This window comes from Mobula hypostoma, chromosome 6 (assembly GCF_963921235.1).
Source record: "Mobula hypostoma chromosome 6, sMobHyp1.1, whole genome shotgun sequence".
Taxonomy (NCBI): Eukaryota; Metazoa; Chordata; class Chondrichthyes; order Myliobatiformes; family Myliobatidae; genus Mobula; species Mobula hypostoma.
Window position 1 is genome coordinate 142,426,355 of NC_086102.1, and position 144,179 is coordinate 142,570,533.

At 42.1% G+C, this 144,179-nt stretch overlaps 1 long non-coding RNA gene across 1 annotated transcript; it reads right to left on the reverse strand.

The window, feature by feature from the left end:
* Positions 1 to 22,277: 22,277 nt before the first annotated feature.
* On the reverse strand, positions 22,278 to 87,567 carry LOC134347671 (uncharacterized). Its single transcript, XR_010018227.1, has 3 exons — positions 87,280 to 87,567; positions 77,354 to 77,428; positions 22,278 to 22,720 (listed from the first exon to the last, which is right to left on the reverse strand). It is a non-coding gene; the product is annotated as an uncharacterized LOC134347671 (long non-coding RNA).
* Positions 87,568 to 144,179: the final 56,612 nt, after the last annotated feature.

Below are 144,179 nucleotides of genomic sequence, written 5' to 3' on the forward strand. Positions count from 1 at the left end.
TTTAAACAGGTTGGTTCCCTGGTTCTTCTTTGTTTCATGACTATCTGCAGGGAAGATGAATTTCAGGGTTGTATACTGCATATGTAATTTGTTAGTAAATGTACTATGAATCTTTTGAATCTTTGAAGATGTATTATCTCAGTTTATCATCCAATTCACTGCACTGTGGAACCTCTCATGTGTGTGTATCATCACAAAATGCACTTTTAATTAACTGAAAAACTGTTGTTATGAATTAATACATTTACTTAAATGCAGAGAAACCACAAGAGAAGTATTTGGGGAAGTTCCTAGTTCATTAGATTGGAGAAAGTAAAAGACAATGGTGTTGCAATAAATAATAAGTTATATAAAAAGCACAGTTAATAACATTTCCCACAGTGTTTTCATCATCAATAAGTTTACATGGATCAACATCCTTTACTATGATGGGTGCTTCTTCACCTTCAATAATCATGAGGCGGTCATGATCCCTTCTTACTAAAAGCAACTTGCGCTGTCCTCTCATCTTGCAGAGTACAGCACACCCACTCCTTCCTATCATCCCTAAATTCCACCCTCTCCCCATTTCCCAGCACAGGACTTTATTGGTCCCTCTCTTTCTGACCAAAATCCACTTTGAATCCATGCTCCTCTTGTCTATTTCTCTGACAGCCAGCCAGCTTGTCAATTTGGCAAACTATTGGCAGGAAATCGACAATGAAAATTAAGAGCAACTGACAAGATACTGAGCAAACTTAACAGGCAGGCAGAGACTGTGAAAGGAAATGGATATTGGATGTTTCAGGTTGAGATTCTAAAAGACACAATCCAGTCATTAAATGGGACCAGATTCCCACATCCCTGACCTTGGTAGGTTTATTCCCATGTTCATGCTCCATCACTCTTCCTCTCTTATCCTATCACCTTGCAAACATCACTATTTTCTTGTTATTCCCAAAGTTTACTTGTAGGAAGATGTACATTTTCTGGGACCAGCTGTTAGACAAATAGCCTGACAACACAGAGGGCTTGGGAAACATGACGATGAGCTAGAACTTGGTGTTTTCGATGAATGTGGGAAGTCTGAGGTAATAAGCTGTATGGAAACATTGCCAAAGCTGTGATCTGTGTGCCATATCCCTTGCTGAGTTGACCTTGGAAGTGAGCCTGTAAGCAGCACTGTAAATGCTGGAAATGCTGGACACAGTGAGAGCTCTGGGACTCTGTCAGTGCGACACAATTCATCTTCTGCAATGCTCTAATTTGACCATTACACTCAGTAATCGTAGTAACATGGGACATAAGGTGCCAGAATACTTGAAATACTTGTAGATATCTTAACACAGTTCTTACACACTAAAAATTATCTCCTTTCAGCTTCCAGAGCAAGATAAAAATTATTTTAGAAATTTTTATAATTTATACAAATCATCTGGATGAAGGCACTGAACACTTAATGCTACATTTGTTGATGACACAAAGTTATGCTGGCAAATAAAATCAAAGGTCATAAGGAAACCTCAAAGATGCATAAAGTCATAGGGTCATAGAGTCAGAGAGTTTATAACATAGGAACAAGCTCACCAGCCCACCTCATCCATGATGTCTATCTATGTCAATCTTATTTGGCTTCATTAGACCTGTATCTATCCACTCTTTTGTATACGAGTAACTGTCCAAATGTATCTTAAACATTGTAGTTGTATCCTGTTTTTACCACTTTCTCTGCTGCTTCCTCCATACACCCACCAGCCTCTGTAGATCACCTTTAAACTTCTTCTCTTTCACTTTACAACTGCATTCTAGACTCTCCCACCTTAGGAAAAAGACTAATTATCTACTCCTCTCACAATTTTATAAATCTTTATAAGGAATTTGTCATGGTCCGGTCCGTGAAGTCCGTATTCCAGTTCACGGTCCAGTCCATCGACCCTTGCTCCAGGTTTTCCTGTCTACCCTGTTTCTGTTCTTGTTGAGCTCTAATTGAGACAGCTGATGCTCGTTGGGGCTGGCTGCATAAGTACCTTCAGAGACCAGGGCGTGGCTGCTGGATTGTTCTTGTCCTTACTCCTTGTATCCCTTCCCCTGCCTTCTGTTTCCTGGCCTGAAGCCCTGCCTTGTCTTGCCGGTAACTCGCGCCTCTCCTGAAGTTCTGTCTTGCCTTGTCTTGCTGTTTTGTCCTGGAGCCATCCCATACCTAGCTCCCTTCCTGTCCCTTGCCTCCACCAGGTAAGTCAGGCCATCTTGCCATTACCTGCGGTTGGTTCTGTCCCTTCCTAACCCTTACCTCCGTCGGGTAAGCCAGGCCGTCTTGCCGCTACCTACAGTTGGTTCTGTCCCTTCCTGTCCCTCGTCTCCGTCGGGTGGAGAACCGCGCCCTGCCCAGGAGTACCGCATCCTGCCCAGGGAAACTGCGCCCTGCCCAGGAGGAGCCTCCAGCTCCAAGCCTCACCTCAAGTCTCCAGCCTCCTGCCTAGCCTCGAGTCTCTAGTCTCCAGCCTCCTGCTAAGCCTTGCCTCGAGTCTCTAGCCTCAAATCTGAAGACTCCAGCCTCCTGCCTCCTGCCAAGCCTTGCCTCAAGTCTCTAGCCTCAAGCCTGAAGACTCCAGCTTGCTGCCAAGCCTCGCCTCGAGTCGCTAGCCTCAAGCCTGAAGACTCCAGCCTCCTGCCAAGCCTTGCCTTGGGTCTCTAGCCTCTAGCCTCAAGCCTGAAGACTCCAGCCTCCTGCCTCCTGCCAAGCCTCGCCTTGAGTCTCTGGCCTCTAGCCTCAAGCCTGAAGACTCCAGCCTCCTGCCAAGCCTCGCCTCAGCTCTCTGGCCTCTAGCCTCAAGCCTGAAGACTCCATCCTCCTGCCTCCTGCCAAGCCTCACCTCGTCTCTAGCCTCCTGCCTCCTGCCAAGCCTCGCCTCAAGTCTCCTGCCTCCTGCCAAGCCTCGCCTCAAGTCTCTAAGACTCCAGCCTCGTCCTGCCTGCCAGCCAAGCCTCGTCCTTGCCTAGTTCTGGGGTCCGAGCCAGAGGCAAGTCCCAGGTACTGGGTCCTTGTCCAGTCTCTGGCTCGGAGTCCAAGCCTGGGCTCCTAGCTCTCTTGTCCAGTCCTGTTCTGGGTTCCCGGTTTTCGTGTCCATGTCCTTGCTCTCACCCTGTATCCCAGTACTGTCCCTAGTACTTCAGTGTCTGTGTCTTGCACTTGGGTCCGTTCCCAGCCAGCACCTTATGACAGAATTAAAATCAGATTTATCACTGATATGCCATAAAATTTGTTGATTTGTGGCAGTACTGCAGAAGGCATATAAAAAAACGTAGTTACAATAATAAATAACTAAATAGTACAAAAGAAGAATGGGTTCATGGGTTCCTTAAGTGAGAAGAAACCCAGCATAACTACCACAACTCCATCCAAAGTCCTGGTAAATCTCTTCTGCACACTTTCTAGTGCTACCACATCCTTCCTGCTATGCAGAGATCAGGGCAAAGATCTGACAAATAAATTGTAATGAGAGAAAATGTGACATTGTCCATTTTGGCAGGATAGGAAACAAAAGCATAAAGAGTCACAGAGTCATACACCATAGAAACAGACCTTCCGCCCAGCCTGTCCTCTCTGACCAGCAAGTAGACATGTTATCTAAGTGGAGAAAGACTGCAGAACTCTGAGCTGCAGAGGAATCGAGTGCCCTATTGGATTATCATTCACAAATAGCTACTATTAGGAGTAACAGCCAAAATGTTGATTATCCTTTTGCCTCCACGGGTGTTGTTTGACCCACTGATGTCCTTCAGTAGCTTACTTTTTTATCCTAGATAGAAAAGCCAATAAAGTTTCTATCTATCGATAGGAAGAACTGAATGGAAAGGCAGAATGGTTGTAATCAGTTGTATGTGGCTTAGTGAGACGAGACAGAATACTGTACATAATAGCATTGGCCTTCTGACTTAACAATTTTAGTACATTGAAGATTGCAATACAGGTTGACTGGACTAACACCAGGTACAAGAAAGTTGTCTTGTAAGGAGGGATTGAAGAACCTTACGTCCATGGCATTTAAGATGAGTGAAAGGCAACTTGACAGAAACACATTAAGTCCTGAGGGGGGATGTGAACAGGATGTTTCCACTTTTGGGAGACTCTCAAATTAGGGATCATTGTTTAAGAATAAGAGTTGTCCTTTTAAGATAGAAATTAAATAAAATATTTTCTCAGAATGTTGTGACTCTGCAGAGGCACAAGGCGCTGGAGATGCTGGAGTCTGAAGCAACACACAAAGTTGGAGGAACCCAACTAGGCATGTATCACCTACGGTGGGAAACGGGGAGTCAATGTATTGGGTCACAACCCTCCATCTGGATTAGATGAAGGATCTTGATGCCCAATTTCCTCCATAGACGCTACCTGGCCTGCTGAGTTCCTCCACAGCTATGTGTGTTGCTGTGGATCATTGGAGTTCTCTCCCCCAAAGTACATGGGAAGCAAAGTGTTCGAATAGTTTTAAGACAGGGGTAGATTGATTCTTGAGAAACAATGGACAGAATAATTCCTACCAGTAGACAGGAATGCACAGTTAAGGTTACCATCAAATCAACCACGATCTGACTGTATAATGGAGCAAGTTTGAAGGCCTGCATGGTCTGCTCCTAATTTATCTGTTTATATGTGTGGATGTGAGGAAAGACAACAGCAATTAGCAGCCACAGAGATTTTCTCCTCATAAAAAGTTCAACCGAGTTAATATTTTAAAGTCTGCATCATTGCTTGCACCTGTAAATTGTCTCAGCAGCCCCTCCCATAGGGGAGCAAGATTGACTCTATATCTGGCTATGACAATAAACCTGGGAGGACCTGGTGCTTCTGAAGCGTGGTGCTGACACCCTGAGGGGTGGGAAGAGTTCCCTGGCACGGTTCGAGAAGCCTAAATCCAGTGAAAGCTGACAAGTGGATGACAGGCCAAGAGGCTCTCTGCTCCTATAAATTACCAACAGTTGGCTTACATGAATATCCTGGGGCAGTGACATTTTTCAGCAGAATCCATCAGCGGGCAAGTGTGAATTATGTCATAAATACAGAAGGACATTTGACTGTCAATGCAGTCTCTGAAAAAGAAATGCATGTATCAATTCCTTCCTCCAGGTATTCAATCTGAGCTCAACAATGGTGGCCTCTTATTTCTCTTATTTACAGTCTGGTTCCCCACCATGATACTAACCTGGGTGACAGGCTGCAATTTCAGTGCAGGTAGGAGGTCTGTGGTGGGAATATGGGAAATGTGGACCTGGTGTATGGAGATGGGTCTCCCTGATAAAGGCTTAAATCTCAGCCTTCAATCTGTAGGTATATGTTGGAGAGGAGTATGTCTTTGAATTAATTGGGGTGGGACACAGGACCTGAATGAACCTCTCCATAGATAACAATGCAAAGGAACTTTCTGTCACCTGTTCAAGTCTATTCCAAGTGCCAGTTCATTTCTCTGAGGCCTGGAGCACGCATTTAAAGATAGGAGCAAACTTCAATATAAAGTATACAGACTTATTGCAATACAGGTTGCCCCCGCCATCCGAAGGTAGAGTGTTCCTATGAAGCAGTTCGTAAGCCGAAATGTCGTAAAGCAAAGAAGCAATTACCATCTATTTATATGGGAAAATTTTGTGAGCGTTCGCAGACCCAAAAATAACCTGCCAAATCATGCCAAATAACGCATAAAACCTAAAATAACAGTAACATATAGTAAAAGCAGGAATGATATGATAAATACACAGTTTATATAATGTAGAAATACTTTTCCACAATCATTACTGAACTGTTCTCCATAGTGAAAATCTCACACGAGCGCCATCGGCAGAAAATCTCACGCAAGTGCTGTTGGCAAGAGCACTCTCCCCAGTAACCTTTAAGCTACAAAGCTGCCAAATCATACCAAATAACACATAAAAATACACAGCCGATATAAAGTAGAAATAATGTATGTACAGTGTAGTATCACTTACCGGAATCGGGAAGATAGCTTGCCGAGCACACTGATGATGGTATGTTAGACTGAGTCATCGCAGGTTGGGATGGTGCAGTGGCCCCCACCCTCCAGGCCACCGAGCGATACATTGCCACGAAGCATGCAGGAATGCGCGGTATCTGGAAGGTACACAGCACATCTTTAAGAAAAAAGCCGAAATAAACGAGCTAATTGATTAGGTGCCGCCCGACACATAATTGTCGGCCCAGATCAGTGTGGACTTTGGAAGAAGAAGTCCTGGGTTTGGATCCGGCTGGCTCCTTGCACGAGTTCCACTCATGTTGGATTGAGCGTCGAGCTAGCAACTCATCTCGTAAAAGAGACAAACACTAAAGAAACGTCATTGTTGCCATCCAATGCGCCTAGCAGTGCAGTGCGAGGAGGAACTAATTAGTGTAGGGCAATTAATAAAGGCCTTGCTGACAATACCCAGATCCCCCAAAAAAACTTGTAAATGATAAAGTTTAGGACCTGAGATTTTTTTTTAATTTATTTATTACAAACAAACAAACAAACAAAAAAACCAGCACATCCACAAAAACCACAACCATAACAAAATCAAATTAAATATTGCGCAGCATAAGGGAGAAAAATCTAAAGGCAAAAGTAAACATACAAAGCCGACGTGCACTGCACTGAAAAACCTCAGTCTTCACCCCGTAAGAAAGTCCAATACAGGGTCCTATATCCTTTCAAAGATGTCCCCTGTGTCCTCATTACATAGTCTCAGTCTCTCCAAATGTAAGGTATTTGCTAGTTCTCTCAGCCACAGATCATACGTAGGCACAGAGTCCATTTTCCACATTTGCAGGATTAACATCTTAGCAATCATTATTCCAAACAATACAGCCATTTTTTATACCTATTGGCTGAAGATCGGATGGCCTGAGATTTTATGAGAAACTTCCAGCTTCCAGGTAATATTTATTGATCCAACAAAAAAAGGGAGGGGAGTCAGAGGTTTTTTTTTACACAGAGATTGGTGGGTGTGTGGAACATGCTGCCAGGTTGGTGGTCGAGGCAGATACATTAGCGACATCTAAGAGACGCCTAGTGAAAGAAAAATTGAGGACTATGTGGGAGGGAAAAGCTAGAATGATCTTGGAGTGGGTTGAAAGGTTGGCACAACATAATGGGCCAAAGAACCCGTAGTCTGCTGTATTGTTCTACATTCTATGTTCAAAACTTTACTTCCTGATTTTGTTTTCAAACTTGATGCAAGTTGTCTCAGTCCTGGATTCCAGATGGCTAATCCAACAACTGAACTGTTGGTCCATGATCATTCTTCACCACTCAGAGAACAGTTTAGGAAGTCTAAGCTCTGACCGGCAGGCTATGCTAACAACAGCAGCAGAGCAAAATCCTTGTGTGTCATGCTAAAACATTGATGATGGGGCTGTATGCACGTACAGCCTTGCTCTGATCTATGGTAGAAACTTTCAACACACCAACATCCAGTCCAGCAGCTGTAGGTTTAACAACAGTGGTTAAGCTTTGTAACCCCAGAAACTAATCAAAAGAAAAAACTTGGGAGTGGGATGCATGTGTACTTAGTTTCTTTCCTTTAGTGAGGACCACACATATGACATGGCATAATAACATGTGCCATTCACATACTTTTATATATAACCCATAATGAATTACATAACCAAATAAGAATGATTAATCACACAATATATTTACAGTACTACTCAAATATTACTAAAATGTTAAATACAAAACACTCCTCCCTGCTTAGCTATAATCTCCAATCTAACATAGAATGCATCTCAACTTAAGTATGTAATGTATTGCTCTCTAGGTATCTACACATACAGTATACATAAACTGTACAGTACAACCACTGTAGAGACGTCCATAGCATAGTAAATTTTAAGCTGTCACATTCAGGCCTAAAGATTTAATCGCTGTGCAGGATTTCTCAATCTTGTAGGATGACAATTTTCTTGACAAGGGCAATCACTCTGCTTGACAGGAGAGACTTGTGGCTGTGAAACAATCTCAGTTTCTGCTTGTCCAAGAGTGAAACATTGAACCTACCTGTTTGTGGAGCCCTCGATTTCTTTCAACTGTTTGACCTGCATACTCCTTTAGAGATTAAGTGTGAGGAGATCTAAACAAGAGCACAAGGGACGACCCCAGGACAGCATAGCTGCTGAGGTGTTGTTCGAGGAGCGTGCTGCATTGTGATATGTAAAGAGGAATCTGGCGAGCTTCTGATTTCGTATCAGTGTAGCGTGTTCTGCTGACGTTGCTCAGAGTGCGTTTTGGCTCTGCCAGGGCAATGCAGACCATTCCCAGGATGGAGAGGCACTGCTCTTGGCATCTTCTGGGCGTGTTGGCATCCCAAACAGTGTATGGAAAGTTCATTCTGCTGATCAGGTCTCCAGACAAAGCTTTGAGCCAATGCTTTCATTATGACCATGCTCAGATGTCCATTTTGTAGCTCCTCCAACACTTCAGCTCACAGCGTGGATGGTACAACAACCCTAAATCCCCATATAAGGCGACCCTGTCAAGAGTAAGTTCATCCTAGCGCTGATAAAAGTGGGGGAACTGGAATTTCTTCTGCATATTCCTGCTATTTTGGGTTGCCATGTAGACCTGAAACAGTGTGGCAGCTTTTCTGATTTCCCTTTGAATCATCTCTGCCATAATAGAGTGACTTTTGATTTGCATTTGAGAGAATACATCAAGGAGAGTGCCATTTATTGCAAATTTTTCAGGTATTTCCTTTTCCAAAGGTTTACAGGACAATCCATCAGCATTTCCATGATTAGTTGTCCACTTGAATTTGATGTTGTAATTGTGTTCTCCATGAATCAGACCCATCTCTGCATTGTGCTGCTGTTGTTGGTGGAACACCCTTCTGTGGGGTGAAAATAGACACTAGAGGTTGATGATCAGAAATGAAGGTAAATTCTCTCCTATACAAGTACTGGTTGAAACATTTTACACCACAAACCAGACTCAAGGCCTCTCTGTTCATCTGAGTGCAATTTCCGTCTGCAGCAGTAAGGGGATGTGATGTAAAAGCTATGGGGCGTTCACTTCCATCACTCATAACATGCGATGTGACTGCACCTACACCGTAAGGCCAGGTGTCGCAGGCATCCTTCACTGCATGATGTGTAACTACAGCATCTGTCATCACCATTTCCTTTTTCTTTTTGAAAGCCACCTCACGCTGCTTTGTCCAATGCCATTTATTCCAAATCTGTGGTACTGAGTCCAAGGGGTACAGCACAGTAGCCAGGTTTGGCATGAACCTGTTATAGTCGTTAACAAATCCTAAAAAGGATCACAACTTTAATGTGCCCTTTGGGCTTGGGGCATCCACCACTTCTTGAAATTTCTCAGCACACCTAATCCTTGTGCATCAATAGCATGACCACAGTAAGTGATGCTTGGCTTAAAGAATTCACACTTGTTGTGTAGATGTTCCATCCTCTCTGGTACCAATGATATCATCCAGGTCACACTGAGTGCCTGGGCAGCCTTGTAGCCCTTGGTCCATAGTTTTCTGCCAGAGTGTAGGTACAGATGCTACTCCAAAAATAAGCCTATTATAGCAATAGAGCCCTTTGTGAGTGTTTATGGTGAGAAACACTTTAGAATCTTCTTCCATCTACATCCGTAGGTAGGTTTCAGCAAAGTGAACTTTGTTGAAGTCTTTTCCTCCAGAAAGGTTTTCAAAGATATCCTCTATCTTGGATTGACTGGGAGATCGTTTTGCTGAACATCTACGCTCTGTCCGCCAGAGAAAGCAGGATCTCTCAGTGGCCACACATTTTAATTCCACATCCCATTCCCATTCTGATATGTCTATCCACGGCCTCCTCTACTGTAAAGATGAAGCCACACTCAGGTTGGAGGAACAACATCTTATATTCCGTCTGGGTAGCCTCCAACCTGATGGCATGAACATCGACTTCTCTAACTTCCGCTAATGCCCCACCTCCCCCTCGTACCCCATCCGTTATTTATTTATATACACACATTCTTTCTCTCTCTCTCCTTTTTCTCCCTCTGTCCCTCTGACTATACCCCTTGCCTATCTGGGTTTTTTCCCCACCCTTTCCCTTTTCCTTCTCCCTGGGCCTCCTGTCCCATGATCCTCTCATATCCCTTTTGCCAATCACCTGTCCAGCTCTTGGCTCCATCCCTCCCCCTCCTGTCTTCTCCTATCATTTTGGATCTCCCCCTCCCCCTCCCACTTTCAAATCTCTTACTAGCTCTTCTTTCAGTTAGTCCTGATGAAGGGTCTCAGCCCGAAATGACAACTGTACCTCTTCTTAGAGATGCTGTCTGGCCTGTTGCGTTCACCAGCAACTTTGATGTGTGTTGCTTGAATTTCCAGCATCTGCAGAATTCCTCGTGTTTGCGTTTTTAAACTGTATTGATCTACTTTCAGCACTGGACTGATGATAACCTTAAAATCACCACGTATCCTAAGAGATCCCTTCTTTTTGGCTACTGGGACCACTGTGATTGCCACTGGGCTCCACTCAACTTTGGAAAGAATTCCTTCAGCGCCCATGCAATCTAGCTCACTGGCTACTTTTTCACAGACGGTAGAAGGAACTGAAGGGGCTTTGTAAAGGTTGGATGTGGCATTTTCTCTTAACACTATTTTACCTTTGATATCCAGTTTCTTTCTTAATTCACTTTCAGTTGACTCTATTGCAGGGGATGTGGCATGCAATCTCCAATCAATTTGTAGCTGTCTTAGCCACTCAAGGCCCCCCCACTGATGGCCCTCCTTTTTTATCTCATAAAGTTCAATGTGACTTGTTTCTTGTTGTATTTCACTGTTAGGAATGTTATTCCCTCAGGAGTTACCTTGTATCTAGTATACAGTGCCTACAAACAGTATTCACCCTCTTGGAAATTTTCATGTTTTATTGTTTTACAACATTGAATCACAGTGGATTTAATTTGACTTTTTTGACACTGATCAACAGAAAGACTGTTTCATGTCAAAATGAAAACAGGTCTCTACAAAGTGATCTAAATTAATCACAAATATACAACACAAAATAATTGATTGCATAAGTATTCACCCCCTTTAATATAACACACCAAATCATCACTGGTGCAGCCAATTGGTTTTAGAAATCACATAATTAAATGGAGATCACCTGCAGTCAAGGTGTTTCAATTGATTGTAGTCACTGAATATCCCTTGGAGTACAGTTATGACACTCATCAAGAAATAGAAAGAACACGGCACAGCTGTAAATCTGCCTAAAGCAGGCCGTCCTCAAAAACTGAGTGACCGTGCAAGGGGACTAGTAAGGGAGGCCACCAAGAAACCTATGACAACTCTGGAGAAGCTACAAACTTTAGTGGCTGAGATGGGAGAGACTGTGCACACAATAACTGTTGCCCAAGTGCTTCACCAGTCACAGCTCTATGTGAGAGTGGCACTGCTGAAACAAAACTCACAGGAAACCTCGGCTAGAGTTTGCCAGAAGACATGCGGGAGACGGAAGTCAGCTGGAAGAAGGTTCTATGGCCTGATGAGACCAAGATTGAGCTATTTGGCCATCAGACTAAATGCTGTGTTTGATGTAAGCCAACCACTGCGCATCATCAAAAACACACCATCCCTACTGTGAAGCACGATGGAGGCTGCATCATGCTGTGGGGTTGTTTCAAAGCAGCAGACCTTGGAAGACTTGTGAAGGTAGAGGATAAAATGAATGCATCAAAAACAGAGAAATCCGGGAGAAAACCTAATGCAGTCTGGAAGAGAACTGCAACTTGGGAGAAGATTTGCTTTCCAATATGACAGTGACCCCAAGTATAAAACCAAAGCTACACAGGAATGGCTTAAATACAACAAAGTTGAAGTCCTGGAGTAGCCAAGTCAGAGTCCATAAGAACATAAGAAATAGGAGCAGGAGTAGGCCATCTGGCCCGTTGAACCTGCTCCGCCATTCAATAAGATCATGGCTGATCTGACAATGGACTTACCTCCACCTACCTGCCTTTTCCCCATAACCCTTAATTCCACTACTATGCAAAAATCTATCCAACTTTGTCTTAAGTATATTTACTGAGGTAGCCTTCACTCCTTCATTGGGCAGAGAATTCCACAGATTCACCACTCTCTGGGAAACGCAGTTCCTCATCTCCATCCTAAATCTACTCCCCGAATCTTGAGGCTGTGTCCCCTAGTGCTAGTCTCACCTACCAGTGGAAACATCTTTCCTGCCTCTATCTTGTATAAAATTATGAAAGAGATAGATGTTTCTTTAAGATCTCCTCTCATCCTTCTGAATTCCAGCAAGTACAATCCCAGGTAACTCAATCTCTCCTCATAGTCTAACTTCCCCATCTCTGGAATCAATCTAGTGAACCTCCTCTACACCACCTCAAAGCCAATATATCCTCCCCCAAGCAAGGCGACCAGAACTGCACACAGTACTCCAAGGTAGCCTGACCAGTACCCTGTACAGTTGCAGCATAACATCCCTGCTATTAAATTCAATCCTTCTAGCAATGAGAAATAACATTCCATTTGCCTTCTTGATAGCCTGCCACACTTGCAAACCAACCTTTTGTGAGTCATGCACAAGCACCCCCAAGTCCTTCTGCATAGCAGCATGCTGCAATCATTTACCGTTTAAATAATAATCTGATCTTCTATTTTTGCTTCCAAATTGGATGACCTCGCACTTACCAACATTGTGTTCCGTTTGCTAGCCCTTTGCCCACTAACTTAACCTATCTATATCTCTCTCTGCAGACTTTGCATATCCTCTGCACAATTTGCTTTTCCACTCAATTTAGAGTCATCAGCAAACTTAGATACACTACACCCGGTCCCCTCTTCCAGATCATTAATGTATATCGTGAACAGTGTGGGCACAGCACCGAACCCTGTGGCACACCGCACACCACTCACCACTGATTGCCAACCCGAGAAATACCCATGTATCCCAACTCTCTGCTTTTGAGAATTTGTGACTGGACTGTTCACTCACAATCCCCATGCAATCTGATAGAGCTTGTGCAATTTTGTAAAGAAGAATGAGGAAAAATTTCAGTGTCCAGATGTGCAAAGCTGACAGAGACCTATCCACACAAACTCAAGGCTGTAATTGCTGCCAAAGGTGCATCTACTAAATGCTGATTTGAATGGGGTGCATACTTAAGCAATCAATTATTTTATGTTTTATAATTGTAATTGATTTTGATCACTTTGTACAGATCTGTTTTCATTTTGACATGAAAGAGTCTCTTTCTGTAGATCAGTGTCAAAAAAGCCAAATTAAGTCCACTGTGATTCAATATTGTTAAAAAAAACATGAAAACTTTCAAGTAGGGTGAGTAGTTTTTATAGGCACTGTAAGCTCTTAGTTAGATATCTGCAAGCATCAGTTCAGTATCTTTGAAATGCTGTTCAAACGCAATATGTGGAATGACTGAAACAGCTGAGCCAGGTGGCCAATTCCATTTTAATTAATTTGCCATTTCTCTCTTGTTAGTTTTTACATTCTCTTTTATCATTATCAGATTTTTTAACAACAGCATGTAGATTTGTGCTCTTTTTGAAAATGCAACTTGACTTTTTATCTTTTTCTCCTCCCTGTGTAGTTCACTTATTTTTGTCGTCCCAATATGTTCTTTGTATGTGTCCTTCTTTGTTTCAGGTTCTGCAAGTTTCACTTTAAACCTGCATTAGTCACGTGTATGTTAGCCTCTGCCACAATGGTAACACAATTTGTTCAGCCAGCCAGGTTTCAGTTTAGTCATTGCAGTTTTGTTCACACTTACCTTCATTCCTGACTTGCAATTCAATTGTGTTTTTTGTTGCTGTTTCCATTGATACAGCAATTTCAACTGCCCTTTTAAATTAGATTATTAGATTATGAGGACACGCAGTCCTCTTTTATTGTCATTTAGTAATGCGTGCATTAAGAAATGCTACAATGTTCCTCCAGAATGATATCACAGAAACACAAGACATGTGAGTTGTGCCACAGTTAGAAGGTGTTTTTGTATTCTTTCTTGTAAGATTCCACAACTGAATTATCTCTCAGTGCATCACTAAACCCTTTGCTAAACTGATGATGCTTAGACAACTACTACAATTCAGCTATGTACGCTGAAAAATCCTTTTGAATCCAGTTATGAAACCTAAAGCCTTCTGCAACAACAATGGGTTCACTTCTCAATGTTCCTATATTGTGTTCACAATATTAGCAAAGCTCAGTCAGCTGGTTTGGTTGGAGCAGTTAAGCTTCTAAGTAAACTGTACACTTTTCCACCTGTTGCACTCATATCACTGGCACTCATTTTTCATTGGTTATTTCATTTGCTTCAAAATACTGCTCAGTTCATTTATTATACATCATACAGTTATCTGTTGTGCTATTGAACACGTCTATCCTTCCAATGTAGCCAGCCGTTTTGCTTTTTTTAAATGTATTATTATTATCACCCGGTACTCACTGTTTAGGAACATCTGAAGTCCATCCTTTTTCTATCTTTTTTAACTCAACTGTCCCTCTTCCCTTGTGAAGAAACACAAGATACACGTTTTTTTTAACTTGAACATCTCTCTCTTCCTTCAGAAGAATAACGTGCAGTGCTTCAACTGGTAAGCAGTCATTTCAGGTTCATTTTAAAAGTTAATTGACACCATGGTTATGTTTTGTAACTTCAGAAATGAAACAAGAGAAAAACACGGGAGCCAGATGCATGTGTACTTAGTTTTTTTTTCATTAGTGGAGGCATGTTATATGACATGGTGGCAAAATGACGCATGCCATGCATGTTCTTCTTATATATAACTGTAATTATGTAAACGAACAAGAATGCTTAATCAAACAATGTATTCACAATATTACTCAAATATTACTGAAATATTAAGTACACTACAAATAGGGCACCCTTCAATGCATTATGCAAAATAAACTCTCAAAAAAAATTATACAATTTTAAAAATGTACTTAAGGTCATGGAGTTACCCGAATCCCTCCAATGGTTTCTGAAGAGAACTACATTGAGTTTTATTTTTGAAGTCGCACTGGGAGATACTGGATGTGTATTGTTATAAAGCCTATAGACTTATGGCAATAGACAGATAGGGACTCCAAACCCTGATGGCCACATAATAAAGCCAGTAGTTGGCAAACAAAGTTCCTCTGCCACATTATTGTATCTTCAGCTACATCCACATTCAATCCATCCCTTCCCTGGCTGCCCCTCCTTCACCAAAGAGCAAGAGGATAGACGTGACAGAATAGGACCAATCAAGCATGACAGTGGAAAAGTGTGTATAGAACCGAAAGAGAAAGCAGAGGTACTTAATGAATACTTTGCTTCAGTATTCACTATGGAAAAGGACCTTGGCGATTGTAGTGATGTCTTACAGTGGACTGAAAAGCTTGAGCATATAGACATTAAGAAAGAGGATGTGCTGGAGCTTTTGGAAAGCATCAAATTGGATGTCACTGGCACTGGATGAGATATATCCCAGGCTACTGTAACAGGCGAGGGAAGAGGTTGCTGAGCCTCTGGAGATGATATTTGCATGGGGACGGGAGAGGTTCCAGAGGATTGGCGGGTTGCAGACATTGTTCCCTTATTGAAGAGAGGGAGTAGGGATAGCCCAGGAAATTATAGACCAGTGAGTCTTAGTTCAGTGGTTAATAAGTTGATGGTAAAGATCCTGAGAGGAAGAATTTATGAACATTTGGAGAGGCACAGTATGATTAGGAATAGTCAGCATGGCTTTGTCAAAGGCAGGTTGTGCCTTATGAGCCTGATTAAATTTTTTGAGGATGTGACTAAACACATTGATGAAGGTAGAGCAGTAGATGTAGTGTATATGGATTTCAGCAAGGCATTTGATAAGGTACCCCATGCAAGGCTTATTGAGAAAGTAAGGAGACATGGGATCCAAGGGGACATAGCTTTGTGCATCCAGAACTGTCTTGCCCACAGAAGTGTGGTTGTAGACGGGTCATATTCTGCACGGAGGTTGGTGATCAATGGTGTGCCTCAGGGATCTGTTCTGGGACCCCTTCTATTTGTGATTTTAATAGATGACTTGGATGAGGAAGTGGATGGATGGATTAGTAAATCTGCTGATGACACAAAGGTTGAGGCTGTTGTGGATACTGTGGAGGGCTGTCAGAGGTTACAGGGAGACATCAATAGGATGCAAAACTGGGCTGAGAAGTGGGGTTCAACCCAGATAAGTGTGAGGTGGTTCATTTTGGTAGGGCAAATATGGCAGAATATAGTACTAATGTTAAGACTCTTGGCATTGTGAAGGATCAGGGGGAACTTGGGGTCTCTGTCCATAGGACACTCAAAGCTGTTACGCAGGTTGAATGTGTGGTTAAGAAGGCATATGGTGCATTGGCCCTCATCAACCATGGGATTGAGTTCAAGAGTCAAGAGGTAATGTTACAGCTGTATAGAATCCTGGTCAGACCCCACTTGGAGTACTGTAGTCAGTTCTGGTCACCTCACTACAGGAAGGATGTGGAAACTATAGAAATGGTGCAGAGGAGATTTACAAGGATGTTGCCTGGATTAGGGAGCATGCCTTACGAGAACAAGATGAGCTAACTTGGCCTTTTTTCCTTGGAGCGATGGAGGATGAGAGGTGACCTGACAGAGGTGAATAAGATGATGAGAGGCATTGATCATGTGGATAGTCAGAGGCTTTTTCCCAGGGCTGAAATGGCTAACGTGAGAGGGCACAGTTTTAAGGTGCTTGGAAGTAGGTACAGAGGGGACGTCAGGGGTAAGTTTTTTACACAGAGAGTGGAATGGGCTGCCGGCGACTGTGGTGGAGGTGGATAAAATAGGGTCTTTTAAGAAGCTCCTGGATAGGTACATGGAGCTTAGAAAAATAGAGGGCTATGGGTAACCCTTGGTAATTTCTAAAGTAAGTACATGTTCCACACAGCATTGTGAGTCAAAGGGCCTGTATTGTGCTATAGGCTTTCTATGTTTCTAACTTTCCCCTTCCCTTGTCAAGGCCAGGGGAAGCAGTGTGCCTGCTGGTGGCTGGTGTAAATACCATGTTCTAAACCTCCCTTCCACTGCAAACATAAAACAGTGTTCTTCCAAGCAAATCAGTTTGATTGTGTGACGTACTTTATATGGGATTTTCTTCAGCCAGTACCTTTGACAAATCCATAAACAAACGTAAGGAATTGGCTGTGCACTCTTACACAGGGGAATCATGATGAAAAGCATTCTTGCATATTCTGATCTGCACCTGAGCTGCAGATGTTCAGAAAAAGCTGAGAGCAGACAAGGATATGTTTAGCATAAGACTTCATTTGTTCTCCTTTTTAGGACTTTTTTTTCTTGTTTTGAATGTCCTTTATGGAATGGTTCACAAAGACTTGCCTACCATTAATTCAATTCAAATCTTCACTGCACTGTTTGTACAGCTGGAGATATATATATATAGAATATATAAATATGGGGATGTAGTATCATAGTTCCAGTGGAGCAGAATGGAAATTGAATCAGAAAGTTAATTTTTAATTGATATCTTACTGACCTTTCTTCAAGCCCAAAGATTTGTAGATTTATGTTTAACCTTTTTTTTTAATTTTTGATGCACTTCATTGAAAGCAATAGGAAAGAGCTCAGAGGAAGGATTGCAAAAGTTTGCAACAGCTGATAAACAATTTTGAAATGTAACCTGCACCAACATTTCTTTGGTTGCCTTGTTTACCTTTGAACTGGAGGTGCAGCTCTTTGACAGGAAAAGAACATGTACTTATACCAGGCCTCGCAGGATCTCAAGGCGTCGGCACTGCTTTGCAGCTGGTGGAGCGCTTGTGATGTACAGTTGCCGATGGTAGTGTAGAAAATGAAATGTCATTCGAGCACATCTATGTGATGCTACTCGTATCACAGGAGGCTCTGGTTCTGCACTGAACCTCATGCCAATTGAAAGAGCCAGATTATGTCTGCGAGCCCCTACTGGGGAATTTTTTGTCATGGGTGGGTTACAAGTACAGGATGTTTGAGGCAGGAAGAGGAAAGAGCAGAACAGCGCTTTACAGCTGGTTAGTTTCCACTGTATCCACGGCATTGCTGATTGTGGCATCACAGAGTTCCCTCAAGCTCCATCAGGTTCCCATTGCAGAGAGAAGAGGACTCGCTCAGTACATCGCGGGCACATCCTTCCTTCCCCCACCATCAGTCATATCTGCAGGAGGTGCTGCCTCGAGAAGGCAACAGTGGAAGGCCCTGTGATAATTAAAGAATATTCAATTGGTAAATCAGTTTACCCTGATATATAGTGAAAATCTTTGTTTTGTACACCATCACAACTGCACATCAAGATAGTGCATGGGAAAAGCAATGACAGAATGCAGAACATAATGTTACAGGTACAGAGAAAGTGAATGCAGGCAGACAGTAAGATGCTAGGTCACAGCGAGGCAGCTTGTGAGGTCAAGAGGGTTCAATAATCTGATAGAAATGGGATAAAAGCTGGGCTTGAGCCTGATGGGTGGGGGGGGAAGGAATTTCTTCACTCATAGCATGGTGCAAGTGTGTAATTGGTGAATGTGGCTTCAATTGCAACACTCAAGTTTGGATGGGTACATGGATGAGAGGGGTATGTAGGGCTATGGTCTGAGTGCAAGTAGATGGAACTAGGCAGTAAAACAGGTTAGCATAGCCTGGATGGGTAAAAGGTCTGGTTCTGTGCTGTAGTACTGTCTGGCTCTATGATTCTAGAGGAAGTCATGGACAGACATGTTGGTGTGGGAAAGGGAAGTGGAATTGAAATAGGTGGCAACTGAGAGATCCTGGCTGTTCCGGTGATGGAGTGAAGGTGCTTGACAAATGCCTGTAATGTTAGATGGGAACTGAATAGAAATGTTTGTTACTTTGGTAAGTGAAATAAATTATGCATGTTTTAAGCTCTTCAAGACTTTGGGTGGACCCTTTGATTGCATAGATTATGCCATAAATCATGAACTTGTTTCATTGAAAGGAATAAGATCAATATTAATGGAAACCAGTGGAGAAGACAGCATTGTCTCTGAACATACAAAAATAATCAGTGCAGAATGTAACAACCTCTCTTACCGACAACTATAATAAAATGTGCAGAACGTAGCTGCTACAAGACATTTGATTTTCATCTGTGCTCAGAAAATGCTGACACTGTAATAAGCTGTTGAAATAAGTCTCAGTGCCAAGAACTACTGTTGAATGACTTCTCATGCTCTCACATCGTACTGTCAGAAATGAATCTAATTAATCCTCTCAAATATTCCATGTGGTAATAAATTCCATCTTCCAACTGCTCTCTATGGAAAAAGTTCTGCTTGATACTTTCTTGAATTCTGTGAGCCATGCCTGTCCCACGTTAAGGCCATCTGTAGCACTCAATCATTTGTAATTTAAGAACACAAATTTAAGCTGACGCTCTCATGCAGCACCAAAGTAGAGCCATGTTGTACTAGGTGCCTCCTTTTAGGTGTGACGTTAAACTGAGTTCCTGTCTGCTCTGGATGTATAAGATTCCATGGCACCATTTCATAGAATATCGATGATGTTTACCTTGATGTGAAATGTCTCTCTCTCACAAGCATCACTTAAAAACACACGGTCAAGTTATCCCCACATTGTTGTTTGTGGAAATCTGTGGTTTCCAAACCAGTTGCTAGCTCTCCTAGTGACATGTCTTCAAAAGCCCTTCATAGTCTGTAAAGTGCTTAAAATGTCCTGAAAGCGCAGAAAAGACATTATAAAAATCCATGTCTTTTTCTTCATATACATAGGATTTACCAGAACCTATCCTGTGTTTCTCATCTCTAGCTCACGGTGCCCATGAATAAGAATATCTTCATGACTACTTGCACCATTCCTTCCCTATTGTTATCTCAAAATATTTTCTTTCATCGTAATCCAGCCAATTTTGTTTGCATTTGTTTGAAATGAAAAGACACATAAATATCTTGTTTTACTTCATTCTTAGTTTGCTGAGGCCCAGCATTTATTTCCCATCCCCTCACTGACATAAGGAACTGTTGCCACCTTCTTGAACCATGGTGGGACTTTTGGAGAATCCGTCAGGTAGGGAGGTCCTCGATTTTGACCATGTGATGAGAAATAAATGGTAAAAAAAATTGTAAACTAAATAATATATGAACTGGAGGTAGTGACCTGGAAATGGTGGAGCCCCTTGTGTCCACTATTTTTGTGCATTTAGAGAAGGGTGCTGTCCCATGATCCTTAGCTGGCTGGTGTGGTGCAACTTGAAAATGGTTTACACTGCAGACTTGAAGCATAACAGAAATTTTGTGTCAATCATTAGAAATATGCCAACACAAATATTCCTGTTAGCTTTACCAGTAATATAAATGTGAAATGACCAGACATCTTGTATGCATCAATATTAGTTACACAGGAATTTTAAACATGGATTTTGATAGACCCCTCTGTCAAAATAAAATCAAAGGTAAAGGGAAATTATTGTGCCTCCCTTACATGTAGATATCCTCCAAGAAGGCTACACCCTTGTCGTAGGGCTTGGAGGCTTCCATGCCCCAGTGACCCAGAGAGCTATGTTGGCTGGAGCTTTATGCTTTGGCTCTTGGTAGGGTCACTCATGCCAACCACATAAAAGGGTAGAGGACAGACTAAGAGTGGTCCAACAGTCCTCCAGGTTCAAGGGTTCAGCTCAGGGCTAACAACACTGACAAAGTCATTATGGGAACAGCCAAGAAGTATCACTCTACATCTGAATGCGATAGTATTCCTGAGTTTCCACATGGGACTTGCGTGATTGACAGCAGTGAAACCAATAGGAAGCTACCGACACAATGAAGGAAGCCCTGAACACTGCCAGAGATTAATATCTTTCTTTGCAGCCCAAAATGCCAGCAGTGTAATAGGCAGGTAAACAACTTAGATGTAGATCTATCTGATAAACAAACGTTTTTGGGAACAAATACCTATAGAGTCAGCCACTTACTACCCGCACAAGAATTTTGTTTTGACGTGTAGTGTTCTTAGCATCTTTTCTATTCAAACATTTTACAGGCATAAAGTTGTTAATGTTTCACTGAAATGAAATTCTTTATCCTAAGAAAATGGATCCAATTCATCCAAGTCTATCAAAGTTTAAAGAAAAGGTCTGGAGGGGGGTATATCTTGTGCATTTCTATGCAAGGTAAGGATATTGCACAATGTGAGACAAGCAATTGTGAATATAACGAGCTTCTGTGTACATTAGTCTCATTCATGTGGCATTGTTATCAAAACATACTTGACTTACTTTAGAACCACTGAGTTCATTGAGTTCACTACTGTTTGCGGGGGGTGGAGGGGTTCTTGTACTGGGTCGTGTTGCAGAGCCAAAAGGATTAAAATACAGGAGTGTTGGCCTTCAGCTTTCAAACTGTGTTTAGAGGAGTCCAAGTGACATCATTAAGTGTAAAGTTATGGGTGACTGAGGCAGCTAACTCTCTTCTAAGCAATATAATGATTTTTTTTTCCTTCAGTTAAACATGTACAGTCATACTTCAAACCACAGGTCCTCAGATATTTTTGTAGTTTTAAATAATGTAAATTAATAGGGAAACAGTAAGAGGGCTGTTGGGGTGGGGATGGGAATCATTTTCAAGCATTTTTTTCATAGCAAGTAGATACTTTTATATGGAGGAATGCCCCAAGCTGGTTTCACAGAATTACTCTGAGAAAATTAGAAAAGGTGCCTACTTTAGTGGGAACTAGAGAAGATCACCATGATAAGCGAAATGAAGGGAATGATGATGATAAGCATTTTCAGTGATTGTTGTACAATGATTTTAGAATCGTGGTGTTGCTGGACCAGAGCCCAATGAGGGCAAGCAAGCCAAAGGCCAATGTCTGAATGAGATTAGGATCAAAGTTTAGATGAACTCAAGTGCACAGAATCACAGACCTTCCTGATAGGGAAACAGATCGTCATTTTTTTTGTTACCAGCTCAAAATCTTGCAACCCAACTGCAGTGGTAAGTACCTTTTGACCTCAAGAACTACAATGCTTTGTGAAAGTGGCTTATCACCTTCTCCCGGCCATTGGGTATGGGCACTACGTTTCTGGTTGCCGGTAATGTATGTATCCCAATAGTGAACATAGACCTAGATAGAATAGACAAGAATGACCAAGGAGGCTCTGGAATTGTCCAGCGTGGGAGTAACAAAGGCATGGACTATTTCGGGAAATCATTTTTTTATATATCTTTTTTATAAATTACTTATTACAAACAAACAAAAAAAAATACAGCACATCCACAAAAACCACAACCATAACAAAATCAAATTAAATATTGAGCAGCAAAAGGGAGAAAAGGGAAATCATTTTGACTTGGCTTTTATCTAAAGAAAAGATATTGTTGTGAAATATTGTACCAGATTATCTGAAGTACTGACAGCAAAACTGTCAACAGTTGCTGTTACTGTGAAACTGACAGCAACTCTGGGATTCTTGTATAGATGTGTGGAACTACATAAGTGCATGTGTTGCTCTGAGCCATTCACTCTGGGATCGCATTGTAATATGAGATTCCTCATGAAATTGGCCAAGGAAGAGAGTCAGTCAGTCGGTGGGTTCCGTCCCGAATCCGGGGTTGGCAGCTATGTACCTCCATCTTCTTCGATCTTGCGACAGCACCGAGTACAGCCTCTCCTCCAGTTTGTTCTCGCTGGCCGCCTGCCACGAAGAGAGACCCCGTGCTAATTGCCTTGAAATTACAAATTCACACAACAATCCAGTGTCAGGTCTAATAAGGGAATCAATATATTTTTAAAATCTTAACAAAAGGGCATTATTCCTTCCCCTCCCCCTACCTTCCTATTCTGGCTTCTTCCCCCTATCATTCTAACCCCAATGAAGGGTGTTGGGCCAAAACATCGATTCTTTATTCTTTTCCATAGATGCTACCATGGCCCACTGAGCTCATCCAGTATTCTATGTATATTTCTCTAGATTCCCAACATCTGCTGAATCTCTTGTGTTTACAATCTTCAATGTCTTCTTAATTTTGATTTTTTTAAAGTGTTTAAAGGTGCTTAATTGTGGAAGTTTGTAAATTTTCCAGTGGTATGTTTGAGATATTTCATGATCTTTTCATGTTCTCTACCAAGTTAAATTTTTTATATCTTTGTTTTATTTTATAATTCTTTTAGGATTTTTAATAGGCTTTTTGAATATCTCAAAAATATTTAATCTATTTTAAAACACTTAAGTCTTGAAGAGCTCCAGTTCTGCCTTGCCTCTACATCAGTTTTCATCTTATAGGCCTCCCGTGTTCCAATAGAACCATCCTTGTTGCAATTTCCTACAATGCAAAGCTGCAACACATGAAACACAAGTTGAAAAAATGAATTTTTCTTTGATCTATTTACTTTTTTTACCCACATAATTCTGTGAAAATGAATTTTATTCTATACCTAAAACTTTCATTCTTCTGCTTCTACAGGGTTCTGGTGAAGATTGATTCATCTCTGCTCATACAATATGGTATCAACCTAGTAGACCTACAGAACATTCCTTCTATCCTAAGGCAGGGAAACCAGAAATGTGCAAAATACTGCAAGTGCAGATTGACTAAAGTGCTCAAAATTGTCATCTTGTACCTAAATCCTTCCATTTGTCAGCTGTGCTGGTGTGTGCTAATTTCCAGTGATTTGTGTAACAGTGACACCTAGATCTCTCTGAACTTACCATTTTTTTAAAAAAGTATAGCTTTCTATTTTTTTCTAACAAAGTGAACTTCAAATTGTTTTCCATTATATTCCATCTGCCAAGAACTTGCCCATTAACTAAGCTTATCTCTGCCTTTTCGAAGAAGAGGCAGAAGAGTTGCTTGAACAGCTGGCATGGAAGTGAGGAATAGCGGCCTCTTTGGCTCAATCGTTCGTCTTGTTTGTGACTGCAGAGTGGGGCATATAGAGGAAGAAAATGTGCTGATGTATATTTCCACAGTCCTTCATGATGCCCAGCTTTGAACAGCTAATTCAGTTCTGAGTCTATCCCATTTCACACGATTGCAAAGCCAAGCTACATGATGAAGGTATTTCATCTGAAAAAAACAGTAATTGCAAAAGTAAGGTAAAGGTTAATAATCAAGCCCCCAGTAAGATTATTGACACGGTTGCCAATTGCAAGTGGTTCTTAAAGGTGACCTTCACATGTAAATAAAGAAACAATAATATTCTGCTGAGACTCTGTGAATATTGGGATATTTTATTCTCAATAGTCAATAGGTGCAGGAGTAGGCCATTTGGCCCTTCGAGCCAGCACCGCCATTCACTGTGATCATGGCTGATCATCCACAATCAGTACCCCGTTCCTGCCTTCTCCCCATATCCCTCGTCTCCACTATCATTAAGAGCTCTATCTAACGCTTTCTTGAAAGCATCCACAGCCTTCTGAGGCAGAGCATTCCACAGATCCACAACTCTCTGGGTGAAAAAGTTTTTCCTCAACCCTGTTCTAAATGGCCTACCCCTTATTCTCAAATTCTGGCTTCTGGTTCTGGACTCCCCCAACATCGGGAACATGTTTCCTGCCTCTGGCGTGTCCAATCCCTTAATAATCTTATATGTTTCAATCAGATCCCCTCTCATCCTTCTAAATTCCAATGTATACAAGCCCAGTCACTCCAATCTTTCAACATATGACAGTTCCGCCATCCTGGGAATTAACCTCATGAACCTCCACTGCACTCCCTCAATAGCAAGAATGTCCTTCCTCAAATTTGGAGACCAAAACCGTACACAATACTCCAGGTGTGGTCTTACCAGGGCCCTTTACAATTGCATAGGGACCTCTTTGTTCCTATACTCAACTCCCCTTGTTATGAAGGCCAACATGCCATTAGCTTTCTTCACTGCCTGCTGTACCTGCATGCTTACTTTCAGTGACTGATGAACAAGGACACCTAGATCTCGTTGTATTTCCCCTTTTCCTAACTTGACACGATTCAAATAGTAATCTGCCTTCCTGTTCTTGCCACCAAAGTGGATAACTTCACATTTATCCACATTAAACTGCAACTGCCATGCATCTGCCCACTCACCCAACCTGTCCAAGTCATCCTACATTATCTCAACATCCTCAGCACATTTCACACTGCCACCCAGCTTTGTGTCATCTGCAAATCTGCTAATGTTACTTTTAATCCCTTCATTATCATCATACAATAATCATTAATGTATATTGTAAATAGTTGCAGTCCTAGCACCGAGCCTTGCCGTACCCCACTAGTCACTGCCTGCCATTCTGAAAGGGACCCGTTAATCCCTACTCTTTGTTTTCTGTCTGCCAACCAATTTCCTATCCATGTCAGTACCCTACCCCCAATACCATGTGCTCTAATTTTGCCCACTAATCTCCTATGTGGGACCTTATCAAAGGCTTTCTGAAAGTCCAGGTACACTACATCCACTGGCTCTCCCTTGTCCATTTTCATAGTTACATCGTCAAAAAATTCCAGAAAATTAGTCAAGCATGATTTCCCCTTCGTAAATCCATGCTGACTCGGACCGATCCTGTTACTGCTATCCAAATGTGCTACTATTTCATCCTTTATAATCGCCTCCAGCATCTTCCCCACCACTGATGTCAGGCTAACTGGTCTATAATTCCCTGTTTTCTCTCTCCCTCCTTTCTTAAAAAGTGGGATAACATTAGCTACCCTCCAGTCATCAGGAACTGATCCTGAATCTATAGAACATTAGAAAATAATTACCAATGCGTCCACGATTTCTAGAGCCACCTCCTTAAGTACCCTGGGGTGCAGACCATCAGGTCCTGGGGATTTATCAGCCTTCAGTCCCATCAGTCTATCCAACACCATTTTCTGCCTAGTGTGAATCTCCTTCAGTTCCTCCGTTACCCTAGGTCCTCTGGCCACTATTACATCTGGGAGATTATTTGTGTCCTCCCTAGTAAAGACAGATCCAAAGTACCTGTTCAACTCATCCGCCATTTCCTTGTTCCCCATAATAAATTCACCTGTTTCTGTCTTCAAGGGCCCAACTTTGGTCTTAACTAATTTTTCCTCTTCACATACCTAAAGAAGCTTTTACTATCCCCCTTTATATTCTTGGCTAGCTTACCTTTGTATCTCATCTTTTCTCCCTGTATTGCCTTTTTAGTTATCCTCTGTTGCTCTTTAAAAGTTTCCCAATCCTCTGGCTTCTCGCTCATCTTTGCTATGTTATACTTCTTCTCTTTTATTTCTATACTGCCCTTGACTTCCCTTGTCAGCCACGGTCGCCCCTTACTCCCCTTAGAATCTTTCTTCCTCTTTGGAATGAACTGATTCTGCACATTCTGTATTATTCCCAGAAATACCTGCCATTGTTTTTCCACTGTCGTCCATGCTAGGGTATCTTTCCAGTCAACTTTGGCCAGCTCCTCCCTCAGGGCTCCATAATCCCCTTTGTTCAAATGCAATACTGACACTTCCGACTTTCCCTTCTCTTTCTCAAATTGTAGATTAAAACTTATCATATTATGGTCACTACCTCCTAATGGCTCCTTTACCTTGAGTTCCCTTATCAAATCCGGTTCATTACACAACACTAAATCCAGAACTGCCTTCTCCCTGGTAGGTTCCAGTACAAGCTGCTCTAAGAATCCATCTCGGAGGCACTCCGCAAACTCCCTTTCTTGGGGTCCAGTACTAACCTGATTTTCCCAGTCTACCTGCATGTTAAAATCCCCCATAACAACCGTAACATTAGCTTTGTGACTTGCCAATTTTAACTCTTGATTCAACTTGCACCCTATATCCAGGCTACTGTTTGGGGCCCTGTAAATAACTTCCATCAGGGTCTTTTTGCCCTTACAATTTCTCAGTTCAATCCATACTGACTCTATATCTCCTGATTCTATGTCACCCCTCGCAAGGGACTGAATTTCATTGCTCAGCAAAAGAGTCCTCTGTAATGAACAAATGGCCAAGCTGCCAACTACAGGAGGTACTTATGAAAATAAATTAATTCTGCTTGGAAGAGTGTTAGACAGATTGGAAAAGTTGAGAATGAATGGAATCCAACCATATTTAAGGATGTTTCGTGAACAATGTGAAGATGTGTTTACAGGTCCATTTTCAAATATTAAAGCTTTTCTGTGTAGTAAAGCAAATGCCATACTGACTTGATATATGCATACCGATGTGCTAATACATACTAATATGCAAGGTTGCTCCTGGCACGTCCTTGGCTGTTAAGGTACATGGCATATTTCACTGTATGCTTCAATGTGCATGTGGCAAAAATCTGAATTTGATCAATTGTAAATCTGGAGTGCTATGTGCACCAAAAATTCAGGTACAGAAGAGCCAGACTAGAGCAACAGAGAGCCTTAATGGCAGTGACCCAGAAGTGATTCTGAATCACATTTATTATCACTGTTATATATGATGTGAAATTTATTGTTTTGTAGCAGCAATATAGTACAAGACATAAAATTACCATAAATTGCAAAATAAATAAATACTGCTAAAAAAGGAATAACAAAATTGTGTTCATGGGTTCTTGGATCATTTGGAAATCAGATATGGAGGGGAAGAAGTTATTTCTTAATCACTGAGTGTGGGTCTTTAAGTTCTCATACCTCCACCCTAATGGTAGTAAGGAGAGGAGGACATGTCCTAGATGGTAATGGATTCTGCCTTGTTGAGGCACTGCCTCTTAAAGATGTCCTCAGTGATGGGGAGGATTGTGATCTGCAGTTTCTTATGATCCTATGCATTGGCACCTCCATACCAGGCTTTGGTGCAACCAATGAGAATGCTCTCTTCCAAATATCTATATAATTTGCAAGAATCTCCTCAAGGTTCCAACGAAGTAGTGCCATTGGCATTCTTTGTGATTGTATCAATGTGTTGGGCCCAGGATAGATCCACAGAGATGCTGGCGCCCGGAAACTTAAAGCTGCTCTCCCGTTATAGCATGACCCCCTCAATGAGGACTAGTGGGTGTTCTTCCAACTTCCCTTCATGAAGTCCACAATCAATTTCTTGGTCTTGTTCCTACGCTGAGCGAGAGTTGCTGTTGTGACATCACTCAATCAGCTGATCCATCTCACTCCTGTGCATCTCAGATACGGCATCTGAGATTTTACCAGCAGTGGCAATGTCGCGCATATTTATAGATAGTGCTTGAACTGCATTTAGCCACACAGTTGTGAGTGCAGAGAGAATAGAGCAGAGGGCTAAGCACGTATACTCGAGGTGCATCTGTGTCAACTGTCAATGAGGAAAAGGTGTTATCACCGATCTGTACAGACTGTAGTCTCCCACTGAGGATCCAATTGCTGAGGTCCAAGACACATTTTATATCCTCTTAATTTGAGTAGTTCACTGAGGGCAATAAAATGAAGCACCATTTCACCTCTCCTTACCACTCACTTTCAAATGGAGAAACCAGGAAGTTTAGTTCACATGGAATAGGAAGCATTGAAGAAACATATTCTGGACTCCACTATTGTAATGTCAATTTATGAAGTTTCTCCCAGGCTATGGGTCAATCAGAACTCAAAAAAATCTCCAAATGTTATGATGCTCATAACATAATCCTTAAAGGCATGACATCTTAAGGTACTGTTCCCTGTAATTTGCGCTGGTGCACTGCAACGCAGTATCTGAAATGCTCCCATGCGTATAGCCTTTGTTGCTGCATAGCTGCAAGTTTCTTTTATATAATTTTTTATTAAGATACCATGCAGTTTTCGGGTTGTGTAAAAAATTTCCTGCTCAGAGCAAGGGTTGGTCCATGCAGGTGTAAAAAGAAAGTTAGAGAGAACAATCAGTGTTTCAACTATATACCACTCCTCTTCATGTTTTATTATTATGATGTAAGAAGAGCAACTGACCAACTCATCAGAATCACAGACTTCTGTTGCCTTTGGAATAGCACGAGTGTTACCTTTGTTGAAGCTGTTGATTTATTTGGTGTATCATCTATCTTTTTTCTGAACAATGTTATCTCAGCTTGAGTCTTATGAGAAAAATAACACATTGATCCCTTTTAAACAATAGTTGGACTCGGTTCAGAAACATTTATGATCTTACAACCTTTGTTGTTTTCTCATGTATTGTTTGCAAGGATCAATGGTCAATGTAGACATCACACAAGAGATTTCTCGGAATGATATTCCTCCACTATCTCCTCAGCCTTCACAGCCATGACATCTCAGTGTCTGAATTCTGAAGCTCTTCTTTTCACTTGTGTGGTGTGATTCTTTTTTTTGGTTTAGTTGCTTCTCTTCTGTTTTCCCTGCCAAATTGAATTTGATAAGCCTCTTTCTGAGTTGCATTCCGACTCTCTTGTGATCCGCATTTCAACAGGAGTGCATATACATTTCAAAGAGCATGGCTGATTTATTATCTCTCACAGTTTGCCATTGACGAGTAGCTTAGTAGAAGCTTTGCTTAATGTTACATGTTGAAGTTCATAGCGTGCTTCTTCAATGTCATCTGTCTCTTGTGAATGTCCGCAGCAGAAGATGAGTAATGAGCAGAAGTAAATCCATTGTCCACAATCAACTGTTCAGATTGAGACATTTTGAAGAGTGGGCCATCATCTAATATGACTTCATTGGGAACACCCTCACTGGCAAAGGTAAAGCTTATCTTCTCAAGTGTATAGGACGATAAGAGGCATAGACAGAGTATACAGCCAGCACCTTTTCCCAGGGCAGCAATGATGTAAGTGTATAAGATGATAAGAGACATAGATAGAGTGGATAGTCAATGCCTTTTTTACCCGAGGTGGAAATGGCTATTATGAGACAGAGTAATTTTAAGGTGATGGCAGAAAATTATAGGAAGGGTGTCTGAGGTAGGTTTTTTATACAGAGAGTGGTGGGTGCATGGAATGGCTGGTGGTAGAGACAGATATATTAATGACATTTATGATACTCACAGATAGGCACATAAATGAAAGAAAAATGAAGGGCTGTGTTGGGGGTGGTGTTCGATTAGATTGAATCATAAGACCATAAGACATAGGTGCAGAATTAGGCCATTGGACCCATTGAGTCTACTCTATCATTCCATCATGGCTGATTTATTGTCTCTTTCATCCCATTCTTCTGCCTTCTCTTCATAATCCTTGACACCCTTGTTAATAAAGAACCTATCAATCTCCACTGTAAATATACCCAATGACTTGGCCTCCACAGCTATCTGTGATAATGACTTCCACAGATTCACCACCTTCTGCCTAAAGAAATTCCTCTTCATTTATGTTCTGAAGTAGCATCCTTCTATTCTGAGTCTGTGCCCTCAGGTCCTTGACTCCCCCACACAAGGAAACATCCTCTGCATATCCACTTTGCCTAGGCTTTTCAATATTCAATAGGTTTCAGTGCGATTCCCCCTAAGAGAGCAATCTCTCCTGCAGCTTAGAAATTCTTTCATCATCATTAATACGTGTCTGCTGGGTGTTTTTTGGCTTCTTTTGTACCTACCCATAGTGCAGCTTTCCCGAGCTTTCTGCAATTCCAAGTAAATCACTTCAGCTGCACACAGGCGAATTTGCATTTTTATTCAGCTTGTTGTTATTTTGATGATATCCTCTGAACATTTCCTCCAGTGGGCAAAGCTTCTCCTCCTTCAGTGGTGTTGAAGTAAGATTATCATAATGACTGCATAAATAACATTTGTGCCTCTGCAGTATCTGATTCGTTGTCAATTACAATACTTAAGGTGATGATTTTACCCCATCCTGTACAAACCCTCTCAGCAATTGAATGTCAAACATCATTGATTCTCCTTGTCCGCCTGAACATGGGTCAGTTCAAGTTTTTTGGAGACCTTTGATCTTGCCAATTTAACATTTAAGTCCTGAGACGCCTGTGGACATTTCCTGTCATCTACATTTCTTGTAAAGGTCATTCTATAGAGCTGGATGATCTTCAGTACACTGTTATAGCTTTCACCCAATTATTCTGTGTACTTCCACCAATATTCCAGGTCACAAGTGTCTGTTTAGCTTCTCTGTCACAGTTCTTGGTGGATTGGGTGCTGGCCTGGGTTTACAGCAGATCTGCTTGGCGTTTGACTTTATATACAAGATTTGTACTCTTTGATCTCTGTCATAAATCCTTAAACACCTCTTGTTACAGTTCAAGGTTTGTTTGAATATAGGCGTATTCATGTTGAGTGCATTTTTAATATATGTTTATTTTTTTTCTCTCTCTAGCTGGTTGATATATTGACAGGCAGTTATTATCATGAACACAAATGCTGGAGGAACACAGCAGGCCCAGCAGCGTCTATGGCAAAAAGTACAGTTGGTGTTTCGTGCCGAGACCCTTCAGCAGGAGTGGAGAGAAAAAAAAAGGCGTGGAGGAGATTTAAAAGGTGGGGGTGGGGAGGAGAGAGAAACACAAGGTGATAGGTAAAACCAGGAGGGGGAGGGATGGAGTAAAGAGTCAAGAAGCTGATCGGTGAAAGAGATACGGGGCTGGAGAAGGGGGATTCTGACCATGCAAGAAAGAAAAAAGGAGATAAGATGAGAGAGGGAAAAGGGGATGGAGAATCGTGAAGGAGGGGTGGGGCATTACCAGTAGTTTGAGGGGTTAGAGGCTACCCAGATGGAATACAAAGCGTTGTTCTTCCAACCTGAGTGTGGCCTGATCGCGACAGTTTAACATGGATTAGCGTATCGGAATAGGAAGTAGAATTAAAATGGGTGGCCACTGGGAGATTCTGCTTCTTCTGGCAGACGTGCTCAGCACCGATATACAGGAGGCCACGCCAGGAGCACCAGTCGCAGTATATGACGCCAACAGACTCGCAGGTGATGTGTCACCTCACCTGGAAGGACTGTTTAGGGCCCTGAATGGCAGTGAGGGAGGAGGTGTGGGTGCAGGTGTAGCACTTGTTCCACTTGCAAGGATAAGTGCCAGGAGAGAAATCAGTGAGGAAGGACGAATGGACAAGGAAGTCACATAGGGAGCGATCCCTATGGAAAGCAGAAAGAGCCCCCCCCCCCCGCCGCTTGGATTTCCAGCATCTGCAGATTTTTTCTTGTTAGTTATAATCGTCAGAAGCCTTCCCCTTTGCCATTGCAGAAGACTACATATTGCATTTGTCCTAATGTTTTCTGATTCTCACTCTGGTACATTATCAGTTGAATACCATTTGGATAATATAAGCTTACTAAACCTCTGATTATATGCATCCATTCCCATGGTAGAACAATTGACAGATGTGGTTTCCATAATAAAGAGTGAAATTTTGAAACTATTGTTTCTACTCTCCATCACTACTGCTAATTAAATATCCTCCACAACGTGAAAACTTCTTTGTGTTTTGTGTCCCTCTCATTGGGAGAGTACCACTCTTCAGGCTTACTGAAAGGTGAGCAACCCTGTGTTCAGAGCTGGAGCAACCTTTGCTCCTGCAGCTCTTGTGTTGAATGATTTCCATTGCAATATTACAGCCCCTTCTGTCAGACCTACTTTCCACAACCCTCATGTGATCTTGAAGTGATTCAGGTGCTCCCACCATTGTTCACACTGCTGCTCAGCCAGCATTCTTTAAACAGTACATCTGTAGAAGTTTGTGAGAGCATTCGGTGGGTGACATGTCAAACCTCTTTAACCTTTCTAAGAAAGCAAAGATACTGGCACACTTTACTTGTGGTAATCTGATTACTCGGCGATGACCCATATAGTTTCAGAGAAACACTGCTATCCCTTTTCAGGGAAAGAAGTTGTCCCCACTCTCTGAACTGTGAGGTAAATGAGGTGTGTCTCAGATAAAAGACCCTTTGACCCACCTGTCTACACAGATCATCAAACACCATCTACACCTATCAGAATACTATTTCTATATTCCCTCTTGCATTCTCATCATATTCCTCACCCCTGAATGCTGATTTCCCCGCCTCTCACCTACACTGGGGTAATTTACAATAGCTGATTCACTTACTTTGGCAAGTGAGAGGGAACCAGAGTGCCAAAGTCAGGAATGAACCTGCATCGCTGGAGCTGAGAGGCAGCAACACTAACCAGTACAATCAATTCTCTGATATCACTGAAACAAGTAAGGCCAGCCAGATGTTAAAGTGATGTTTCCTCTGGTTAGAGAGGAAACATAATTTGGACACTTGGAGCCTAAATCAGGAAGTTCTCCCTTCTTTGGATCCCCGTACAATTCTCCACCCCGTTGAGGCCTTGTCATTAAATGTCTTCAAGGCTGTGACCATTGTTCCCTCCAAGTGTGCGGGTGCGTGGCAACGCAATAACTGAAATGTTCCCGTGCACATAGCCTTTGTTGCCACGCAGCTGGAATTTTCTTTTACATAATGTTTTATTGAGTATCACACAGTTTTCAGCTAGTTTAAAAATTTCCTGCTCAGAGCAATGGTTGGTCCATGCAGCTGTCAAAAAAAAATTAGAGGGAATGTTGGTTGAGACTGAGAAACTCCGAAGAATCAAGAAATTAATAGCATTTGTGGGAAAGAGGTGCTAAGGTAGGGAATTAACCTTACTGAATAGCTGTATTGGAGGGGTTGTGACAGTCACGTGACAGCACTGCCTACTTACCTGGTCAAAAGACATATCACCTGCCAATCAAGGTTTGACCCCTCCTCGCCCATCAATGCACACCTAACCATTGGCCCCTTTAATTAGCCTTGTACTTGACCTGGGGCAATTGACCTTTGTAATCAGCTTAACCCTGCTGGCACCGAGCCATCGGCTTCCCTGTGAATCACCAGGGCTGGAGTCATCAGCCCTGCTGCACTATAAAGGAAGCCACGTGCTTGACCCTTTCTATTTTTTCCTACCTCCGAGGGACCACCCTGCCATTGGTGAGTTGTGCTTTGAATAGGGTTAGGGGTGTGGGTATCGTCCCTATTATCATAAGAGCTGTGCCCGCACAGAGTCGAGGGTGTCGGGTATGGTATTGACTTTTCCCTTGGTTGTGTGTGTGTGTGTGTGTGTGTGTGTGTGTGTGTGTCTGTCTGTGCGTGTACTTCATTCCCACGCGATTTTATTAATTGTCTGCGTGTTTTATTGCTGATCCGACTACTGTAAATTGTGTGCGTGCATGTGTTGCTTCTGTTGCCATTTTCCCACGTTTGCCTTCTGTAAATAAAATCCTTTACGACCAAGACTGTGTCCAGAGCCCTCGCCTTTGAGACCTATCGAAACTGTTTCCTCACTTACAACAGATTGGCTATTCAGCCTACTCCGGCTGCTACTACTTGCAAGATTCTAAGTCAGCCCCATGTTTCACATTGCTCCCAGTTTATTAACTACATTTAAAATGAACATCAGGGAAGGAACCTAAAATGAGCTGCTTCTGTGACTGCATCTTTTAAATTGCATTCCCCAATCTGAGAATAATTTATCTTCCATAACAAATATTTTAACGTTGTGCAATCAGCCATAAGTTTGTGAAGGACTCTTTAAAAACGGATTGACCTAACGATTAACAATTTCTCCAAAAGAACAGGGATTGAAAGGGTAGCTATTACATGAAAAGAGAAGAATGCAGGATTTAAGATTTGCTAACAGTTTGACAATATAATATGAATGCACCGGCAACATAACTGAATTGAATGTTTTCTGAAGGAAATATGAAATATGTGGGTTAAACTCTGCACAAAGTAAGTTACATTATCATATTGCGGTTTTGAGGACACCGATGATACTGATAACGATTTTCAGTGAACAATAGAGACAGATGTTTGACAATCTATCAGAGACTGTTTTACCACCAACAAAATGTTTATGCACTAGCTTCCAAGTAATTCTGCTGCAAAGTGGTATGCTGCAGAAAGATGCACAGATCATAAAAGAAACTAAATTTCTAGGTAAGCTTCTCATCTACACTTCTGGAATTTTTTTTAATTCATAAAAAAACTTCCATTGTATATTTCATGAATTCTATCTCATTTCCTAACATCATGTTAATATTGTTTCAATGTATATAATCAAGCTGATATCTTTTCAATAACTTATCTGACTTGCACATAGAAGTGTCTAATTTTTACAAGGCTGATCATCACAGTTCTGATACAACAGGAACATCCTTTCTACTTATTTTCAGATGGCATACTTCCTATACAAGTTTTTGACTAAAGGTTCCAGTCTTGTCCTTGTGTTACAATCAGCTCTATTTCTTCCTTTTGATTCTCATTATTAAGTATCATCATCTGAAACTTTCTATTTCTCCTTCATAGTATAAAAGGAACAAAGGGTGAGTACTGAAAGTAATTGTTAGTTCTGCCACATTCAATATGAGATATTAGATTTTATCTGTAAAAGTGATATACGTAGCTTAATCATTGGAAAAGTCAAGGTGATATATTATAAAATGAAATGCTGTGAACTGGTTGGATTTGACATGCACAATTTTTAACGTCTTCCAACCACTTCAAGTTGTTAACTTTTGCTCATTGCTAACATTCTTCCTTCTGAGCCAGAAGGTTGTGAAGTTGAAACTCACTCGATATAGTGAATCTGTACTGTGAAATACAGTACTTCCAAATCTACCAGATCACTGAGCAATCTCATTTGTTCATGGGGGAAAAGAATGAAAAACCAGCAAAGTATTTGTTCACATGAAGAAGAGCAGGTCAGGAGAGTGTCCTTTGTGAGTTTACTAATTCTGCCTCAGTGTTCAGTCCTGTAAGAAACAATTTCTTGCTGAAATCCATGCCCTGCCTCACTGGCCTAGATGTAGAGGGAGTGATTTAAGGACTGAAATAATTTAAACTCTGTAAACTGGTCTGGATTTAGTGTCTCTTTGGCAGCAAGTCAAACGAGTGGCTGAGGATGTTTGAGTTTGGATGGTAAATCCAGACCACGTCAGAGACTGTCAGCAACTCTCCAGGTGATGTGAAGACTTTTTCTAAGGCAATCAAACATAGTGGGACCAATCATTTCAAGTAGCAACCACGCCACAGTCAGCTTGCCCAGGATTATTGATATGGAGTCTATTTTCTCTATAAAGTAACCAAAAGCAGTATGCTCTGAGATGCCTGATAGATACATTAGAATAACACATAAATAACAATTTACAATTTCATTTAGTATGGCTTTGTGTTTAGAATCTAAACAGAGGTCAAAGCACATGAAAATCAAAGAAGAGAATCAGACATTCCTCCAATTTCTTCAGCACCATTAGTAATTGAATGCTGTTAGCCCGATTGTGAATAATTGCCTTCCTCAGTCAGAAACCAATCCGACATCAAAGTTTCACATTCATCTGGTGCAAACTGTCCAGCTCTCGGCTCTATCCCTCCCCCTCCTGTCTTCTCCTATCATTTTGGATCTCCCCCTCCCCCTCCAACTTTCAAATCTCTTACTCACTCTTCCTTCAGTTAGTCCTGACGAAGGGTCTCGGCCTGAAACGTCGACTGCACCCCTTCCTATAGATGCTGCTTGGCCTGCTGCGTTCACCAGCAACTTTGATGTATGTTGCTGGAAGTAAATATCTGTTCACACTGCGAGGGTACTAGTAGCATCTACTGGCACTGTTCCCTCTGAGCTATGTGGATGCATGGCCATGCAGAAAGTGAAATGCTCCCATGCACATAGCCTTTGTCACCATGCAGCTGGAATTTTCTTTGATATAATGTTAAAATAATTTTGAAATCTATGTTAATATAATTGTGAAATACACTAATTAATTGTGTTAATAAATTTTATCCATAAATTTCTTACAAAATAAAAGTACTTTTACTTTGAAACATTTTAGGTGTTTAACGTAGTTACATTGTCAGTGTTTCAAGTTACAATGCTCTACAAATTGTAACAATAAACACAGAGTGGAAGTCAATAGCTCATTAATAATAAACTGTCAGCTGTGGTTTACTGTTTATAAAGTGCCACACTACTTTCTGGCCATGTAAACATTTCCTGCTCATAGCAATGGTTGGTCTATGAAGCTGTAAAAGAATTAGAGGGAACATTGTCTATTGGAAAGAAAAAATGTCTCATTTGACCATTACTCCCATAGTCTGAACAGTGATTTCCATTTCTTGGCACTATCAGAGCCAATGCTGTTCCGCTTAACATGCACCTAATGTGCAGCAATTGCCAAAATGGCAGGAAGAAACATGGCAATTGGGCCTGCTTTCATCAAGGTTCTGGCCAGTTTGATGTACGCGCCTGGGAGTCCATGAAGAAGTGTATAGGAAGTCCCACCTGATATAGACAACACAATGCAGCAATTATTTGAGTGACCCTGTAAATGCTCCCAAACTGCTATTTGGGAACTCAGTTGGCAAACTCTGTGAAACAATATGCCAGCAATCTAGATTTTAAAGTCTTTAAGGCCACTCTTGGGTTAGGAACTTCATGAAACTAAATCTCTGAAGCTCCCATTGTTCTTCTCGTCCTTTATTTAATATAGTTTCTGACTCACAGTCAGTACCTTCCAGCATTTATGATGTTGTAAGTTGCTGCACCTGAGAAATACCTAGGCCTATTTTTTGCAGTGAAGCAGTGTACCAGCTTATAAATAACCTTTGTTAGCAGGTTAGGGCATCCATCACCAGCAAGTAGTTGAAGTTTTTGATTGTACTTAAGAGGGTATTGGGAGAAAAAAAGAATAGTTGGTGAAATGATACTGGCAAATCCTGCAAGGAGGGAATAAAGAGGGAGCAGGGATATGGTGTGCAGCTTCATGGTCCAGTTTTTTTTGAGGCCAGGGACTGGATAGCAGAAAGCCATGGTCTACTCTATCACTATTCCGCTTTGTTAAGTGCTGCTGCATGCAGCATATCACTGTTCAATCTATCCTGAATTGTTGCATTTTCAAAACCATTTGTGTACCAGATAGAACAAATGGCTGAAATTTGACGTCAATGAGCTGAATATTAGAAAATACCTTCCAAAAATCTTTTTCTCAAGAAATGAAATTTAGCTCTGTTCTATTTACTCAGGAATGATGAGTGAATTTATATACAGTTGATTCCATTAATTAGAAGTGTAGCCTGAGAAAAAAAAATAGATTTTAAACATTTTGTTGGGATGGATTGACATATCCAGACTAATAGCCAAAAGTGTTTAATTGTATTAGAAAGCAATTTTCTCAATGAAAAGTGCACACTTAACAATGTCATTTTGAGTTCTTTGAGTATTGAGCAATCAAAATGCACATCTGTTGGTTCAGTGAGACTGTAATAAATTGATATACTTTGATTCATTAGTGTTTTTTTACATTTGTAAAGATCAATCAATACTATTCAAGGCTTGTCCTGTGCCAGCCTTACAAAAAATTCATGATTTCTCTTTTCTGAATGGGTCCCTGCACATGGTATACAGAGAAACTCTTTCACTGAATATAATATTTGTTTCCTTCTGACAACATTTTAAAACGATTCAGAAATACCATTCCAGTCAACATTCTTTTTCAAATTAAGAATACTGTTGGCTCGTATTTTAGCAGTTATTTTGCAGTCATGAATGAAAGATAAATGAGGACTTGCAGTCAAAATATGTATATTAACTGCATTAACCATTACTTCAGTAAATTGCAGTTCTGTTCCCTGATGGGCCTGAACTGGTTCAAACTGATGTATGATTTTATTCTAATCATAAGTTCCTCAATATTTTGAAGGACACAACATGGCCTTCATCCATCTTATTTACTTTGGATTTCCTATAGTGGGAAATACATTAACTAAAGAGCTAAATTGAATTTTTTAGGGAGAAGTGAATCATCATTAATAGTTGACAAGCATTAAAAACCGGTGCATATTAGATTTTTGTGCATCTTGCTGAGTTGAAAAACAAAAATATATTTGCAATAGCAATCATTTTCCCATTTAGTTTCAAAAACTAATAGGCTTCAGGCTTAAATTTTATAACATCTCATCATTTGGAAAGAATGTGATTAAGATGGGAAGCATTTATGATTAGAACAGGATCATGTATTTATGAAATCCTAACCTTATAAACTGTCTTTTTTAAGTTTTCCTGAAGTCACCAATATTGTGAGGAAAGTTAGAAGGAAATGAATTTCAAATTTGTAATAGATGTTTACTTTCTGTATGCTTTTGTTTCTAATTACCCCTTTCTCTCTCTTGCTGAATGCTGCATCAAAAGCTTTCAAAGAATCCAGTCATGAATAATTCAACAAAAGGAAGTTTGCCTGGAGCCAAAGACCCTGAAGCAAATAAAATGTTGTCACTAAATTCCCTGAGAATCATGTCATGTGAACATACAGTACAATGGGAGCATATCTTCAAATGCACAATCATAAATCTTGTTTTACTGTTACTCAAAGTATTGCCAGTTTTGGGGGTTGTACAAAATGCACTTCTGCACATATGTGACATTAATTTCTTTATCTAATCAAACCTTTTCCTACAATGTAAATAATGACTAGTGAATGTCAATAACAACCATGTCTTCAGCATTGAGGCCCAAACTACACTCTGGTGCGCAGCCATGATGTTTGCATCATCGCAAGAGATTCTGTAATTGCTGGAAATCCAAAGCAACACACACAAAATGCTGGAGGAAATCAGCAGCTCAGGTACCATTTATGGAGGAGAATGAACAGTCAACATTTTGGGCCAAAACCCTTTATCAAGACTGGAAAAAAGGGGGCAGAAGCCACAATAAGATGGGGAAGGGAATAAGAACAAGCTGGCAAGGTGAAAGTAGGTGTGGGGAAGGTGTTGAATTGAGAAGCTGGGAAGTGATGGGTGGTAAAGGTAAAGGGCTGAAGAAGAAGGTAATCTGATATGAGAGGACAGTGGACCATGGGAAAAGGTAAGAAGGAAGGGGTACCAGAGTGAGATGATAGGCAAGTGAGAAGGGAAGAGGTTAGAGGGAAGCCAGAATTGGGATTGAAAAAAGAGATGCTTACATACTCAACATCTGTCTCCCAAAGCAGAAGTTCTGACACAGGATGCGATCACAAGGTAGAGAGAGAAATGGATTCAAGATTGTCCACAGAGCATCCTTGGGAAAAAAAATCATCATCACTGACTCCTGGGAACATCTGACCGTTAATGCTTCAACTTGGAGAAGACTAGGATGCAACAAGGATCTTGTGTCCGTCCGATAGAAGCACATGAGGGGAATGCATGCACTAGGTGAAGTGTACCACCTTAAACTACCCACCCATACTCTGCATTAAACATCTCCTGCACTTTCTGTTGAAGACTCCCATAGTGATCTCTGAAACCTGGCTTTTGAGTCATGGCTCCTTACCATTGACAGCTACAGTATTTTTGTAATAGCAGCAAAATGTCACAACACATAATCCCATGGCTTTATATTTAAAAGGAAAGCATATTTGAATTTGACAAGCTATCCTGAAAATAATTGTGAAGACTGGTACTTAGTGAAACTGGCAAAGGTTGATTTTAGATAATCAAGGATATGAACATTGGTCCCTTAATAAATAAGACCAGTGAAATAATAATGGGAATTAGAGAAATGGCGGAAGTTACATTGGATGCCTCTTCACAGTAGAAGACACAATGAATATCCCAATAATAATAGATAATTAAGGGGCTATAGGGAGAGAGGAACTTAATAAATGTAAAATTTTGAAATAAAACATTACTAGGCAAACTAATAAGGCTAAAGACCCACATAATCCCCAGCCTATGTCCTAGAACATTCAGAGAAGTGGCTGCATTACTTATAAGCTACCACAATTTTTTGGCTTCTGAAGAGGTCCCGGAGGACTTGAAAACTGCAAATAAAACTCCGCTATTCCAGAAAGGTGGGAGACAGAAAGCAACAAACTATTAACCTAGCATCTGTAATTAGAAAAATGCTGCAATGGGTTATGAAGGAATTAAGAGCAAGACATTTGAAAAATCATAAGGTAATCGAACAGAGTTAACATCATTTTATGAATGGCAATTTGCATTTGAAAAACATATTAGAATTCTTTGAAGATGTAACAACAGGGTGGATGAGTGGGGAACAAACAGATGAAGTGTAATTGAATTTTAGGCAGACATTCACCAAGACATTATATAAAAGATGAGTGCCTGTGATTGGGGGAGATATCTTGACATAGAGGGGGGAGTGGCTAAAGAAAAGAAAATGGTGAGTCAGGATAAATGGACCCACCTTGTGAGATGCCACATTGATCAGTACTGAGGCTTCAACTGTTTATAACTCATATTGATGGTTTATGTGATGAGGCCTAGAGTAGTCAGATTTACTGAAGAAACATGGCTAGGTAGGTTAACAAGTGGTGAGGTGGGTGGAAAGAACCTGCAGAGGGATTGCAACATATTAAATGAGAGGGCAAGAAATTGGCAGATGGAGAATAATATGAGGAAACATAAGGTAATTCACTTTGGAAGGTAGAGTAAGGAAACAAATTATAATTTGAGGCTAAGGATACAAATTCCAAAGGGCTCTGGCAGGTCGATGTATGGAAAACAAAAATGGACAACTTGTGGATACAGCAAATAATTGGGAATCTAGTTGACTAGTTGAAGGAAATGCTTTTCAGCTGACAAAGAAACTTACTCCTGTTCTTGACTCCTCAGAATGCTCTTCAAGTACATTTTAGAAGTACTTTGAATTCATTTTCAAGGCCTACTTGTTATCTGCATGTCTTGCACTGATTGCTTGTCAGTGATACCCTGAAAAGGTTGTAGCGAGCTACCTCATAGTCAAGGAATGCTTCAGAGCAAACCATTGAGGAGATGCCATTGTATAATTTACAAAGATAAAATTGAGGATAAATGACAAAAGCAAATTTTAATGAGGAATTAATAAAGATTAAAGTGAAAGTCTTAGAAAGCTGCATAACCCTAGGAGCAAATTGTTTTAACTTTTGGCATGCACAACTCCATTTGCTTTCAAAATTCACTGAATTGCAACAAAGATTGATACCTGTTCTAACTAAGTGCCCATTTCTTAATTGCACTTACTTTGTTCTTAGGTATTCTTAGGCCTTACAACATCAAAGGAAAAAAGCTGATTTGAGGAGTTCTTTCCCATTGGCAGCAATTCCAGCAGTTGTCAGGTAAATTTACATCTTTACAGATTTACAAATTTTGCATATGGGATGGGGTTGAAAGCCTATTGATCAGTACACATCAGCTTGTGTTCTTTGAGAGTTTTAAGCTTTAATTCTACAGAGTTGAACCTGCTCTAATGAAAACCCTGGAAAACAATTATAATAAGGTGAAAGGTGCCCAGGAGTGAGTGGAAACATAGAAAAGAGGAGTAAACCCTTTAAGCCTGCTCTGTCATTCAGTGTGATCACAGCCGATTCTCTATCTCAAGATCATATTTCTGCTATCTCTCTCCATGTCCTCTGTTGCATCTGTGTCTAAAAATAGCGTGTAAATTTAATCTCTGGATTTATGTGATATGAAGAGCACTTATCAAATAATTTGCAAATATCTGAAGCCTTGGATTAATTTACAGCCCTTAATTAATTCTGTGCTGACTATTTTTCTATAACTAAAATTAAGATGAGCTGATGTACTGCACAGTGTATGAAATAGATCAGAATCAGACAGTGCTTAAACCTCAGATTAATCCCAGTCCATAACATGAAATTCATTATATAATCATATCAGACCTAATGTTTGTCTCTGGACTTCTTCCAAGTACTTTCAGTGAACTTGCTTTCAGAGACAGAATGGAGGATGAGGTGACACTACTGATGTTTCCCTTTTAGTCCCTATTTCAGATTAATGCCCACTAAAAGTAGTCTGGCTAAGATCAGCAACATTACAGGAGGGAGGTCATATTTAGAAAAGATTAATATAATTTGTACAATGCAGAGAGAACCAATTTTAACTTATTGCAACACACACAGAAGCTGGAGGAACTCAGCAGGCCAGGCAGCATCTATAGAAAACAGTACAGTTGACGTTTCAGGCCAAAACCTTCCAGCAGCACTTATTAAATTTATTTAGCTTATTGGTTCACTCTCTGTCCCAAGATCTTCTTACTGCCATACCACATAAATTGGTGATAACTACATATATTTCTTGCACTGTAGAATGTAATTGTATCCTCCACCCCTTGCACTCTTGTTCATGGGTCACAGCATCATTATAGATAATTTCCATTCTGTTTCATTTCATTCAGAGGACGGCAGATTCTAAACAGTCAGCATTTTAATAGTTGAGTGACATCAATTTACCAACAGTCTTATAGAGGCTGGAATTCCCATTTTAACTCATACATAGCAGGCAGAGGTTTTGAACACGGGACAATCCTAACACTTTAATAGGTTCACCAAAGTTAAGAAGTGAATGTGCTTCCCTTCAGACCTTGCATGCACTATTTATTTTCCAGATTGTGAAAAATACTTGTAGAAATAGAAATTCACACTTTCCTTTACACATTGAATCATTCAGAATATCAAGTAATAAAGGTTGATATAATCCCCATGGGTAACCGAGTAACACTCCCTGTATCAAAGACAAGCTCTTGAAAGGTGTGTTTGAGTGGGTGGATGATGAAAATGTCAACCACGGTTGCAGAGGATGTATAACATTGCTTTTGACGTGCAATACAGCTACAAAGCACCGCCAGTTACAAAAGTGGAAAACTCAGTTTCAGTCCCGTCACTTTCCTAACTCTTGACTGAAAATACAAATGCAGTCTTGCAGTAAAGCCTGCCCATCCCAATCCCATCGAGAAACAAAACTGTAAACAATCCAGAGTCTTGCCATGAAGATTTGAACAGGCATTTTTTAAATGGCCTGCTTTGTGGTGTTGCAATAAGAAACCAAGATGGAAAAATTAGCAAGCAATGTGTGAAAATTCTAGAAACCCTTTGCAGGTTGAATGTATTTTGTACTGCATACTGTATGTCGAAGGTCTTTTCTATCTCCCTTGGAAATCATTGTAGTCATCATTGATTCTCATTTGATTTCAAAAAAAAAGGTTACGTTTTTGACTTTTCAATCAGTTTCATCTTTGTCATATGTATCTACCTTTCTCAAAGGTTTGGTGAAATTGAAGTGTTTCTATTCATTTATGCGACCGCTTTCGATTATCAAGAACAGGACTGGGATCGCAATGTAAAGAACAAAAAGTGTGGGTAGCAAGCAACAAGCACCAGAGCACATTCTCCACCAAATGGAAGAAGATGGTGGGTGTGCACTGTCACCGCATAGACATTACAATGGCTCAAACTGTAGCAGTTATTTTTGTGCACAACTTATATTTTCTCTTTCATGTTTTACTCTATTTCGGGCCTCTGGCAACATGTTTGGCCATTGTCTGCATTGATGAGTAATTACTTGGCAACGGTGGTTGATGGCTGGCTGAAAACAAGTTAATATTTCCTGGAGTCGACCCTGCAATTCTAGAAAAAGCTATGAGCAATAAACAGGAAAAATAACAGACAGTATGAACTCAATACTGAAAAAAAGAGGCAGCATCCAAGTTGTGAAGAGGACTCTGCTGAAAATGGAGCAGTGGAAAGTGAACTCTGGTACAAAGCAAGCCTGAAGTATAACTTCTGCTTCGTAATGGGGGAGAAGATTTTTCCATGATGCTCCCAAGAGAGTTATTGGCACTTTGTCCCTGATGTGAGTGTGTATCTGGGTGCAGATGGCCTCTGCGCTGCCTGAGCTGCTGAGTTCCTCCAGCATTTTGTGTGGTTTACTCTGGTAACTTTGTGCTTGTTGTTAATAAGACAAACTATTTTTGAATTCCAGGTTTATTTCATTACTTTAGTTTAAATTCTCCAGCTACCGTAGACGTTACTGACCATTTATTCACTTCTTGTATCTGAATCAATAGCTCAGAGTTCTGGCTGTTTGACCAGTAACTTAATCACAGCAGGACCTTCTCTCTGATATCTTTACACAAACTGAATGGCATGAGTAATGGCAATACTTAATGCGCATTCCCACAAAAGGGCTAGTTAAATTTGAACCACATTGCTGTATGCATGGAGTAACATAAAGGTTTGTCTGGGTGAGGTTTGGCCAACTTCCTTACCTCCAACCAAAGAGAGGTATAGATATTGTACTTCTCGGAAAAAAACTTGTTAAGTCGTCAGCACAGATGCAGCACATCAGTTGCTATCCAAAAGCCAAAGCTTTCTCATAAAAGTTCAGACTCAATGCACATATAAAATTGTGCAATCCAATATAGTTCCCAGGCCTAGACGTTGAATTTAACTCATATTTTGATGGTTAATATGCCAGTATTTTATCAGTAAATGTGGGATTACATACTAGTATTTCTTGCCTGTCTTTTATTACCTCTGAGAATTTGGTTCAACAACCTGAGTCCTTCTGATGAAGGTGCTCTCATACAGATGTTGTGCAGCTGTTCTAGGACTTAGTGCCTATGACTCTGACGGACCAGTGAAAGACTTCCAAGTCAGTGTGGTGTGCAACTTGGAGAAAACATACATTAAATATTTTGGGATCTAGGATCACTGGCAGGGCCACCCTCTACTGCCCATCCCTAATCACTCATGACAAGGTGATGAGGAGCTGCTGTAGTCCTTCAGGTAAACATACTCCCACAAGGGTAAAGATTCCAGGATTTACACCCCGCCACAATGGAAGACTGGCAATATATTTCAAGGTGAAAATGATTCATGAATGTAATGGTGGTAATATTTTCTTGAGCCTGCTCCCCTGTCATCCTTCCGGATAGAAATCACAGGTTCAGGAGGTGCTGCTGGAATAGCTAGTGCAAGTGACTACAATTCTTATTTAAGGACCCTTCCCGTCCAGGATATGATCTCGTCTCATTACTGCCATCAGAGAGGAGACACAGAAGCCTGAGTACACACACTTAACATTTTAGGAGCATGCTCTTCCCCTCCACCATCAGATTTCTGAATGGACCATGAAATGTGTGATCACTACCTCACTTTTACTCTCTTTTTGCACTATTTACTTTTTTAATATATTTATTGTAAGTTAATGTCATTTCTTTGCTGCTGCAAAACTACAAATTTCATAACATATGTTAGTGATAATACCCTGGCTCTGATTATGGATGCTGCACTGATTTACAGAATGAATATTTAGAGGAAGGTACCAATTCGGTGGACTGCTTTCTCTTTACCCTCACCCACCTTTTAAATCTACTCCTCAGCTTTTTTTCTCCAATCCTGCCGAAGGGTTTCAGCCCAAAACGTCGACTGTACTTTTTTCCATAGATGCTGCCTGACCTATTGAGTTCATCCAGCGTTTTGTGTGTGTTGCTGGGATTTCCAGCCTCTGCAGATTTTCTCTTGTCTCTGCTTTACCCTGGATGGGGTTGAGATTCTGGAGTATTATTGGAGCTGCATGTTCAACAAGGGGAAGAGTATTTCATCACACTTCCAACTTACACAGTGAAAATATTTAGGAGTACCATAAGGTGAGTCGCTCATCATAGAATATTTTGTCTCTGATTTGCTCTTGTTGTCATAACGTCCCTCCTGTTGATGTTTTGGTCAATGTTGTCTTCCAGGATATAAATAGAGAGGGGCTCAATGGTGGGATTACTTATTGAATATTACAGTTAGTAAGTTCAATTATTTCTCCGCCATGAGGAGGTACTTGGTGTCCCTATCCCAGACCCTTCCACACCTTCGGGACACTTTCTTCGCTGTCTGTAATGGTCCTACCTGTTATTTCATCCTCCGTCGGATTCACGCCTGCAATCGTCATTTTTTTGACTTTGTCATGTTAGGCAAAGATCGCAAGATCCTACATCTACGGACTCCAGAGCCTGCCGGCCCCGACGCTAGCAGGCATGAACTTCAGATTGCGGCCCCTGCCATTGATCTCGGCGGCTCCAACACCTCAGGACATTTTCAAAACCCGGACTCCAGCAACGACCATGGACACCTTCACAGCAATTGCGCAACCACCAACTGCGTCTCCAGCCTTGAACTCCAGGCCGGGTCTTTATGTGCTGCTATTGTGACTCCCGTCTCCCCTTCCCCTACCACCACTCCACAGCCCCGTCTTCCTCAGATCCCACTGTCAGCTCCTGGGCCCTCAGAGGCTCCATCTTCCTCTCACCCCAACCCTCCCCTCTCCACTGACACCACCAGCCTCCCCCCCCACCCCCGCCCCTGATCCCAGCTCTCAAGATTCCAGCCTTGAACTCCAGGCCGAGTCTTTATGTGCTGCTGCTGTGACTCCCGTCTCCCCTTCCCCCACCAATACTCTTCAGCCCCGTCTTCCTCAGATCCCACCGTCAACTCCTGGGCCCTCGGAGGCTCCATCTTCCTCTCACCCCAACCCTCCCCTTTCCACTGACACCCCCAGCCTCCCCCCTCTGATCCCAGCTCTCATCCGCGCTGGGTCTTTACCATCCCCTCCGACCTTCAACTGTCGGAGGCAGAACGCTCTGTTCTCAGTAAGGGCCTCACGTTTGTCCCCCTTCGCCCACATCTCAGCGAGTTCCGTGTTCGCCACGATGCGGAACTTTTCTTCCGCCGTCTCCATCTCCGAGCCTACTTCTTCGGCAAGGACTCTTCCACCCCCACCGATGACCCCTTCTCCCGTCTTCAACCCTCCTCTTCTTCATGGACACTCCACTCTGGCCTTCTGCCTGCTCTGGATCTCTTTATCACTAATTGCCGACGGGACATCAACCGTCTCGACTTCACCGCACCTTGTCCCCATTCCAACCTTACTCCTTCGGAACGCTCTGCTCTCCACTCCCTCCGCACTAATCCTAACCTTATCATTAAACCCGCTGATAAGGGGGGTGCTGTTGTAGTCTGGCGTACTGACCTCTACCTTGCCGAGGCACAGCGACAACTCGCGGATACCTCCTCTTATTTACCCCTCAATCATGACCCCACTAAGGAGCACCAGGCCGTTGTCTCCCACACTATCACCAACTTTATCCGCTCAGGGGATCTCCCATCCACTGCTACCAACCTTATAGTTCCCACACCTCGCACTTCCCGTTTCTACCTCCTACCCAAGATCCACAAACCTGCCTGTCCTGGCCAACCTATTGTCTCAGCTTGCTCCTGCCCCACCGAACTCGTTTCTGCATACCTCGACACAGTTTTATCACCCCTTGTTCAATCCCTTCCGACCTATGCTCGTGACACTTCTCACGCTCTTAAACTTTTCGATGATTTTAAGTTCCCTGGCCCCCACCGCTTTATTTTCACCATGGATGTCCAGTCCTTATATACTTCCATCCCCCATCAGGAAGGTCTCAAAGCTCTACGCTTCTTTTTGGATTCCAGACCTAATCAGTTCCCCTCTACCACCACTCTGCTCCGTCTAGCGGAATTAGTCCTTACTCTTAATAATTTCTCCTTTGGCTCCTCCCACTTCCTCCAAACTAAAGGTGTAGCTATGGGCACCCGTATGGGTCCTAGCTATGCCTGCCTTTTTGTTGGGTTTGTGGAACAACCTATGTTCCGTGCCTATTCTGGTATCTGTCCCCCATTTTTCCTTCGCAACATCGACGACTGCATTGGCGCTGCTTCCTGCACGCATGCAGAACTCGTTGACTTCATTAACTTTGCCTCCAACTTTCACCCTGCCCTCAAGTTTACCTGGTCCATTTCCGACACCTCCCTCCCCTTTCTAGATCTTTCTGTCTCTGTCTCTGGAGACAGCTTATCCACTGATGTCTACTATAAGCCTACTGACTCTCACAGCTATCTGGACTATTCCTCTTCTCACCCTGTCTTTTGTAAAAACGCCATCCCCTTCTCGCAATTCCTCCGTCTCCGCCGCATCTGCTCTCAGGATGAGGCTTTTCATTCTAGGATGAGGGAGATGTCTTCCTTTTTTAAAGAAAGGGGCTTCCCTTCCTCCACTATCAACTCTGCTCTTAAACGCATCTCCCCCATTTCACGTACATCTGCTCTCACTCCATCCTCCCGCCACCCCACTAGGAATAGGGTTCCCCTGGTCCTCACCTACCACCCCACCAGCCTCCGGGTCCAACATATTATTCTCCGTAACTTCCGCCACTTCCAACGGGATCCCACCATTAAGCACATCTTTCCCTCCCCCCCCTGCATTCCGCAGGGATCGCTCCCTACACAACTCCCTTGTCCATTCGTTCCCCCCATGCCTCCCCACTGATCTCCCTCCTGGCACTTATCCGTGTAAGCGGAACAAGTGCTACACATGCCCTTACACTTCCTCCCTTACCACCATTCAGGGCCCCAAACAGTCCTTCCAGGTGAGGCAATACTTCACCTGTGAGTCAACTGGGGTGATATACTGCGTCCGGTGCTCCCGATGTGGCCTTTTATATATTGGCGAGGCCCGACGCAGACTGGGAGACCGCTTTGCTGAACATCTACGCTCTGTCCGCCAGAGAAAGCAGGATCTCCCAGTGGCCACACATTTTAATTCCACATCCCATTCCCATTCTGACATGTCTATCCACGGCCTCCTCTACTGTAAAGATGAAGCCACACTCAGGTTGGAGGAACAACACCTTATATTCCGTCTGGGTAGCCTCCAACCTGATGGCATGAACATCGACTTCTCTAACTTCCGCTAAGGCCCCACCTCCTCCCCCTCGTACCCCATCTGTTACTTATTTTTATGCACACATTCTTCCTCTCACTCTCCTTTTTCTCCCTCTGTCCCTCTGAATATACCTCTTGCCCATCCTCTGGGTTCCCCCCCCCCTTGTCTTTCTTCCCGGACCTCCTGTCCCATGATCCTCTCGTATCCCCTTTTGCCTATCACCTGTCCAGCTCTTGGCTCTATCCCTCCCCCTCCTGTCTTCTCCTGTCATTTTGGATCTCCCCCTCCCCCTCCCACTTTCAAATCTCTTACTCATTCTTCCTCCAGTTAGTCCTGACGAAGGGTCTCGGCCTGAAACGTCGACTGCACCTCTTCCTACAGATGCTGCCTGGCCTGCTGCGTTCACCAGCAACTTTGATGTGTGTTGCTTGAATTTCCAGCATCTGCAGAATTTCTGTTGTTTTCAATTATTTCTTGTTGGAGATGGATTAGCCTTGCATTGTGGTGAAGCAAATGTTGTTTGCTTGAATATTGTGCATAGGCATGGGTTGATAATGGCAAGCTGTATCCATCATCGAAGACCCCCACTATCCAGTCCATGTCCTCTTCTCCCTACTAGCATCCGGTAGGAGGTACAGGAGCCTTGGGTCCCACAATGCCAGATTCAGGAACAGTTATTACCCTCCAACCATCAGGTTTCTGAATCAGCGTGGATAACTTCACTCACTAAAACTCTGAATTGGTTCTATTACCTACAGACTCACTTTCAAGGATTCTTTTCAACTCATGTTCCAAGTATGTTTTTTATTTGCACAGTTTTGTCATTGCACAATGGAGTTTGTCAGTCTCTGTCTATTCATGAGTAGTTTTTCGTAAAATTCTATTTTTATTTCTTTTTTCCTTGTAAATGACTGCAAGAAAGTGAATCTGAAGTAGCATATGGTAACATATATGTGCTTGATAATAAATTTGCTTCAAACTTTAATGAGGCAGCTGAAGGTATTTGGTTCTAGGACACTGCAGTGATATCCTTGCTTTGGGATGATTGACCTTCGATAATTACAACACTTTTTTTTTGTGAAGGTACGACAAAAGGCAGAGCAGTTTTTGATTGTAGTGACTTCAGTTTTGCTAGTGGGCCCTGTCACGAAAAGCAACCACTCTCATCTCAATTCATTTCTCTTTTTCCATCTTTGGAAAAAGAATGAAGCCTAGAGTCAAGTTATGTTGTTGAGAATAATATTGACAGTACTTTCCATAAATTTGTTGATGATTGATAGCAGTGTGATGGGGCAGTAAATAGCTGGATTGTATTCGCCCAACTTCTTCTGAGCAGAATGTACCTAAGCAGTTTCCCATATTGTTGGCTAGATGCCATAACCATACTGAAAGCTTGGATAGTGGCCCAACTACTTTTGGAGCAAAAATGTTCAATCCTATTTCAGGATATTGTCTGGTCCTATAGCTTTGCTGTATCCCGTGTGCTTAGCCATTTCCTTCAATGTGTAGTAAAGGCTGTAGCCATTTGTAATGAACAGCTCCACAAAACATTCACATCATTAATCTGTGCTGCAATTGCTTTGCTCCCCTCTATTTTATCAAAAGACCAGTCACTCTACTGGAAATCCTACAGACAACTTCAGAAGTCATTCTTGTATTGTGAGAAGTGTTCATTTAGCACAGATCTATAACTCACCTTTGAAAGTAACTGCAGAATGGTAGGTGTAGGAAGTGCAATGAGAATCCAGTGCTTTGCTTTTACCTGTTTCATTTTATTTAGCAGCATTGATTATCATTAGCTTGAAAAGTTTCAGACAGCCAAAATGGGCAACTGATTGTCTGCATTTGAAAAGTATGTTTACATTATCTGGTACAAAGTAAAACACTGGATAAAGATAAGACCACTTCTCTTAACGCAGAAAGCAGAATACCCAAACAGCACGAGAGATGGAATGTCCAAATTAATTATTTGCTGAGCTTACATTACACAATTGCAATACAAAGTGAAGGAAGCTGCCCCACTCATTATAAATCTGCAGCCAAGCATTGAGACTTGTGTCCAAATTGGTGACCACAAGGAACTTTCAATCGCAGCCATCTGGTTTAAGAAGGGATGCTTAAATAATGTACAATGTATGAAAGCTAAAAACAACTAATATATTTTTACACAGCAATAAGCCTCCATTCGTTTTTTTTCCCAGTTTCCTTGCCTCTATCACATTTGTCCCAATGCTGACGTCTTCCACTTTGCTACCTCTGAAGCGTTCTCCTTCCCACTATTTTGTGGCTTCCTCTCCGCTACAGTGCATGGATCTCTCAACCTCATTTCTTCTAGTTGCCATCTGCCTGCTGTCACCTGCTCTAACCGGGACAGAAGAAGGGGTACTCCCTTCCACCTTCATATTCAGTGTTTTATCCATCACAGCTTCTCTCAGCTCCAACATGATCCCACCAGATGTCTAGATTTCCATTTCCTCCCCTTTCTGCATTTCAGAGAGATTGCTCACGTTGTGACTCCCCTGTCCACAAACTGCTAAACAAACCATACAAGCAGAGGAGATTCAACACCCATTCATTCACCTTTTCCCTTCCACCAACCCAGGATCCAAACATATATTCCAAGTGATTCACTTGCACTGTTTCCAATCTAGTTTGTTGTTCTCAGTATTCAGAAAGTGCTCTCGACTGCACTGGAGAAAATCTAACATGGACTGTGTGAGTGCTTTGTAGAGTGCAGCACCTGCACTCAGTCTGCAGGGATGATCCTAAACTTCCTGTTGCATGACAATTTATTTCTCTGTCCCAGTCCTATTGCAACCTGTCTTGTCAGCAACCGTCCTCACTGCTACAGTGAGGCCAAATATAAACTAGATACACACTTATCTTCCACATTGTTTTCTGGACACTTTGCATTCCCCAAGAAAGAACAATGAGTTTTCCAACCTCAGGCATACTGCTTGCTCATTGTTCCCCGTTCTCGCACTTCTAGCCCCTTCTCACCCTGTTTTGTTTTAAATACCTAACAAACAGCCAGCACTCCTGCTCCTTATCACCTGTTTATAAATTTATTTTCACGTAGGCTTTCGTCTTATATCTCACTCCTCCTCCCAGCTTTGCTTTGAAAACTGTAAACCCTCGACTCTCACCCCCATTTCTGAGGAAAGTTTGCTGGATTCCCCTTCCATATATACTGCTTCATTAGCTGAGTTTGTCAGCATTTGTTTTTTTAATATCTTTTCTTTTATCATGTTTTTAACCAAGATAAGGAATATCGGTACTGCGAATCAAAGGACTTAAAAGTTATGTCTTACATTTCGTACCACTTGGCACCGAAACTGAGATTTAAACGGAGGTGTAATCAACTATAAGTTCCATAAGGCTGTTATAGCTGGGGGTGGTAATGGGGATAAGCTTCCACTACCTATAAAATGCTCCCAAAGGTGTGCCTCAAATAACCTCTGACAACCAAGTCCAGCTCCTGGCCTTCATGTGTGGCTTAACTACTAAGCCGGGCAGAACCGTTTCTTCTGACAGGAGAAGGGGCAAAGGCGGGTTACTGGTGCTGTAAAACCAGTCACTTCGGGCAGATGGGGCTTGTCAGCCATAGTTGGCAGCTCATCTAGGTCTGATCTCAAACCTCCGCTGCCTTGCGGCCATACCCACCCATGTGGATGGCTTCGGGAGTAAACCCAGAGGGAAAACCCGGAGCTGGAGTCCCTGATACAGTCCTACATTGAGTTCAATACTGACTGGCAACTTCTGCGACTCTTCGTGTACCAAACTATATTAGTCTCTGCCATTCCTTTGGCTTCATCAGATGCGTGGAGAGGGGGAACTTGTTACATGGGCAACAGCTTGGTAAGCTTGCCTAAGCTTGCGTATCTAGACAAACTGGGATGCAATATCCACAGTCAACTCTAACTGACGGAGGCCTTAGCAGCAGCAGCAATCAGCTATAGGATCAAGGACGACCATTGGGACCAGTTCTGGCAACTGGAAGAAAGCAGCTGACAAATATACACATGACAAAACATCTCTGAGGTTGTTTTTAGATTGTTGATCCCCACCCTCATCCCTGTCATCCCATTATCTCCTCCCCTTCTCTTCCCTCCCCAATGGTTTGTTTTGGATGAGTTCATGGGTGTAAGCAAGATTTCAGTATGAACTCATCTTCTTCATCCTCAGGATGATCACTTGGACCAACCACTTGTTGATTCATCATTGTCAGCCTGTGGAGTGTTCAATACTGTTTGTGGACTAGTTTGCACTTTAAAATTGGCAATTTTTTTTCATGGGAAGTGTTTAAATGGTTAGTGAGCACATAGTTCCTCATGTGCCACTTCAGATGCAACTTGATTCTCCTATGCAGGGGTGAGAAATAGCTAAAACCTCTTCTCCTTCCTGCTGACTGGCTGCCTCCAAGAGGGAATCATCCTGGGCTGAAGCAAAAGAAGAGCATGGGAATCCATTGTACCCGTGGTCTGGGTCATCTCTCTTGGAAAATGGAATACTCGCAGCATTTTCCACCGCAGCACTGTAAACATTATAAATGAAAGATAATCGGAAGTAGAGTCAAACTATTTATCTGCCATGCTTGCATCACAGACGCAAAACTTGGGAAAGTTCAACACTCTGCTGTACCTTTTCCTAAACAAGCTCGTTGTCTACAGTGCACCACTTATTTCTTCAAGATCAATGAAGTATACAGCGAAGTCCTGTTTATCTGATATTTATGCAACAGTATTCTCATGCAACTGGCTGAAAAACATTAAAATATTAAACAAATTCATATTTTTTCTCAAAATGCCAAATAAGTGTGAAAAGATGATTGTAGTTTATTATCTATATGCACAAGGGCAGTGCAGTTGTGGGCTGATTGGCAGTAACATCCTCTGAAGATATGGCACTTCATGTGCCTGAGAGCATAGTCAATCACTTGATTTATTTCTGATGTATTTTTCAGCACAAGAGATTATTATATAAAAGGTTAAGGGGATGACATATGGTTCAGCAACTTATTTAAATATTTATGCAAAGAATAATAGTGAATGAAGTACAATAATAGTTTTTGAGCAATTTTCATACAACTGACACTGCCCATAGATGTCAGCTGGCTGAGTGTATACTGCATTGAGAAATAATGAATATATGTGCAGATGTAAACACCAAACTATCTTTATTATTTTATAGTTAAACACCTAAGTTAGAACTCAACAGCTTTTTAATAGTGCCTTTGAGAAACTGAAGTATTGTATCTTGGAACTCACTGATCCATTTTGACAGGTAACACAGGTAGAAGGAATATTCTGTAAATATGACCCTACTCCTATATTTATCTTAACCTCTTGCTGCATATTTCAAAACCAACTAAGTAGACAATTGTGCTCCACAGCATTCAACAATCTGACTTGCTCTGATAAGGTGGCATGGTCATTTGCTTCCTATTAAAATGATGGGTTTGATTCAATGGTCTCACAAATCTTGTGGCAAATCTGTAATCTGTCACGTCATATCATTGCAGACTGCAAGCTGATTTCATCTGGCATTTCCTCCAACTGAAAGTCAGCAATCTCTGAATGCTTAAATAATAGAAAAGTAGATTAGCAAATGGTATGACAGTTACGATAGGAAGACGAGAGATTGCTGAAGATCAAAAGGCTTGAGGAAACCTATGACAAAGCACTTCAAATACTGTGCACTCAGCATCTGGAAATTATCTGAGAAAAATTCCAAAACTCAAAGTAAACGTATTATCAAAGTATATATATATGTCATCATGTATAACTCCGAGATTTGTTTTCCCGCAGGCATACTCAATAAATCCAATAACTATAATGGAATCAATGAAAGACCACACCCAACAGGGCAGATAACCAGTGTGCAAAAGGCAACAAACTGCAAATGCAAAAGAGAAAAAAAGAAATAATAATAAATATAAAAATAAGCAAACAAACATTAAATATCGAGAACATGAGATGAAGAGTCCTTGAAAGTGAGGTCATAAGTTATGGGAACATTCTGTGATGAGGCATGTGAAGTTGAGTGGAGTGAAGTGAAGTGAACCAAATGCCATTTCAATACACTTCAAATACATTTTTAATTTAGAAAATAATATGATAAATAGAATCTTAATTTGAATGCATTAACTATTATCAGATTCAAAGTAAACTAAATCCCTCAGAATCTTGTTTCAATGGGAAAAATCTTTGCTACTCCTTGGATAAAATGCAAAATCCTTTATGTCTATCAGATGTAATGCTTTCACTGGAGATGCTGAAATAAAATTATGACAATTCTAAACTTATAGCTTTGATTCCAAGCTCCCAATGTATTTTTAAAGATCAGAAAATATGGGTGAGCAGACTCACACAGCAGTGTTTGGGGTAAATTTACAGACATGGCTGATGGTAATTTGGCCAGAGAGCATTGGAAGAGTCATGTCCGGAGTGGCCAGGTGTTAAGGGAGGGCTTCGACAGTATATGGACTGAGACAAAGGAAGCTAGGGATAATGTTGTCAAAATAGAGACAAACAATCTCTTGTGATGCAGAAAACGCAGAGCAGAACTCAACGTTGAATGTTCCAGTGGAAAAACTTCAGCTCATGCAAGCCGGGTTATCAGACAATCTGTTACACACAACCAATAAGTCAGAAAGCATCTGTTTAGTGAACAGAGAACAATGAAGGAAGCATAGATGCTTTGTTCGATCTGGTAACTGCAGTCCCTTCACTTTACAAACCAGAGGCCACAGCTATGTAAAGGTTGCTGAAGGGTCTTGACTGCAGGATTGGAGGCTGTAGAGAGATCTAGACAATAGCTTGTAGAATAGCACAATGTGTATTTCATGTTCTTCTAGTTTCCTTAAACATGGAAGGAAGCCATTCTGCCCATCAAGAATGTGCTGGCTCTCAAAGCAATCTCATCAATCCTTTCCCCTTCCTTATATTGCAGGTTGGTGAGCCTAACATCGGTGGTAGGAGAGTTGTTGATGGAGATGTTCTGAGAAACAGGATTTATCTGCATTTGGTAAAACAGGGACTGATTAAGAAAAATTGGCATGGCTTTGTGTATGTGAAACCATATCTCAAGAAATTACTTACAATTTTTTGAAGAAGAGACCAACAGGACTGATAAGGGCAGGGTGTTAGATGTTGTCTACATGCTCTTTAGCAAGGCCTTTGACAAGGTTCCATGTGGTTGACTGGTCTGAAAGGTTAGATCGCACTGGATCCAAGGTGAATAGATAGCTAGCTTGTCTCTTGCTAGTTTTTACGTTGTAATTCTCAAGGCTACACAGACCTATGTCACTCTCATCACGATAAGATTTTTCATCAACAGCATGCAGATTAGTGCTCTTTTTGAAAATGTAACTTGACTTTTTAACTTTTTCTCTTCCCTGTGCAGTCTACTTATTTTTGTCTACCCGACATGGTCTTTGTAAGTGTCCTACCTTTCTGAAAGTTGTGTCTTTAAACCTGTGTTGCTCTGGTTTATGTGAGCACCTGCCACAATGTTAACACAACTGGTTCAGCAAGGCAGATTTTTTATTGACATTGAAATTTTGTTCATGCTCACTTTCTTCCTTCTTTTTGGCTTGTGCGTGCATGCCTGTGCTTCTGTGCGTGTGTGTTTGCGTACGTGTATGCCTGTGCAATGTTGGAGGGACGATGTCTTTTTCATGCCTTTACAAGGCACGGAGCGAGAGAGAAAGAGAGACTGTGTGGTGCGCCATTCCTCACACAGACATTTCACAGTATTTTTTTCCTTTATTTTACGAGGTCGAGTTGCGATCTCGACACTCAGCCCAGCGCAGATGGAAAGCGTACTCGGGAGTGGACCCGACTAGGTTCGAACCTGGGAACCTCTGTTCCAGAGTCCGGCGCTGACATCGTTGTGGCACCAACCGGCCCGTTCATGCTCACTTTCATTCCCGACTGCAGCTCACTTGCGTCTCTGGCTGCTTTTTCCACTGATACAGTGATGTCAACTGCTCTTTTAAATGTGAGTTGTGTTTCAGCTAGGAGCCAATAATTTTTTTCTGTGAGTTTCCACAAATTAAACGGTATCTCTGTGCGTCATTAAGCCCATTACTGAACTGGCAATGCTCAGACAGTCTCTTCAATTCAGCCACATAAACTGAAATAAACCCCTCTTCCTTTTGATTTCACTTATGAAACCTAAAGTGTTCTGCAATCAAAAATGATTTTGGTTCTTAATGAACTTTCACAAAATCAGCAAAGCTCATTTTGACTGGTTTGGTTGGAGCAGCTAAACTTCTAAGTATTCTTTTCCACCAATTGCACTCAGCAAAACTGGCAGTCACTTCCCATTGGCTATTTCATTTCATTTGCTTCAATATACTACTCAATTTTCAGTATTCATAATCCAGTTATTTGTTTTGCAATCAAACATGTCTATCTTTCTGACATAGCCAGTCATTTCTGCTCTTTTTAAAAATAATTATTATTATCACTTCATTGTTTATGAACCCATGAATTTCATCCATTTTCTGCCTTTTTTAACCCAAACATCTTTCTCTTCCTCTTCTGAAGAAAATAATTGTGGTGGAGGCGATTACAATAGGATCTTTTTAGAGACTCCTGGATAGGTACATGGAGCTTAGAAAAACAGAGGGCTATGGGTAACCCTAGGTAATTTCAAAAGTAAGTGCATGTTTGGCACAGCATTGTGGGCCGAAGTGCCTGTATTGTGCTGTAGGTTTTCTGTTTCTGTTCTATGAACGACTGGCATCCTGTCACACTCACCTCAATTATAAGCAAATGCTTTGAGAGGCTGGTCAAGGACTACATTTTCAGCATGCTGCCACCCACTCTGGACCCTCTACGATTTACCTACTGTTACAACCAGTTGTCGGATGACACAATAGCCACAGCTCTGCACACCATCCTTACACATCTGGAGAAGAAGGATGCTTATGTGAGAATGCTGTTCTTGGACTACAATTTGGCATTCAACACCATAATTCCCTCCAGGCTTGACAAGAAGCTCAGAGACATCAGCCTTCACCCTGCCTTGTGCAGCTGGATCCTGAACTTCCTGCCAGATCACCGGGAGGTGGAAAGAGTGGGCTCCCTCAGCTGTGCCCCTCTGACCCTCAACACAGAAGCCCCCCCCAGGACTGTGTCCTATGCCCCCTCCTTTTCTCTCTGTACACCCGTGACTGTGTCGCCACACACAGCTCCAATCTGCTAATTAAATTTGCAGATGATACTGCATTGATTGGCCCAATCTCAAATAATAACAAGGAAGCCTACAGCGAAGAAGTCATCACCCTGATACAGTGGTGTCAAGAAAACAACCTCTCCCTCAATGTCGCAAAAACAAAGGAGCTGGTTGTGGACTGCAGGAGGAATGGAGACAGGCTCACCCCTATTGACATCAATGATTCTGGGGTTGAGAGGGTGAACAGCTTTAAGTTCTTCGGTATACACATTACCAAGGACCTCACGTGGTCTGTACATACTGGCTGTGTGGTGAAAAAATCACAACAGCACCTCTTTCACCTCAGACAGTCATAGGAGTTTGGTATGAGTCCCCAGATCCTCAGGACTTTCTACAGGGGCACAACTGAGAGCATCCTGACTGGCTGTATCATGGGCTGGTATGGGAACTGTACTTCCCTCAATCGCAGGACGCTGCAGAGAGTGGTGCGGACAGCCCAGTGTATCTGTGGATATGAACTTCCCACTATTCAGGATATTTACAGTGACAGGTGCATAAAATGGGCCAAAGGATCATGGGCGACCCGAGTCACCCCAACCACAAACTCTTCCAGCTGCTACCACCTGGGAAACGGTACTGCAGCATTAAAGCCAGGACCAACAGGCTGTGGGACAGCTTCTTCCACCAGGCCATCAGACTGATTAAGTTACGATGACACAATTGTATTTCTAAGCTCTATTGACTGCTGTTGTATAGCTTACTGTACATACTATTTATTACAAATTACTATAATTTGCACATTGCACATTCAGACTGAGAAATAACATAAAGATTTCTATTCCTCGTGTACATGAAGGATTTAAGTAATAAAGTCAATACAATTCGATTCAATACAATATTTCAGACAAATCATGATAAAGCAACAATATTGACCCCAGAGAGGGATAATTCTTTGATATCAGGTCAATCCATAGTCAGTGATGTCACTTCAAAAATTACACAGTACCTCTCTCTCACTATTAAATCTGTGGTATTTGTGAGTACATTAAATTAGTTCATGTTTTATTTCAAGAAAAAAGGTCTTGTGTGAAACATAGGATTCTTGAGTAGCACATTTGTTGCACAAGGAGAGGTTCAACAGATCAGTATCATCTTTTCTGAATTTAGAAGAACAAAAGGTGATTTTAACAGAGTGTATAAATCATCAAACTTCACAGTCTATGCACAAATTTAGATTGAACTATGCAATATAAAAACACCCAGCAAATTTTCTAGAATGCTTAAGTCATCATGTCTCCTGATTACAGGTCCGAACAGCACTGGGCTGAAATCATTCTATTGCATTATTAAATGCAATAGTTCTCCCCTGCTGCCATCAGGCTCCTGGACTGGCTTCACATGCCTCAGAACTAAACTGGCTCCGTGACTGTGGACTCACTCCCAGGGAATCTGCGGTTCATGTTTCATGCCTTATTTGTTTACATTCTTTATTGCTCACATGGTCTTTTTCTGTGTGGGGATTTTGTTTTGTGGATTCTATTGTGTTTCTTTATTTTGTGGCCGCCTGCAAGAGGATGAATTTCTACGTTGTATAGGGTATACATACTTTGACAATCAATTTCCTTCAAAGTTTGAACTTTCACATAATTCATCTGATGGGGTTATGATCTGTTAACTACAGCTTTGAGTGTTCTTGTCCTGTTTCTACTGACAGGGCCAATGCTTTGTGTTCAAGTATTCTTTTATACTGAATATTTTCACCCTCAGCTTCTACTTTGATGTTGTTACTCACCCTGATTACTATTTCCATCCATTTGTAGTATGAATGTAATGCCTCCCTCTACTTAGTCATAACTATGTTATTGGACCAGATTACTGTTATGTTTGTTCTCAATAAAGACAAACAGTATGAATAAAAATGCTAGCATTTATTATATTTACAGTAATGGCTTCAGCCCTACACAATACATGCCCAACTCACCAATGTCTCTTCCAGTTCCAGGTGAACTGTCCACATTGCACACTGGGAACTGAAATTCCTTATTATGCACACATAATAACACATCTTCCTCCTTTAAAGTAAAAACAAATATAATACTATGTCATCATAAACCTGCAAGAAACAACAATGCTTTCCAACAAAGACATTTACATTAACTTCAATTGTAATGAGCAAATACAGTCTCTTATTCACTCATCAATTCTCAGTCCATCTCTGTAGTGATTTCATTATCCCTTTCGGTCTGCTGTTTGTTTCCACAGATGTTTTGCTTTCATTTGCTGTGTTAATATTAATGTCTTTTTGAGAACTCTGATCAACCTGTTCCTTTCTTTCACATCCTTCTGCCAAGATCCTATCTCTTTGTCTCAGTTCTTGTTCTTGCTGTGTAGCCACAATTCACTCTGCATGCCTCATAATGGAGCCCTGGACCACATCCATGTGATCAGTGAGTCTTTGCACAAGTTCCAACTGAGTCTGTCTCAAGCTCCTTCTGTTGGCTGCGTATCAACTCCTCCTGTTAGTTCAAGTTGAACTGTTGCTGTTGTTGAAATTTGGGTCTGTGTGATCTTCCCACCTTCCTTATCAACCTCAGAGATGACTGCGGAGATCTTTTTGATTTCCATTCTTTAACTGGAAGCTGATGGGGGACAGATTTTGAACGAAAGCTGCACGATGTAGAAGCTAGACTGGCAACTTCTTCATCACGATCACTCTGCTTAGCACTGGTATCCTGACTGTCATGCAGATGTAGTCGATACAGATGTCCATGGAAGGTGGAGTTCTAGTGCCTCTCTTACATAACCAATCTGCATCTCTCTTGGATGCTGTTATGAGTTTCTTGAGTTACATCAGATAGGCATCCAAGCCCCTCAAAGACATCCGCATACTCTTCCATGAATATTGCATGATCATCTTTGGCCTGTGAAGCCGCTACAAAAACTCTTTCCACGAGGTTGAGCCTTTCACATGCAGTCAGACCTAATATTGACTGTACTCGCTTTTCAGCAATCACTAACTGTGCCTTTAGGTACGGCCCCTTGTGCTTGAAGGTCACTACAGTTCCCCTTTTTACTGGAACTTTCTCTCCAGTACAGCATATAATTTTTAATTTACGTCTTGCTCTTTACTTTGCAAATCTTGTAATTATCCATAAACAATAGATTTACCTGGGCTCCAGTGTCAAGCTTGAATGGAATAACTGTCTCATTCACAGTGACTGGAACAATCCAGTCTGTTTCACCAGCACTCGCAGTCTGTAAAGAGTCTACAAAGACTTCCTCCATTTCCTCAGTAACAGTGTGCACCTTTCTCTTGGTAGCCCCAGCTTTGCAGCACTTTGCAAAAAGATTCTTCTTCCCACCATTATTGCAGGACTTTCCATAAGCAGAACAGGGATGTGTCTGCCTCCACATTTGCTGCATTTGCTGTTAGAGACTACTTCTTTGCTATGCTGTTGCTTTGAGAAATGCTTTGTTCTCTGCCCTTCTGCTTTCACAGAATACACTATTGCTTCTGCCCTCACAGCATACAGAATTGTTTTTGCCCTGTGCAGCTCCTTAACTTGAGATCATGTGGTCTCTACTACGCTACACATATCCACAGCCTTTCCCAGCATCAAATCTTTTTCACAGAGCAATCTTTCTCTGAGAAAGTTATCTGGGATTCCAAAAACTATTCTGTCTCTAACTAGTGAGTTTTCTCAAATCTACAAACTCACAGGACTTACTCAGTGTGTAAAGCTCCGTGAAGTATTGGTCAAAACTAATACCTTGCTTCTAGTCACAGGAAAATAACTTGTATCTTTGAAACGTGATGTTTTTAGTTGGGATAAAATACTCCTCAAATTTTGTCATGAGAATGTAAAGGCTGTCTCATCAATTCAAAAGCTGTTATAGACGTCCAAAGCATCTTTGTCAATTGCATGTAGAAGATAGATGCTTTCAATCTTTTGTCCAGCCCCCTGGCTCTGCTTGATGCTAAATATACATTGAATCGCAGTATGAAGCATTTCCAGTTATCAGTTGGATTGCCAGTAAACTGCACTGGTGCAGGAGGACTTAGCTTATCCATGGCAGAGTTTTTGGGCTCTCTTCTGAATTTCTCTCGGTGAATTTGGTGAACAATGGCAACCTCAGGACATAACATACTCTCTGGCCGGCAGCTTTTCTCCATTGGAACCTAGTGTCTCTTTCTTAGTCACTCGTTGTATTCATTTACACTCCATGTTTAGACCGCATGCTCATATTGTATTTACAGTAATGGCTTCAGCCCGACATGAGGACGTGCCCTGCTCACCAATGTCACTTCCAGTTCCTGGTGAACCACCCACATTGCACACTGGGAACTGAAGTTCCTTATTATGTACACACATAATAACACAGCATATGCAACATGAATGGAAAGCCTCCTCTTACTTTGTCATAACTATGTTATGGGACCTGACTACTATTTTGTACTGTCTGTCACTGTGTCATCCATGATACTTGGCCTTTTATCTGCACCAGGTTTTGTGGAGTCTACCTTTCTCATCATGCTCAAAACTTGCACACCAGATTTTCTGCAATGAATCAGAGTCTCATTGCATCATTCATCTAATGCAGTCATGAAGTCATTTGACGTATTCAATGACTGTCATTACTAATGGCTGAGCGTGTTTGCCACATTTTCCTTGCCAGTGTAAGCTGCATACACTCAAAGGATTCATAACCATTAATGACGTTTACTGCAAGGTGGTACCCCTGCAAGCTTATACAACATGTTTGTAGTTTATCTAAAGGCTGTTCAGAGTATGCCTTTGGAATTTGCTACAAGCAGTATTGCAGCGCAGAGAAAGATTCAATAATGACATAATCCTTAAAGGGGCAGAGCTTTCAAATAACAATTTTTGTTCACAACTCCTATTACACGTGGGCATATTTCGCTCTCAGCCTTGATTTGTAAGGCAAGTTCAAAAGATTCAACTGTTGTCTGTTGCACACTCTGTAACCTTTGCTCCACTGTGTTAAAACTGTTTTTCTTTAACTTTTGAATAATGAAGCTGCTTCAATCTGCTTCAATAAAACCCTTGATTTTCATTCACTTTCTTTTGTTTTTGCCATAAGCAGAACCTGCAATATCTTGAGTAAACACATAGCTACCTATAGCTTTATTTCAATCTGAGTGATGAAGTTTAGTATTCTTCTTCATGTTAACATTAAACAACTATTGATTAGCCAGCATATTAATGCCATGTTTCATTTAAGTAAACAAATATAAAAGGTTCTACGGTCTGACATTTGCTAATTGGAATTCATGCAAATAATCACAATTTGCCATCTGCTGGCCTGCGCTGTGAAACCAGTGGGGGTGTATATTGCTTGGATGGAAATTAGATGCAAATATGGGTGAATGAAACTTTCAGGATATCAGATAAACTCATCCTCTGCAGTTCAGCTCATACAGTGCAACCAGCATATGGAATGGATAGAGACTAGCATTTCTGAGAAGCACGTAACTTTCTTATGACACAAAGGGTTCACATAGAGAGAAAAAGTTTGGTTAGCCTGCATGCAGAATTGATTGCTTAACATTACACTAAAGGAGAAAGACATTGTTCTTCTTCGCTCTTTCAGTTTCCCTTTCAAAACCTCCAGAGGTGCTCCACAGTAACTGAAGTACTTTCAGGTTTCTGGAAGCTACAGTAAATGTCAAAAGGCCAGTTCCTCCAATCAGAGTTGGGTGGTGGGGGTGGCCTCAGGCTAAGATGGTCACTATTTTAGACTGAAAGGAGAGGAACTGCCTGTCTGGGCAGCTGTAAATCCTTGAAATTTATTCAGAATCTTCTGGCTAATTTGCTCAATGACTATCATCCAGTTGCACTCACATCAACTGTAATGGAGAGGTTGGTCATGGGCAGAATCAGCTCCTGCCTAAGCAAGAACCTAGACCCATTGTAATTTGCCTATCACCACACCAGGTCTACAGTGGCTGTAATATCTCTGGCCCTCCACTTGGACAATAGCAAAACCTATGCCTGACTGCTGTTCATTGATTACAACTCAGTGTTCAACACCATCATGCACTCTGTACCAATCAGCAAGCTCCAAATCAGAGGCCTCGGTACCTCCTTCTACAGATGGATCCTTGACTTTCTCATCAGGAGACCACAGTTAGTACACATGAAAGTAACACCTCCTTCTCACTGACAATCAATACTGGTGCACCTCAAGGATGTGTGCTTAGCCCACTGCTGTCCTCTCTCTACACCTGCGACTGGGTGGCTAAGTACAGCTCAAACATCATCTAAAAATTTGCCGATGATGCAACTACTATTGGCAGAGTTTCAGATGGTGACAACGAGGCGCACAAGAGTGAGATAGATCAGCTGGTTGACTGGTATCACAAAAGGAGCCTTGCACTCAGTCAGTCAGACTTTGTACCTTGATTTTGATTTTGTACCTTGCGATGGCAAAGTCAAGGGAACACACACCAGTCTTTATCAAGGGGTCACCTGTGGAGATGAAGGAAATGTTCAACCTCACAAAACTCCCACAGAAACACCATGACTCAACCAACCCCTTCAGTCAAAGAGAAGCCAGCACCCCTGCTGCCCCAGAGTACACACAACTGTGCGATCAACCTCCTCCTGGCATACCCCTCCCTGAGGTTATCTGTTCTCTTTCTCTCCTCCTGTGACCCAAGCCATGAATGACTATATCGCCAAAGCACTGTGGCTTTATTTGATCATCCCAGTCACCAGCCAGTGCAGGATTCTTCTTTGTTAAAAAGAAAGATGGGAGTCTTCATCCCTACATTGACTACCATGGACTCAGCAAAATCACCATTAAGAACTGCTACCCTCTCGCGTTGATGGATAACACATTCAAATCACTCTGCCCAGCCCAGATCTTCACCAGACTGGATCTACAGAGTGTGTATAACGTGGTCTGCATCCACCAGGGGCAGGAGTGGAAGACAACATTCCTAACACCCACTGGCCGCTACGAATACTTGGTGATGCCTTTCTGACTTTCCAACAGTCCAGCTATTTTCCAAGCTTTCATTAACAAGATGTTCCAAGACATACTATGCAGGTGTATGTTTGTCTACCTCAACAACATCATCCCCTTATCCAAGACCACATCTGTCACATCTGTTCCGTCCTTCAGCCTCTCCTCGAAAACCAACTGCATTGCAAGTTAGATATATGCGTGTTCCACACCCCAGTCATCTTCTTCCTGAGCTGATTCCTTTCACCCCAGTGCATAACCATGGATCCAGAGAAAGCGCATGCTGTTGTTGAATGGCCACAACAATGCTCCCTCAAACATCTACAGCGCTTCTTGAGTTTCCCCAATTCTACTGCTGCTTTTTCAGAAACTACAGCCAAATTGCTGCTCCTCTCACTTCCCTCACCAAGTCACCTACCTCATGGATAACCTGGTCTGCTGCCATGGACCATGCTTACATGACCTCAAGAGAAGCTATACCACTGCTCCCATTCTGCACCATCTGAACCCTCCCGGACCTTCTGCAGCAGAAGTGGATGCATCTGATGTGGGCGCTGGGGCCATCCTCTCCCAGTGAGTGCTAGATGGTAAGACGTGCCCTTGTGCTTTCTTCTCACATAAATTCAAATCTACACAGTGCCATTATGGCGTAGGAGACAGGGAGCTACTCACTTTTAAATGGACCTTGGAGGAATGGAGATATTGGCAGACAGGAACCACCTCGTATCCATACAGAAAACACATCAAATCAACCCATGTCAGGTTTGCTGGGCTCTCGACTTTGAACAATATCACTTCACCATCTCCGACCGACCCAGTTCCAGGAACACTAAGCAGAAGCTCTGTTACTATAGTTTGACCCAGCTGAAACAGAGATCACCCCTCAGCCCCATCATTCCAACCCCTCAGATCCTCACCCTCATCATCGGAGACCTTGAGAACCAGATTCGCCAGGCCCTACAACTCGAGCCTGCTCTGGCTGACACACCTGACAACCACATGTATGTACAAACAGCCAAGTGCTCTGATGCACTCTAGTGGGCCCACTCCTCATTACCCTCCAGACATCTCGGTGCACAATAGTATCTAATTTTCTGCGACACTGTTTTTGGTTACCCACCATAATCACAGATATAAGTCAGTCATCGCTGTTCCTGCAGCCCGACTAGTCTCTTGATGCCCGTGGTCCCACATTGCCATGGCTTTCATCTTGGGTTTGTCAACTTCCGTTGGCGCCATGCTGATCGTGACAATGGTGGACCCGTTCTCCAAGGTGGCCCTCCTGATTTCCCTCCCCAAACTTCTGTCAGCTGCTGAGATGGTGGACCTGATTCTCCAGAATGTAGTTTGCCTCCACAGCTTCCCTCAGGACATCGTGTCAGACCACGGCTCACAATTCATTTCCCGCACTTCATGTTCCCGCAATGCTTCACTGCCTCTAACCCTTCCACATGAAATAAGTAAATGCTCTGCTTGGAAGAGACCATGAAGGGTCATCCTAGTTGCCAACTGCTCCTACTGCCAGGCCAACCACCTGGGAATCGTGTCTAGCTGTCCACCTGAGATCTGCCCCCTGCACTAACTCCCGTAAGCTCTCACCCCAGTTCATTGGTCAGTTCAACATTACCCATCACATCACTTACCATCTCCTAATCCATGATGGTTTTCACTTTATCACTTCCAACCTTCACCATCCCTCAGGATCACGCTATTTGAGGGCTCAGTGTAACCTCAGATGGGGTTGGGTTTGGGGATTGGGGTGATGCTTGAGCTTTGTTGTCATGTAATTTTTCCAAAGGTAGACTCAGAAAGTTTGCTCCAGTAGCCAATAACATCACACTCTGCAGCTCTGCAGGAGATCTGTTTCTCTGCTGAGAGCAAGCTTTGCGGAATGGGTGGCCTTCTGAGGACATATCAGGCCATTCATAGAGTCCTCCAGGAAAATGAGAAACATGGCACTGTTCTTCAGCTTCACAAAATGTTATCTTTCCAAATGAATTAATAATCATGCAATCACCACTTCTAAGTTACTACATTGAGCAATTCTCTTAGTACAGAAGTGCTGTAAGTAAAGAGTATTTGAATAATGATTTTAAAAGGACATTTGATCAACATGGTGTTCCTTTCTCTTCTTCAATATCTAACTAATAATCTATCTCTGCTTTGAATAAATTAAGCATCAGTTTCCACTTTATTAGAGAATGGCAAAGATTCACTGTTCTCTGGATTTCTTCTTATCTTCGTGTTGTTGACCACTTTTAGCTTTAGATTGTGAACTCCCCAGCCAAAACAAAGATCAGTCCAAATCTACCCCATCAAGACCCTTAGGAATTGTGTACATTTTAGTAAGATGAAATTCTCTGAAATCTGTGCTAATAGCTCTATGCTGATTTCTAAGATACTTAAAAATTGAACCTTCAGAACAACTGGTGTGGTTTGAGATTTGTTCTTAGTGGGTGATGACCTCCTTCAAAATGCTGAGGTCTGTCCACTTACAGATTGCATCAGATAATCAATGTTGCCTGGCTCACTGCTAACTCTCATTCACCAGACCACTAGATTGTGGTTTGTCACTTGATCCACCCGGTTTCCACCCAATTAATATGCATGCCCCAATTAAAACCACTGTTCTCCTAGTTGAAACCACTGATGCAGCCCTCAACTCTGCTCCTTATAATCCACAGGATGCAGATTCCAATGGATATGACAGACAACTGTTCTTTGGATAGTCAACATAAACCCATGTCAGGTCCTCCTTTCATCCTCTAGAACCATTCACCCTCTCTCTCCCTTGCTTCCTTTATCTCTTTTTCAATAACATGAGATAGTCCTGGATTTACCTGTTACTAAGTGAGATGTGACCAACTATTACCCTCACAATAACGGAGTGATTATTAGCACAACGCTCTACAGCTTCAACTGTAAGATCGGGATTCAATTCCCACTACTGTCTGTAAGGAGTTTGTACATTTTTCATGTAACTGCATGGGTTTTCTCAAGTTTCCTTCCACATTTCAATGATGTACGGTTAGGGCTAGTGAGTGGTCGGCATGCAATGTTGGCGCCAGAAGTGTGGCGACATTTGCGGGGATGCCCAATACAATGCTGATTTGATCTGACATGAAATAGTGCTTTTCACTCATGTTCAATGATAAATAAAGCTAATCTTTACTTTTCCCCTCTCACACTAAATTCTCATGATTTTCCATTCTATAACACCAAAGATGTATTTTTCTGTGGTTTGTTTAATTTCCAGACCATGTCTATTAGACCTACTTTCTGCTCACTCAGTGTTATTTCTCTTGAATGAGTGATTAGTAAGCTGCTAATAGCCTAATTTCTCTTCAGAGCATACAGTATATTATGAATAGCTCTCTCCCTCTGGTGATATTGTCTCTTTTCTTCAAATTCACCATCACCCAATAAATCCCACAAGCTGCCATTCCATCTCTAAACCTCCCTTTCCTCTCCAAATTGTTTGAAGATGCCGTGTCCCCTATAGTTTCCATCAATCTCACCTGGAACTTTCTTATTTGATTCCCATTCTGATGATTTCCTTTGCTGCAGAATCAAACTGGCTCCAGGCAATATCTTTATGACCATATCAAAGAAAGCAATCATATTTTCCCCTTCTCAACCCACATTTCTGATTTTCTAATCCGCTGTTTTTTTTTCTGGAATCCAGAGAATGCTAGGAGATCATGCCTATTGTATCCCCTATCTCTACAATTATTTCTTTGAGAACCCTAGGAGACAGGCTATCAGGTATTTGTCAATCTTTAGTCCCATTATTTTGACTTATACATTTTTTCCCAGTGGAAATAACTGCTTTAAGTCCTTATTTTTTCATTCTGCCATCTGATTTCCTACTATTTATATGTTGTTAGAGTTTTCTACTGTGAAGACTGATAGTTGTTAAAAGTTTTTGCCATTTTCTCATTCCTCATTACTAATTCCTAATCATCTTTGTTTGCCTCATTTCTCCTTCTTTTGTGAATACTTTCAGAAGCTCTTTATTTTTTTATTTTTCATTTTATTGAGATACAGTGCAGAATGGTCTCCTCCGGCCCTTTGGGCCAAGCCACCCTGCAATCCCTCGATTTAGTCTTCACCTAATCATGGGAGAATTTACAATGACCAGTACTTCTTTGAACCTCCCTCAGGTTCAGTTACTTAACATGTTCTCTGAGGAGATGCAGCTCGGTGCACCTGGTGCAGATGTGGTTATCCAAAGGGTTGGAAGTCTCACAGGATTCCCACATCTCATGCATAGAACACAATACAGCCCTTAGACCCATTCCCACTGCACTATCTCTGACCTAACAGATGAGGAATGAAGAATAAAGAAGAAACTTGCCAGTTACTTACCATGCCCAAGCTAGATCTCACCTAAGCCTGATGAGTCAGAACCATAGCCTCCCCACGCTAACACTGGCCCACTCACACAATAGCCACTCTAACACTGGCCCACTCACACAATGGCTGCTCCAACAATGGTTGTTCCACTTGCACCTGCCTTATTTTTATTCCCCCTTGCTAATGAATCCAGTTCACTGACTGGGAGCAGTTGAAACTCTGAAAACTGCCGCAAAGCACTGTGTCTTTTCATCTTCAATCGCAGACCAATGTGAAGTCACCTCATCTTGTCACACTCCCTTTCACTGATTGGGTGCACTTCAAACTCCATCCAAAGTGCAAGTGAACCATTGCTTCTGCTGGAATGACTATTTCAATCCCTGGATGTTGAGAAGGAAAGAGGTGAACAAATAGGTGTTGCGTCTATGTCCTTCACTCCTCAGGAATAATTCTGAGGACTCACTTCCAAGGACACTTCATCTCATGTTCTCAGATTTGCTGCTTATTTATTTATTATTATTATTTCCTCTTTGTATTTGCACAGTTTATTTCTTTTGCACATTTGTTGTTTGCCTGTCTTGTACGCAGTTTTTCATTGATTCCATCATATAACTTTGTATTTACTGTGAATGACCAAAAAAATGAATCTCAGGGTTGTATATGGTGACATACGTATACTTTGATAATAAATTTACTTCGAACTTTGAACTTAATTCCTGCCATTTTAATTTTCTATCTCATGCTATCTGTCACTGTCTGTCTGTGGTATTGCTACACTGCAGCTGAATACAAGAGTCACATAGTTACAGAGATAATCAGCACAGAAATAGGCCCCTTGAACCACAACATTCATGTTGACATTTATGTCTATCTATATTAATCTCATTTTTCCAAATTAAGACCAGGTCCTTCTACAACTTGTTTATTTAAGTGTCTATATATATATTATCTTTTACAGTGACACTTTGCAAGGCAAACTTAAGGAACAACATGCCATCTTCTGTCTGAGCATATTGCAATCTTCTGGACTTGATATTCAATTTTGCGACTTCTGGTAACAAACTTTTTCTGTCTATATCAGAACCGGCCGTTTCTGTGTAAATCATCCAACTGAGATATTTCCTTCATTCACACTGCCTGGCCTGCTGGACTTTTTGACAGTGATACATTCCACAAGCTTTTACCCTCCTTTTTCTGTGCATTCACTCCCTAACTGTTGCTGTTAACCCATGAATCAGAACTAATCCTCGGAAGTCCCGGACAACCCCAGCTTCACATCTTTACAAATATTAATTTTGTCTCTCCTATCCCTCCTCTTCCCCTATGTCTTCTGATGGGAATTCTTCAACCTGACACTGTTCTTCAACTGTTTCTTTTTCCACAGATGTTTCCTGTCCTATTTGAACAGACAAATGTTCCCAGCATTTGTTTGTTCAAATAAATCTCTCTGGGATCTGTTTGCTGGTGAAGCATTGTCACCAACAAATATATGCATCAATGATTCACATGGGTTCTTCATTTTTGTACTCTTAACTGTTAATGCTGTAGGTCTATATCCTCGGTAGTTCATTTTAGTCAGCAGATTTATATAAAAGAACAACTGAAGGCCCTCTCTCTGTCTGATTTGAAATGAAATATGTGATTGACATCTATGGAGACACAAAAGTCTACAGATGATGAAATTTGGACCAAAGGAAAACAAATTGTTGGAGAAGCTCGGCAGATCAGACAGCATCTGTGGAGGCGTTGTATCAAGACGCAGATACTCGCTGACCTGCTGAGCCTCTGCAGCAGTCAGTTTCTCACATCTTTGTAGTTGTCATATCTAAACAACACTTGACCAAATTCAAGTTTCTATATTTAACAAATAGCAACATATCTCTTAGCAAAAATTTCCTTCATCTAACAAATCAAATTCAAGACAGGTAAAGTAGTGTTCCATGAACTGGTGAATGATGGTAACATGTTGATCTATTGGTCATTATTACACAAGAAAAAGCTGCACCACAAGAGGACTTAGCAGGATATGCACAGTAGAAAAACAATGCGTAGAATGTTGAAGTTACAAATTAACTATGTGATCGCCTTCGAAAGCGGGAATTCTTAAAAGTGCAATTTTCAACAAGTACCATTCGATCACATAATGGAGCAGAATCAAGATTATCAGAGTAAACTTGTTGTGCATTATTGAGTTGGGTTAAATATTTGAGTAAACTGGAATTCAGAAATTCTTGACTAAAATATGCGAAGATTGCTGATCAACTGAAGAAGATCCCATGAGTGTCTCCCGTGGTGATTCTATAACTCTTGCCAGTTTCAGCTCCTTACTCTTCTTTGAGCAGGTTTTAACTCATCTACGGGAAAGTCATCACGCTCTCAGTAAGGCCTGAGTTATCAGTCAAGATCTACGCTGTTGCATCAGCATGAATGATTGAATGTTTTAGCAGCAACATCACACATGTATTGCATGCCAATTAGTGTCACTGTTGTTTACCCTCGAGCTTCTGCAAGGAGTATCATCAGCTACATATCAACCAGTGAATTAGTTTCATAATGGACACGCTGCACGCATAAAAGTTCCAACTGCATTTTGCTACCGATTCCGCTTTCAATCTCATAAAAACACACACCTCATGATGAATTACTGAGCCATTATCCTCTCTGCATTCATTTTCCTCGTTTACCATTTTAAACATAAGTCAAATTCAATGTCTGAAAATGTTATCTATAGCTGTGTGTCTCTTCAGTTTTGCTCTTCATAATTAAATTCTGAATGCTAAAATGTTAATACAATCTCTGATATTGGTTTAGCATATTTATTTTAATCTTCTTATAAAGTTAATTGGTGACATTAATTAGAGCAGCAGACTCAATGGGCCAAATGGCTTAATTCTACTCCTGTGTCATATGTCTCATAAATAAAATGATGGATCATGATGTTCTTTGAGAAGTAAAGCCTGCAGAGATATTACACATATGGAGTCCTGTTGTGACGTTAGGGCAGTGTTGTATTGGAGTATAAAACAGCAGTCAAGTTGAGAAAAGCCTAATTTAATATAAGAGCTGTCAGGAACATCTGAAACCCTTACGGAAAAGGGTTATCACCCCTCAAACCTCCTCTGTTCCTTAATTATTATCACCTCCTTCCTACTGCCAGATTATGTCTTTTTGGAGTATAGTAGAAAGATGTTGTTACTGTATTTCATACGAAATCTATAAATTGCTGAAGATTCCACTCCACCACCCTTAATCATTATCAGGAAAGCACTAAATGGTTGTATAAAAAGAGTGAGTTGGGGATTTTAAAAATGTGATTACTCTTTTTGTCGTAAGGCATTTAATGTAGAATGTGGAATTTCGATTTGAGAGGTAACATACTTAAGCTTTTTTTCTGGGTCTTGAAAAGCTCAAAGGTCTCTTTGATGTAACATTACAGTTGAGAAAGGGAAATAAATGTTTTTGTGCTGAGAGCTTTTTGCACTCTTTTTTCGTTTCCTGCAGTATTGTTACATATTTCAACAATGACAAAAAACATGACTTTTGTAAAAATCACCATCATTCAAGGTGAAAGCAACGAAGAAGTACCAAGCTAGCTTTTAAAATTGTATTTTCTTTCTAGTTTACCTTAGCAGCCATGCACTATCATGAGCAGCCAATATAAAACTCCAAAGCCATGGTGATCTTTCAGTGCAGTAACAAGGTAACGTTTATGATCCAAGATGCCATCCTTCTCATCACAATTTCCCTTCAGTCACTTATTTCTGTTTGCACTTTCTAGAGCAAAAAATAAAGATTTGTCTTCTTACAGGCATTCAGAGTAGAACAAAGAAATACAATAGAATCAAACTTCAAATTCAAAGTTCAAAGTAAATTTATGATCAAAGTACATACTATATTTGTAGTCATATACAACCTTGAGCTTCAATTTTGTGGGCAATCACAGTAAATACACGAAGCACAATAGAATAAATCAAAGACTACACACAATAGGATGGATGACAACCAGTGTGCAAAAAAAACCATGCAAATACAAAATAGAAAGAAAAAAAAATCATATTAAATAAGCAATAAATATCAAGAGCATTCGATGAAAAGTCCTTGAAGGAGAGTCCATAGGTTGTGGGAACAGTTCAGTGATTGGGCCAGTGAAGTTGAGTGAAGTTATCCTCTCTGGTTCAAGAGCCTGATCGTTGAGGGATAATAACTGTTCCTGAACCTGGTGGTGTAATCCTGAGGCTCCTGTACCTTTTTCCTGATGGCAGCAGCGAGAAGAGGGCATGGCCTGGATGATGGGCATCCTTGATGATGGATGCTGCTTTTTTGCAACAATGCTCCATATATATGTGCTCAGTGGTTGGGTCAGCAACCACCTGGGTAAATGCAAATTATTGCATGTCAAAATGTGGGTAAGAAAGTTTTTTTCCAGAGCTTAGCACTTCAAAAGGTCAACCAGGAGCTGGAATTGAGAAGTTTAGTGCAGACCCACTGTGGGGTATAGGCTTCATCAGCAGGAAGGAAGCCAGGGATCAGAATTGACCTCTCTTTCCGTCTGATTATTTTCACTATGCTACCAAAGGCATGTGTTCAGTTTCTTCTTTGCATATTAAATTACATTGCTCAGGCAGGATGCTCTATTTGTGGGAGAATGAAGAAAACCACAGGAAGAGATTTCTGGCAGACAGAGAAGAAGATTACTGGATGTGTTCAAAGCCTCTCTGAGGTATTCTACTACATCAGTGTGAAGGGACCAGATGAGGCTTTAGGGTTATGAATGCCAAGGAACTTGAAGCTGCCTACCATCTCTACAGCAGGTCTGATAACGAACACAGGATTGTATTCACACCACACTTTTCACCCCCTACCCTGCCCCCACCCCACTTTCTTGGGTCAATAATTAATCAAATCTTTATGAAATCTTATCCTTGTTAACAGTTTCACAAGATTTATATGAAATTACGGTTCACATTTGTTTTCCACTTTCTGAAAAATGCAGAGCCTATAGATAAATAATGTTTATCATGAATCAAATGCAGCCCAATTTCAGAGAGAACCACTGATGAAAACTTGGGTCTACTTTATACCACTCAATATATTCACTCTCTTGATGCTGATGAAAAGAATCTTTATATGCTGTAGATTGTTGTAAGTGTCTTAACTAACTTTTTCAGAGAGTTTCTCTAACACAAAGGACTCTGCAGATATGGGAAATCTGGAGCAACACACACAAAATGATGGAGGAATTCAGCAATTCAGGTAGCATCTATGGAGGGGAATAAACAGTCAAGATCCTTTGTCGGGTCTCTGGTCAGGTTCTGATATGCTCGGTGTCCTCAAACCCACCCTTCACCAAATTCCCAAAATGCCTCACAAGATTGTTGTGATTCGGAGAAAAACAGAATCTACAGTCAGTGTCTAATTATGTAATAGCACAGTAGAGAGATATTCCATTACACAGTGCTGGTGAACTTCTTTTGGCTGGGTGTTGTAATATTACAGAAATCAGTCTCAAAGAAGCAATTCAGCGATGGCCAATCATCATGATTTACACCTACTGACTGGTGGTTAAACACAGCCTTAAAAGCAGACTGTACACATTTCTTTAATACCAGGTACCTGGTGAGGAGAAAACACTTGGTATCAAGAATCCAATCAAATCAGGTTTCATTGTCATTCAAACCATACATGGACACAGCTGAATGAGACAGCATTCCTCTGGGCCAGGGTGCAAAAACAATCGTGCGCATTCAAAATAACGAGAAAGGAAAACGAAAAGAAAGAACATAGTCACGTAAGAAAACATATTTTTAATCCAAATCTCTGAGCGACAAGTCCCTCAAATTGATGGTTCCTGGCAGCCCAGTCTGTAATTCCACTGATCCAACACTGGAGGGAGGCACTGATGAAAGAGACCACCACCAACCGAGCCAAGAAGCCAAACTGGAACGCAAGCCCAAGGACTGAGGCCTAATCCTCACTACAACTGAGGTGACACTTGCCGCCTGTTTCTCCACCACACTAGGGAAGCAGGCCTATGGCAATCAATGTCCAACAGGCTCTCTCAATTGCAAAAGGAACATCCAAGACAGTCATTCATGGTTTCATTATACACAGGCTTCACACAAACTGGAAGGCACCAACTCTGGTGGCTCAGAGTAGCAGGCAGTAGCATGGTCTGCACCCGGGTCAGCTCTTCTGAAACCAATCCTGCTTCTACTGCGGCCTGACAACCCAACATGAATCTCCAGGCCCAACGGCCCAACTCAACATCCCCAGCCCAATGCCCTGTCTTGATTTTCCAGGCTCGACAGGCCAACTCGCAATCTCCAAACCAGCGGCCATCTCTTACAACACCCCAGCCAGCTACTCCGAACTATGAGCAACTCATTGACATGGTGAACCTGCTGTACACAAAGTTATTGGAGTCAAAAATAGTCTTACTATGTATAAAAACACATTTAACAAGGAAAATGGCAACTTCAGTTGGCCCCCGAGAGCGCACTGCATGTATACCTGCTGCCATCTTACCGGTAGAAAACACTGTAAAGATCTTTTGCTGAAATAATAAACAAGAGAAAATCTGCAGATGCTGGAAATCCAAGCAACACATAGAAAATGGCGGAGGAACTCAGCAGGCCAGGCAGCATCTACAGAAAAGGGTACAGTCGACATTTCAGGCAGAGATCCTTCAGCAGGATGGCTGAGGGGTCTTGGCCCGGAACATTGACTGTCCTGTTTTCCATTGATGTTGCCTGGCTTGCTGAAATGATAATATGTTTCTTGATCAGAGTTATATATCACTTCAGTATTATCTCTATGCAGAATGAGTATGTGATTTACAGTGCTTTCATCTTTTAGCTTTTGTGCATTTGAAGCTCAAATCATACTTAACTCTGAGGTAACATTGCTGATTGCAAATCAAAGTTCATTAGAAAACACTTATCATCAGTGCAGGTGAAATAGTGTTATGGCAGCCCTGGTGATAGTATATGAAACACCCAGCAGTGATATTTCCTCATACAATGCTCTTAAAACAGCAGATTGTACTATTATTCTAAGCCTTGTCTATAACTGTTGGTGACTCATTGATAAGAATGGAAATCTTCAAGAGCACCTTGCTGTTGTTTCGTAAGTTACCCAGGATAGTACTTGCTTATGGTGGGTTTGTTGTGCATAAGTATGACCAAGTGATCAGTGCCATAAACTATCAGTGTTTGAGTGGTTTAAAATAGCTACTGAAAAAGTTTTTGGCTGAGAATTATTCCAATAATGTGAACTTCCATGGGCTCAGTAGTTGATTGGAAACCGGTTGCTCTTCCTCACCCATGAGTCATTAGGTTGCACTCAGTGAATAATGAATACCATGGCGATCCAATGGATTCAGGGCTCTTTCCTTATTTTGGATTTCCCAAAAGAAAATAATTGCTTGACCTCACCTCCTTCCTGCTGGGCTGCAGCCTACATCCTCCGTGGTGGACTAATCACAAGGGTGGCGTTAGCAACCAGGACAGCTGCCAAAGAGAAACAGTTACAAAACAAATGTCACGCAGCATGGTTCCCCAACTATTCTGTAATCTATTTGTTATGATTTATGGAATACAGCAAAGGAAAAAGTATTTCAACCCTGGATAGATAGATAGATAGATAGATAAACATGTTCTTGATCCCAAAGGAAATTACAGAGTCACAGTAACATTACAAGTGCACAGATAGACAAATATTAGAAGAGAAGTAAGAAAGAATAAAAAATAAATTACCTCAAGCAGTCTAACAAGAGAGGGTCATCACTTCCCCAGCTATAGTTTGACTCATTTAAAAGCCTAATGGCTGAGGGTAAGAATGACCTCATATAGCACTCTTTAGAGCAATGTAGTCGTCTTAGTCTTTTACTAAAAGTGCTCCCCTGTTCAGCCAAGGTGGCATGCAGAGGGTGAGAAACATTGTCCAGAATTGCCAGGATTTTCCAGAGGGTCTCTTTTTCAGAGGTTCTACCACTGCCTTTTGTGTGTCCAGCTTGACTCCAATAACGGAACCAGCCTTTCTAATCAGTTTATTGAGCCTGCTGACATCTCCCATGTTGCCTCAGCACACCACCGCATAGAAGATTGTACTGGTGACAACAGACTGATAGAACATGTGAAGGAGAAGCCTGCATACTCCAAAGGACCTCAGTCTCCTCAGGAAGTAGAGGTGACTCTAGCCTCTGTGTTGGTGCTCCATTCAAGTCTGTCATCCAGGTGCTCCCCCAGGTACTTGTTAGTCCTCACCACATCCATGTCCTCACCATCTGTAGTAACAGGGAGCAGTGCAGGCTTAGTCTTCCTAAAGTCCATCACCATCTCCTTGGTCTTACTGACGTTGAGCTGCAGATGATTCAGCTTGCACCATTTGACAAAGTCCTCCACCAGGGCCCTGTATTCATCCTCCTGTCCTCCCTATATACACCTAACTATTGCTGAGTCATCAGAGAATTTCAGCAAATGACATGACTCAGTGTTGTATTTAAAGTCTGAGGTAAACAGGATAAATAGGAAGGGAGCCAATACAGTCCCCAGTGGGGCCCCAGTGCTGCTTATAGCCATGTCTGACACACAGCTCTGAAGCTGCACAGACTGTGGTCTGCCAGTCAGGTAGTCCATTATCCAGGATAGAATGAAAGTGTCAACCTGCATTGAACGGAGATTATCCCCCAGCAATGAGGGCTGCATGGTATTGAAGATACTTGTGAAATCAAAAAAAGATAATCCTCACAGTGTTACCCTGCTTATCCAAATGGGAGTATGCTCTGTTCAGCAGGTAGATGACAGCACCATCAACTCCAGTGTGTTCCTGGTAGACAAACTACAGGGGATCAAGGGCTGATCTGACCAGGGGTTGGAGGTGAGCCATGACCGGCCTCTCTAGTATCAGGGCCACTAGAGAGTCATTCAGGATTTTCAGCTGGCCCTTCCTGGTTACTGGGACCACACATGATGTTTTCCACACAGTCGGGACACTTTCCAAGCTGAAACTGTGCTGGAGTACACCGCACAGCTGCTCAGCACACTCCTTCGGGGCCTTGGTGTTCACACCATCTGGTCCCAATGCTTTGCCATGTCGGAGTTTCCTCAGAGATCACCTCACCTGCTCAGTAGTGCAGGTGAGTCCATGATGACTGGGGGGGGGGGTTAGTGGAAGGTAGGGACTGGGAGAGGTGAAGATGAGAATGATAGTTAGTATGTGGAGGTATGGATGGAGAGGAAGTAGACAGTGGTTCTGTGTTGTTCATCCACATGTTGAACTGGAGGAGGGAGGAGGGGAGACGTTGATGCTGAGGGAGTACTGGGTGCCTCGGCACCTAGACTGGTGTGCTGAGAGGGGTGTGAACAGGAGGGCGGTTGTCAAACCTATTGAAGAATTGGTTTAACTCATTAGGCCATTCACAGCTGCATTCAGAGGCTCTACAGCTAGGCTGATTGAAGCCACTGATGTTCCTCATGGCTGTCCACACCTCCCATGTGCGACTCTGCCCAAGCTTGTTCTCCAGCTCTCCCCTGTGTTCCTCTTTAGCCACCCTGATCTTCTCCTTTAGCTCCCTCTGCACGTTTCAATTCTTCCTTGTCTCCTGATCCTAAGCCTCTCTTTCTGTGAGTTGAGAAGAGCCTTTAGATCAGCCATTCTCAACGGGGGCCATATGGCCCCCTTGGGGGCCCTGGCATATTTGAAGGGGCCACTGACTGAAAATTGTGAGAAGGGAAGCCCCAAAGTTTTATGGGGGCCCTGGTAACTGAACCGATGAAACACCCAAGCAGCAGCATTCATTGGAGTCAATAGCTTCCCTCCTATTTATAATATCTTTCCAACACACCCTTTGAATTCGGCGCACCTGGTAAATTCATCTCTTAAGCTCCCCCTGCACAGCCTCAGTCGCGAATCAGACTGCACCGGGTCAACGTATTCAATCAAGGGTTCTCGCATCCATTATCGCCATCCTCCGAAGATCAGCGTGTCTTGCTAGGCCTTTTTTAGCCTAGTAACTTGAAAGTATTTGTGTTTGGATATATTATACATTAGGGTAGGTTGTGAAAAGTGTTTATTACTGCATATGAACTCACCAAAAAAAAAATCCCTGGCTCCAGGTAACAGCATTTTTGTCAGTAATGTATCTGTATTTCACACGCTTATTATTTTCAGAAATAATTCTACCCATGAGTTCCTTGCTGAGAAAAAGTGTCGGCAGTATTCAGTGGAATACTTATCATATGGTTTCATTGCATTTCCACAAAACCCATCTTTGCCCATGTGTTTGAACTGTATGACTACACTGTCAAATGAGAGCATGAGGCCAAGCAAATTGAAAAAATATTTGGATACCTCGCATCCAGAGAAGAAGGATAAACACTAAGATTTCTTCAAAAACCTTCGAGATAATTTCGAGAGAAGGCCAACGCTGAAGCAAATGCTTACTCAAACGTCACAGAAATTAGAGAAGGATCTTGTTGCATAATACAAAATTAGTAAACTGATTGCTAAAACTGGAAATGCTCACAACATTGGTGAGTCGCTTATCCTGCCTTCATTGTCCATAATAATATCTGATATCATGAATTTGAGTGCCAGAGAAACAATTCAGGCAATTCCTTTGAGTAATTCTACCGTTGCCAGAAGAATCAATGAGATGGCACGGGACATTGAAGAGGAATTGGTCAGTTATTACAATCCAAGAAATTCTCTTTACAATTAGACAAAACTACTTTACAAGATAACGACGCACTTCTCGTGGCTTATGTGAGATTCTGGAATGGAAACAAACTGATGGAAGAAATGTTGTTTGCCAGGAAGATTAAAATGGATACTAAGGGACTGTCTATTTTTGAAGAAGTCAAAAGTTACTTAAGCAAGAACAATATTCCAATGGAGAACATAATTGCTTGTGCAACTGATGGTACCGCTTCTATGGTTGGCCGATACAGAGGATTCATCGCCCATCTAAGAAGAGTTATACCTTCTGTCTTTACTATTCATTGCGTCATTCACAGGGAGCACCTAGTAGCTAAAAACTTAGGAGGACGTCTCAATCTTTCATTTTCAGTTGTCATAAAGGCTGTAAAGGTTGTCATCAAATTCCATGCCCTTCAGGATCGTCTTATCCAGTAGCTGTGTGAAGAAAATGATGAAGACTTCCAGACGCTGCTACTGCATACCAAGGTGAGGTGGCTTCCCAAGGGAAACTGTCTAAAACATTTTGTTACACTCTGGGACACTACAGTTTCCTTCATGTCTGATAAAGAGCATGGAGAAAGACTTGTTGATGCTAAGGCGGACATATTTTGAAAGAGGGGGCCCTGGAACTTGAGAAGAGCTCCTAAGGGGGCTGTGGCCAAAAAACGATTGAGAATCACTGCTTTAGATCACTGGTGACCCATGGATTGTTGTAGGGGAAGCAGCAAACAGTCCTTGATGGGATAACAGTGATGTAATCAGTGAATGGATTAGATAGATGACCATCAAGAGATGATTCAATTTCATCACCTTCTATGAAAATGCATTTCCTTTTAGCATCCCATTTCTAGTAGCAAGCTAAACTATAAAAAAATGTAAATATTTCAAGCACATGTTATGCATTCTGGAGGGACACTTACTGAAGGTGTTGCCTTGGTGCACCCAGAATCTCATTAAGGCCATGATGGATGGGGACCCACTGCAGGACTTATCCGTACTCTTGATTTGTATGAGAACAATTTTAAGGGCAGCAGAGTGAGAGTGCTTTTATTATTTATTGAAACAAGGGTGAGAGTGACAAGATGACAACTTACTGGCCATCATCATGTTCCCCAGGAAAGTGACATTGATCAGTGGTGCCTTGACCACTGTGGTCTTCATAGTGAAACTAGCTCAGGGAAGTTGGAGAGAGCATGGCACAGAAATCCAAGTTACCAATGGCATTTAAAATGAACCATTACAAAGGCGTGTGTCGGCAGGGAGCGGGGTGGGGGGGGGCGCGCGTTGCCTGGCATAATCTGTACCTGACCCAGAATCTCCACAACTGCTTTATCCTGGAAGCCCCAGGTTCAATCTAGAAAAGTGCACAGGAGCAGTCCCCAAAGTTCATGTTGCAGTCAGGGCTGTACGTCAAACTGCACCCTGAGTAACTCAGTGTAATTAAAGTCAATCAACATTATCCTTTATCTGCAGGTGACCTTCTCCTCACCATCATGGACAGCCAACAGCAGAAAGCATGGGTTCATCAAAGGATTAGCAGTTTCAAGTTCACATCTGAAGATCTGCCCTGGGCCCAACATATTGATGCAATTACAAAGAAGGTGTGACAGCAGCTAACAAAAAGGAGAAAATCTGCAGTAGATTGGGAAAATCAGGTTGGTATGGGATTACAAGAGGGAGAATTTCTAGAAAGCCTACAAGGTGGCTTTTTAGAGCAGATCATGACTGAGCTCACTAGGATATCAGCTATTCTGGATTGAGTGTTGTGTAATGAACTGGAAATGATTAGAGCTTAAGGTAAAAGAACCCTTATGGTTAAGTGATCATAATATGATCAAATTCACCCTGAAATTTGAGAAGGAGAAGCTAAAGTCAGATGGATCAGTATTACAGTGGAGTAAAAGGGCAAGGAAATGGCAGAAAAACTGAATAAATATTTTGCATCAGTCTTCACTGTGGAAGATGCTAGAAGTATGGTGGAAGTTCCAGGTGCCAGGGGTCCTGAAGTGTGTGAAATTACCATAATTAGAGAGAAGATTCTTGGGAAACTGAAAGGTCTGAAGGTAGGTAAGTCATCTGGACCAGATGGTTTACACACCAGGGTTCTGAACGAAGTGGCTGAAGAGATCATGGAGGCATTAGTAATGATCTTTCAAGAATCATTAGATGCTGCAATGTTTCCGGGAGAATGGAAAATTGCAAATGTCATTCCACTCTTCAAGAACGGAGAGAGGCAGAAAAAAGGAAACCATAGGCCATTTCTTCTGACCTGAGTGGTTGGGAAAATGTTGGAATTGATTATCGAGGATGAAGTCTCAGGGTACTTGAAGGCACAGGATAAAGTAGGCCATAGTCAGCATGGTTTCCTCAAAGGAAAATCTTACCTGACAATCTGTTGGAATTCTTGCAAAAAAAATAACAAGCAGGATAGACAAAAGAGAATTGGTTGATGTTGTATACTTGGATTTTCAGATGACCTTTGACAAGGTGCCACACATGAGACTGCTTAGCAAGCTATGAGCCCATGGTATTACAGGAAAGATTCTAGCATGGATAAAGCAGTGGCTGATTGGCAGGAGGCAAAGTGTGGGAATAAAGGGAGTCTTTCACGGCTGGCTGCCAGTGACTAGTGATGCTCCACAGGGGTCTGTGTTGGGACTGATTCTTTTTACATTATATGTCAATGATTTGGATGATGGAATTGATGGCTTTGTTGCAAAGTTTGCAGGTGATATGAAGATAGGTGGAGGTTCAGGTAGTTTTGAGGAAGTAGAGAGGCTACTGAAGAATTTAGACAGATTAGGAGAATAGACAAAGAAATGGCAGATGGAATACAGTGTTGGGAAGTGTATGGTCTTGCACTTTGGTAGAAGAAATGAAAGGGTTGACTATTCTCTAAATGGAAAGAAAATGCAAAAAACTGAGGCTCAAAGGGACTTGGGAGTCCTTGTGTAGGATACCCTAAAGGTTAATTTGCAGGTTGAGTCTGTGGTGAGGAAGGCAAATGTAATGTTAGCATTCATTTCAAGAGGACTAGAATATTCAAGCAAGAATGTAATGTTGAAACTTTATAAAGCACTGGTGAGGCTTCACTTGGAGTATTGTGAGCAGTTTTGGGCCCCTTATCTTAGAAAGGATGTGCTGAAACAAAAGAGGGTTTGATGGAAGTTCACAAGAATGATTCCAGAATTGAATGACTTGTCATATGAAGAGTGTTTGATGGCTCTGTGGCTGTATTCACCAGAATTTAGAAGAATGAGAGGTGACCTCATTGAAACCTATCGAATGGTGAAAGGCCTTGATAGCGTGGGTGTGGAGAGGACATTTCCTCTGGTGGAAGAGTCCAGAATCAAAGGACGCAGTCTCAGAATAGAGGAACAAACTTTTCGAATAGGAATGAGGAGAAATTTCTATAGCCAGAGAGTGATGAATGTCTGTGGAATTCTTTGCCACAGGCAGCTGTGGAGGCCCAAACTTTATGTATATTTAAAGCAGAGGTTGATAGATTCCTCACTGATCAGAGCATGAAGGGATATGGGCAGATGGCAAGAGATTGGGGCTGAGAGGAAAATTGGATCAACCATGGTGAAATGGCAGACCAGACTCAATGGGCCAAATGGCCCAATTTTGCTCCAATGTCTTATGGTCTTATAGCCTTATAAAATGCTGGAGGAACTATGCAGGCCAGTCAGTGTCAATGGAAAAGAGTAAACATTCAATATTTTGGGCCAAGACTCTTCATCAGGACTGGAAAAAAGAGATAAGGTCAGAGTAAGAAGGTGGGTGGAGGAGAGGAAGTAGGTAGGCAGAGTAGATGAAACTGGGAGAAGTGGCAGGGGGTGAATAAAACAGCTGGGAAATCAATTGGTGAAAGAGATAAAGGGCTGAAGAAGGGGGGATCTGATAGGAGAGGACAGAAGGCCATGGAAGGAAGGAAAGGAAGAGGAGCGTCAGAGAGAGCTGATGGGCAGGTGAGCAAATAAGATGAGAGAGGGAATTGGGAATAGGGACTGATGAGGGTTCGGGTCAATTACTGGAAGTTTGGGGAATCGATGTACGTGCCAACAGGTTGGGGGCTACCCAGACGCAATACAAGGTGTTGCTCCTCCAACCTGTGTGACCTCATCACGGAGTAAAGGAGGCCATGGACTGACATGTTGGAGTGGGAGTGGGAAGTGGTCTTGAAACGGGTTGCCACCAGGAGATCCCACTTTTCCTGGTGGATGAAGCATAGGTGCTCAGCAAAACAGTCTCCCAATCTACGTTGGATCTCACTGATACGGAGGGGGCCCCACCCAGAGCACCAAATACAGTCAATGATCCCAACAGGCATACAGGTGAAGTGTTGCCTCACCTGGAAGGATGTTTGGGGCCCTGAATAGCAGTGAGGGAGGAGGTGTAGGGGCAGGTGTGTTCATTGTTCCACTTGCAAGGATAAATACCAGGAGGAAGATCCATGGGGAGGGACGAATGGACAAGGGAATCATATAGGGAGCCATCCCTGTGGAAAGTAGGGGAGAGAGAAAGATATACTTAGTAGTGAGATTCCGTTGGACATGGCAGAAGTTATGTAGAATCATGTGCTGGACACGGAGCCCGGCATTGATTGTGGAGGAAGGAAATCCTCTTTCTTTGAAGAAGGACATCTCGTTAGTTCTGGAATGAAAAGCCTCATCTTGAGAGCAGATACTACAGAGGAATTGAGAGAAGGGAATGGCATTTTTACAAATGACAGGGTGGGAAGAAATATAGTCCAGGTAGCTGTGAGATCAGTGGATTTATAAAAGACATCGGCGGATAAACTGTTTCCAGAGAGAGAGAGACAGAGAGATCAAGAAAGGGGAGGGGGTGTTGGAAATGGACCAGGTAAATTTGAGGGCAGGGTGGAAGTTGGAGGCAAAGTTGATGAAGTCGACGAGCTCGGGATGACTGCAGGAAGCAGCACCAATGCAGTTGTCGATGTAGTGTAGAAGAAGTGCGGGATGATCACCGGTGTAAGCTTTTACAGTTCCACATAGCCAACTAAAAGGCAGGTGTAGCTGGGACCCATGCAAGTGCTCATGGCTACACCTTTTGTCTGAAGGAAGTGGGAGGAGCCAAAGGAGAAATTATTGAGAGTGAGAACCAGTTCCGCGTGATGGAGGGGAACTGTCCAGAAAGAAGCGGTGGGCTTTGAGGCCTTCCTGATGGGGGAATAGAGGTGTAAAGGGTCTGGATATCCATTGTGAAAGTGAGACGACCAAGGCCAGGGAACTTGAAGTTATTGAAAAGTTCAGGAGTGTTTGAAGTGTCACAGATGTAGGTAGGAAACAACTGAACCAGGGGGAGGAAACAGAGTCCAGGTTTTATCCCTGGACAAGTGCAGACCTGGTGAGGGAAATGGAATCTGGGGGAGTGCAAAATAGGCCCAATGAGAGAGGAATGATAATCAGGGTGATAAGAGGGCAGACTCGGTGAGGAAGAAGCAGGAGTCTTGGGAAGGTGAGGAGCAAAGGCCAGGTCTGCTGAAAGAAGATGTCTGTTTTGTTGCCACACATGTTACAGAAAATGCTGCAAGTCCTCAGCAGGTCAAACAGCGTATGCACCTGATGAAAAATATTGACCGTAAACATTAACTCTATTGCAGATACATAGGGTCTTTTAAGAGCCTCTTAGATTTTTTACATGGAGCTTAGAAAAATAAAGGGCTATGCGCTAGGGAAATTCTAGGCAGTCTCTAAAGTAGGTTACATGGTCGCACAACTTTGTAGGCCAAAGGGCCTGTAATGTGTTGTAAATTTCTATGTTTTATGTATGTTATGTTCTGTTTCTGTCTTCACAGATGCTGACTGACCTGTTGAGCAGACCTAGCACTTTGCTTTCTATTTCAGGCTTGTATCGATTTTGCTCAAGAACAACTCCAAAGAGCTTCACTGGGTATAAAAGTAAGCTGATATCTGTACATCAGGTTGATAGAAGTTATGAGTCCAGCAATCAGAATTCACAGTGAGCCACTTATGCTTCAACCACTATCTATTGTACATAATGATGAGTAGAAGGATTAGAGAAGATATGAAGAGGAATGTTTTCACCCAAAGTTTGCAGGAACCTTGAACTTGCTGCCTGAGAGAACCATCGTCACATTTAGACAGTGCTTGTAGACCCATGTGCACATCAAGCACTGAAGTGAACAACAAACCTGGTGCTGGAATGTAGGACTAAACTGTTTGGCTTATTCAGCTAATTTTTGACCAGCACAGACCCCCTCTCCATTATAAATTTTCCATGATTCGTGGTTCTACAATTGAGTATAGTGATAATATCCGTGTACGACACTGTAATAGATATCGATTAAGCCTTCTCTACATCATCAACTCAACCATTGTGAAATACTGCAGTTTTATGGTATTGTCACCAAAACTAATACAACTCACTGCCTATTGCTTCAAAGCCAGCTCTGTGCTAGTGTGTGTATAGAGCTTCTAAAAAGGAGGTGAATTACAATTTTACGAAGTCATTGAAAAAGCATTTAGAGTCAATTGACTTCCATAAATATGGATAGAGATTAAAGCCATAGAATTTTATAATTAAGATCTGTAATTTATACAAAGAGGATTTTAATGCAAATAAACTACAGATTTAAACACAGGTTCATATAAAATCATTCCATTAAAGCACTCACCAAACCAATGTTTTCTCTCATACATCAATTTCCATTTCAGCAAATATGTATTTTTAGCTCTTGCCGGTAAACTGGAAGTAGAGTTGAAGGTTTTTGTTTGGTTCTTCTTTGTTAATTTTAAGTCATATTATCTTGGGATTATCTGAGCATAGTCATCAGCAATGCTTAATGTACTTTACAGTACTAAAGGTCCACACGGTGCACTAAAGCTCCAAACCATTGAAAGTTGCCAAATTACTAATTTAATAATGCATAGCATTCTAAAAAATCCATAAAGCAGCAGCAAGCAATAACTGTACGCTGACAAAATATAGTTACAGTCTATTTGCAGCATGACCTGGATTCTCAGAATAGACTTCAGAAATTTAGCACAGGGCTCTTAAGCAGAATACAAATGGAATCTCCCTGGCATTGTGAATTCCAGACAGGTTCACTGGCATTAATGAGGTAAGAATCACAAGATGATTGTTTACAGACAGCTGCATTTCACTAACAATTTAAAGCACATATACCAACAAATAGTTTAAAACAGAAATTGAAAATTGTTAACCTTTTAAAAGTGATTCTGTGGCACTGTCTGGTAATGTATTATTTAATTACATGCTGAAGTAAGATTTTAAATTTGAACGCATTGGAAGCTCCCAGGCATATTTTACTAGGTGCAGGCACTATATAAATCTGTGGTATTGTTATATTTTTGTTTTGTTTAGGACCGTGCTGTTTTTAAATTTGTTGCTATTCACAATTTTCTATCAGGATATTTGTCAGAGTCTGAGTATAAGTTTCTTAGGTCGAGGTATGAACTAGAAATCAAGTGGAACCTTTGATGTACTTTATTGATTGAAGACACTTTGGGCATATGGCGAAACACTGAAATAATTAAGCTTCTTTATTATTCAGGTATGATAAGTATTAGAAAAGATATCATTGCATCCTCTTCAGATATCATGCTTTTAAAAGTTAAAAAAATGGAGCAGTGAGAAGTCACAAGTCAAAATCAAAGTTTATTGTCATATAAGTAAATCCATGTATGCACAGGTGCAATGAAAAACTTACAGCAGAACCATGGGGACAGTAGCATCATATAAGCAGCATTCATATAAATTAAACATACAATATACACAATTTATTACAAAAAAAGTAGAACACAATTAGAACAAGATGTGTGTGCATGAAATGGAAGGATATGGACATTATCTGGGCAGGAGGGATTAGTTTAGTGCGCATTTGAACAAACAACAAAGAACAGCACTGCATAGTACAGAACCTTCGGCCCATGATGTTGTGCCCACCTCGTATGTACTCCAAGATCAATCTAATGTTTCCCTCCCACTAAACGCTCCATTTTTCTTTCATCCATGTGTCTATCTGAGAGAATCTCAAATATCCTTAATGTATCAGCCACTTCTATCACCCCTGGAAGCACATTCTGCGCACTCAACACTCTCTGTGTACAAAACCAACCTCTGATGTAACCTCTATACTTTCTTCCAATCACCTCTCATGTTAGCCATTTCCACCCTGGAAAAAAGGCACTAGCTATCCACTCAATTTCTGCCACTTATAATCCTATACACCTCTATCAAGTTACCTATCATCCTCCTACACTAAAAATAGAAAAGCCCTAGCTCACTCAGTCTATCAAGAATGAGCAACCATAGAAAATCAGCATTTTCCAGGGGTTAAATAAACATTTCATGACCGCCCAGCTTAGTCTATTGTGAGAGAAGCTCACTCCTATCATCAACACATACACTCCAAATCTGTCAGCACTAAATGTGGCCAAGGAGGACTTCTACAATGAACTCAAAAAATCTACTCTATCTATGTCTCTCATAATCTTATAAGCTTCTATCGGATATCTCCTCAACTTCGGCCGCTCCAGAGAAAATAACCCTTGTTTGCCCAATCTCTTGTAGTAGTGCATGCCCTGTAATCCATGCAGCATCCTGGTAAACCTCTTCTGCACCCACACTAAAGCCTCAACATCCTTCCTATAAATGGATGACCAGAACCGTATGCAGTACTCCAAATGCAGCCTCACTAGAGTTTTATAAATCTGCAACATAACTTCCCGACTTTTGTACTAAGTGCCCTGGCTAATAAAGGCAAGCATGCCATAAGCTGGCTTAACCACCCTATCAACTTCTGTAGCCACTTTCAGGGAGCTGTGAACTTGGACCCCAAGATCTCTCTGCTCATCAACACGGTTAAGAATCTTACCCTTAATGCTGTACTGTCTCTATATTTGACCTACCAAGGTGCAACGCTTCATATTTGACAGGGTAAATCTCCAACTTCCATTTCTCCACCCAAATCTGCAACTGTTCTATATCCCACTGATCTATAAGTCTCCTCGACCACCACACTCTGATTCAATGGGCAAGCCAGTATTGAATCCAAATGGCCAATTCACCATTGATACCATGCACCTTAATCTTCTGGATGAGCCTCCCATCAGGGACCTTGTCAAAACGCCTTACTAAAATTCATGTAGACAACATCCACAGCTCTACCTTCATCAATCGCCCTCATCATCTCATTAAAAATTCAAGCAAGATAGTAAAACACAACTTGTCCCATACAAAGCCATGCTGGTTCTCCCTTATTGGGCCATGGTTTTCTAAATGCTCATAAATCCTATTTCTAAGAATTCTCTCCAATATCTTCCCTACCACTGATGTGAGACTCACTGGTCTATAGCTTCCAGAATTATCCACGGTTCTCTTCTGAACAATGGAACAACATTAGCCACTTGCCAGACCTCCAGTACCTTGCCTGTGACTAGGGAGGACACAAAGATATTGGTCAGGGCCCCAGCAATTGATTGAGTTTTTTGAAGAGGTGACGAGGGTGATTGATGAAGGTTGAGCTGTGGGTGTTGTCTACATGGGTTTCAGTAAGGCATTTGACCAGGTCCCTCATGGGAGGCTCATCCAGAAAATCAAGTAAGATACTCATTAATGAATTCAACCACATCATTCACATCCAAGCATATGTTCCCCCCACCCCTTTATCCTTAGGTAGTCCCACCTTCTCCCTAGTTGGCCTCTTGCTCTCGATATATGTATAGAATTCCTTGGGATTCTCTTTAATCATACTTGCCAAGGCATTTGATGGCCTTTCCTACCTTTCTAATTTCCATTCTTAAGTTCCTTTCTGGTTTCTTTATAGCACTCAAGGATTCTGTTTGATTCTAGCTTCCTAAACTTTACATACTTTTCCTTTTCCTCCTTGACTAAATTCATCTCTGCTCTCAACATCCAAGAATCTCTTACCATGCCTTCTTTGTCTTTTCTTCTGACTGGAACATACCTGCCCTGTACTTTGTGCAGTTAGTCTTTAAACACCCTCCACACATTGGATTTGGACTTGCCCAAAAACAGCTCTTCCTAGTGAACTCTGCCTAGATCCTGCCTAATGTTCTCATAGGTTGCCCTGCTTCAGTTTAGTATCCTCCCACAAGCTCTGTGCTTATCCTTATCCATAGCTATCTTAAAACTTAAGGAGTTGTGATCACTGTTCCCTAGCTGCTCATGCACTGAAAGGTCAGTCACCTGGCCAGGCTCATTGCCCAACTCCAGATCCAATACAGTTGCTCCTCTTGTTGGAATATCTGCACACTGATTTAAGAAATCTCCCTAGATCCACCTAGTATAGGTTCCTGTGGTCGAGATGATCCACTGCAGAGTGAAGAGCCAGAGAAATGGCACCTGCAGTTAACCTGCTGTTAGGCAAATTGAAGTAGATCCAGGTTATCTCTCAGGCAGGAGATGACTTGCACCATACCAACCTCTCATTAAGGTTGATGTAAGTACCACCGGACAGTGGTCATTAAGGCATGTCACCACACTCTTCTTGGCTTCCATAAGCATCCTCAAATCTGTATGATGTCTAATCCATTTCTTCTTCTTCTCCTTCGTTGCTTGGTCTCATATCCTATGATTCTGTTAGCATCTAATAATTATTTGATCTCTGATACCTTGAATACTGTATGTTTCACAACTAGGCATTCGCAACAGTCTTGAGCAGATCATTCCAAATGTTGCTGACAATAAATTAAAATATTGCTCATTATCTCATACCTAAATAGCTAAGATGACACTCCTTAGTTCTATATTAGCCAACCAAGAAAAAAAGCCTCTCTTCTATGAACATCTCATCTATGTCCCTCTGACTTCACGGAAAATGAATCTCACCTTAAGTACAGAGATCAGACAACACAGAGTGCAGCAAGTGTGGTCTTGCCAAAAAATGTTGCATTCACACTGGGTTGGCATCTTAACAGGAGAGAGTAGTTTAAAAACATCTCTTAGTATTAATCAGATGTCTTTATAATAGAGCAACTTGTTAATTCTTTATAATGACACTTGAATGAAATCTTCTCAGAGTGATAGAAGACCCATTTCTACTCCCCACTTCTTGCATCTGTATTGTTAATGTCACTGGAAAATTTTCAAGCCCTTGTGTCCAGAAAGTGGTGGCATATTCTGTTTAGAACTTTTACAGTAAAATATTTCAGTTAAGGTGGCTCTTGAGACATCACAAGCCTAGAATTTTTAAGAAAATACAAAGCAATGCAAAATTAAATGCATAAATCATGTGTCTCCCCTAATGCTCCTACAATAAATGCTTTTATTGAGTTAAATCAAATTATAATTAGAAAATGGAAAGCAGGGTTTCTTGCAAGTAAATTTACAACCTTAAGGCAATAACTTACAATATGACAGTGATTTCTGCAAAAGCTGAAACATGAATTTGAGCATTGAAACCTCAATTTTGAATTATGCAACCACTGCAAATTTACTGAGATTAAATCAACACACATCAAAGCTGCTGGTGAATGCAGCAGGCCAGGCAGCATCTGTAGGAAGAGGTGCAGTCGACGTTTCAGGCCGAGACCCTTTGTCAGGACTAACTGAAGGAAGAGTGAGTAAGGGATTTCTGAGATTAAATGTTTTTTTTTTAATTGCTTCAGACAGGAAAAGAAAGACCTGCATTTCCCTAGCATCTTTTCTCATCCTCAAAGGCATTCTAGATTATTGTGTAAACAGTTAAATATTTCTAAAGTGCAGTCATGAGTGTAATGACAGAGCACAGCAGTCATTCTGAAATTCCCACGAACCAGATAATGACCTCATAATCTGGCCTGGTGACATTTATTGAAGGATAAACACTGATCAACCCATCAGGGATAAGTCCTTCTCCTTACTTGAATAGGCTCATGGGAACTTTTATTATCAACTGTTTTCTTATCAAATATTTTCTTACAACATTGAAGCAGGCCATTTGGCCCATTAAGTCTATTTTAGCTCTCAGACCAATCCCATCAATTACTTTCTCCTGTGTATTTCCCTGCTAGCTGTGCTCTCTCACATTGCATCACACAAGAGACTCAATGGAGCTTCAGTGTAACAGCTTATCCAAAGGATGGTGCCTCGGGGAGTGCCACCCCCCTCTGTGCTGCACTGGCGTAATCGGCTAAAGCAGGAGTGATGCGTTCAGCCAGGGCTGACACTTTAGCAGGGAGGGGAGATGGTTAATGTGATTCATAATAGATAGGTGTAATGCAGTCAACAAGTGCCAGTCTTCCACCAGACCAGGTCACAAGAAGGCTTAGGTGTCACCTTGGTGGTAACGTCAAACATAGGCAAGGCGGTGATATGTTGTATCTATGTTTGTATTCACATTATTGCCTACTGTCTGTTCCTAGCCATGTTCTTTGTCAAAACACAATGATAACTGGAGGAAAGTATCATTTTTTTCTCTCTTGGTTAGAGCTCCATTTTACTCAGATGGAGATATGAAAGGAGTGAGATAAGGTTTAAGACATTTGTTGCAATCTTCACAGCCAATTCATCATAAGTCTTATGGAAATCGTGATATGTAGCAGAGGATGCAGCAGTAGATATGATTCTTATGTGATGTTTATGAATAATCTACTTCCATTATTAGAGCTTTTACTATGTGTGTCATGTTGCTAAATCTTAGTAATTCATTCACAAAACATCCTTGTAATCACCTTTATGGAAGGAGTTACTTTATTTTCAGCCAGACTGATCTATTTGATCCTTTTTCTATTTTTAGATAACCATAGCAACAGACACGCATGAGAGATGAGAGTTCTTCATGAACAAAATACAAATAGCTATCTTGTAGAAAAAAAAGGCATCCACATGCTTAAAAAGCATTTGGGAGCCTAGAGTAATCAAATATGCAGGTCATTAGTGAAAGCGAGAGAGATGAGATGTGCTTTAAGCAAAATAACTGAAACTCAGAAAGGCTTATTGCACTGTGGAAGTGTACCGGACACCAACGGCTTCTATTTTTGATGAGGTAAAAGGTTTGCATTTCATATTGTAGCATTGTTTTATATTTAAATGAAACGTGAACATTTAAAGATACATCAATTCTATAAGAAAATAAGAAACAGGAGCAGGAGTCGGCCATCTGGCCCGTCAAGCCTGCTCTGCCATTCAATAAGATAATAGCTGATCTGTCTGTGGGCTCAGCTTCACCTTCCTGCCTTTTTCCCATAATCCTTAATTCCCTGCTATGCAAAAATCTATCTAACTGTGTCTTAAATATACTTAACAGAGTATCACCGTCTGCTTCCCTAGACAGAGAATTCCACAGATTCACTGATCTCTGGAAAAAGCAGGTTCTCTTCACCTCCACTCTAAATCAATTTCCCCAAATCTTGAGGCTATGTGGCCTGGTTCCACTCACACTTACCAGTGGAAATAACTTTCCTACCTCTATCTGATCTATCCCTTCATAACGCTATATGTTTTGATAAGATCCCCTCGCACTCTTCTGAATTCCAACAAGTATAGTCCCAAACAACTCAACTGATCTCCAGAATCATCCTTATGAACCTCTCCTGCACTGCCTCCAAAGGCAATATGTCTTTGTTCAAGTAGGGAGAACAGAACTACACACAGTACTCCAGGAGCAGCCTCACAATTACCCTGTACAGCGGCAGCATCAACCTCCTGCTCTTAAATTAAATCCCCCTCTAGCAATGAAGACCAATATTCCATTAATCTCCTTGATAATCGGTTGCACCTGCAAACCAGCCTTTTGCAATTCACGCACCAGCAGTCCAAAGTCCCTCTGTACAACAGCATGCTGCAATCTTTCGCCACTTAAATCATATTCTAATCTTCGATTTTTACTTCCAAAATAGGTGACATCACAGTTAGCAACATTGTAGTCCATCTGCTAGATGCTCACCCACTCATTTAACTCACCTCTGTTTCTCTGCAGACCCTCCGCATCCTCTGCACAATTTGCACTTCCACTCAATTTAGTGTCATCAGCAAAGTTAGATACATTACACTCGGTCCCCTCTGTTATACTTTGTAACTCCAAAACATAAAACTAATTGAAAGAAAAACACAGAGGCTGGGAATCATGTCTATTTCATTTTACCTTACTATGGCGCATGCATATGACATGGTAGCATAATGATGTATGCCATTCACATACTTTTACATAAAACCCGTCATGATTTAAGTAAACAACAAAGAAAATGTAAACATATTTACAATATTACTCAAATATTACTGAAATATTTAATACACAACATTCCTCTCTGCTTATCTATAAACTCTAACTCAATATAGAATGCATCTCAAATTATATACTTGTCTTGTTACTTGTTACATACACCTGTTAGGGTGCATTCTCCAGTTACCTTATAAAGTAACCCTAGCCTTCAGCCAGGAGCAGATGTCATCAGGTGGTTCCCAGCCTTCCGAGTGTTTCGACCCTTAACCACGGCACTCTCCAGTTGGTGGGCTGGCAGTGGTGGCCAAATCACTGCCCATCTGTTCCTGGCTTCCAGCTTCCCTCCTCTCGCCTACTCCAAATCCAACAAGAGGCTGGGCGGGGGAGTGGAGATATGTCTCTACCAAAGGAGCTGTAAGGTGCTCCTCCTCTCTGCTAGCCTGCAGGACACCCTAGGGCAAGGTGCAGCACCTGCTTAGCCCCCGATCAGGGTCACATGAAACCATGGGAGCAGCTGGTGCATATCACAAGTCCTGACTATATGACCACTGACACCAGGCAGACAACCTCTGTAGAGTATTGATAATGGCTGGGGTAAACCATTTTGTAAGGATACTGTCTAAAAGAAGGCGATGGCAAGCCACTTCTTGAGAAAAATTCGCCAAGAGCAGTCATGGTCATGGAAAGACCGTGATAGCCTTCATCATGCAACATGGCACATAAAGAACGAACTATATAATACAACTGTTATAAGGTCATCCACAACGCAGTAGTTTTTAAATCTCCTGGAGATTTAATTGTTGTAGAGGATTTCTTATTCTTGTGGGATAACATCTTTCCCAACAAGAGGGTCACTCTGCTTGGCAGGAGAGACGTGTGGCTGTGAAACAATCTCAGGTTCTGGAGCCTCCTCCGTGGTGGTTGTAAGAGTTGACTCTGGGACAGCAGGAAGTGTTTCTGACAGCTCTGGACATCTTTCTCTGTAACAATTGACTGCTCTTCTCAACCGATCGATGTATCATCTCCAGATGACATTAGAAGCAATCTCCAGTGTGTTGGAGAATGGTCCAGTTCTGTCCTTAATCTTTCTAAGTACCAATTTTTGATCTCTGGAATTCTTTGACAGTACTGCTTGTCCAGGAGTGAAACATCAAACCCTGTGGTTTGAGGAGCTCTCAATTTCTCTCTGTTGTTTGTCCTACATACTTCTTCTGAAATTGGGTTTAAGGAGATCCAGGCGTAAATGCAAGGGATGACCCAGGAACAGCAGAGCTGGTGAGTTGTTGGCTGTGGAGTGTGCTGTATTGTGATATGCAAGGAGGAAATGGGCGAGTTTATGATTCAGTGTCAGTGTAATGTGTTCTGCTGACGTTACTCGTATTGCTTTCTGGACCCTGGACAAAACATTCCTCCAAGCCATTTGTAGCTGGGTGGTACAGTACAGATGTTATACTTCATATTGCATTCATTTTCAGAGATGACTGAAATTGTTCTGCAACAAGCTGTGGTCCATTGTCACTGATGAAGTGTTCTGAAACACCAGCCCTTGAGAAGTGGCTGCTCAAGACACGAACAGTATGAGAGGCTGTAGTGGAGGTATTGAGAACATTTCTGCTGCCTTTGTAGCTGCATCCACTACTACCAAGAAATTTGTGCCCATGAATGGAGCAGAAAAATCCACATAAATCCCCTGCCAGATCAATGCAGACCATTTCCAAAGACAGAGAGCTGTTGCTCTCGGCATCTTATAAATATGTTGGCATCCACCAATGCTTGAATTTTCTCAGTATACTTATGTAATCTTTGTACGTCAATGGTGTGACCACAGTAAGCAATGCTTGGTTTAAAGAATCACACTTGTTGCGTCATGCTCTGAGCTCATAATCTTCTAATCTTTTTAACACCATCTTGAGATTTTGCAGATGTTCTTTGTCATCCTTTATGGTAAAAATTATGTCATCCAGGTAACACTGAGTGCCTGAGCATCCTTGCAGCACCTGCTCCCAGATTTCTGCCAGAGTGCAGGTGGAGATGCTACTCTAAAAATAGGCCTATTATACTGATAAAGCCCTTTTTGAGTGCTTTTGGTGAAAAACACTTTGGACTTTTCTTCAACTCCTTCCATAGAACTTAAGCTTAGTTAAGTTCACTATCTTGGGCAGAGGGTATTGAACTACTTTCAGTACTTGGTTGATGGTGACCTTAAAATCACCACAGACCCTGACAGACCCACTCTTCATGGCTACTGGGACCATTGGTATCGCCCGTGGGCTCTACTCAACCTTGGAAAGAATTCTTTCAGCCTCAATTCAATCTAACTCACTGGCTACTTTATCACAGATGATGTAAGGAACCAGATGGGCTTTGTAAAACTTGGATGTGGCATTTTCATTTAACATTATTTTCCCCTTCATATGTTTGAGTTTTCCAATGCCATCCTGAAACACTGCTGTGGTGACATTTTCGTCAACAGCATACAGATTAGTGCTCTTTTTGAAACTGCAACTTGACTTTTTTATCTTTTTTTCTTCCATGTGTAGTCCATTTATTTTTGTCTGCCACACAAGCTCTTTGTACATGTCCTACTTTGTATTATTTTCTGCAAATGTAGTCTTTAACCTGCATTGGTCTGTTCTATCTGAGTCTCTGCCATAATGGTAATACAATTTGTTCGGCCAGGCAGGTTTCTGTTCAGATGTTGCAATTTTGTTCATGCTCAACTTCCTTCCTGACTCCAACTCAATTGTATCTCTGGCTCATGCTTCCACTGATACAGTGATTTCAACTGCTCTTTTGAATGTGAGTTATAATACAGTTAGGAGGCATTTTTGAATGCTTTCTTGTAGGATTCCACAAACTAAACTACCACTTGGTGCATCATGAAGCCCATTCCTAAACTGGTATTGCTCAGACAGTTTCTCAATTTAGCCATGTAAGCTAAAAAGGACTCCCCTTTCTTTTGATTCTGCTTATGAAACCTAAAGCCATCAACAATGGTTTCAGTTCTAAATGTTCCTGAATTACCTTCATGATGTTTTCAAAGCTCATTTCGGCTGGTTTGGTTGTGCCAGTTAAACTTCTAAACAACCTGTATGTTTTTCCACCTCAGCACAACTGGCAAATGCTTTTCATTGGCTATTTCATTTGCCTCAGGATACTGCTAAATTCATTCAGTATAATCACCCAGTTCTCCTTTGTGCAATCAAACACAATTAACTTTCCAATATAGCCAGCCATTTCTGCTTTTTTTAAGTTATTGTTATTATTATACTGGGTCTTTCGCACTGAGTCTAGTGCTGTAACTCAGAAGAGGTGAAGAGGAGATTCCATAGTTAGTGGAATAGAGACGAGATTCTGTTGACGTGATAAAGACACCCAAGGGGTAGATTGCCTCCCGGATGCCAGGGTCAGGGATATCTTGGATCAGGTCCATGGTATTCTAAAGGGGAAGCATCAGCAGCCAGAAGACTTCTGTACCTATTGGCAACATAACATAGGTAGGAAAGATGAGGAGGTCCTGAAGAGAGATTTTAGGTAGCTAGCTAGAAAGCTGAAAAGCAGGATCTCCAGGGTTGTAATCTCTGAATGGCAGCCTGTGCTGCACACCAGTGAGGATAAGAACAGGAGCATCTGGCAGATAAATGCATGGCTGAGGAATTGGTGCAGGGGCAGAAATTCAGATTTATGGGTCATTGGCATCTGTTCTAGGGAAGGTATGACCTGTACAAAAGGAATGGGTTACACCTGAAGCCGAAGGGATCCATATCTTTGCAGGCAGATTGGCTAGATTCAGCAGGGGAATGGGAACCGGAGTGATAGAGTTGAGAATGGGGTAGTTGGTTTACAAACAGAGGAAACGTGTAGTGAGACTGCTAGCAAAGACAAGTTGATCTTAGGGCAAAATTGCAGGTATGAGTTGCAATGTAAAAAGGAGACAAAATTGAAAAGAGTGATAGGTGTTATAAGGATTGAAGGTGTTATATTTGAATGCGTGTAGTATACAGAATAAGGTAGGTGAACATGTAGCACAGTTAGAGATTGGCATGTGTGATGTTGTGAGCATCACTGAATTGTAGCTTTGGGTTTAAGATGGTGCTACTGAAATTGTGTGAAAGCTTACTGGTAGTTCAGAAGGCAAGAAATATGACTAGAAACTTTGTTAACAACAATGTTAACAGAATTGTTAACACCAATTCTCAAGTAAAGTGTGGTCAACTATCACCGCAAGCAATGAAGAAGCAAGTGGAGGCAAAGCCGATTCGAAGGATGAGCTGTGCAGGTGCATCGCATGAAGTCAAAGTGCAATGTGTTCAAGACGGAGTTGCAGGTGGAGTTGGTATCACTGTTGCTGTTGGAGTGAATGACTTGGAGAGGAGTCGCTGCAGAAGAGTTTCAGTGCCTCTCCACCTAACCCAGGTTCGAGGCAGAATCGCTCCAAGCACCAAGCTGATTTGGTGAGATCGAAAACAGCTTCGGGCTGTGTGGTTCAAACATGTCGTTGTGCTGGGATCCGGGTCATAAAGCAAGGCACTACCCGGTGCTTGGACAATTTAAATGCTAATCAAGATAGACCGGAAAGCCCAAGTGTCAGGACTGGAGGCACAGGTTGGGCTGATTTCATTCACTCTCCCACAATGTTCATTCCTCTCTCTGTGGCACGAGGCTCTGAACTGCTTTGATGACTGTCATCTCCGTGAGCTTTGCTGTGTTTTTGCCCTGCTGATATGATGAACTGAGATCGAGGCTTGGGCCTACACCAGCTGTTCCGGGGAGTGGATTTCAGAACGCTGTCGTTTGTTCTTATTGTTTGCATGGTGCGTGTCTGTTTTTCTCGTCCTCTTTCTTAGTGCAGTGGCTGGGGTCTTTCTTGTTTTTAATTGGGATATTCAGGTTTCTTGCTTTGTGGCTGCCTGTAAGCAGACAAGATAATTTATACATTCTTTGATAATAAATGTACTTTGAATCTTGAAGATTATAGCTGGGAGCTTAACATCCAAGGATAATCATTGTATTGAAAGGACACGCAGGTAGGCAGAGTGCATGGCGTGTTTCTGTTGGTAAAAAATGAAATCAAATCCTTAGAAAGAAATGACATAGGATCATAAGGTGTAGAATCATTGTGGGTAAAGCTAAGGGACTGCAAGAGTAAAAAGACCCTGCTGGGAGCTACTTACAGACCTCCAAACAGTAACAATTATGTGGGCTACAAATTACAATAGGAGATAAAAAAAATGCATGTCAAAAGGGCAATGTTTTGAAAGTCATGGGAGATTTCAATATGCAGGGAGATTGGAAAAATTAGGTTGGTGCTGGATCCCTAAAGAGGGAATTTCTAGAATGCCTACAAGATGGCTTTTTAGAGCAGCTTGTGGTTGAGCCAACAGGGGATCAGCTATTCAAGATTTGGTGTTGTGCAATGAACTAGAATTGATTAGAGAGCTTAACACAAAGGAATTCTTAGGGAGCAGTGATCAAAATATGATAGAATTCGCCCTGCAGTTTGGGAAGGAGAAGCTGGAGTCAAATGTATCAGTATTACAATGGAGTAAAGGGTATTACAGAGGCATGAGAGAGGAGCTGGCCAAAATTGATTGGAAGGGGACACTAGCAGATCAGTAATGGCTGGAGTTTCTGGGAAGAATTTGGAAGGGGCAGAATAGATATGTTCCAAAGAAGAAGTAGTATTCTAAAGGCAGGATGAGGCATCCGTGGCTGACAAAAGAAGTCAAAGGCAACGTAAAGCCAAAGAGAGGACATATAATCGAGCAAAAATTAGTGGGAAGTTAGAGGATTTGGAAGCTTTTCAGGGTATTTCATTTTCAAACCAACATGTAATTGCATTTAGTCCTGACGAAGGGTCTCGGCCTGAAACGTCGACTGCGCCTCTTCCTATAGATGCTGCCTGGCCTGCTGCGTTCACCAGCAACTTTGATGTGTGTTGCTTGAATTTCCAGCATCTGCAGAATTCCTGCTGTTTTTGTAATTGCATTTGATACATTGTTGGCAAGAAGAGCTATTTTATTGAAGTGGAAAGATACCTCTGCTCCTACACTAATTCAATGGTTTTCCCAAGTAATGTTATGTCTTAGTTTGGAAAAAATTAGAAGTAGAACTTTTGATCCCCGATTCGACTTTGAGAGAAGATGGGGCTCTTTTGCCAAATATTATCATTTAATAATTAATTTATATGGTTTCCTTCCAACTTTATGTTATATAAATGTGATTTGGCAGTTGTTGTTTTTTATCATTTATATATATAGATGATGTAAGACGTATTGCTCTGGGTGTGTTGGTTCCTAATGGGTTTTTTTTGTAGTTAATGGGGGTTTTTTTAGTTAGTTGGGGTTCTCTTTTTTCCTTTTTTTTCTTATATAATTTTTTTTCATTAGCATATACAAGTTTTTTTCTTCAGCTTTATTAATTATATATATACTGATTTGTTGAAATTTTGTATTTTATAGCTATAGAAGATTATATATCAATAAAAAGATTTTAAAAATGAAATGAAAAGCAACAGAAGGCAACTAAAATGTCATAAATAAGGAAAAGATGAAATCCGAAGCTAAGCTAGCCAATGATATTAAGGAGAAAGGATACCAAAAGTTTCTCCTGTCATATAAAGAGTAAAAGAGAAATGAAAGTATATATTGAATTACTGGAAAATAATGCCTGGAGAGGTAATAATTGGAGACAAGGAAATGGAGGACATAATGAATAAGTATTTTGCACCAGTCTTGACTGTGAAAGACACTAACATTATACCAGACGTTCGTGAGTCTTATTAGGGAGAAGGTGCTTGGGAAACTGAAAGGTCTGACGGTAGATAAATCACCTGGACCATATAGTTTACACCCCTTGGTTTTGAAAGAGGTTGCTGAAGGGATTATGGAAGCATTAGTAATGATCTTCCAAGAATCAATAGATTCTGGCATGGTTCTGGAGGACTGGAAAATTGCAAACGTCACTCCACTCTTCAAGAAGGGAGAGCGGCAGAAGGAAGAAAATTATAAGCCAGTTAGTTTGACCTCAGTGACTGTGCAGATGTTGGAGTCGATTGTTAAGGATGTGGTTTTAGGCTATTTGGAGGCACATAATAAAATAGGCTGAAATCAGCATGGTTTCCTTAGGGGAAAATCTTGCTTGATGAATCAGTTTGAATTCTTTGAAGAAATAACAAGCAGGATAGACAAAGAAGAATCAGTGGATGTTCTGTACTTGAATTTTCAGAAGACCTTTGATAAGGTGCCATACACGAGGCTGCTTAACAGGGAAGTACCTATTTATCCCAACTCCTTGCCTTCTATTGGTTAACCAATGTTCTATCCATGCTAATACATTGCTTCAGCTCCATGCTTCCTTATGGAAGTTTTTTTATACGGCACCTTGTCAAACGCCTTCGACTCATAAAGTCATAGAAAAGTAGAGCATAGAAATAGGCCCTCTGACCCATCTAATCCTTACAAAATAATTTAAATTGCCTAGTCCCATTGACCTGCAGCAGGACCATAGCCCTCCATACCCCGACCATCCTTGTACCTATCCAAACGTCACTTAAACGTTGAAATTGAGTTTGCATGCACCACTTGTACTGACAGCTCATTCCACACTCTTACAATCCTCTGAGTGAAAAAGTTTCTCTTCATGTTCCCCTTAAACCTTTCAGCTTTCATCCTTAACCCATGACCTCTGGTTGTAGTCTCACCCAACCTCAGTGGAAAAAGCCATCCTCTCTATACCGCTCATAATTTTGTACACTTCCATCAAATTTCCTCTCAATCTTTTATGCTCCAAGGAATGAAGTCTTAAACTAATCCATTTTTCCTTATAGCTCAGGTCCTCCAGACACGGCAACGTCCTTGTAAGTATTCTCTGTACTCTTTCAAACTTATTACATCTTTCCCGTAGGTAGGTGACCAAAACTGCACACAATATTCTAAATTAGGCCTCACCAATGTCTTATACAACTTCAACATAACATCCGATCTCCTGTACTCAGTACTTAGGCCAATGTGCCAAAAGCTTTCTTTAGAATTCTATCTACTTGTGACACCATTTTGAAAGAATTATGGACCTGTATTTCCAGATCCCTTTGTCCTCTCACGTTCCTCAGTACTGGACCATTCACTGTGTAAGACCTTCCCTGGTCAGTCCACCAAAGTGCAATACCTTGCACATCTGCATTAAATTCCATCTGTCATTTTTCAGCCCATTTTTCCAGCTGGTCCAGATCCCGCTGCAAACCATGTTAGTCTTCCTTGTTGTCCACTGCACCCCCAATCTTTGTGTTATCCACAAATATGATGATCCAGTTAACCATGTTATCATCCAGATTGTTGATATAGGTGACAAACAACAATGGACCCAGCACCGATCCCTGCAGCACTCCACAAGTCACAGACCTCCAGTCAGAGAGACAACTACCACTCTCTGGCTTCTCCCAAAAAGACAATGTCGCACCGAAGCCTTCTGGAAATCCAAGTGTACAACATCCACCTGTTTCCCTCTATCCAATATGTTCATTATATCCACAAAGAATTGCAGTAAATTTGTGAAATAGGACCTGTCCTTCGGGATTTCATGATGTGTCTGCCTGATGGAACTACTTATATCTAAATATCTCAATATTTCTTTCTTAATGATAACTTTAAGCATTTTTCCGACTATGGATGTTAGGTCAACTGGCCTATAATAACCCAGCTTTGGGCAATATCCTTTTATAAGCAGTAACATGGCATTCACTTTCTTCTAATCCACTAAAATATTCCCAGAGTCCAGGGAATTTTAGTAAATTATCACAAACACGTCTACTGGAACTTCCGCCATTTCTTTCAGGACATAGGATGCACTCTATTATGTCAACCTTTAGGCCCACAAGTTTGCTCATCACAATGGCAGTGCCTGTATCGAGGTACTCACCTCCCATTGCATCCATCACATCTCTCTCTGGCATATTAGATGTGTCCTCCACCATGAAAACCAACACAAAATCATTCTTCAGGGCCTCGGCACATTCTTCCACATTATCCAATACGAATTCCCTCTTGTCATCTTCCAAGGGACCTACATTCACTTTATCCATACTTTTCCCCTTTATATTATCGAACTTTTATTGTCTGTGTTTATATTTTGTATTGGTTTACTTTCATAATGTACCTTCCCTTTCCTTACTGTTTGCTTATTGGTTCTTTGTTGCTTTTTAATGTTTTTTTCAATCTTCTAGTTTCCCACAATTTTTGGCAACTTCTGTATGTATAGGCTTTCAGTTTAGTTCTTTCTTTTATTTTCCTAGTTATCTAAGGCTAGTTCTCCACACACTTACTGCCCTTGTTTTTAACTGGAATATACTTCTGTTGAGCCCCGTAAGAAACTTCTTTAAAAATCTCCTGCTCCTCTACTGTTGCAGACAATATGAAGATGTGTGGAGGGGCAAGTAGTACTAAGGAAGTAGAGAGGCTACAGAAAGACTGAGACAGATTAGGAGAATGAGCAAAGAAGTGGCAGATGTTGGGAAGTGTATGGTCATGCATCTTGGAGGAAGAAATAAAAAGGTAGACTATATATAACCTATTATAAATGGAGAGAAAATTCAAAACTCTGAGATGCAAAAGGACTTTGGAGCCCTTGTGCAGAATTCTCTGAAGGTTAAATTGCACGCTGCGTCAGTGGTGAGGAAGGCAAATGTGATGTTTGCATTCATTTCAAGAGGACTAGGATATAAAAGCAAGGACGTAACGTTGAGACTTTATAAAGCACTGGTGAGGCCTCACTTGAAGTATTGTGAGCAGTTTTAGGTCCCTTATCTAAGAAAGGAAGGGCTGACATTGGAGAGGATTCAAAGGAAGTTCAAAAAAAAGATTCTGGGATTGAAAGGCTGATCATATGAGGAGCATTTGATGGCTCTGGGCCTGTGTTCACTGACATTCAAAAGAATGATGGGGGATCTCATTGAAATCTATCAAATGTTGTAAGGCCTTGATAGAGTGGATGTGGAGAAAATGTTTCCTATAGTGGGTGAGTCGAAGACCAAAGGGCACAGCCCCAGAATAGAGGGGCATCTTTTTAAAATGAAGATGACGAAGAATTTCTTTAGCCAGGGAAAAGTGAATCTGTGGAATTTGTTGCCACAGGCAGCTGTAGAGGGCAAGTCATTGGGTATATTTAAGGCAGAGTTTGATAGATTTTTGATTTGTCAGGACACAAAATGATACAGGGAGAAGGCAGGAGGTTGGAGCTGAGAGGTAAAATGGATTGGCCATAATGAAATGGCAGAGCAGACTCAATGGGCCAAATGGCCTCATTCTGCTCCTCTATCTTATGATCTTAACTGTCCCACCATACAGTCTGTGTTCCCAAACTATGTTCCCTTGTTTAATCATAATACACTGATTTTTGATTGAACTATTGTCTCTTTCCAAGAGGATCCATAGCTACAAGATTGTTCATTTTACCTGTTTTATTGCACAAGGTGAGATCTATGATACCATTTTCTCTTGTAGGTTCACTAACACAATTAGAGACAAATTCCAAAATGCCATACATTGCTTCCATGACAAGTGTGAGCTCGAAACTTTTTCCATCAAAATTTCCGGATACAAGAGGTGAAGGAAAGACATATTAAGTAAAAGTGATATGTGCCATTGGGACTTGAAAGTACATTGCTTTTAGATTATTATTCCAAATTTCTTCATTGCTAACCCATTTATAAGATGTTTCTACTTAGGGCAGTGTGGTAGTGTAATGGTTAATGTAACGCTATTACATTGCCAGCGAATGGATTCAATTCTGCCACTGTCTACAAGGACTTTGTACATTCTCACCATGATCACAAGGGGTTCCTCTGCATACCCCAGATTCTTCCCATATTCTAGACATTTATGGGTTAATGGGTGTAATTGGCCCATGCAGGCTCATTGGGCCAGAAGGACCTGTTACTGTGATGCATCCCTAAATAAAGTATAACATGCTGTTCAAGAAAGTTATCATGGATGGACACTGATTTGTGCAACACGTTTACTGAGCTTGTTTCGAATAGAATGGGCATTCAGATGAAGTGCCCTTACTCTCATTGAGCTGTTTTGGAGGGAGATGACCGCAGGCATTTCCTGCATTACCCTTCTTCTACTGCTCGGCCTGTTGGTCACTTACTCCCTGTCTTTCCCTAGCCCCTTAAACTGCGGTGTGACCAACGTATTAAATGTGTAATCCACAACATTCCCAGCATCACGGATGCTCCAAAGTGAATCCCTGTGCAGCTCTAGGGCCGTCATGTGGTCTGTCAGGAGCTGCAGCTGTACACACTTCCTGCACACGTAGTCATCAGGGACCCTAGGGGCCTCCCTGAATTCCCACGTCCAAACAAATATTAGATTTGGTTCTGACTCAGACTTTAATTTCTGATGAACCATTTTGCTCCTTTGGACAATCTGTTTTTCCTGAAATCATATCTGAAAATTTTGGTTTTGGCTGCCCAGATTCAGAATTTGCTGCAAGTAGTACAACAGTATTAACCTGATTACTGTTGTTTCACTCTTGAGCGACGTAATTATGATGCCTGGTAATTTCCCAAAGGCTGTATAAAAATTGGGGACTGTAATTTCTTCAATGTCAGCTGGTTTCCACCAATTCTTTTCTTCAGACAAGGCTACGATAAGGTCTAAAAGACAAAGCCATGTTGGAATAAAGTGAGGGGAGGTATGCATTTGTTTTAAAAAAAGAGGTGTATAAATTCCTTAACACAAGAGATCCTGCAGATGCTGGAGGTTTTCCGCAGCACACACAATATGCCGGAGGAACTCAGCAAGTCGGGCAGCATTTACTGAGGGGAATATGCAAGCAATTTTCTGGTCAAAAACCCTTAAAATTCTTCATAGTTTAATGAGGTTATCTAAAGACTAGCTGAGCTAGACAGGAACATGACAGTTATAATAACATTACCAGACTGCCTATCTATTGATTCAACAATAACTCATCTGCATATCTGTATCCAATCATAATGATCTCACCCTTGAATATATTCCATCACCCACAGGATTTTGTTGTGGGGGAAGAGTTGTAGATTCTATTTGTGTGAAAAATTGTATCTAGATTTAGCTCCTGAGCGGCCCAGTTATAATTGCCCCAATCTCTCCAACACAGGGGATGTTTCAATTCTTAATTCCTTAAATCTGAAGACCGGAGGCATGCTAGTCATTTATCCATCAGAACTCCTGGCTCTTTTGTTACAGGTTATCTGTGATATTGACACCTCGTCAACCTTAACCAAGTCTCAGGTCGTGAACAACTAATGGGAAATCTTGAGTCAAAGCTGCCATAGTTTCACCTGTAAAACGTAACAGATCAAATTCTAATATTCTTCCACTTTCACATTAATAAGACCATAAGATATAGGAGCAGAAGTGGGCCATTCGGCCCATCAATTCTACACTGCCATTCAATCATGGGCTGATCCAATTCTTCCTGTTATCCTCACTCCCTGCTTTCACCCCATACCCTTTAATGCCCTGGCTAATCAAGAACATATCTATCTCTACCTTAAATACACCCAATGACTTGGCCTCCACAGCCACTCGTGTCAACAAATTCCACAGATTTACTACCCTCTGACTAAAGTAATTTCTCCACATCTCAGTTCTAAAAGGACGTCCTTCAATCCTGAAGTCGTGCCCTCGTGTCCTAGAATCCCCTACCATGGGAAATAACTTTGCCATATATAATCTGTTCAGGTCTTCTAACATTTGTAATGTTTCTATGAGATCACCCCACATTTTCTTGAACTCCAGGGAATACAGCCCAAGAGCTGCCAGACATTCTTCATACAGTAACCTTTTCATTCCTGGAATCATTTTCGTGAATCTTATCTGAACCCTCTCCAACGTAAGTATATCCTTTCTAAAATAAGGAGCCCAAAACTGCACACAATACTCCAAGTGTAGTCTCACGAGTGCCTTATAGAGCCTCAACATCACATCCCTGCTCTTATATTCTATACCTCTAGAAATGAATGCCAACATTGCATTCACCTTCTTCACAACCAATTCAACCTGGAGGTTAACCTTCAGGGTATCCTGCATGAGGGCTCCCAAGTCCATTTGCACCTCTGCATTTTAAATTTTATCCCCATCTAAATAATAGTCTGCCCGTTTATTTCTTCCAACAAAGTGCATGACCATACGCTTTCCAACATTGTATTTCATTTGCCATTTCTTTGCCCATTCCCCTAAACTATCTAAATCACTCTGCAGGGTCTCTGTTTCCTCAACACTACCCACTCCTCCACCTATCCTTGTATCATCGGCAAATTTACCCACAAATCCATTAATACCGTAGTCCAAGCCATTGACATACCTCATAAAAGGCAGCGGTCCCAACACTGACCCCTGTGGAACTCCACTGGTAACTGGCAGCCAGCCAGAATAGGATCCCTTCATTCCCACTCTCTGTTTTCTGCCAACCAGCCAATGCTCCACCCACGCTAATAACTTCCCTGTAATTCCATGGGCTCTTACTTTGTTAAGCAGCTTCATGCACGGAACCTTGTCAAAGGCCTTCTGAAAATCCAAGTACATCACGTCTACTACATCTCCTTTGTCTTCCTTGCTTGTAATTTCCTCAAAGAATTGCAGTAGGTTAGTCAGGCAGGATTTTCCTTTCAGGAAACCATGCTGGCTTTGGCCTATCTTGTCATGTGCCTCCAGATACTCCATAATCTCATCCCTAACAATCAATCCCAACAACTTCCCAACCACTAATGTCAGGCTAGCAGATCTATAGTTTCCTTTCTGCTGCCTCCCACCCTTCTTAAATAACTGAGAAACATTTGCAATTTTCCAGTTATCTGGTACAATGCCAGAATCTATCGATTCTTGAAAGATTATTGTTAATGCCTCTGCAATCTCTCCAGCTACTTCCTTCAGAACCCGAGGGTGCATTCCATCAGGTCCAGGAGATTTATCCACCCTCAGAACATTAAGCTTCCTGAGCACCTTCTCAGTCGTAATTTTCACTGCATAAACTTCACTTCCCTGACACTCTTGAATGTCCAGTATACTGCAGATGCTTCCACTGTGAAGACTGATGCAAAATATGCATTCGGTTCCTCTGCCATCTCTGCCTCTCTCATTACAATATCTCCAGCCTCATTTTGTGTTGGTCCTATATCTACCCTCAACTCTCTTTTACCCTTTATATACTTAAAAAAGCATTTAGTATCTTCTTTGAGATTAGTCACCAGCTTCCTCTCATAGTTCATCTTTTCCTTCTGAATGACCTTCTTAGTTTCCTTCTGCAAGTTTTTAAAAGCTCTCCAATCCTCTATCTTCCCATTAGCTCTGGCTTCCTTGTATGCCCTCTCTTTTGTTTTTACTTTGGATCTGATTTCACTTGTCATCCACAGTAGTGTCCTTTGAAAATTTCTTCTTATTTGAAATATATCTGTCTCGCACTTCCCTCATTTTTTACAGGAACTCCAGCCATTGCTGCTGTGCTGTCTTTCCTGCAACTGTCCCTTTCCAGTCAACTTCAGCCAGTTCCCCTCTCATGCCATTGTAATTTCCTTTATTCCACTGAAACACCGACACATTGGATTTTATGTTTGTCCCTCTCAAATTTCAATGTGAGCTTGATCATTTTGTGATCACTGTTCCCTAAGGGTTCCTTGACCTTAAGCACTTATCACCTCCGGACCATTGCACAACACCCAATCCAGCACAGCTGATCCCCGAGTGGGCTCAACAACAAGCTGTTCTAAAAAGCCATCCCTTAGATATTCTCGCAAACAACAGGAATTCTACAGATGCTGGAAATTCAAGCAACACACATAAAAGTTGCTGGTGAACGCAGCAGGCCAGGCAGCATCTCTAGGAAGAGGTGCAGTCGACATTTCAGGCCGAGACCCTTCGTCAGGACTAACTGAAGGAAGAGTGAGTAAGGGATTTGAAAGTTGGAGGGGGAGGGGGAGATGTCTTCTTTTTTTAAAGAAAGGGGCTTCCCTTCCTCCACTATCAGCTCTGCTCTTAAACGCATCTCCCCCATTTCACGTACATCTGCTCTCACTCCATCCTCCCGCCACCCCACTAGGAATAGGGTTCCCCTGGTCCTCACCTACCACCCCACCAGCCTCCGGGTCCAACATATTATTCTCCATAACTTCCGCCACCTCCAACGGGATCCCACCACTAAGCACATCTTTCCCTCCCCCCCTTCTCTGCATTCCGCAGAGATCGCTCCCTACGCGACTCCCTTGTCCATTCGTCCCCCACCATCCCTCCCCACTGATCTCCCTCCTGGCACTTATCCGTGCAAGCGGAACAAGTGCTACACATGCCCTTACACTTCCTCCCTTACCACCATTCAGGGCCCCAACACAGTCCTTCCAGGTGAGGCAACACTTCACCTGTGAGTCGGCTGGGGTGATATATTGTGTCCGGTGCTCCCGATGTTGCCTTTTATATATTGGCGAGACCCGACGCAGACTGGGAGACCGCTTTGCTGAACTCTGTCTGCCAGAGAAAGCAGGATCTCCCAGTGGCCACACATTTTAATTCCACATCCCATTCCCATTCTGACATGTCTATCCACGGCCTCCTCTACTGTAAAGATGAAGCCACACTCAGGTTGGAGGAACAACACCTTATATTCCGTCTGGGTAGCCTCCAACCTGATGGCATGAACGTCAACTTCTCTAACTTCCGCTAAGGCCCCACCTCCCCCTCGTACCCCATCTGTTACTTATTTTTATGCACACATTCTTCCTCTCACTCTCCTTTTTCTCCCTCTGTCCCTCTGAATATACCCCTTACCCGTCCTCTGGTTCCCCCCCTCCATCTTTCTTCCCGAACCTCCTGTCCCATGATCCTCTCGTATCCCTTTTGCCAATCACCTGTCCAGCTTTTGGCTCCATCCCTCCCCCTCCTGTCTTCTCCTATCATTTTGGATCTCCCCCTCCCCCCTCCAACTTTCAAATCCCTTACTCACTCTTCCTTCAGTTAGTCCTGACGAAGGGTCTCGGCCTGAAACGTCGACTGCACCTCTTCCTAGAGATGCTGCCTGGCCTGCTGCATTCACCAGCAACTTTTATGTGTGTTCCTTAGATATTCTACAAGCTTTCTCTCTCGAGGACCAGTACTGACCCAGTTTTCCCAATCCACTTTCATGTTAAAAATCCCCAGTGATTGTCATGACATTGCCTTTCTGACATGTCTTTTCTATCTCCTGCTGTAACTTGAGGTCCACATCCTGGATGTTGTTTGGAGGCCTGTATACAACTGCCATTAGGGTCCTTTTACCCTTGTCATTTCTTAACTCAACCCATAGAGACTCTACACCTTCCGATCCTATGTTGTCTCTTTCCAATGATTTAATGTTATATCTTATCCACAGAGCCACACCACCCTTTCTGCCTACTAACCTATCTTTCCAATATACCATATATCCTTGGACGTTCAGCTCCCAATGGCAGCCATCCTTTAGCCAAGTTTCAGAGATGGCCACAACGTCATATTTGCCAATTTGTAGCTGAATTTCACGATCGTCCATTTTATTCCTCATGCTGCGTGCATTCAAATACAACACTCTCAGTCCAGTATTTGTTGCTTTCTGTTTTAACTGCACCATGCCTCTGTTGCCCTGTAGATCTTACCATTGGCTGTGATTAAGCCTCATCTCCTGCCTGTTCTTTCTATCATCTCTGTTGCGATCTCTGTTCATAAAGTTTGAACTCTGGTTCATCTATTTCGACCATGCTAGCAACCTATCATTCACCCAGAGCAACACCCAGAAAATGCTGGAGGAGCTCCACAGGTCAGATAGCGTTCTCAGTACAAAGAAGAATAAATAGTTAATGTTTCAAGCTGAGACCCCTCACCGGGACTGGAAGGGAAGACATCAGAAACCAAAATAAGAAGGTGGGGGAGGGGGAAGACTACAAGATGACAGGTGAGACCAGGTGAGGCGGGTATGTGAGAAGCCAGGAGGTGATAGGTGGAAGAGGTAAAGGGCTGAAGAAGAAGAAATCTTATAGTTGAAGACAATGGCTAATGGAATAAAGGGAAAGAGGTGGGGAACCAAGGAGAAGTGATGGGCAGTTCATGATGGTAAATGGGGAGGGGGAGAATAAAAGGGGTGATAGGATAACCAGAGTAGAGAATGGGAAAAGGGAGGTGGGAAAGAGGAGAGTAATAATCAAAAGTTAGAGAAATCAATATTCATGCCATCAGGTTGGAAGCTACCCAGACAGAAGGTGTTGCTCCACCAAATGAGTTTGGCTTCACCATGTCAGTAAAGGAGACCATAGGTCAGGGGTTCCCAACATGGAGTCCACGGGCCCGTTGGTTAATGGTAAGGGTCCATGGAATTAAAAAGGTTGTGAACCCTTGCCATAGACAGACACATTGGTATAAGACTGGGAAGATGAATTGAAATGGATGCCCACCTGGAGATCCTGGCTGTATCATGGATGTTGCCTGACCTGCTGAGTTTTATTTTATTTGTTGTACTAAATAACACAGTACAGTAACAGCTTCTGGCCCAATGAGACTATGCTGTCCAACTACACCAATGTGACCAATTGACCTACTAATCCGTACATCTTTGGAATGTGGGAGAAAACCAATGCACCCAGAGGAAACCCACTCAGTCATGGAGGGAATGTACGTACAGACAATATGTCTGGAAGGACGGGTGTAATTGACCCCTGGTTGCTGGCATTGTAGTAGCATTTACACTGATCGGTGCACTATCACACAAGTTCCTATGGCATTTTATGTCTGTTGCTCAAGACTTCCAGCATCTGCAGAATCTGTTTGGTCTATGGTTCAGCGTGAGTCCACAATCTAAACAAATGCTAAGAGACAGCTTTTACAGACATTGCAAATGATCTGGAATTCGTTGTCACTCATGGGGACATTTCAAGTGGCCCGCATAAAATAGACTCAGCTTCTAAAACAAAACCTGTGCCCATGTGCTTGTGTCAAAGCAATATTCAGCAGAAAGGTCAAAGTAAATGGCACAATTAAAACAACATGAGTCCAGATGAAGGGTTCCAACCTGACATGTCGATTGTCCATTTCAGAATCAGAATCAGGTTTAATGCCACTGCCACTTATCAGTAAATTTGTTGTTTTCAGCATTATAAGTTAACCTGGACTGTAAGTTACAATAAGAAATAAATAAAATTAAGTAAGAGCAAAAAGAGAGCAAAAAAATGGTGAGGTATCATAGATGGGTTCATTGTCCATTCAGAAATCTTGATAGCTATAGGAAAGAAGCTGTTCCTGAAACATTGAATGTGTGTCTTCAGGCTTCTTTACCTTCTTATTGATGGTCGCAATGAGAAGAGGATATGTTCTGGGTGATGGGGGTCCTTAATGGTGGATGCCACCTTCTTGTGACACTGCTTTTCAAAGGTGTCCTCGATGCTGGGGAGGCCGGTGCCCATAATGAAGCTGGCTGAGCTTACAACTTTCTGCAGCTTTTTCTGATCCTGTCCAATGGCCTCTCTATATCAGTGATGCAACCAGTTACAGTACAATGCTATCCATGTTACAGCCGTAGAAGTTTGCAAGAGTCTTCAGTGACATATCAAGTCTCCTCAAATCCTAGTGAAATATAGCTGCTGAGCGCAAGGTTGTTGTTATGACCCCACTCAACCAGACTATCTATCTCGCTCCTGTATGCCTGCTCATCACCATCTAGAATTCTGCTAACTATAGTTCTGTCATCAGTAAATTTATGGATGGTGCTTGAGCTGTGCCTAGCCACACGTTTATGGGTGAGTTGAGCAGTGGGCTAAGCATGCATCCTTGAGACGTGCCAGTGTTGATTGTCAGCAAAGAGGAGAGATTATTTCCAATCTGCTCTGCCCGTGGTCTCCCATTGAGGAAGATAATGATTCAGTTGCACATGGAGCTACAGAGACCCAGGTTTTGGAGCATGTTGATTAGAACTGAGGGTATGATTATGTTGAACCTCGAGCTGTAATCAATAAATAGAAGTCTGAAGTAGGTATTGCTATTGCCCAGATGATCCAAGGCGAATTGAGAGCCAGTGAGATTGCATATATTGTTAACCAATTGTGACGAGCAGGTCCTTGCTTAAGTAGGAGTTGGTTTTCGCCATGACCAACCTCTCAAATCACTTCATCACAGTAGATCTGGGTGCAACTGGACGATAGTCATTAAAGCAGCTCACGCTACCCTTCTTGGGCATTGATATGATTGTAGCCCTTTTGAAGCATTTGGGATCCTCCCACTGCAGCAGTGAGAGATTGAGTCTTACCATATGATTGGCACAGCTTTTCAGTGCCCTACCAGGTACACAATCTAGGCTTGACTCCTTGTGAGGGATCACCATCTTGAAAGAATTTCTAACGTCAGCCTCCAAGACAGAGATCACAGTGTCACCAGATGCTGTAGGGATTTGCACAGGTGCAGTTTTATTCTCCCTTTCAAAATGTTCGTAAAAGGCATTAAGCTCATCTGGGAGTGAAGCATCACAGCCATTCATGATGTTAGATTTTATTTTGTAGGCAATGCACAGACGTTGCCTGCCCCATTGAGTTCCTCCAGCAGATTATTTGTTTCTCGAGGTTCCAGCCTCTGCAGTCCCTGGAGTCTCTGTACCCACTCAAAATTTGTTATAAATCAGACCTTACCTCATTTGTAATTGTCACATCGATGAACTCTATCTACTCCTGTTACTGTGTACCTCAAACAAAAGTCACCCAGATTTACTTGTTTAAACATTTTGCTAGACTGATTAACTTCAGGTTGCCATAAATTTCAGATCTATAATACCCAAAATGCCAATCAGATTCATTTCATATATATATATATATTTATATATTTATTTTCCCCTTTCTCACTGCTACCATCAGGGAGGTGATACAGGAGCCTGATGCCACACACTCAATGTTTCAGGATCAGCTTCTTCCTCTCCGCCATCAGATTTCTGAATGGACATTGAACCTATGAATACTATCTCAGTATTTTTTTCCTGGAACATTCTCGAGAGCTGAGTGGGAAGAGTTTTCTGAAGGACAGTAGTCTGGTTTGGGGTCTTTGGGGTGAGAGCTGCAGAGAGAAGAGCAGCAGGGAAGACACCCGGAGGATGCTATCCGAAGGAGAGCCCCTATTGCATTGAGCACTTCCTGAGGTGGAGGAGTCCAAAAAGGGAAGTTCTACCTGTGGTTGGTGATGGGAATTCAGCACTGTGAGTAAAGTGATACACCCAGCTACTATAGAAATGAGCTCCAATGTTTATGTACACAATTTGACTAGTTTTACTGTAACTATCTTTCTTTTTATTTCTTGGTTAACTGTTCGATAAAGTTGAAAATCGGTAAATATACTTTCTCTATAATTTTATGCTGGTGTACAATCTGTTATTTCTGGGCTACCGATAGTTGTGTATGGCCAGTATTTACACAGCATTCGCTCAGATTGAGGTTCCTGTTTGGTTGAACCACAAATCATACCAACCTGAGATGTATGATGTTTATGAAAGGTGGCCTTCAGACCACTGAGTCACATGGCTGTAAGCAGAGTTAGCGAACAAGGCAAGTACTTCTGTCAAGATGACAGCAGCAAACGATTCCTCAAGCGACATCTTCCAGATAGTAAATCATTTCAACTTTTCTACATTTACATTATCTTAATTTTGTTTTTGAAACTGTTGGAGTCTGCGACTTACACTCTGTAGTTTGATCGAGTGAGCTAGCGCTCTGCTGTCCCCAAGAAAACTCCAGGAGAGAAATGCAAGCATGATCTACCACAAGGAGAAGCTCAGAGATGAGATGAGGGGCCATGATTGACTACATTTCTCACCGATTAAAATGTTGACCACCGATGCAGCAGAGAGGGCCTCAAGATGGCTGTGGCTTAAAAGAGGGAAGCCATGGAGTGATAAGCAGCTAGCCATCTGGACACAAGCTGGGGTCTGATCAGCCCCGGCTGAGTCACCTGGAGGAGGGTGTATGATGTTGAAAGACCCGAAACACCTGATGATTCCAGGAACATCACTGAAGATGTGTCCAGAAGCATCAGTAGATGTATGTACACAGGTAGATTGAAATATCGAGGCAAATGTGGAAGAGAGCAAGCAGATCTCGAAGAGACTGTTGGTTCAAGTCATATTCCACAAAGAGGCCGTTGGCGCATGTCACTTTCCTTGGAGAGGCTCAGTGTCGGCGCCAGGGATTTTTTCTTGCTGGTGCTACAGAGGGGCTGAATTATTCAGTGATGGTGCTGAGGGATGCACTGTATGGTAATATGTATTCGCAATGCCAGACGCGCGGCGTTCAAAAGTCAGTTTCAAGCATTATGTGCCTACTATAAATGCCTCTGTTGATTCACAAGCAACAGCAATCGGTAAATATAATATAGAAGTGAACTGTGACAGTGGCAACAGCATCGGAGACAACCCGGGCCACACAGAGCACAAACAAACCAACAGAGCATCCGACCCACAGCGCACAACGTGAATCACGCACCAATCCCGCAATCAGCGTCAAATGCGTGCTTTTCAACTGAAAAACACACAAACCCACAATGTCCACTGCTATTCGCATTACATAGACAGACAATGCCAAAAGATATACCGTTATTAAAGTCAAATAAGGCAAACAACAGATGCAAGGCTTTACCAGGAGTTGGACAAATTGTACTCTGACCATGCAATACCTCGATTAATTCGGCTATTGAATTTAAAACAAAAATCAACAGAATCACCGCTTGGAAGTCTAAGCAAAACCAGTAGGCTTAATAGCAGTAAATGTAATATTTTAGGATTTGCAGAAAACATAAGGACTATGGGGTATCCACCACAAAATAATAATAATAATCAGCATTAGTCTTGGCCCAAATTTTTTAAAAAATCAACTGTACTCACCACTGATGTTTTTAGAGAAGCACAATCCGTCTGTTGTTGTGATTGGTGGCGAAAGCATCAATGATTTTCTGGATGTCAAGTGCCTTGGTCCTCCGGTTGTTTATGGCCAACAGGGCCAAGTTGCTGTTCTGAGCATCGCTGCTGCTATTCCTTAGGTAGTTTTTGATGCGCCTGAGGCAAGAGAAACTCGGTTCGCATGAGGCAGATGTCACAGGCAGAGTCAGTGATATGCAGATTAGTTTGTATAAATCTATAAATGCATCATGGTAGGGTCTCATTGGAGCTAGAAATTCCACTGTGTCATTCACTATCTGTCCTTGCTTTTGTTTTGTTTCCAGCAGACGCCGAACCTGATGTAGCTCTACAGTCAGGTTCACTTCAGTCACTCCATAGTATTGGGCCATTGGCCAAAGACAACTCTTGTCTAGGAAGAAGTTATGTTTGGGACTCAATGCTGAGACTCCAGTCAGAACACCCCCGGTCTCAATTGAGAACCGTCTTTTCATTTCAGACAGAAGTCTGTCTATAACCGGATAGAAACAGTGCTTCCGAAGGTCATCAGAGAATGTGACAGGTGTGCGTTCAGTTTGGGCCTCAACAACAAAATCATGTAGGTGGCGGGGTGGCTGGGCCTGTCTTCTTTCATGTGGTCTGCTCTGTATACTGGCCTTGACGCACAGGTCCCTAGCTCTTGTCTGAATTTCACTCCATGATTCCTCTCCCCGTTTTGCTGAGAGTACATCGATAACAGACTGAGCCAAGTCCACAGCAGATGAAAGCTCCAAACTGGGAGATTGTAGCTGGTTTGACATGAACTTGGTGACTTGGAATAAATCCTCAAACAGAGTGAGATGTAAAGCAAACTGCTCGTCAATCAGTCCATTTACAGCTCCGGCCTCTGTTTTCCTCTGTGCATTTAGTTGACCCATAATATCCTGTAGTGTAGCTAGAAGGACAGGGAGTGATTTCCTTATAGCCCACAAAGCTGTATACTGCCTTGCCCAGCGTGTATCTGACAATTTCTTCAACTCCACAGACTGTGCAGTTGATTCCATTTCTCTCTGTTTCTTCATGAAAAGATCGTGGGCAACAGAGTTTGAAAAGAAGTTGTAAAGCAGCTGCACAGTTTCCAAAAACTCACCCGCTTGTGGTACATTGCTCACAACATCCACTAAAACAAGGTTAAGTCTATGAGCATGGCAGTGTATATATAATGCCTGCGGGACCTCTTTCCTGAATCTCTCTTGTACCCCCTTATTGCACCCAGACCATCACTGCTGCCCCGTCATAACACTGACCTATACACGCATTCTTATCAATAACACACTGGGCAAGTGCCTGTTCAATGCTTTTAAGAAGCGACTCTGCGTCCAACCCTTCTGCTGGAGTGAAGTGCAAGAATTCTTCAAGCACTGTTTTGTTATTCAAATACCGCACCACCACTGATATTTGCTCCTTTTTGCTCAAGTCTTTACTTTCATCCACCATGATGGCAAAATGTCCAGCCTCCTTGATCTCTGCTCTTACTTAACATCTGACCATATCTGCCATAATACCTATAATTTCATTTTGGATATCGTGATGGTGTTTCTTTGCATTTCCAGGATTGTCCTCTTTTTTTTTTAGCTACAGTCTTATCAAACTTCTCAATTACACTGAGCAATTCAACAAAGTTTCCCCTATTGCCAGATCCATCATTCTCCTGGTGTCCTCGCTGGGCAATGCCTTGGCACGCAGTATAGCGTAGAGACTCAATCACTGCTCTCATATACTCACGATTTTCATGGACAATCTTTGCATGTCCTTTATCAAGCATATTTCCCAATCTTGAACCGTCTTGTTTTCTCAATCTGAATTCGGCCCATGCCTCCATCGCAAACTTATGAGTTGCACTTACATGGTGGGTTTTGAAAGCTGTTATAGCTTTCCGCAGGTTCTGGTAACCAGTGACAGCGAAGGTAGACTCAGAATGGAACCCATGTCCTCCACATAGGAAATGCCTGCATGCGAAGCAGAATGTAGCATCTTTTATGATTGAATATTTCAGCCAGGAGTACAGGTCAAACCAGCCACGAATAAAACTCCTTTGCTGATTGCCAAACTGTTGCGAAGGGTACTTTTTCAATGCTGGCCGACAGGGTCCTTCCTCAGGCTGCTGGCTAACATCGCTAACAGTGTTCCCACTCACACTAAGAGCAGCTTCATCCACGTTCTCTTCCGAATCCTGCTCCATTTCTTGATCCTTTACTTCGCCCTCACACTGCTTCGATGAACTGCTGTCGTCCTCATCCCCAATTACTTCTTTCTGCATGTCACTTTCAATTAAGACATGCTCAGGCTGAGACAGCACTGATTCCTCTGGATGAGGTCGTTTTCTGACTAAAAATCGATCCATTTTTCACACCAGCCAAAATATTGCATGTGGTAGGCTGACGCTAGCTTGTAAAAGCACAACGTGCACGTGTGGCATCCGTTAGTCTCGTGAGACCATAGATCTCCGCCTGGATGTATACTATCAGTCTCTCGCGTGAGTGAGAGTGAGTGATGTCACCACCTCAAGTGATCTTAGATCAGCTTAACAGATCTGAGGACAGCAATGGCAAGACATTGACAACGAACGAATAAGCAGAAGTGTAGAGTGGATCTGACAGAGTTTATAACTTTATTGCTGCGTGGGTGATATGGTAATTGGGGGTGCTGTTTCACTAGATCAGTTGGAGAAACAAGCTGTATTCAAAACTATACAGAGAAAGCAAAGCAGCTGCAGTTAATTTCTTGGTGGTGCTACGCTGGTGCTATTGCAATTTCTGCTGGGGCTATAGCATCAGCTAGCACCACCTTAGCGCCACCCCTGGAGACGCTGCTGGTTCATTTTACTGCTGTCGGATGGGCCGCTGGTTCGAGTCGCTGTCGTCAGAGGGGCTGCTGGGTCCTGATGCTCTCAGAGATGTTATCGAAATTCGGAGATTAATGGATTGGACTGTAGATCATATTGGCCTCTTTCGGTTCTATGTTATTTAGTGTTCTTGTTCATTCACCAATTGACGGGCTGGGGGTTTGGGTGATCTGTTAGTTTTTTGCAAGGGAGGGGTTGGGGGTGTTTGGGGTTTGCGAGTTTTTTTCTTTTTCTTTTTGTGCAGGGGGCTTGATGTCTTTCTTTCAACTATTTATATTGTTTTCTGTATTCCGTAAGACCATAAGACCATAAAACATAGGAGCAGAATTAGACCATCTGACATATCAAGTCTGCTCCACCAATCAATCATGACTGATCTTCTTTTTTCTCCTCCTCAAACCCAGTTCCCGGCCTCCTCCCCATAACCTTTGATACCATGTCCAATCAAGAACCTATCAATTGCTGCCTTAAATAGATCCAACGACCTGGCCTCCACAGCTGCATGTGGCAACAAATTCCACAAATTCGCCACCTTCTGGCTAAAGAAATTTCTCCGCACCTCTGTTTTAAAAGAGCGCCTCTCTATCCTGAGGCTGCTATCGCAAAACAACAAATTTTATGACATATACCAGTGATATTAAACATGATTTTGATTCAGAATCAAGATTTTTGAAGTAACTTTACATGCTTTGTTGAGTTAAAGGTACTATCTGTATGCATTGGTGTTTTACAGCGTGGAGAGTTGTTATAAAGTGCCTTCACTACAAGGTAATCAAGTTGTCTAGCAGCTTCATGGCCAAAGGTAGCTGATTCAGTCTGAGGAAGTTATTGCATTTGCTAAATAGCCTGATCTATGTAATTCTTCTTGCTTTGCTTTATATTATGAGTTCCAGCAGTGATTGAACAACATTTAATCTCAATAATTAAATTGAAGCAGAATTAGCGTATATATTGTTTGCTGTAATTGCAGCTTTCTGTGTGAAGGAGGAACTGATGCATTTGAATCGTGCTATTTTTTGCTGATGTCTTGCTGTGTAGCTTGGTAGTTTGATTCATGAGGATCATTTTGGTGTCTGATGGTAAACAGTCAACATGCTCCACAATTAAAGTTCTCAAGGTTAATGTTATGTGTGTTTATTCCAAAGGGGCCTTGTTGAACAACAGGATCGACCAAACAAGATTTGGTTGATCCTCGATTTTTATTTATGAACATGAAATTGACAGTGAACAAAGAGGAATTATTTTTAAATCTGCACCTTGAGGTCAAGTTGTAGATACAAGCCTGTTTTAGTGCTTGCAAGCACAAAGTTATAAGCTTTTGTGGCATTGGATTCTGGCATCAGCCGTCAAATAATCTAACCGCAAAGATATTAGCAGTTCAGTTATTAGAAGACTGAAGTTATTTTGAAAGACATGGTTCCATATGTTATTTTCTTAAGGAGTCTGATTTTCTCCTGACACATTAGATAAGTTAAGTCATTGCTAAGCATAGACAAGAATAAAAAGTGGGGAAGCAATTTTATGTAAGCTAATGTCCCCTACCGAGTGGATGCAAAATCCAGCAGACACTGTTTCTCCAATTTCATCCCTTATCTCCTGACTCCCGCTTTCAGTTTTAGGTCGCACTGTATATTCTCACTGAGGGGTGGGAGAATGATTAAGTCTGAAGGCAAAAGCACCCTGCTGTGTGTGAAATAGGGTGAGGTTGGGTCCTATCACAGAACAATCACTGACTAGCGAGCATGCTAAGTCCCCAGGTCTGTCTTTGAGAACAGATAGGGTTGAGGATAATGCAGAGGGCATGAAACCTGTGCTGTGGGTGGGGGGCCAGAAGAAAGATATCAGTCTGAGGTGAGTGATTTCATTTTGACATTTGAGGGCCAGTAGACCAGAGGCTAACCAAGTGATTTGAAAGCAAGGCCAATATACATGATTGAAAGATGCTTTATTGTCTTTTCCATTTTATTTCAGCTGGTTGTTAAACTTCCAGAACTTTTTTAGCTGGGTGCAATTTGCTCCAATTTCCCTTTCATGGATCATTAAGTTCATCAGGAGGGACCATCTAAGCTACGATATTTGTGGGGGACAGGAAGACAAACTGGGTGGAATCACTGGCACCCTACCCACAGTCTGAACTCACTGTCCCACTGGGCACCCTGCAGATGGCTGAAGGGGCTGACTGAGTGTTGTCCTGCGAGGTGGAGCACGGTTTAAGCTGCAAGCAGTCCTCAGGCATCAGACCCGGAGCCCCCACCACTGCCCCAGCAGACTTTGAAACATAGAAAACCTACTTCACAATACAGGCCCTTCGGCCCACAAATCTGCACCAAACATGTCCTTACCTTAGAACTACATAGGCTTACCCGTAGACCTCTATTTTTCTAAGCTCCATGTATCCATCTAGGAGTCTCTTAAAAGACCTTGTAGTTTCCGCCTCCACCACTGCCGCCGGCAGCCCATTCCATGCACTCACCACTCTCTGCATAAAAAACTTACCCCTGACATCTCCTCTGTACCTACTTCCAAGCACCTTAAAACTGTGCCCTCTCATGCTAGCCATTTCAGCCCTGGGAAAAAGCCTCTGACTATCCACACAATCATTGCATCTCATTATCTTGTACACCTCTATCAGGTCACCTCCCATCCTCCGTCACTCCAAGGAGAAGAGGCCGATTTCACCCAACCTATTCTCATAAAGCGTGCTCCCCAATCCAGGCAACATGCTTGTAAATCTCCTTTGCACCCTTTCTACGGTTTCCACATCCTTCCTGCAGTGAGGCAACCAGAACTGAGCACAGTACTCCAAGTGGGGTCTGACCAGGGTCCTATATAGCTGCAACATTTCCTCTCGGCTCTTAAACTCAATCCCACGATTGATGAAGGCCAATGCACCGTATGCCTTCTTAACCACACAGTCAACCTGTTTGGCAGATTTGAGTGTCCTATGGACTCGGACCCCAAGATCCCTCTGATCCTCCACACTGCCAAGAGTCTTACCGGTAATGTTATATTCTGCCATCATATTTGACCTACCAAAATGAACCACTTCACACTTATCTGGGTTGAACTCCATCTGCCACTTCTCAGCCCAGTTTTGCATCCTATCAATGTCCCGCTGTAACTTCTGACAGCCCTCCACACTATCTGCAACACCCCCAAACCTTTCTGTCATCAGCAAATTTACTAGCCTATCCCTCCATTTCCTCATTCAGGTCATTTATAAAAATCACAAAGAGTAGGGGTCCCAGAACAGATCCCTGAGGCACACCACTGGTCACCAACCTCCATGCGGAATATGACCTGTCTACAACTACTCTTTCCCTTCTGTGGGCAAGCCAATTCTGGATCCACAAAGCAGTGTCCCCTTGGATCCCATGCCTCCTTACTTGTTTAAGTAATTTTACAGAACAAAGATGAGTAAGTAAGAATGAGAAATAAAATATGATAAATTTATTTTAAACACCTTAAAATAAGTAATTTTTTTTAAAAAGATTATCTCTCTGCATTTTTGTCAAGGTGGAGTTGAGCTTCATACACACCAGCCAGAGCTGGCAGCAAGCTGAGGACCAGGTGCAGACTATATCTGACTACCCGACCCTTTGCTCAGCAGTACCCAGTCATTGGGCTCCAGGATGAGTCTGACAGCAGAGCAGGAGCTCTGATGCGCTGGCAGCGGCATTGGAGCATGCATGCATGAGTCTGAGGCTAGCTGAAACACAGGCTGTCCGCAGCCATTAGTCTTCCACAGGACCATCAGACAGAGGTAGGCTCAGTCCCAGCCATTCTGTCCACTTCCTCCTGGCACACATTCAAGTTGTAGACTGATGTAGCACATTTACACTGGCAATAATGGATTGAGGCTTTTCTCCCTGTGGGAAGTGCCAGCAACAGATTCCAGTCAGGAGTCAACATTTGCAACAGTCATTGAAAGTCAGCTACATTTAAGGCAGGTTTACGCTCAGAATTTTCTGGGAAAAGCAGTACTAAACCACACTGATGGAGGCAGTGGTGCTGAGCCACACTGACCTGTGACCACCAAGCTGTAAAGAGCAGGATGTGAGGGTGAGCCATACAATATTTCCTTGCAGGCAAGGTCAAGCAGATCCCAGGAGAAAATGCTATGAAAGTTCCTCCTTGCCGAAAGTCACTTAGCACGCCCTCGATTTCAGCAGTAAAATACAAGACTGGCTACTGGGCTGCACAGCAATTTTCCTGTTCACCCTTCACAACTTCGACAGGTCCGGTTCTCTTCATGCTGGGCTGCAATTAATTGTCCCTTGCTCTCTCAGCCCTAGAGAAAGAGGCTGCTGATGATAAATTGACAATCTTGAATGACTTTTTAAATGTTTTTCACCTCTACCTGACACTCTCTCTAATTGTCCCCATCCATTTGAAAGCAAAAGGTATATCTTTCTTCCCTATGTTATATTGATTTTTTTCAGGGCAGATTCAAACACTTCCACTGTAACTTCTTAAAATAATTTTACATTTCTGGGTGATAAGTTTTTATTTGAACTTAAGTACAAAAGAGAATCCTAACTTGTTCACACATATGATCTCACATTAAGATACTCAAGGCAAAGATCCTCAACGATCTGCCTCTCTCTCCAACAATGGGTTTCACGACAAAACCCTGGGAAAAATGGAGAACTTCTTGAATCACATACATTACCTTTCAGAAAAAGCAGACACCAATGATGAAAATTGCCATTTTCTTTAACTGATTAATGACAAGAGTGTTTGACGATAAAGTCCGCACACTTGACACAAATCCCATAGTCTAAAGGGCAGAGAACCCTGCTCTCCAATGTACTTCTGAGGCCTGGATTACCTACAGCAGACACTTCATAGGATTGGAAAGATACTACCAGTGTAGTCTCCACAAAATCTTCCAAACTAACCAGGAAGATAAGCAAACAAACATAAGTGCCCTTGCCCAAGCCAAGCACTGTCACAGTAACGGATTGTTATAGTAGTCATAGTCATAGTCATACTTTATTGATCCCAGGGGAAATTGGTTTTCGTTACAGTTGCACCATAAATTATAAATAGTAGTAGAACCATAAATAGCTAAATAGTAATATGTAAATTATGCCAGTAAATTAAGAAATAAGTCCAGGACCAGCCTATTGGCTCAGGGTGTCAGACCCTCCAAGGGAGGAGTTGTAAAGTTTGATGGCCACAGGCAGGAATGACTTGCTATGTTGCTCAGTGCTGCATCTCAGTGGAATGAGTCTCTGGCTGAATGTACTCCTGTGCCCACCCAGTACATTATGTAGTGGATGGGAGACATTGACCAAGATGGTATGCAATTTAGACAGCATCCTCTTTTCAGACACCACCGTGAGAGAGTCCAGTTCCATCCCTACAACATCACTGGCCTTATGGATGAGTTTGTTGATTCTGTTGGAGTCTGCCACCCTCAGCCTGCTGCCCCAGCACACAACAGCAAACATGATAGCACTGGCCACCACAGACTCGTAGAACATCCTCAGCATCATCCGGCAGATGTTAAAGGACCTCAGTCTCCTCAGGAAATAGAGTCGGCTCTGACCCTTCTTGTGGTCAAGAATGTACTCAAAGCCTCTTTGAGAAATGCTGCTGATTCCTGGAAATCACTGGCCCATGACTGCTCAAAGTGCAGAAGGATCATTCAGAATAGGACTGGGAAATTCAAATCCATGCTTAAGACATCTGGCGTAAACAGCTAAAGAAGCATGCCAGCTCACAAAGCAATTACATCCCCACCTCATCATTCATGAAAGTCACATTGGCCTCTCAGATTCCATGGAAATGGAATGGAAACAAGTCTTCTTCGATCTGAAGTGTCTGCCTAAGATCATTGTAGGATACTTTGGCACTCTGCATTTTTTTCCTGGAGACAAACTTCCTTCTTTATTTTATTTAGAAATACAGATCCTTCTGGCCCAATGGGCTGCACTGCTCAGCAACCCAACTGCTTAACCTTAGCCTAATCACAGGACGTTTTCCAATGACTAATTATCCTGCTAATCAGTACATCTTTGGAATATGGGAGGAAACCTGAGCACCTGGAGGAAACCCATACATTCACAGGGAGTATGTACAAGGTACTTACAAACAGCATCGGAACTGAACTCCCAATCCTAAAAGGCTTCATCATTGTACTCCAAGTCACTGATGAATTGGGCACGATAATTTTGTGGCAAATAATTATTACACATCTATCAAGACATTACTCTTCACAGTACATTGATCTATTGTCTTATCTTAATGCATGTAATTTATATCTATTAGTGGAATGTCAATAGTGTTTACTTATATTTTACCATATTCACTTAAGCAGGATTTTTCTACAGTAATCTGTATAGTAGAAATTCAAAGTTCGAAGTAAATTTATTATTATCTTACCATATATACCCTGAGATTCATTTTCTTCCAGGCATTGACAGGAAAGACTGAGAAATCCAACACGTAGAGGAAGACAAACTACAAATAAAAATAATAGTGAGAACGTAAGCTGTAAAGAGTCATGGAAAGCGAGTCTGTAGGTTGTAGAATCAGTTCAGGGTTGTGGTGAATGAAGTTATCCACACCGGTTCAGGAACCTGATGTTTATAGTGTAATAGCTGTTCCTGAACCTGGTCATATGGGACCTAAGGCTTCTGTATCTCCTGCTTGATGACAACAGGACAGTCAATATAACATGGAAATACAATTGTATCAGCATGAATTAATCAGTCTGATGGCCTGGTGGAAGAAGCTGTCCCAGAGATTATTGGTCCTGGCTTTTATGCTGTGATACCGTTTCCCGGATGGTAGCAGCTTGAACAGTTTGTGGTTGGGGTGACTCAGGTCCCCAATGATCCTTCAGGTCCTTTTTACACACCTGTCTTTGCATATGTCCCAAATAGTGGGAAGTTCACATCTACAGATGTGTTGGGCTGTCCACACTGCTCTCTGTAGAGTCCTGCAATTGGGGGAAGTGATGCAACCGGTCAGGATGCTCTCAATTGTGCCCCTGTAGAAAGTTTTTAGGATTTAGGGGCCTATACCAAACTTTTTCTGATGTCTGAGGTGAAAGAGGCACTGATGTGCTCTTTTCACCACACAGCCGGTATGTACAGACCACGTGAGATCCTCGGTGATGTTTATGCCAAGGAACTTAAAGCTGTTCACCCCCTCAACCCCAGATCCATTGAAATCATTAGGGACTAGCCTGTCTCCATTCCTCCTATAGTCCACAACCAGCTCCTTTGTTTTTGTGACATTGAGGGAGAGGTTTTCTTGACCACTGTGTCTTGGTGAGGCCCCATGTGCCACCTTGGCACTAAGGGTTCAGACAATGACGACTGTGTCAAGGTGATGACTTCTGTGTAGGCTGCCTCATTATTATTGCAGATTAGGCCAATCAGTGTAATGTCTTCAGCAAATTTAATTAACAGTTTGGAGCTGTGGGTTGCGACACAGTCATGGGTATACAGAGAGTAAAGGAGGGAGCTTAGGACACAGTCCTGAGGGGCACATGCTGAGGGTCAGAGGGGCAGAGGTGAGGGAGCCCACTCTTACCACCTGCCGGTGATCTGACAGGAAGTTCAGAATCCAGCTACACAAGGCAGGGTGAAGGTCGAGGTCTCTGAGCTTCTTGTCGAGCCTGGTGGAAATTATGGTGTTGAATGCTGAACTGTAGTCCAAGAACAGATTTCTCACATAAGCATGCTTCTTCTCCAAATATGTAAGGATAGTGTGTAGAGCTGTGGCTATTCTGTCATCTGCTATCGGTTGTGTCAGTAGGTGAATTGTAGAGGGTCCAATGTGGGTGGCAGCAAGCTGCAGATGAAGTCCTTGACCAGCCCCTCAAAGCATTTGCTTATTATTGAGGTGAGTGTGACAGGACTCCAGTCGTTCAGACATGTTACCTTGGTCTTTTTAGGTACAGGAACAATGGAGGGTGTTTTGAAGCAGGAGGGCACTCTACGCTGGGAGAGGAAGAGATTCAAAATGTCTGTAAACACACCTGCCAGTTGTGCCATGCACACTCTGAGTGTCCGCCCTGAGATGCCGTCCGGTCCAACAGCCTTGCAACTGACCACTCATTGAAAACACCTGCATACCTCAGCCTCAGAGACAACCAAGATGCAGGTCTCTTTGACGGCTCTCCTCAGGGGCTTAGTGTTGGCAACATCAAACTGAGAGTAAAAAAGATTTAGCTCATCTGGGAGAGAGGCAGCGATGTTAGAAACTCCACTGCGTTTCGCTTTGAAGTCTGTGAGGGTGTGCAGACCTTGCCATAAGCTGTGTGTGTTGTTGGAGGAAAGTTGTGAATTGGTTGTTAAGTTCAAGTTCAAGATTATTGTCATGAGCGTACATTTTTGTTGTCCCTTTCTGCGCCTTTGCCTTTCTTCAGCATTTGTCTTATTTTTTTTTAAACAAGGCTGAGTTGCTAGTTCAATGCTCAACCCAGCACAGACGGAAAGTGTGCTAGGACCCACTGGATTCGAACCCGCCACCACTCACTTTGAAGTCCATTGTGGATGTCACCACACCACCGTCTGGCTTAAGTATACATACCAAGGGTATAGACGTCTTGAAAATTAACTTTTTGCAGAAGCAGCTAAGTACATTATGGACATCAAAAGCTTAAATTACATCAACTTAAATTATTATGAATTATACATAACTTGTGCAACAAAGTGAACAAAAAATAAACATAACAGCATTAGTGTAAATTGAGGGAAATATGGTCCCAGGTAGAATTAGGGTTTCTCATGTCCTTTCAAGAACCTGATGGCAGAGGGAAAGAAGCTGTTGTTGAACTTGGGGTGTGGGCCTTCAGAATCAAGTACTTCCTGCGTGATAGTAGCATTGAGAAGAGGGAATGGCCCAAGTGGTGGGGTCCTTAATAGATAAATAGTCTGATCTGGTGATATCTTGCCAGTGGACATCTCAAGGTAATACTGAATGGAAAATTGATCTCCTCCTTGCACAGTGCCAAGACCAAGGTAAAAGGTACAATGGATACAGATGTAGAAATTTTACAAAGCTGAATTAAATCCTTGCAACATTTGCTGGAAGCTCAGTTTGCATGTGGACCTACTGCATACTTAGATCTCACGGTTTGTGTTTACCAGATGGCGTACTGAAGTGTAATTTGTTCATAGTAATGGATTTGATGTTACATTCAGCTCTGGCTATGGGTTTGGCTGAGATTTGAGGCATTGGTTTCTGCCTGCACTGTAAAGAAATAATAGATGTGAAGAGCATCAATCACTCTGATTGCAGCTGCTTCAACAAACATCTACTGACTTTTAAGGACTCCTGCTTGGGTTGTTTTGTGTCTTACAATGCAGGACATCAATCTATCTCTAGTCAATGCTAGATTGCTGCCATGTTGACTCTAAGTTGGCCTGTCCTTTGCAAGTAACAGGAACAAAGTTAAGAGATGGCTGAAAGATTCAGTCAGAAATTCAAAGGAAAGAACTTGGTAGTGATTGCAAAAGATAGTGATAATAAGGATTATGGAATTAGGTGCCTGAATGCTCATGAAATCGTTTTGACTCCTGTCCATCCAGACTACCCACAAACAGCAGTGAGATGACATTTCCAAACCTTCTGTTGCATTTGCTGACCACCTGTAGGGCAACAACAGCATAACGGACTAAAGCTCCAATTGTGACTCATTGTGAGTGCAACTTCCTGCTTAGGGTGCAAGGGCATGAGATCATTCTCTCACTAAATTGGAGCTCTCACTGCCACTGATGTAAGAAACTTGGCCAGGCTTTGCATTTGGGAGGAGGAGAGCCAAACCTTATGTTAAGGTCACACGCCCATGGAAAGTCACCTAGGAGACTTGGCTTTTGGCAGATTTGTGCAGGATGGTAAAAATCAGACAGGGCTGCACTTCTTAAGAGGCTGTGGTTCACAGGGAATGGAGAAGCAGAATGTGATAACATTGCACTCCCTGAAAAAAAAGAGAAGGAAGGGCTGAAGGTCCTGAAGGGAGAATGTAGGGAATTCGGTAGAAAGCTGAAAAGCAGGATCTCAAGGGTAGTAATCTCTGGACTGCCTCCTGTGCCAGCCCCAATGAGAGAAGAAAAGGATGATTTGGCAGTTTAATGTTTGGCTGAGGAACGAGTGCATGGAGCAGGGTTTGAGATTTCTGGATCATTAGGGTCTCTTGTGGCAAAGCTATGACCTGTAGAAAAAGGATGGGCTACACCTGAACTGGAGAAAGACCAATATCTGTGTGGGCAAGTTCGCTAGAGCCATTGGGGTGGGTGTTTAATCTAATTTTGCAGTTATAGGAACCGGAGTGATAGAGCAGAGGATGGGATAGTTGGTGTACAAGTAGATACAGTGTATAGCTAGACTGTGAAGGAGGATAGGCTGAAGATAGGGCAAAATTGCAATGGATGAATGGAAGTGTGTCTTTAAACTAAATAGTAGGGGTAGTGAGATCAACAGTTTGGAAAAGTGAAGATAAAATAAAAGGGAAGGACAGTGCGGGAGAGGTTATGGAAGTCCCCAAAATAAATAAAATTACAATAAGTACAGAAAGGGTTAAGAACTTAACTTCTGGTAACATTGAGGCAAAATTGAAAAGGCTGATGAATACAGGGTTGAGGGTGTTATATGTTAAAGCACTCAGTTTATGAAATAAGGTTGATGATCTTGTCGTGTGGTTTCAAATTGGCAGGTATGACATTGTTGCTGAAAGAAGATCATAATTAGGAGTTTAACATCCAAGGATACACATGGTATCGAAAGGACAGGCAGAGGGGGTGGGTGGCTCTGTTGGTAAAAGACGGAACTCAAATCCTTAAAAAAAGACATAGGATTGAAAGATGCAGAATCCTTCTGAGTAGAGTAAAGAAACTGCAAGTGTTGGGACTGCTTCTTTTCATGTTATATGTCCATGATTTGGATGATAGAATTGATGGCTTTGTGGTCAAGTTTGTGGACAATACAAAGTTAGGTGGAGGGGTAGTTAGCATGGAGGAAGCAGGGAGTCTGCAGAAGGACTTAGATTTGGAAATTGGACAAAGTGTGGCAGTGTAGGGAAGCGTATGGTCATGCACATTGGTATAAGGAATAAGGGCACAGAATATTTTCTAAACTGGAAGCAAATTTAGAAATCAGAGATACAAAGGGACTTGGGAGTCCTCGTGCAGGATTCCTTAAAGGTTAGCTTGCGGTTTGAGTCGGTGGTAAGGAAGCCCATTGCACTGTCAGCGTTCATTTCAAGAGGAAAGGAATATAAAAGCAAAGATGGAATGCTGAGGCTTTATAAGGCATTAGTCAGAATGCACTTGGAGAATTATGAGCAGCTTTGGGTCCCTTATCTAAGAAAATATGTGTTGGCATTGGAGAGAGTCCAAAGATCCCAGGAAGGAGGAACACTTGATGGCTCTGAGCTTGCTCACGCTGGAGTTTAGAAGAATAAGGGAATATTTCATTGATATTGAAAAGTGTAGATAGAGTGGATGTTGGGAGAGTGTTTCCTATAGTGAAGGAGTCTAGGATCAGAAGGCACAACCTCAGAATACAAGGACATCCCTTTAGATCAGAGATGAGGAGGAATTTCTCTATCTTTCAGTTGACAGGAGTTTTAAACAGCACAAGCAGTCAATAAACTTAGTTATGGCTTAATGCAAGTGCCACATTTAAAGCTTAGAACCCTGACATCAATTGACGGGACTTGCGTAGATTGCCACTAAGCACAGAGGCGAGAGGGGTGTGGGGCACTCCAAAGACACATAGGCATTTATACCAGGAACTACTGCAATCAGACTAGGCATGGGTTAAGCACACAGCATGGGTTTGACACCCCTGTTTAGAAATAATTCATCAGTAGACACGTTTCTCTTGTTATTTCTCAAACGCAAGAACGTCATGGGTGAAAATCTAACTCTAAATGCTCCCAACAGTGTGCCCTGCTGTTGTGAATTACTATCATCCATCTTCGTACTCCAATTATTCTGTCCTCGTTAGGGCCAGTAGTTTTTGTATATCTTTCAAATCCATTAAGAAGGTGATGGTGGATCTTACTTGTTTCCTTCTCCACAGATGGTGCCCAACCCATTAATTGTTTCCAAAATGTTCTGTTTTTATTTTAGATTTCAATCTGCATCTTCAGTTTTTTTGATTATCCGTTTGACTATTGCTTTGTTCTGAACTTACCGTACAAAGAAAGACACTCTCAGTATTCCCTAAACTCAAAGTCAGTCAAAGAATTATGAAGCTTTTCAGTCTAGGGGTGGATTGAGCAAAATATCAGTGAGTAAGTGAAGCTTCGATAGAATCAATTAATACAGTGTGTGCTCTTCTTACTCTGTCCAAAAGTCCTGAGAAACACATATTCCTCCATTGTTGGTGGAAAAAGCCAGATATCATTATGAAGAAAATAATTTCCTATTTGGTAAATGAAGCAGCTAATATTTGATATTATGCACATGACAATAAACTTGACTACGTTTTTATGCCATAAATATAAACAGAAGATTAATTAACTGGCAATAATTATCTTTAAACAATGTTCTTTTTCCTCATTGCAGTATTGCATGGAAGATTTGTTTTAACTATTAGTGACACAACTATCCCTCAATTATGCAATGAATTTACATAGAATCCATCAGGTGAAATGTTTATCTTATTGTCGACTACTAATTGCTACCCATGATCACGTGATGGTTATCGTACTTTGCGGATTAAAAAAAAGTTAAAGTCTGTCCCAAGCCTTGGGGCCCATCAGGTCAGTGCTTATGCCGGTTTCGGTGGCGTGAAGGATAGGGCGCCAGTCTATCGTGAAGTTAACCCCCAGCATTTGCCGGTACCCATTTTCAGCTGGGCGGGGGGGGGGGAGTGTTAAATCACCCAATTAGCTTGCCTTTATACCTCCAGGGACAATGGGGGCAAACACAAGAGCCAAAGAGCTTTTTTCTGACATTGAATCAGCTCATGGACACCCATGATTGCTTTTTTCACTTTATGTTGTTTTTTGAGTTCTGGTTGGTAATGGCAAGGCCAGCATGCATCACCCACCCTTGATTGCCGTTGAGAAAATAGTGTTGAACCACCATCCTGAACCTCTGCAGTCCTTCGAATAAAAGTGCCCTACAATGTTATCGGGTTGATAGTTCCATTACTTAGATCCAGGACTCGTGATATATTTCTGAGTCAGGAAGCCATGCACTTTTTTAAAAAATTTAAAATGTTCAGAAACAATTAAAATATCAATGCAAATGTAATTGAAGAAAATACAAGTTACTTTTATCTGTTCCGTCACAGCCATACCTTGCTGCTGGGGTCTAACCTGACACAGATTCACTAGGCAGATCCTTTAACTTAACTTCGGAGGCTCAGCAAGATCACATTGCACTGCTGGACACTGTTCTTGGTCTGTGAACTGGGAAATACCGCGTTTCTGAGGGAATTAAAGGCCGCTATTCCATGGAGGATGCTGGAGATTCCCAGCAGGTCACACATGGCTCATTCATTTTCATGTTAGAACTTCACTACCTGGCTTTTGCATCAGCTCTGCATGGCTCCAAATCAATTATTAATAAAATCAAATTGCAAACAGCATGGTTCACGTACTGATTTATTTGTTTTGTAGGTTAGAGAAGAAAATATTGAAAAACATCCATGGAAATAGTGCACCAAGAAAGCAGAGGAATGTAGCTTACAGAGAATATTGCTTACAAAAGTAAAGCATGGGCTTTGAAGGACAATAATTGCAAGATAATGCTGATCAGCTGTGGTGGATATATATCTGAAAGGACAGCGCTTTCTTATGTTATTCCGCAAAAGCTCAGTACAGCAGGCAGGCTTTCGACTTCCAGACTCATTTTTATCGGTCAGTTTTCAGGCAAGAGACAAAAATATTTTTTTAACTAAAATAACACACACACAGTGCTGGAGGAACTTAGCAGGTCAGGCAGCATCTATGGAAATGAATAAACAGTTGACGTTTCAGGCCGAGACCCTTCTTTGGGACTGAAAAGAAAGGGAGAAGACACCAGAATAAATGGTGGGGGGGGGGGGGGAAGGAAGATAACTAGGTGATAGGTGAAGCCAGTGGGGTTGGAAGGATAAAAGACTGGGGAAGAAGGAATCTGATAGAATAGGAAGGAGGAGGGGACCATTCCTCCTATGGTCCACTTTCCTCTCCTAACAGATTCCTTCTTCTCCAGCCTTTTATCTTTCCAACACACCTGGCTTCACCTATCACCTTCTAGCCATCTTCCTTCCCCTCCCCCACCTTTACGTTCTGGCATCTTCCACCTTCCTTTTCAGTCGCAATGAATAGTCTCGGCCTGAAATGTGAACTGTTTATTAATTCCCACAGATGCTGCTTGAACTGTTGAGTTCCTCCAGCATTTTGTGTGTCTTACTTTGGATTTCCTGCATCAGCAGACTTTCTCATGTTTATTTTTTTTAACCAGTTTCCTACCCTCCTTTCCATGCAAATTTTATTCCGGAAAATGCATATAGACCACAGTGTTCTTTAGGCCTCTCCCTGAATCAGGTCTGTCACATCAGGTCTGTGTTGTGCTCCAACACTGACTTTCCCAGATTCCATGCAATCAGAAGGAAGATATCTCACTTTGGGCTGTTCGGCAAACCCGTCATCATGAGTGACTCTGCCCCATGTTATTTGTCTGTGCATCTGGAAAACCTTGTTGCCTTTATGAGAGGTTATTCAGGTTCGAATTTATTGTTGTCATGGGAATACATACACCGGGTACAAAAGTCATGAAAGTTAACTTTATTTGGAGCAGCAGCACAAACATGATAGAAAACCAGAGCAACACACACACACACAATGCTGAAGGAACTCATTAGGTCAGGCAACATTAGTGGAGAGGAACTGTCAACATTTTGGGCCATAACTCTTCATTAGGACTGGATCTAATGAAGGGTCTCAGCCCAAAACGTCAACAGTTTATTCCTTTTCATAAATGCTGCCTGAGCTGATGAATCTTTCCAGCATTTAGTGTGTGTTGCAGTGTGTTGAGCACTTTCTCCTTATTTCCACTGCCAAGTTTTTCTTTGGTCCCTTGTATAACAGAGAGGAGCTTGACTTTTAGAAGTAGATGCACCCTTCCAGTGACCAGGCAGCTTCTCTTCAAAAGGCTGAAACTGAATTTTATCCACTACCTCAGACCTAGCATGGTCAATGGTCATTCTACATCATGTATCGGTATCCGGTCCAACAGCAATCACAGCAAACAAAGCAAAGTAGTAGCTCCAGTATAGCAGGACCCATTCCTCAGAATCATTGCCTCATAGGGAGATGTTAAAGCTCTTGCAAGAGTGGATGATTCCAAACAAAGTTAACGTCTGGAGAAACTCTTAGGTAGGTGCATGGATGATAGAAAAATGGAGGGTTAGTATGAGGGAAGGGTTACATAGAAACATAGAAAATAGGTGCAGGAATAGGCCATTCGGCCCTTCAAGCCTGCACCACCATTCAGTATGATCATGGCTGATCATCCATCTCAGAACCCTGCACCAGCCTTCCCTCCATAACCCCTGATCCCTTTAGCCACAAGGGCCATATCTAACTCCCTCTTAAATATAGCCAATGAACTGGCCTCAACTGTTTCCTGTGGCAGAGAATTCCACAGATTCACCACTCTCTGTGTGAAGAAGTTTTTCCTAATCTCGGTCCTAAAAGGCTTCCCCTTTATCCTCAAACTGTGACCCCTCGTTCTGGACTTCCCCAACATCGGGAACAATCTTCCTGCATCTAGCCTGTCCAATCCCTTTAGGATTTTATACGTTTCAGTCAGATCCCCCCTCAATCTTCTAAATTGCAACGAGTATAAGCCTTGTTCATCCAGTCTTTCATCATATGAAAGTCCTGCCATCCCAGGAATCAATCTGGTGAACGATCTTTGTACTCCCTCTATGGCAAGGATGTCTTTCTTCAGATTGGGGGACCAAAACTGCACACGATACTCCAGGTGTGGTCTCACCAAGGCCTTGTACAACTGCAGTAGTACCTCCCTGCTCCTGTACTCGAATCCTCTTGCTATTAATGCCAGCATAGCATTCGCCTTTTTCACCGCCTGTTGTACCTGCATGCCCACTTTCAATGACTGGTGTATAATGACACCCAGGTCTCGTTGCACCTCTCTTTTTCCTAATCGGCCACCATTCAGATAATAATCCGTTTTCCTATTTTTGCCACCAAAGTGGATGACTTCACAATTATCCACATTAAATTGCATCTGCCATGAATTTGCTCACTCACCTAACCTATCCAAGTCACCCTGCATCCTCTTAGCATCCTCCTCACAGCTAACACTGCCGCCCAGCTTCGTGTCATCTGCAAACTTGGAGATGCTGCATTTAATTCCCTCATCCAAGTCATTAATATATATTGTAAACTACTGGGGTCCCAGCACTGAGCCTTGCGGTACCCCACTAGTCACTGCCTGCCATTCTGAAAAGGTCCCGCTTATTCCCACTCTTTGCTTCCTGTCTGCCAACCAGTTCTCTATCCACATCAATACCTTACCCCCAATACCGTGCTTTAAGTTTGCACACTAATCTCCTGTGTGGGACCTTGTCAAAAGCCTTTTGAAAATCCAAATATACCACATCCACTGGTTCTCCCCTATCCACTCTACTATTTACATCCTCAAAAAATTCTATGAGATTTGTCAGACATGATTTTCCTTTCACAAATCCATGCTGACTTTGTCCGATCATTTCACTGCTTTCCAAATATGCTGTTATCACATCTTTGATAACTGACTCTAGCAGTTTCCCTACCACCGATGTTAGGCTAACCGGTCTATAATTCCCTAGTTTCTCTCTCCCTCCTTTTTTAAAAAGTGGGGTTACATTAGCCACCCTCCAATCCTCAGGAACTAGTCCAGAATCTAACGAGTTTTGAAAAATTATCACTAATGCATCCACTATTTCTTGGGCTACTTCCTTAAGCACTCTGGGATGCAGACCATCTGGCCCTGGGGATTTATCTGCCTTTAATCCCTTCAATTTACCTAACACCACTTCCCTACTAACATGTATTTCTCTCAGTTCCTCCATCTCACTGGACCCTCTGTCCCCTACTATTTCCGGAAGATTATTTATGTCCTCCTTAGTGAAGACAGAACCAAAGTACTTATTCAATTGGTCTGCCATGTCCTTGCACCCCATAATCAATTCACCTGTTTCTGTCTGTAGGGGACCTACATTTGTCTTAACCAATCTTTTTCTTTTCACATATCTATAAAAGCTTTTACAGTCAGTTTTTATGTTCCCTGCCAGTTTTCTCTCATAATCTTTTTTTCCCTTCCTAATTAAGCCCTTTGTCCTCCTCTACTGAACTCCGAATTTCTCCCAGTCCTCAGGTGAGCCACTTTTTCTGGCTAATTTGTATGCTTCTTCTTTGGAATTGTAGATTGATCTTAGAGTAACTTTTAAGGTTGGAACAAGTTGATGGGCTGAAGAGCCTATGCTGTGATGTAGTGGTCTATGTTCTATGTAAGAGACTACAAAAGTTGGAACCAAGAGTCACTAACAATCTGCTGGAGAAACTGAGCAGGTTAAGCAACATCTGTAGAAGGGAGGGAAGTGTCAGCTTTATAGGATCTAATTCAGGGTTTTGACTGTAAACATTGACAAATCCTTCCCTCCCCCATGATTGTTGCTCAAGCCATTTAGTTCTTCCCTTACCTTGTTATTCCATAAACTGAGATCTCACTTACTATGTCGATTGGAGTCTGGTACAGCTTTTGCGGAATTGCTGGGCCATGAAATATTTCTGACAAATGCAGAAATAAATCCAAGCTCTCTATAATTATATATACTCATCTGCTTATTAACAGGGTTGAATGCTGCACTGTTAATAACAGCCAAATATGACAGGAGGTCAAGTAATAGTTAAACAATATAAATTGCAGGTGAAAATATTTGCAGAGACAACACCCACTCATGAACAAATCTGCATCCACACTGTGACTGAAAAAAATATATAAATTTCCTGGAAAAAGTCAAAATTGCTGTATCATTATTACAATTATAGTTAAATATCATGCCGTTGAATTTTTTTCCCCTCCCACCTTGATCTGATAGTTGTACACTGCCCTAACTACACTCAAAAAGGCCCAGGATATTGTCATGCAGTGCTGGATAATAGAATTATTATTCTTGAGGCCGTGACTGAAGCAGTAAAGTTTTGAGGGTGACATGTAAGGGCATTGTAGAGATATGATTCACAGGTTGCAAGGACTTCTGCTCAATACAGGAGATATATTTAAAAAAAATCACATATGAAATCCGAAGCTTAGGAGATGAGCTTATGTTTAAACATAAACATATCCACTTGGAGCACCTTGGGATCAAGGACAACTTGCTTCCGCTCCGGAAATCTGCCATCCTTATCTGGTTTGCTTGTCTCCATCCTGCCTCCTCAACTCAGGAGCAAGTAGAGATGAAAAACACATATCTTTGAGTAAATAAGCAAAATAAGATCCAAGGATTTCTTTCTCCGTGAAACTGGTAAGATACTGCAATGAACACTGTGCTGCAGAGAATACGTAAAGAAACTAGATATTATAAACCTTAAAAGGTCAGAATCAGAATCAGGTTTAATATCACTGGCATACGTCATGAAATTTGTTGTTTTGTGGCAGCAGTACATTGCAATACATAACAATAAAAACTAAATTACAATAAGATCTATATATTTTTAAAACTAAATTAAATAAATTGTGCAAAAAGAGAGGAAAAAGAATAGTGAGATAGTATTGTCCATTTTCCACTGAGAAATTTGATGGTGGAGGGGAAGAAGCTGTTCCAGATATGTTGAGTGTGTGTCTACAGGCCCTGTATCTCCTGCTTGTTGTTAGCAATGAGAAAAGAGCATGTCCTGGGTGATGGGGGGCCCTTAGTGTTGGATGCCACCTTTATGAGGCATTGCCTTTTGAAGGTGTCCTCAATGCTGGAGAAGCTAATGCCCATGATGGAGGTGGCTGAGTCTACAACTTCCTCACAAAATGCTGGAGAATCTCAGAAGGCCAGGCAGCATCTATGTAATAGAGTACACAGTCAACATTTCAGGCTTAGACCCCTCGCCAGGACCTTCATGAGTCCCGACGAAGGGTCTCAGCCCAAAACGTCAAATGTTTACTCTTATATAGATCCTGCCTGACCTGCTGAGTTCCTCCAGCATTTTGTGGGTGTGTGTTGCATGGATTTTCAGCATCTGCAGATTTTCTCTTGTTTGCAACTTCCTTCAGCTTTCTGCAATCCTGTGCAGTGGCCCTTCCATACCAGACACTGATGCAACCAATTAGAATGCTTTCCACCATACATCTGTAGAAATATGCGAGTGTCTTTAGTGACATACCAATTCTCCTCAAACTCCTAATGAAATTCAGCCACTGTTGTGCCTTCTTTGTAATTGCATCGGTATGCTAGGTCCAGGATAAACACCCAGGGCCTTGAATCTGCTCACCCTTTCCACTGCTGAGCCCTCAATGAGGATTGGTAAGTGCTCCCTTGACTTCCCCTTCCTGAAGTCCTCAATCAATTCCACGGTCTTACTGACAATGAGTGCGAGATTGTTGTTATGACACCACTCAACCAGCTGATCTATCTGATTCCTGTATGCCTCCTCAATGCCATCTGAAAATCTGCCAACAACAGTTGTGTCATTGGCAAAATGGATTGCATCTGAGTTGCGTCTAGTCACACTGTTGTGTGTGTAAGGAGTATAACAGTGGGCTAAGCATGCATCCTTGACATGTGTCAGTGTTAATCGTCAGCAAGAAGGAAATGTTATTTCTGGTCAGCACAGACTGTACTCTTCTGATGAGGAAATCAAGGATCCAGTTTCAGAGGGAGGCACAGGTATTGGAGCTTGTTGATTGGAACTGAGGGTATGATTGTGTTGAACACTGAGCTGTAATCAATAAAGAGCAGCCTGATGTAGGTATTACTATTGTCCAGGTGATCCGAGGCCGAGTGGAGAGCCAGTGAAATTGTATCTGCTGTAGACCTGTTATGGCAATAAGCAAATTGCAGAGAGCCCAGGTTCTTGTGTAGGTAGGAGTTGATTCTTGCCGGCCAACATTTCTTTACAGCAGATGTAATGACACTGGATGATAGTTGTTCGGACAGCTCACCCTGCTCTTCTTGGTCACTGGTATGACTGTCACCCTTTTGAAGCATGTAGGAACCTCCAACTGCAGCAGTGAGGGATTGAAGATGCCTTTGAACACTCCCGCCAGTTGATTGGCATGGGTTTTCAGAGTCCCACCAGGGCCAGGTAAGGGTTCACCCTCCTGAAAGATGTTATAACATCAGCCTTCAAGGAAGAGATCTCAGTGTTACCAGATGTAAGGATTCACACAGGTGTAGTTTTATTCTCCATTTCAAAGTGTGCATAAAAGGCATTGAGCTCATCTGGGAGCGAAGTGTCACAGCCATTCATGATGCTAAGTTTTGCTTTGAAGGAAGTAATGTCCTGCAAACCCTGCCAGAGCTGACATACATCCTATTCCATCTCTAACCTCAATTAGAATTGTTTTCACACTCTTAAAGTAGCCTTCCATAGGTTATACCTGGACTTTCTGTACAATTGTGGGTCATCAGTCTTGAATGCCACAGATCTAGCCCTCAGCAGGCTATGAATCTACTGGTTCATCCATGGCCTTTAGTTTGTGTTTGTCTGGTATGTTCTCCAAAGTAAAATCTCATTCAAACAGGTCTTGCTAAAGTCAGTGACAAATGTGGCATTTTCATTCAGACTCAAAGATGAATTTCTGAATATTGGCTAGTTCTCCGACTGAAAGCAATCCTGTAAATTCTCTTCCTCCTGCCTTGACCATTTCTTCTTGGTCCTGACCACTGATGCTGTGGTCTTTAGTCTTTCCCCAAATGCTAGGAGTAGAAGTACAGGCAGGTGATTGGACTTTTGAAAGCATGGGCTTGAAATATCACAGTAAGTGTTCTTGATGGGGTTATAACAGTGGACAAGTGTTTTGTCTCCTCTACTGGTTCATCCATGGCCTTTAGCTTGTGTTTGTCTGGTATGTTCAGGTGCTATGTTGGTGGTAGTTGTTCAGAGACTTCCCCAAGCTGTCCTGGTTGAAATCTCCCGCAATAAGAGGGAAGGCATCAGGGTCTGCAGTTCCGTGCCTGCTGATTACATTGCTCAGCTCCTCCAGTGAGTTAAGTTGTCAAAAAACATAAAAATTCATCTGCCCAGGTGTTGATTCATTGCTAATAGATATTAGTTTTCTGGCTACCATAGACTTCCAGATGGGTGTCATGGGTGAGATTTGCGCTGGGCTGACCATTATATTGTTTCAGGCCTGTTGCAGAAGTTTTAAATGACTAAATCGGTAATCTAGAGCTCAGAGCTAAAGATTCAGATATATCTGTTCGTATTCAAACCAGGTGGCTTTGACCAACTGGAATAGAAAAAAGTTAACTGGAAATTCTTCCTCAATATTTGAAGTCAGTAGAACTAAATTTCAGAGTACAAAATGCGGAGTATAACTGCTACTGATTGAATGTGAAATTTTAGGCAAGTTTCAGTAATGATGGCTATTGTAATGGCAGCTATTGTAATGACACTAAAAGTAACTGGTTCATTAATATCCTTAAAAGAAAGAAATATGTTGCCCATACCCACTTGGTTGTCTTGTAACCACTGAAATAGCACTCCATAGTACCAATATGGAGACAGAAAAGTATGCAGATGCTGGAATCTGGAGCAACAAACAAGGTGCTGGAGAAGCTCGACAAGTTAAGCAGCATCTATGGAAGGAAGTGGATTGTCAACATTTCAGGTTGAGACTCTTCACCTAAACTCAGTTTTTTTCTGACTACAATATTTACCATTACTGAGATCTCACTATCAGCCTTTGGCAGGAACATTCTGTATTTTGTTCAATTTTCAGGCCAGATGAAGGGTCTCAACACAAAGTATCAACTGTCTATTTGCCTCCCCAGAAGCTGCCTAATCCATTGAATTCCCCCAGCCTCTTGTTTGTTTGTCTATAGTAGCAAACTAATTTTGGCCTTCCTTCACCATACAGATTGCAGTTTCTTGAGGACATCTCAGGATAGACATTAAATGCTGGACTTGCTCTGGATACCAACATCACATTAAAAAAAAAATCCCAATTGGGTCAGAATCAGAATAAGAATTAGAATCAGGTCTATTATCATTGATCTATGTTGCGAACATTATCGTTGTGTGGCAGCAGTACAATGCAAGACATTAAAAAAATTTAGAAATTACAATAAATTAATAGTGCAGAAAAGGAATAGCAAGGGTTCATGAATTGTTCAGAAATCTGTCTCAACCGCAGGCACTGTTAGGAAGTCTCAGTGCCCTCACAGGCAAGTAGCTGAAAGAAGACGGTAATCATGCACACGTTCCAGCCAATTTGGAGTTTCTTTGTAATTGCATTTAACTCTCTTCCTTTTGTTTCGGTTTTGTCGAATCTAGATCAAAGCATTGTGACGACAAAGCCCTTGCTTACCTTAGTCCACATTCCAGGAAAGGAGATCAGTGATTTAGATAGACGCTGTTAAAAGAGTGGTACTAATTTAGTTCTAGGTTACTGCTTTTGAGCCACAGTGATGACGTTAATTTTTAGTTAGTTAGCAGCCCTGTTGGCCTAGCATTTATTCTTTTCCTTTATTTTGTACAGTTCCCGATAAAACTCGGTGAAATTTTCATTCCGTGTCTATGTTTCTCCCTCTGCACTTGGATCACCACTGAGCTCCTGTCAGTAAGAAATGAACATCAAAGTAGACCCAGCAGAAAGATAACAGCTGAAATCTGCCCCGAATTTCACTCGTCAGGTGGAGAAGTTAAAAGTCAACGGATAATTGTTCTCAGAGTGGCAAACCCAGTCCAAGCTGGGGAACAGGTGTTAGCTCTTGCAACAATGGTTCCGCAATTCACAACAGACATCCAGAATCAGGTGGCAGTTATTACTGCTCTCACTGTCGATATTCAGCAGCTCTCTGTCAGGACAGCCCCACTTTCAGCACTGCATTCTCATCAGCCTCAGCTACTAATGCCCCAAATCCCTTGCCTGCTTCTGGACCTGAACACTCCCCCCACTGAGTACCCCGACAGCCACAGAAACTTTATCACCCCATGTGAGATGACTTTCCAGGCCCAGCCAGGTCAGCTTAGTGATGATGCTCGTAAACTGGTTTGCTGGTGAATCTCCTAGATGGATCCCCACTTAGCCTGGTCAACGTTTTGCAAGAACAAGGTGTCTTCTGCCACCCAGTCTTTTCAGCAATTTGTTGTCACATTCAAGAGAATGCTTGACCTTCCAGTACAGGGTCAGGTTACCCACCGACACCTGGACCTGCACCAAGGGAGAGGGTCAGTGAGAGATCACACAGCAAAGTTCCACAATCTTGTGATTGAGATGGGGTGGAACGGGAGATTCCTCATCACGACTTCACAGTGTGGGCTGGAAGAGCACAGAACTCCGTCTTGACATTGCAGCCGGGCAGCTGAGTGGAGCAGAGGGAGAATGCCCTGAGCCTCCTATTCATCAAATCACCACTTGTCTTCATCCCCTCTTTCATCAACCAGTACGCAGTCCACAGAGGAGCCCCTGCAGATGGAGGGCCAAGGGATCTCAGGAGGAACGAGATCAGCACAGAAGAACATGTTGCTGCCTCTGCTGTGGCTCTTCAGGACAATTCCAGGCATCATGTCCCAAGTGCCCAGTAATGGAGGAGGCCCATTAGTAGGAATTCAGACGGGTCAATTCTCCCCGCGAGTATCTTCCCCTAATCAACTAATGCTCCCAGCTTCCCTGTCTTGGGGCTCCTAGACCCATGATATTTATTCTGGGGCAGCCGAAAACCTCATGGATATCTCTCAGGCCCGAAGATGGAGACTTCTGACTTGACAAGTGAGAGAGAATATTGATATCAAGGCTCAGGCTGATCGGCCTCTGGGCACCAGCAAGACCAACCTTTGCACAGCACCTCCCCGTCCCCCAGCTCCTAGGGAAGAGCCCTCCTTCTGTCTTGTGGATTCACCAGAATTGCCGATGGTGCTTGGTCTTCCCTGGCTTTCTCGACACAATCCACGAATCGATTGGTCCCTAAAGGTGCTCTGAGAGTGGGGACCAACATGCCTGTCTACCTGACTGGGTCCAGCTCAAGTCCCTGTCAGCTTATCCCTTCCAGGGATAACTGCTAGTGTGGACCTACCTGATGGTAGCTGAATATGCTGACCTTCTTGAGGTCCTCAGTGAGAAGAGAGCCTCCTCCCTGCCTGCAGACTGGCCATATGACTGCACCACTGACTCCTTACCTGAATATAGTCCTCCTCAAGGACGACTATTTTCCTTATCTCATCCTGAAACTGTGGCCATGGAAGAATAACATCATGGAGGCAGTAGCTTTAGGATTTACCCCTCCATCTACTGCTCCCGCAGGGGTGGGCTTCTTTTTCATCAACAAAAAGAATGGCAAGCTCCAACCCTGCATTGACTATCAGCCCCTCAGTGAACAACCGCTGCCCACTTCCCCTGCTTGCCTCTGTATTTGAACATCTCCAGAGAGCAACCATATTCTCTAAGATAGATCTGCACAATGCTTTCACCCTGGGTCTCATCCT